General features: G+C 46.7%; 2 protein-coding genes and 1 pseudogene across 2 annotated transcripts; 1 reads left to right on the top strand and 2 right to left on the bottom strand.

Moving 5' to 3' along the window:
- Positions 1–18,936: 18,936 nt before the first annotated feature.
- Positions 18,937–95,728, bottom strand: LOC146195031 (evasin P985-like). Its single transcript, XM_084596185.1, has 6 exons — positions 95,677–95,728; positions 92,696–92,731; positions 75,184–75,213; positions 52,992–53,074; positions 26,696–26,761; positions 18,937–19,113 (listed from the first exon to the last, which is right to left on the bottom strand). Exons 1-6 carry the CDS (start codon positions 95,720–95,722, stop codon positions 18,973–18,975), a joined length of 402 nt encoding a protein of 133 aa, XP_084452311.1. The 5' UTR covers positions 95,723–95,728; the 3' UTR covers positions 18,937–18,972.
- Positions 43,845–45,922, top strand: LOC146195033 (uncharacterized). Its single transcript, XM_084596184.1, has 2 exons — positions 43,845–44,128; positions 45,205–45,922. The coding sequence occupies exons 1-2, from the start codon at positions 43,976–43,978 to the stop codon at positions 45,700–45,702; spliced, it is 651 nt and encodes a 216-aa protein (XP_084452310.1). The 5' UTR covers positions 43,845–43,975; the 3' UTR covers positions 45,703–45,922.
- LOC146195032 (uncharacterized) lies at positions 47,021–51,038 on the bottom strand (annotated as a pseudogene).
- Positions 95,729–139,207: the final 43,479 nt, after the last annotated feature.

Below are 139,207 nucleotides of genomic sequence, written 5' to 3'. Positions count from 1 at the left end.
TGGTGTATAAAACACTCCAAGGCTCTCCTTTAGTTCTGTTAATGTCATGCCAGCTTCTGTTTTAAACACATTACACAATATGCTTTGATTTTGTTTCTGCAATTCTTGAATTAAAATAATGTGTTTAGTTGCACAGTAATTTCTCAGCAGAAAATAAAGCATTTACCCAACAACTAGTGCTTTCATAAAGCAGCACAAATGCCCTGTGGAACAAATATGCAGCAACAACAGGGGCAAACTGTAGGTGATGTAAATATACCTTAATTCCCAGCCTTGGCAACTATCCAGCCTCGATTCCCACATAGGAATTGCTATACATATTGCTGAAATTCTGATGCTTTAGCTTGCACGTATCATAAATGAACTGCACCCAAGTAATTAGTCAGTTGGGAATAAGCTGTTTGCCCATGCGTGCTAACTCTTCAGGTAGTGTCCTTGGGTCTGCCAATTTCCTTTTGACACCTCTGTTCCATATTGTACTTTTTGTCCTCATGAAAAGGGGGGAGGGGGGGTGGACAAAGAGAGTTTGCACTTGTTCACACTTGAGGCTATTCACCTGTAGATCCCTCTCCATATCTTGCTACCTTTCCCGGCTGTATCTGGGACAGTTCGGGCTAGACTACATTGTTTTTGTTGCCCTTTCGTTTACATCTTGAACTTTCACAGCATCCTTCTTCAGCTGTCACTTCAAGAATACCTTTCTGTTGCTTTGTTTTTATTTCCTGCTGGATATACGCATCTATATGCCTAAAAAAATATTTCTTTGATAGACGACTGAGCACAACTTCTGTATGTGATAGGCTCAACATGTCACCACATAAGGTTTTTTCGTCCCCTGCCCTTTCCACGCCGAGGAGAAAACGCGCTTCCGCTGGACAACTCTCCCGCTGTTCTGCGCGACTTTGCATTGGAGCCATCTGGGGTAAGAAGGGGGCTATCTGGAGAAAAATAAAAATTAATCGGCTAGATGGTAAGAGAGAGAGAGAGAGGGGGGGGGGGGGGTACATGACAGTATTTTTAAGACCTTCTTTTTGAAATACATTAGTTAACATTAAGAGAACATTCTAGCTTCTGTTAGACATATTACACGAGATGTTTTATTTAATATTGTTATCTGTGGGAAGTGATAAAAGATATATGCTTCTCGACTGACAGTAAATCGCACCAGCATTTTCATACAGCAGCACAATGAGCCCCGTGGAGCAAATTTGGGCCAGCAGCTAGAATATACTGCAGGAAGCACTCAGTGTGTAGTGAACTGCACATAATTTCCTTATTTGCCAGTAACTATATATACCGCCACATAACAATCGGTATATGTGTGTACATATGCTGTATGAATGCTTATGGTCTAGCTTGCATGCAATATTATATATATATAGATATACCTATATCAGTCCTCGATTTGCTTGACAACTTCCTTCATCACCATATATATATATATATATATATATATATATATATATATATATATATATAGGGGAAATGAGGGTCTCGTTATAATACATGAAGGAAAGAAGCCAACAGTCGGCGAGGCCAAGGAAAGCGTTGGGGATGGTACTTTATGTCTTTTTTTTTTAATGTTTTCTTGGATAATCATCGAAATTAGTAATGTAATCTGTTTAGGGGAAAGATAATTAGACACAAAGTAGAAGAAAAAACAACGTGCCGATGGTGGGATCCGAACCCACGACATCCGAATAACGCGTCCGGTGCTCTTCCAACTGAGCTACATCGGCCGCTGTCCCCCCTGCTACTTTCTTGGGTATTTATGTTGTCTGTATACGAACCTTGAGAGTGTTCACCAGCGCCACCCTCAGCCATAGCGGCGGACGTGGGACGTCCTTTGTTACCGCCAGCGTCACGTAGAACGTGATGAAGAGCGAGGGCGAAAACTGTGCTAGAACCCTCTTACGCTACCTATGGCTTCAAGACTGCCAGAACCGAGACCCCCGTAAGCTACAAGCCGATCAATCAAGGGGAAATGAGGGTGCTCGTTATAATACATAAAGGAAAGAAGCCAACAGTCGGCGAGGCCAAGGAAAGCGTTGGGGATGGTACTTTATGTCTTTTTTTTAAATGTTTTCTTGGATAATCATCGAAATTAGTAATGTAATCTGTTTAGGGGAAAGATAATTAGACACAAAGTAGAAGAAAAAACAACGTGCCGATGGTGGGATCCGAACCCACGACCTCCGAATAACGCGTCCGGTGCTCTTTCAACTGAGCTACATCGGCCGCTGTCCCCCCTGCTACTTTCTTGGGTATTTATGTTGTCTGTATACGAACCTTGAGAGTGTTCACCAGCGCCACCCTCAGCCATAGCGGCGGACGTGGGACGTCCTTTGTTACCGCCAGCGTCACGTAGAACGTGATCAAGAGCGAGGGCGAAAACTGTGCTAGAACCCTCTTACGCTACCTATGGCTTCAAGACTGCCAGAACCGAGACCCCCGTAAGCTACAAGCAGATCAATCAAGGGGAAATGAGGGTGCTCGTTATAATACATGAAGGAAAGAAGCCAACAGTCGGCGAGGCCAAGGAAAGCGTTGGGGATGGTACTTTATGTCTTTTTTTTTAATGTTTTCTTGGATAATCATCGAAATTAGTAATGTAATCTGTTTAGGGGAAAGATAATTAGACACAAAGTAGAAGAAAAAACAACGTGCCGATGGTGGGATCCGAACCCCCACTCTCAAGGTTCGTATACAGGCAACATAAATACCCAAGAAAGTAGCAGGGGGGACAGCGGCCGATGTAGCTCAGTTGGAAGAGCACCGGACGCGTTATTCGGAGGTCGTGGGTTCGGATCCCACCATCGGCATGTTGTTTTTCTTCTACTTTGTGTCTAATTATCTTTCCCCTAAACAGATTACATTACTAATTTCGATGATTATCCAAGAAAACATTAAAAAAAAAAGACATAAAGTACCATCCCCAACGCTTTCCTTGGCCTCGCCGACTGTTGGCTTCTTTCCTTCATGTATTATAACGAGCACCCTCATTTCCCCTTGATTGATCTGCTTGTAGCTTACGGGGGTCTCGGTTCTGGCAGTCTTGAAGCCATAGGTAGCGTAAGAGGGTTCTAGCACAGTTTTCGCCCTCGCTCTTGATCACGTTCTACGTGACGCTGGCGGTAACAAAGGACGTCCCACGTCCGCCGCTATGGCTGAGGGTGGCGCTGGTGAACACTCTCAAGGTTCGTATACAGACAACATAAATACCCAAGAAAGTAGCAGGGGGGACAGCGGCCAATGTAGCTCAGTTGGAAGAGCACCGGACGCGTTATTCGGAGGTCGTGGGTTCGGATCCCACCATCGGCACGTTGTTTTTTCTTCTACTTTGTGTCTAATTATCTTTCCCCTAAACAGATTACATTACTAATTTCGATGATTATCCAAGAAAACATTAAAAAAAAAAGACATAAAGTACCATCCCCAACGCTTTCCTTGGCCTCGCCGACTGTTGGCTTCTTTCCTTCATGTATTATAACGAGCACCCTCATTTCCCCTTCACTGATCTGCTTGTAGCTTACGGGGGTCTCGGTTCTGGCAGTCTTGAAGCCATAGGTAGCGTAAGAGGGTTCTAGCACAGTTTTCGCCCTCGCTCTTGATCACGTTCTACGTGACGCTGGCGGTAACAAAGGACGTCCCACGTCCGCCGCTATGGCTGAGGGTGGCGCTGGTGAACACTCTGAAGGTTCGTATACAGACAACATAAATACCCAAGAAAGTAGCAGGGGGGACAGCGGCCGATGTAGCTCAGTTGGAAGAGCACCGGACGCGTTATTCGGAGGTCGTGGGTTCGGATCCCACCATCGGCACGTTGTTTTTTCTTCTACTTTGTGTCTAATTATCTTTCCCCTAAACAGATTACATTACTAATTTCGATGATTATCCAAGAAAACATTAAAAAAAAGACATAAAGTACCATCCCCAACGCTTTCCTTGGCCTCGCCGACTGTTGGCTTCTTTCCTTCATGTATTATAACGAGCACCCTCATTTCCCCTTGATTGATCTGCTTGTAGCTTACGGGGGTCTCGGTTCTGGCAGTCTTGAAGCCATAGGTAGCGTAAGAGGGTTCTAGCACAGTTTTCGCCCTCGCTCTTGATCACGTTCTACGTGACGCTGGCGGTAACAAAGGACGTCCCACGTCCGCCGCTATGGCTGAGGGTGGCGCTGGTGAACACTCTCAAGGTTCGTATACAGACAACATAAATACCCAAGAAAGTAGCAGGGGGGACAGCGGCCCATGTAGCTCAGTTGGAAGAGCACCGGACGCGTTATTCGGAGGTCGTGGGTTCGGATCCCACCATCGGCACGTTGTTTTTTCTTCTACTTTGTGTCTAATTATCTTTCCCCTAAACAGATTACATTACTAATTTCGATGATTATCCAAGAAAACATTTAAAAAAAAGACAAAGTACCATCCCCAACGCTTTCCTTGGCCTCGCCGACTGTTGGCTTCTTTCCTTCATATATATATATATATATATATATACAGCATTTAAAGGAGCGAACAGTCTCAGAGTGCAAGGCAAACTTTTTTTTTTATTAACATTCATACTGTTCATATTTACGGAAATGTTGTGTGTTGATTACTGGAATAAAGAGCATTAAATGCAAAGCGGAAGGAAAAACAACGCGCCGATGGTGGGAGTCGAACCCACGACCTCCGAATGTCGCGTTCAGTGCTCTTCCAACTAAGCTACATCGACGGCTGTCCTCCCCTCCGCTTGCTTAGGTATATATGTTCACTAACCGGATATATATATATATATATATATATATATATATCCGGTTAGGATATGCACATGACTGCACTGCAGGCTGCAACACCCATGTAAACTTCACAGCTGCCTTTTGGACAAGCCTGAAGTCACCTGAAAAGAAACATAGAACAAAAACAGAAAACCACAAGCACTAACAGGCAAAGGAATGAAAGAAAAATAAATGAAGCTGCTATAAATGGCAAAGGCCACACATTTACACGAGCGCAGCACAGTGAGAGCTCTGAAGCGAAGCCAGTACATAAAACGTCACTGGCTCGTCTGGGCCTGGATCAAACAGACCGCTATGAGAGGGCCCGCTGAACCAGATGCAGACCAGAACCTGGCAGCGGCAGCAGAACAGCAGCACTGTTAGGTATTCAAGAGATTTGCACCCAGCATACAAATGGTCAACACATGTCGCGTCCTAGCGCTGTGATGCCACTGCAAGCCAGAAATTGCTTGAATTCCTAAATGCAGCACACGGACCAGTTGCAGGAAGCCACTCACAATGCAGTGCGAGCTGTGGTGCCATGCCAGTACACGAAAAGTCACCAGCTGGCCTGGGCCTGGATCAAACGGACCGCTATGAGAGGGCCCGCTGAACCAGATGCAGACCAGAACCTGGCAGCGGCAGCAGAACAGCAGCACTGTTAGGCATTCAAGAGATTTTCACCCAGCATACAAATGGTCAACACATGTCGCGTCATAGCGCTGGGCTGTCACTGCAAGCCGGAAATTGCTTGAATTCCTAAATGCAGCACACGGACCAGTTGCAGGAAGCCACTCACAATGCAGTGCGAGCTGTGGTACCATGCCAGTACATGAAAAGTCACCAGCTGGCCTGGATCAAACGGACCGCTATGAGAGGGCCCGCTGAACCAGATGCAGACCAGAACCTGGCAGCAGCAGCAGAACAGCAGCACTGTTAGGCATTCAAGAGATTTTCACCCAGTATACAAATGGTCAACACATGTCGCGTCCTAGCGCTGTGCTGCCACTGCAAACAGGAAATTGCTTGAATTTCTAAATGCAGCACATGAACCAGTTTCAGGAAACCACCCACTGCAGTGCAAGCTGTGGGCCAGGTCTCAATTGTTTTGTCTAGCTTTAACGTGAGCTAACCGAGCAAACCTGAAAATGCCTATTGAATAAAATGTAGGCCGGAATTCGACAATGGCTACACCATGTTCACGTTCAAGGTAAATGTAACTTGCTATTTTGAAGTACAATGCCAGCATCAAGTACTTTGTCCTGCCATGACACACGTCCAGCTTGAGAGAGAAAGTACTGCACCTGCAAATAAGTGTGCGGTCATCAGCTCTCGATTCACCATCAATTACTCGCCCAACCTCTCCCACCCTGTCAACATCTGCTGGGGAACAATACTGAAAAATGGTGTCCTCTTCGTCATCAAGTGTCCTCAGGTAGTTATGCAAAAGCACAGTGGCCCATACTATTGCATCCACCGTTTTTTTAGAGTCCCTGATTTCCTGACGAAGGATCCTTCACCGGTTAGCCAAAATACCAATGGCATTCTCTACGATACGCCTTGGTCGACATAGCCTATAGTTAAAAATCCTCCTTTCTGAGTTCAGGCTTGCTCCTGGGAAGGGTTTCATGAGATTTGAAGACAGTGGGAAGGCCTCATCCCCAACTATGACATAAGGAAGTTCTACAGAGGTGCCTGGGAGCAGCCTTGGTTCTGGTATGGACCAAGAGCCCGCTCTGAATTCCTTCCCCAGTTCACAGCTGTTGAAGAGGCCAGCATCCCCACGAGAACCGCATTCCCCAATGTCTACTTTAATGAATCGATATCTGGCATCACACACAGCAAGTAGAACTGTGCTGAAGCCACCCTTGTAGTTGTGGAACATTGTTCCAGAGTTAGCAGGCGCCTCTATCTTAATGTGCTTCCCATCAATTGCCCCAATACAATTTGGAAAATTACAAAGGTCTTCAAATTCAAAAGCTATTCGTCTCCAGTCAGCTGTGGTTGGCTCTGGGAGATACAAGGGCTGAAGAACTTGCCACGAGGCAATGCATGTTTGCCTCACAATACGGCCTGCTACAGAGTCGGAGATCCTGTACGACTTTGCTATAATCCTCAACGTGGAACCGTGTGCCAGGTACCTGCAAAAATAGGAAACCCAGTGAGTAGGACCAATGCAAAGCACTATTTGTACATGGAACAAACTTTTAGGCACAGATGTCATTCAGTGAAGCAGTTTATAATTTGGTTTACGGGTTTAACGTTGCAAAGTGAACCAAGGTTATGAGGGATGCTGTTAGGCTAGGACGGTCCGAAAATTTTGACTACCTGAGGCTCGTTAAAGTGCGCTAACATTGCAATGTACACAGAAGCTTTGCTTTTTGCCTCAATTGAAAAGTAGGCACCACAGCCTGGATCAAATACAAATCCTTGAGTTCAGGAGTAAGTGTCCATCACCGAGCTGATATGGTGGTGAGATACTAGTTCATATTGTTGAAAAGCATGAAATGCAAACACAATCTCAAACAGGCAATACATAGGAATGGAACCACTCTTTGATTAAGAATGAAGTACTTAGTACAAGCACGAAGAATTTTAGAATTATTATTCTATTAGTCAGCAGATCACTACATCAGCAACCAATCATTAGCTGTAATAAAAGAATTGGCGTAGTCGGCGTCTTACTACACCTGCCCCCTTTGCTTCATATCTCAGAGCTGATCTGATATCATAAAAGCCCTTGAGGGCAAGGAGCAGTAGTCGAAGAACGAGACTATGCAAGGCTTGGCAGTGGTATTTTTCTTTCGTACAGGTTTTGCCTACTTTGAACACAAAGTGCAGTGCCACTGGCATTCACGCCACTAATGTTTCTGTTAATTAAACAAGGGAACATGCAAACAAATCTCGAAACACACTTGCTGCAATGCCTGAAGTCAGAGGCACTTTGGCACTGAGTTTCCTCAGTACCGAGCCAGGCCACTGAGCTCTTGTTCACTTGTACTGTTTGGTTTCGGTTTGTAGGGTTTAAACGTCCCAAAACGACTCAGATTATAGACGTCAAAAGATTATGACATGTATTCTAGCTTTCTGTTCTTCACTGAATGCTTGTTTGATGCAAATACTAACATTATCTCACCCATCCATAAGCTTGAGAATGTGAGCTAGGCCCAGTATATGTGATATGCTCTGCCAATATTAATACACGAGAAATGGAATCATGTGCCTTGTAAAAAGCCAGCAAAATGTATACAGCTTTACACTTGGTAAATATAAAAGTGCAGATTCTCACTATATGGTTGGGCATCTAAATATCTGATCAACGAGGATCCAAAGGAAATTAATGTACGGACATTTGAGTCTGAAACCTTATAAAAGGAAGTAACGTCAATGTGCTGGATGCATGTAAGTCCCCAACAGAGGACTCAAAATCCATAAATATTAGTTTTTCCTCCACCTTAAATTGAAATAACAGTATCAAGACCTGTTGCTCCCTTACGACAACGCAAATTTGTAATGCACTGTCATGAGATATTTTATTATCGGACTGTTTTTTTAGACTTACACAGTCCCTTTACATGCTATGTAAATATATGGCCTTTTGTTTTTCTTGTATTCAGTATCTACATATTCGATGCTGGACGAGCCATGCATAAAAAATTGCAGTATGTTTGCAAAAAAAGTCATCAATAGACCCTGACATTCAAGGCATGCAATCAAGCTATGGAGATGTACTTTACTTAGGATCATCACACCTAAATCAAAATTCAAGCAAGTCTACATGTTTTGCATTAATACCGTTTCTTGGGCTAGTTGGTTCATATTTGTACTGTGAAAAACTGCGCCGAAATAAACACACCACAAGACAGAAGACGGGACAAAGGACAAGGGACATGTTTTCTTTGCAGCTGGGAGCCCTTTGTGTCAATAGGCCATGGTCAACATTCTGCTAGAAGTATGCTTAAATATTAGTTCAGCATGATATGGTGGCCTGAATTTTTATACCTTTTTTTAGCCTAAGATAATAAGATAAATCAGGGGAGCTGACTACTTTTCTGTGTTTTCTGATTACTATAATTGCTGCAGCATTATTCTTCTGTGAAATTTGGTCAGCGTTCAGCATTTCCTCTTCAGCAGCTTTGGAACCGCTTGACTACAAAATACTGACAGCAAGCTAAACAGTGAAGCAAATACAATATTCTAACATATTTTCACATTGCTACTTAGCACTGGTCGATGGATGTCTCGCATTGTTTGTAAAATAAGGTATGTGTGATCAAGAAACAAACTGGGAGATCTCACGAAAAGCACATGGTGTACTAGACATGGCAATACCTGACAATATAGAATTGACCACAAATGTAAAGGAATGTTTACAGCCACAATAAAAAGTTAGTATAATCCAAAATGACATTATTGCCTTGTTGACTGAGCAGATGTTGAAATGCTGAAAGGATGATTACATGCAGGAGCTAACCATAAGCACTTAAAAAGCTTACTAGTACAGCTGTGACTATGCACACAAGTAGAACAAGAAAGCCCATGAGGCGCTGTGCGTTGAACTACAAGTAAACAATACATTTTTTTTTCATACATGCGGTACAATAACTAAAGAGCTTAAAATGTGGATGCACCTTAAACAGATGACAGCATTGCATGCACCTGCACATGGTATATGCTACTTACAAGTCACTGGATTGTAAAAAAAGGACACGCTTACCTTAATGTCAATGCCAGCTTCTCCCCAGCTGACAAAGTGACCACTGAGGCTTTGAGTGGCTCAATCAGAGGTCTAACTAACTCTAGGAGACTGTCAAACCTGCACAATAACCACAGCATAATGAAACACTTGTCTATTGAATAAAATGAGTTAGACAACCCCACGTTTCCTGTACGCAAAAAAGCACGGCAGATGCATGTATGCTGAGTAACAAGGGCGATATATACAGCGGCCACGGGTAAAATTAAAATTAGTTCATGCTTTTTACTGACTGAGAAATTCATGAACGTGATGTTGGCCGTACTCCTTCGTATCAGGTGAGCCTAGGTAATTACCGCGAAGCTGAGGCAAAAAAACCAACAAAAAAACAATAATAATAGAACCAACTAGGCAAGAAATTGATGTCCATACTTTATTTTTTTCATTGACGAGCACTTCCGCACCTTTGGCTCGCTTCATTGAAAGGCTTCGTTGAGGTTAATAATGCACAAATGTAACCGCGTTTGCATTCCCAGTCTCTTTCATAGTTATGAGTAAAACAAACTTAGTAATAAAGTTTTCACACGCTCTATGCTCTGACGGATGAAAACGCACTTCCCATCTCATGCATCCCTGACGCGAGCACACTACCTGCTCCGGTGTACTGCGCTCAAGAAATTCACGAAATACAGGCAAGGATGATGTGAACATGTACTACTTACCTTTCCACAGACATGCGGAAATACTAGAAGATGTGTGTGCCGTCTCCGCTCCTCATGTCCCGCACCAACGTAAAATACTCGCCGAGTCGACGCCGATCTCTCAAAAGAGGTTTTGTAGGCTTACGCCTTTTACGTTGCTGCTGGTAGATTACGTCGGCGGCGATGAACTGAGCAACTAAAGACCAATTGACATCGCTACTGGCGGCCATGTAGGTAGTCAGGCGCTCTGCTGAACTGCTACTCATGCGGTAGCTGACGAGATCCATCGATCACACCAAAAGCCTCGACAAAATCTACGCCATGGCGATTCCGACACAGCCGAGATGCAGCACGCTAGAAGGGAAGACGCGAAAGAGCTCCGCGGTGGTCACGCAGCAGTTGAAGTATGATGGTATTGGACAGAAGGCGACGCCCGAACGCGCCAATCGGGACGCTGCAACCGTCAGGCTGATCGGCAGTCAGCAAAACGATCGTACAACACCCTTTTCGCACCACGTCCGCTTGAGGCAGAATACGTGCGGGCCGCATGCGTGCGGAGCTGGTCTAAAAAGCGACCGTACAGCGGCCTTTAGTAGCGGAGCCATCGTGCATACGATGAGCCGCGCGCCGCACCAACGGCAGTGTGTTGCGTTACGTATTTGTATTTCAATTATCAACAACACGGTATGGGGTCAGAAATCCATAAGAAAGATTTTTTTTTGCTGTCGGCTTATTGTTTAAGCGAAGAACAGATTTTAGCCTGCTCTTGCGTTGGCGGAAGAGATCCATCGGTATCGTTGGCGCGGTGGGCTTGCGGGAGGCACGGCCTGCCCGGCTCGCGTGGCTACTACGGCGGAGAAAGTGAAATGGGCATCATATTCGTAAGTCTGTCATTGGCACTAATTCTATCTAGCTTACCTAAAACGTTCATAAGCGAATTAAATAAGGATAGACTGGAAAGCGGTGAAGCAGAAGCATATCATAGCCGAACTCGGACTGTCAATGAATGTTTCCCGCATACGCTTTCGGCAATCATATTGCGACTTCATTTACTGGTTGTGTAGTCCACGATCACGCATTGCTGTCCCGAATATATTACCACTAAAAGGGGCAATAATAAAGGTATTTAAGGCTCTCAAACGACTATATACTGAGGTGCAAGGCCGCTCTGCTATGCATGAAGCATGCGAATGCAGAGCCCACTCGGCACTGGCCACAATGGGCCGGCGCAAGGAATCTGGTTAGAGAGCATTTTCCTCCTTTCCTGCTTGCTCTCGGTAAAACGGTTTATACATCTAGTGAAAAGATGGTGGTGTCCGCGGCGTGTGGTAGAGGATGGGCGCCGGGGACCTACTATCGGTGGCCTTTTCCGATGGGACCGTCGGTCGAGGATTGTACTCTTCGTGGTGGCAAGAGGTCTGAATTCAGGTGACTGGCCGCGGAGGCGGTGGCTAGGGCGCTGATGGACCGGTGTGAGTTCCGTGGTCTTATCTCGTAGACCTACGTAGGTCGGGAAGCGTATGCCCAGCACCTACATCAGACGTGTAACAGTTGTTACAATGGCTACTGTGGCCGCTGAGCGTGGGCACCGAGACAGTTGAACCAGCGAACGAGGGTACCAGGAACGGAGCCCACACTTCAACGTTGTCTACCTCGTCCGATAACGTTCCTTCTTCGTGTCAATATCGTTCTTCCACCTTGCGTCTTAGATGAAATCACTCAAGACGACTATCGGGCGGTATCGGATACTCCCTGGTATCACACGATTCACGAAGTTAGCTCTCACCTTAGTCCGAGGAAAAGCCTGGAGCCGCCGTTGACGCTTTCAGTCATTGATCTTCCGCCATTTTGTGTTGGGGAAATCCGCCTCCCTGAGCTTATCCAAACCGGTCCGTGCGGTATCACTGGCCGCTTGGGAGCCACCCGACTCACTCGACTACAATGACCCGTTTGGCGAAGGAGCGCCGTCGCAACAATTGCTCGCTCCGCCTGCCGGTGCAGGTGACTTCACTGTTGCCATGCGCAGCTGCGCATGCGCTTCGGCGCTGCCATCTGTCGCCGCAGGGCGAGGAGAGTGTGCGCCAGTATGGCGGAGGGTCGTAGCTGGCACTGTTCCAGCCTTTGTATGAAACGGACGGATGGTCACCGCAAGTTCAAGAGCTTAAAGATTTTCGCCTTAATATCAAGGTCGGACCCACGATTGGTGTGGAAGTAATCACCAGTCGCAATCATGAACCCGAGACACTCCACGATGCAGCGAGCGCTTCGCGCGAGAATAGGTGTGTAGTAGGCAGCATAAGTAAACATCCAGATGCACCACGCGATACGTCGCACCCTCTTGCCTCCAAAGATCAGGATGAAAATAAACCGCTGTCAAGCCTGAAGCACGACCCGTCGGCGGGTGGGAGCGCACAAACTTTGCACATGCCAGCGTCCCGAAGGCATGTGCAAAGATTGTGCGCTTGTGCGCAGAGAGGGATCAGCGAAGTGTGCAAAGGCCAGTTTCCGGACAATACTATCGTGACGTGTGATGCGTGCAGAACTTCAGGAACTAGGACATCGTGGGAAAGGTTTGCGTTCAGTTTGTGACTGGGCACAAGAAATGTGCTTGTGAACTTTGTGTAGAAATATGTGTGACCTGCAAATTCGTAATTTCTTGGCTGGGCAAAAATGCCCACCATTCCTCTAATGATGGGGCGTGTAAGGCCGCAAGGGTTTACTTTCAAATGATCCGGTGCGCACGCCGGAGCAAGCGGCGCGGATGGAAGGACAGCTATCGATAGCGCAATCATGGATACCGCGCTACGCCTTCTCGCGCCCGTAGACACGGAGGAGAAGAAATACTAGCCCACGTATGCAGCCCGCCGCATGGACCCTGTCCTCTGTCCATATGCTTGAAAAGGCCACGCGTGCAGCTCATGGCTTACAGAAATTTCCAGGGTTCTCTAACCAGCCGGAAGACAGGAGCCTAGGTTTGGTAGCGCTGCGCTGTTTGCACTCCTTCTCCGCGTCTCGAACATTCGGCAAGGGTTATTTGAGAACGGGCTGCGGTGCCATCGCCGGTTCTGGTTCTCGACGAAGCTATTGGTAGCGGTACCAGGCAGGCTCCAGCTTAGACGAAATTGTGAAAGGAGAGCTATAAACTGCTGTTTCAGTTAACGCACCTGCTCGCAGAACAGTGTGTAACGGAGTCACTCTCTTTTTGTCAAATGTAGTCGTCTCACTGTCCTTTGCAAATACGTATCTGTACTTTGTGTTCTTCTTATATAAAGGTGCGTTTCGTCTTGTTACTTCAAGCTCGTCGTCTCCCTCGTCTCACTCTACGTGTTAACTACACAACATCCTCCAAATCGACGAGCACCTTAAAAAGTGCGGACGAATTGAATTGGCTCAAGTTAGCTTTGACTCTCTGTATAAGCATTCCTCACAATCAACCATCTACTGTAAAAACATGCGCGCACCGGTTAAGAGCTTTTGCGTGTGTGTCCATCCTTGATATAATAAGCATAATATATATGACTACCGCAGATTACCTATCTGCTTGTTCAGAAAGCATCATAAAGTGTAAATTTAAAAGGAGTGGTTTGTTCTCGCGGGCCCCGAGCGTTCAGATCAACGAAGCTGTACATGTCTAGCTTTCTAAAGTCGCAACTCAAATATAACAAAAAAAAAAAAACAAGAATAATTTTCACACGCTAAGGCGGTTCGGTAGGTACTTCGAAAACAGCTTCTCGTAATTGTTAGCGGGAGATATAGGGTTCACGTTTCAACTGTTGTGTAGTAAATAATGATTCACATTTGCACCTCTTTTCTTAAATGGCGTACGCTTATCACAAAACATTACAAGCGGAGAAACAGTGTCAGTACCAAATGGTGACTGTTTAAGGATAGAATTAACCACTTTATGCGAGTCAGAGGTCTGCTAGCAATGTTTTGTAAGCTTTAGCAGTGATGTACATGATTTGATGGCTTGAACTAGGAGGATGTTAAAGCTTAGCCTTAAAGGGACACTAAAGAGAGAAAGGAAGTGGGTTTGCATCGATAGAATGCCAGTTCCTGATTACAAAAAGACCACTCTTACTGAAAACAGAGCTGTTATAAGGTAGTAAAGAAGAATAACAGAAACACAGGTATCGCCACCACAGCCAAACGGCCGAGGCTCGCAACTACAAATCACGTGACGCGCTAGGGATCGCGGAGGCTGACAAATGCGAATGACGTTGCATGTTTGAATGCGGTAGTACGTTTTTTCTCAAACATGATAACACGCTTTTATCATACGCAAACGACGGCGAAAAGGCAACGTAAACGTTACAAGGCAAATACAAAAATATACTTGGAGGCGCCACAGGCGGCCACTTCAGTTTTGGTTATGTTTCGGCTCAGGCATTTCGTGCGCACTCGGATAGTTTGTTTGAACCTGCAGCGCCTGAATTACGAGCTTGGAGCAGCAGATGCGCCTTGATGGTTCCCATTTGAGCATTCGGAGGCACGAGCGAGCGAAATCCGCTACCGCCGACACAGTCCTTCGTTCACACTTCTGCGCCAACATATCGCCGCCGTTGCCGCTTCGACTGCGACCTGACCGCTTGACTGCAGCTACGTACGCCACGAAAAGCATACATATGCTAAGTGCCGAAGGAAAAACGCATTATCATTCAATTGTTCACTAAATCATGACACATCTGACCAACATATACTGCGTCAACAAGACCTTCAACGTGCTATTTGCAGGCGTCGTAAACAAAAGGGGCATACGTGCCGCTCATACCAAGGAGAGCGTCGATATATTGCGCTCGTCACCCGGCGAAAAAAAGGGCCTCGGGTAAAAAGTAAACACTAAAAATAACGAAGCACCAGATATACATTACAAAAGGTTAAAAAAAACAAAAAGATGCTAGAAGCGGTAAGACTCGACCTCGCTACTGCTTGCTCCCAAAGGTGCGACGCTAACCGCTCGGCTACGCCGCGCCACAAGAACCTTGAAAATATTTTTACTTTTTATGTCATGGCCCCATTTACAATAAAATGTTTCTGCTGCCGGTCTAAAAATTACAACTTCTTGATCATCGGCGCATGCTGCCTGCTCTCACGTCTTGCAACTAATGTTCTGGATGCCTATGCGCACTATATTGTGCACTGGATCCATTTTAACATGTGGAATTTCACAGCGCTGGCAAATGTAGTGGCGCCGGCACTTCGGTCATGTTCTGCTACCGTGGACGTAATTTTCGCTGAACACGGAGCTGTAGCACAAACCTTGAAGGAAAAAAGTGCGACGAAGCTTCAAAACTGACAAGCGCAGCAGCGAGGGCACTATTTTGCTGGTAACTAAATCTTGATTTGTATGTAAACATGTCAGGAAGCGTTGCGATGACCGAGGGCTCGGTTTGTTTATACACAGTGCAAGAAGGAGCGCAAAAGCTTGAGAAACATGTAAAGTATTGTGCATTACAAGCGCTCTATGTTTTTTTTTCTTCCTTTATGAGCCCATCGCTCGGTAAATTACTCTCTTCATCGTTTTATTTATTTCGGCTGAGGCCGTCATTGCGAGTACGCTGTTGCCAAGTTGGCCCTTGAGGGATGCGACGCAGCGGGCCGCGCCGGCTCGCTAGCTATCACGGAGTCTCCGCTTACGTCATAGTGTGCGTCACTCAACTCCAACTACGTAGTTGGAGGCCACAGTTTGAAATCGACCGGCGGGAACAAGAAAAAAACCTCAACTTCTTATCGCATTATCTCAGCAATTATTCGATTTTTTGCTGCCGGATATGCGGCGACAGTGTCACCAAATGTAGTTTATTAGATTTTCATATAATCTTTGGCTGTCTTTAGTGTCCCTTTAAAAGTACGCGCTTCACTCATGGTCCGTCGGGGCGTTCTTGAGGTCATATTTAAGCACACACAGACGACATCCGAAGTTTTGTACCGTATAACAGAGCGCACGCTCTAAATGACGTGGTTAGACATTGGTTAGACATCTTTTTGAAATGTTGATAAGTTGACAACAGTAAGTACAAATACTTTTTGTGAGCGTGTTATTTTGAATCATGGTGGCCAGTTATTCGAAGAGTATCAATCCGATGTTGTTAAGCCCCATTGAAGGCTGGAGGGAGGAAAAAGGGCGAGTTTGTGTCTAAGTTTTGTGCACGAATTTAAGAAGTTTCATATCTTTCGCTGTATCCCCCCTACTTTTGACAATATGATGCAAGCGTGGAAAATGTAAATAAGCCTGTTAATTTGTCTTTAGAATCTTTATCATTAGATATTTCTTCAATTATCGGTAATTTGACACCATATTTTAAGACGACATTCTGTGATCGTCATTGTTTTGAATCCCAGTCGTCAGAGTGCCACCAATAGGACTTCGGTATAAGTTGCTTATAAGCGAAACCTAGGAGGTATTAATACTTTCTAATGTATTTGTGTATAATTTCAAAGTATAGTGGCTAATTGATAGAAGCCTACCGACAGGGACTTCTTAAACTCCGTCTACAAGCCAACTGTACAACGTGTAGACTTTCGTTGAGCAGAATTGTTACGAATCACTATAAAAAATTATCGGAAGACCATCGATATGTTATTGGTTAGCAAATCACAGATCTGACAGGGGCCTTCTGCTAACCCTGCTAAATCGGATCGGACAGCATGAGAAAACACGACACTAAAGAATAAACGACACATTTGTCATTTAAATAGCGGTGACCAATTCACGGGTGTCTGTTGAAAATCCGTTACTACACAAGTATTATAAAGTCGTTGTATTGAGGTTTGATAGCTTAAAATAAGTGTTATCTGAAAACATGCTAACGGAGTTCGCTAAACAAGTTAGTACGTGGGCCATAAAGATATTGCTTGTTATTTTTGATGCTTCACAAAGCTTCTGCTTGAACAACGAAGAATTCTTTACGTATGATTGTCAAACAATCAGCGCAACCTCTTCCTTTAGCCTTGCTCATCACTCAGCGACGATAGTGACTCACTCGTTCGGACAACCAACTGGATTTCTCCAGAAGTTTCGGTCGAAGCAGACCAATGACGACGCTCGTCTCTGCGGGAGGAAGAGAGGAGCTCGCAGAGCGAACATTAACTGCATGTGCGCGCCGGCCTTGGCGCGTTGTTAGACATGCACGGCGTGCCTATTTATCGAGGTCGCGTCGCGCCGCTTGGCACGCTATCCAGCCAGGCAACCAGTGCTAGAGCAGGTGTTGCAGCGAGTGTTACACTGTTCGGTGTCCACACTCTGTTCGGCAAACCCACTGATCTGCGGGGAAGCGGCGCACGTCTATAGGGCGGCCACATCGTGACTCTCGAGAGTCGGTCTGCGACAGTCCCGATGACTGTCTCATGCATTCTTTATTGTTTTAAAGTATCCGTGTTCGTTGAAAGCCTTTTAGGTAGATGCTTTGCATTGACTTTCTGTGAACCTCTTGTCTCTGTATTTTAGGTTTCAGTATGAAGCCCTCTTTATCATCTCTTGCTGTGTATAAACTTTGTTTTGTTCATTATTTTGTGACTTCAAACCTTACTCTGGCTTATCCCACCGAAAATTGGGTACCAAATGGCCACCCCCTTCTGTTAGTACTGGTAGCTAACTTTCGGCTGAGCTCGTCACGCAAGCTGAGGGCATATTCTTTAAGATCCGAACAGCTGCCACCACACTATAAGGGTGTCTGGGAGTGGGCGCACCAGAAGGTCGCGTAGGTAATAAATTATAATTTTTAATGGACGACAATTCTATAGAACTTCAAGGCGAAAGGCTTTCTAGCCTAAAGGTTAAAATCTCGTGACGGCAAGATTTGTCCGCGAGATGTGTCAAAGAGATTCCGCGAGTGACAGATACGGTGCCTTTCCTGTAAAGCAATTATGGAACGACGGTGAACTTTGATGCGTTTAGCGGAATGCTGGTTGTGGTTGACAAGGGGCGCGCGATGTACTGCGTTCAGCAGAAATGCTCAGGCTTTCACATGTTTTCACTGCACATTACCCAGTGCTCTCGGAATGTTTTGCTTCGATTCAAGACACATTCTCCAGAAGAAAGCAAATATGTTCTAGAAAAACATTGCTGTACTTTGGCGTATTATGACCAAAAATCGGTCTGAGAATGGCGTGAATGCTTTAAAGTGGAATCATTTATGCAATAAGGGAATTTCACCATTAGCAGCGTGTCTATGGTAGACTACTTGTTTATTTTGTGTTGCACTCTCCCGCAAAGATTAGTCCCTGAATTCGTGGAAAGAGCAACGCGCTCTCTGACGACGTACACTTCCTGCGCCATGCCTGTACAGCAGACAGATCCATGTAAATATCAGTAAGGAGGGACTTCAACATAAATGTAAGAACAAATAATTACTTGGAAGCACTTATGTTCAACAATATTCCCGCTCTTCTTCCTCGTAAATCAGTGCTCTAGCTGAACACCTCGTGTAAAATAGTCTTCTCTTTCAGAAGAAACCACTGGAGAAGAAAGTACAACATACATCCATCCGTTGCGCAGACAAGAATGCTTTATTCATCACAGTCGAGAACTGCGAAAGGAGCATATTTTGGGCAAAGTTATGTTCAAAAATTAAAATGTGTCTGTGACATTATTTGCAGCTTTTAGCCCAGGCGCTCCAAACAGTAAGCATCTGGTGAAATAAAATAATTTGATTTGTGGTGATGTGATTATACATTCATGACACTTTAAAAATATTCGCTTAATTTAGCACAAATTCAAATCACGTAAAAATCTGTGCTTAAATTTTCAACAGTGAAATTTTATTTCCATAATGTGCTCAATAAAATCAATGATTACAGAATAATTTTTATTTCGCTTAATCTGGGTACCGCTGGAAATAGCAAATTTCGCTTTGGCCATTGCCGTGGCAGTTTCCCGAACTGGTGCAACTGCCGAGCAAGCAGGTGTATGGCCCACCTCGGCTCACCGATCCAGGTTTCATATCTGCAGTAATGACCTTAAGAGAGCACAAATTATAATTATTGATTTAAGCCAAAAATGTCGAAAGCCTAGAAGACATATATGCAAAGTTATTGACCATCGCTTATGAAACAAAATCATAATGCAGATAAACTCCTAAGTAACTAAATTTCTTTGCGGCTATAGTTTTGTTCTCTTTCATTGTGAAAATTATAGGTTTTCACTGAAAGAGACGGAGGCATGACGTGGCCACTCTGTCTTTACATCTAGCCAAACGTTAGACCAACCAACCAACAAACTAACCAATAAACAATATACTGCATATTTTGTGTCGCAGTCATTTTCCCAGAACGACGGTGCGGTATAACTATGTCGTGCCTGAATAATGTTGTACAGTGGACAGGTGGCCTATATTAACTCCGTACGTATTGGGGACGTTTTTGCCCGCGCCAGTGCCACCAAATTACATACCATACTGATTCATATTCTTTGATTGTGACACAATTAAACATTGTGTGCATGGCAATAGTTCTACAGTTTTCTGGCATAAAATAACCGACACAACGCTCTTGGCCTTATCTGCTGTCGTAGGCTGGATGTAGACATGATAGTGCACTGTCGATAAGACTGGCCATGCAGCGAGAGAATACCACGCTCAGCGCTGCATGTTTACAGAATGGCAATTTTGTATATCTTCAATCTGCTTAGCATTTTTAATGCAATATTTGCATATCAGTGGAAATACCGTTTTTAGTGCAATACAAAGTTTAGATTGGGATATTGCAGTCCTTCAATATCCCTACATGGTCGTGAAACGTCTCCGTCACTCTGTAAGAGACCTTGCTTCCTACCCAAAAAGCGCGCCTGCCGGCTGCCCGCCCGTAACAGCTGGTAGAACGCATTCGGAAGCAGGGCACAGCGTGGCGTACGACATGCCTTGGGGAAGCGGCCGAAAGTGCGATGCAAAGTTGAGGACAAAGAAGGGACGATTGATGGGCAGGCATAGTGATCAATGTATGCGCAAGGGCAACGTTTCGTGCGCGAGGTACATCAAGGGCTGGAGTAACGATGTGCTGGTGGCCATCGGGGACTGGTTGGACGGACAAGAACGATAAATAGGTGACAGCTTTGGGGGCCAGGTGCCGAAAATGAACAGTACATAGGCGGCGTATAATTGGATCCAGGGGCTCCTCCGTAAAAGGTAGGTCGAGCAGAACAACACTTGTGCACAATAAGGGCATAATGTTCAGATAGAATATCAAGGCCGGGGACTAGGTCATGAGTGCAGTGTGCAAGGAAAGTGAAGAGAAAACAAGTATGAGGGCCGGCAAAGGACACACGAGCTGCACACATTCCTACGACAGCAGAAGTGCCACCATCTCCGAGACGGACAACAGCTGAGGGGGAAGGCAGGAGTGAGCACTTTGCGTGAGAAGAGGCAATCGTGGTGATGTTTACGGCGGTCGAGGAGGGGCATGACCACGCTGTTGACTCCTCATCGGACGACACTCCGGGAACCGATTATAAATAGGATATTTGTAAATGCAGCTTAATTCCGCCAATCACTGCGTTGCTTAGGCTATTGTACTTAATGGGCAACAGCTGCCGTAACGCAGAACGGTGGTGATATGTGTAAAAGCAGCGAACAACGATTGGCGGTTAACCATGGTTAAGTTTGGTAAGCGTGGTTAAGCCAGCAGAGTAACTAGGGTATAAGAGAAACTTATGGTCAGTTTGAGTAGCGGACCAGTTTCAGAGAGGAGAAAATGGTAAGCTGTGAATAGAAAAGAATTTGCTAGGGAGATATGGTTAGTATGTTTGAAGCAGGGCAGATGGCTGCAGGTAGAGCAGAACAGCGATAATTGAAAATCAGTGGGCAGTACTTTGTCCTACAGTGGAAGTAACCAGCCTTATGATGTCGATAATTGATGAAAACTTGCCTTGCAACCCATATTGCACTAGCTTCTATAGTATATAGTGCAAATAGTGTCACAAATTTTAATTGCATTAAATTTTTTGTCGTCCACATGGTTATAATACCCATCCCCTTATAGTAATTGTGCAAATAGTCGAGTTGTATCGGTCATTGCTGCTGTATGCACTGTCCTTGCTTTCATTTTGTTCCTATATTGCTTTGCAGGTTGTATCTGCACTGTAGTATTACGGATGAGTGTTTGTAGCTTTGTACCAAGTCAGATTGTAATAATGATATTTAACCACACTGCTATTACCTATTACCTAATTTTGCAGATTCCTTGTGCCACTACCTCAAGGTGAAGGCCTGCCCTGCCGATGAGCTGCAGAAGCGCCCCAAAAAGATGGCAAGGTACCTGGCGAGAAGTGCTGTGGCCTGTGGCAGTAAATATATTCGCATGGTCCCTTTTGATTCTTCTGTCCAGTTCAGGCAAAATTAAGTTGTTGGCTGTTATAATTTGTTCAGCATCACATTAGCAGGTAATGATTGTCATCATGGGTGTGGTATTGTTTTTCTTGTCGAGCTCTTCTGATATGTTGCCAGTGAGAGGCGAGTGAAAGGAACACCGCCTTTTGCAATGCAGTCAGCAAATTACAAGCCACTAGGCAGGAAAAAACTCTTAACGCCTCTCATCCATCTCGTGCACCACTGATCGGCTGAGCATTGCATAGCTTAAATCTAGAAGTTGCGAATGCCTGAGGTCTGTATTAATTGGGGGCCAAATAAGTGCCTCCGACGAACAAGCATTGGACACCATTGGAGCTATGCACACTTTTGCTAGGACCGTACAGAGTCCAAGCGGACCGAATTCCCAAGTTAACAAGATCAGGATAGCTTAGAGTTCACTACCTGTTATCAACGAAGCACGCTGTGCTGATAAAAATAGTGTAGTTTTCTTCATAACTGGTCATTCGAACTATGCAGTGCATGCGATATGTGTTGTCGCAGTCAACATATGTCTCCCAAACTCTGCAGTGGTCTGCACAGCTAGGTGAAATTTTGTTGACACGTTCATACTTATGAGTTCTGCAAATTTTATGTTTATTTCTTATGGGTATGCAGTCTCGCAGTCTTTCTCTTTTTCTTCAGCTAGGGCATGCTGAGCTCGCACAAGCAGAATAAAAAGGAACATCATCAGCCGGGAGTATTGTGCTAATAAAGTGTTTTGCCCCAAAGAAAGGTGTTTTTGATGTGCATGGCCATACTTAAGATTGAATGAAATGCAGAGCTGGACTGCTGCTTCGCAGCTGCATGCTCATTTATCAATAGCAACTACTCGACCAGGCCGACTACAGAACAACACTACAAAAGACAGACTACAGACATGCGACACACTACACAAGACAGACTACAGAAATGCTACACACTACACACTGCAGACTACCGAAATACTACACAAGACAGACAACACAATTACGACATGTCGAAAATATGACAAACCACAAAATACAGGTATTTTTTCTGTAGTATTTCTATAGTACATTTAAACTAGGTGACCACAGCCCAGACGAACAATTTCAGGCCAGCGGCGCCCAGCACGAACCACCAACACTTCGTCCTTGCTCACCACATATTCCACACGCGAGCAATACACTTTGTCGTCATCATTGTTCCTTGACAATATGTTTTTGTCGAGCAGGTGGAATCAAGGCTAGCCAGGTTAGGTGATTTAATAAGATCTAAGTATGGTATTGCCCACTACCTTTGGAGCACCTTGCAGGCAACAGATAGTAATCAGTTCTGTAACTGTCCATGACCTTAATTTGTTGTGAACTTTATTTTGCATAATGTTGTTGCATAACTTGCTTTATTTTATTTTTCATTGTTTTTTTCCAATATTTAGCGGTAGTGGATATCTCGAAACCCAGTGTTTTTCGAATTCCTTTGCCTTGATCGCGCACTGGTGGTTGCAGTGCCTTATGACCTAAAAGCGTATGTTCAATCTTACAAGTTTTGCTTGTAGCATGAGCAAATTTCGTCTGTGCTTTCAGATTTTTGCCGGTAGCATTTCGTCCTCAGGCTCCCGGCCCGTCTCGAAAATTAAACCACTCCCTTTGTAACCGTCATATAATTTGCTTTTATATTTTAGTCTCAGGCGCCCTGTAAAGCTCCATCGTCGGTTTGTCAAGCACTCTCTTTTGCCGCTGGAAATTTTCTGAAGGTCTTTTTGTTTCAAGTTGGTTTATCTATCCTTTTCTTACCCATGACATTCGTATTTGCAAGTCATCTTGTTATTCCCATCTATGACTTATGAATTTTGAAGCGGTACAGGTACCCGAAAAATCTTTGCCTCCGGCTCTGTCATTTATTTTCCTCAACCGGCCTTCGTAATGCACCATACTTTTCGCTTCCTGTGCTCACAACGTCAATCATCTCGTATCCCTTTGAATTGCATCACTAATAGTGGCTGCATGTGACCCCCAAAAAAGTATTCCCACCATCCTCTGCTCTATTGCAATTGCCAAATTTGTGGCAGATCCCAAGCACAGCACAGCGCTTGCAAATGGCAATACTGGTACCATGGCTGCATTCAAGATTCCTCGAATAACTTCATATTTATTATATCCCTATGACCCGGGATTGTTTATGACAAAAGCGTTTCTTTTTCTTTTCTTTACAATTTACTCTATCCCACAAGTAGACTGTTCCATCGTTTATGCAAATACGAAGTAACGTTTATGCTTTAACACTTGGTAACTCTCATATTCCTACCTTGATCTTGCTGAGCGAGCGCATTATTAAAATTATTAGTACTGATGTTTCTGCGTCAAATCTTAGTCTCAGAACACCTGCATCTTTTTCACAACTGTCTGTCAAGTGTTGGAATCCTTTCTGGCTATATGCTAGCAGAACAATATCATCTGCATCTATCAATCCCGGTATGCAGCGAGTTCCCAATTCGCCCCTCTTCCGCCATAAGAGTGTAAAACCCAATTCGTTCAGCTCTATCTGTCGTTCATCTCTTTGATGGAAATCATGAATAGAAGTGGTTACATCGCAAACCGCACCTCTCAAGGCCTGCTATTTCACTGGTACGTTATTCTCCTTATAAATTGGTTTCAATATATTTATTGTTTCCTTGCCCCTACACGGTTTTCAGAATTCGCTACATCGGAGTGTGGTTTTGATAGCTAAAACATCATATCTGTCATTCTTCAACTGCCGCGATTTCAATGAATTGTGTGACTGCTGTCAAAATATAATCTAATCTACGACCTAGCCTCAAACTATTCCCTTTTTTTAGTAGCTCCAGATCCTAAGTCCAGTCTTGTAATTTATTTTCGATTGCCTGCATTGTTATGCTATACAATGCCGATGTCAGTATTACCGCCCTATTAGACTTGATGCAAATTCTCTTCGCATTTGCATCGAAGTCTTATTCTACTCTCTGGCTAGCTTGTTGGGATATCATTTTCAATGCGACGCTTCGAGCAGCGTAAATAATAGTTTTTTTTCTTCACCAAGAGCCGCAATTTGGTTTCATTGGAGTTTCTCTCAAATCTTTTGCTATATTCAGAGGCAACTGCTCCGCTCTCTTCCAATCGAATTTGTCAATGCCGGTGTTAAAAACGTCCGTTTTAGCAGCCCGCATAAATGTTATTACCACTGTCGCTGTAACAAGCTGTTATAGCCGCTTCTAGTTGTTCGTAAATGAATTGCATTATCTATTTATTTTGCAGTAAATTATCGCAGTCGTCCATTATATTGCGGCACGCCTTTTCTAAATAATCACCAAGTGCTTTCAATTGTTCCAGAACTCTTTAAGTGCGTGCTTATTTTTTTTTAATATCTGCCTTTCACCTGTTGGTTATCATCATCATCAGCAGCAGCAGCCTGACTATACCCACTGCAGAGCGAAGGCCTCTCCCATATTTCTCCAATTAACCCAGTTAAGCGCTAGCTGCATCCACTTGAACCCTGCAAACTTCTTATCCTCATCCGCCCACCTAACTTTATGCCGCCCCCTGCTGCACTTTCCTTCTCTTGGAATCCAGTTTGTTACCCTAAGCGACCATCGGTTATCCTCTCTTCGCACTGCATGTCCTGTCCATGCCCATTTCACCTTCCTAATTTCCACTAGAATGTCGGTAACTTGAGTTATTTCTCTGACCCACTCTGCACGCTTTCTATCTCTTAATGTTACCCCTACCATGTTTCGTTCCATAGCCCTCTGGGTTGTCCTGAACTTAAGTACAACCGTCTTGGTTCGCCTCCACGTTTCAGCCCTATAGGTGAGTGCAGGTAAGATGTAACAGTTGTATACTTTCACCTTGAGCGATACTGGTAAGCCGTTATCATAATCTGCGAGTACTTGCCAAATGCGCTCCGTCCCAATCTTATTCTTATTTCCTTTTCATGGTCCGGATCTGCGGTTACTGCCCGGCCTAAGCACACATATTCGCCTACTACTTCCAGTGCTTCGCTACCTAATGTAAACTGCAGTTCCTTCCCAAGGCTGTTGAACATAGAGGCTATTGGTTATAGCATTTAGTTTATCTTGTATCAAAAATGCCCATGTTCCTTTTGTTATTCACATTCGTCTGATAATTGCTGAAGTTCAAGCAAGGATCTATTTTATTTCTGCTTTCCGATGGGCCATGGAAGCTGTTTGACGGTTTGCTATTGAGTCTACGCCCGTACATCTACATCCGACCAACGTTTTGGTCTCTTTTTCATTCTTCACTGGTTTTTCTTTAGCACAATATCTATTTTTCTCTCAACTATTTCTACCACTCCATTATACGTGCGGGACCGATGAGCGCCTTTTCATATACTTATATACCTGTTTTCGTACGGGCGTCAAACGTTGAATGTTCTTATATGAAAATCCGCTTTGTACGTCATGGTCCCACGGTCCAGTGTTGTCCTTCTCGCTATACCGAAATTTCACCATTAACAGCTTATGCTCATGCTTAATGTACTAGTTATATGCTGAAAATTAGGCCCCACCTGGTTGCGTCCGTTTACTCTCAGCATGCGGTTCTCTGCCCTACGATGCGGATCTAACAACACCGCCGACAAAGCTAACTTTGGCAGAAAACAAAAAAAAAATTAGGTCACGTGCTGTGCGTTATGTTAGCACAATGGGAATAAATTGAAAATTATCAAGTGAATCGTATGTAATAGTCCTATGCAATAGCCCTAGATATCGGCATAAAGGACTGAATCCTGTTACATATGGTATTATTTTTTTAGCAAGAACAGTTGCTGAACATTCACCTGTTACTGGTCGCTGGCCCACCATAAACCGCCGAGCGTTTTTTTAATCGATTGACACTATATTTCTGAGCGCCACAATAATCGCTGCATTGTACCGCGGCCGGCGACTTCAGTATTGGAAGCGCACATTTTCTTTCGTGGCACTAGTCTCAGCATCGCGACCTACCTCAGGACCTTCCCACAGTTCGGCCTTTTGCTATGTGTAAGAGGGGTCAACTATGTATTTCCCTCCATCTAAAATAAAATGGTTCTGAATGATGTTTGAAACATTTATCTATGTACTCCTTATTGCTCTGATAGTGAATAATGAAGTGACGGCTTGGTGTCCTGCCAAAAGATGGCGCCACGCAAGCGTCGAAACTTATGAGAACTAATATCCGTCAAACACGTTACTGGAAGATTAAGATGCAAAATATGAACATACATAGCAGGGCGTGCCTACAGGCAGTATGCTTGATAGGTGACAGCCATGGCTGCATCCAAGGGGCTTCTGTCGGAAGAAGAGAATTGGAAGGTAACAAAAAATCGACAAAAATCGACTTCTATACACTGCACAAAATTATACGTTGCTATATAAATACTCTTCATTTAATTGAGACCGCATTCACTGTGCTGAGCACTGATTACCTTCTAGACCATCATTAGTTTATCATACTTAACTGAAGGGAAAATTACCCTCCGATATCTGTCGAGTTACCGATTGATGAGCCGCTGAAAGCCACTGTCTTCATAGACCTAGTAACCTTATGCTCCTAACTAATTTTGTGCAATCCCATGTTAAATATTCTGACTTACAGAATCCATTCTGCTACCATAGCGAAGACTGCCTATCATGCATCGATTAGTAGCGCTGCCAGTGCCTATGTGATGTTCTTCACTTAAGACAGGATATCAGTCACGCACACCTTTTTCCTGGCACACAATGCACGCTGTCACACCTGGTTATTTTCGTTTGATAACTTGATAAGTGCTTCTCAGTATTGATTTATTCCAGTTCTTTAGTGTATAGATTAACGAAAAAAGTAGCGGTAGGGCGTTCTTGCTATGCACTTTGGTTAACGGCGAGCAGACAGTCATGATATGAAAGCACTTGCCGAATGGGCTTGACTACAGTTTTCCTGTTGTAGTTATTTCATTGTGATGTAGGTCCACGGCCATTGTAATGTTTATGCGGCAACTTTTAACTACTTTTGGATCCTCACTGCATGCTGTTTGGTAACTGATGTCATCATCAAAGAGAGTTTATAATTGCTTTATTATCATGAGCAGTGATTTATGAGGCCATAGGTCTGCTTTATATAGCCGTGGCAATAATATTGTCTTGCTATCAGTAAGGTTTGGTGTTTAGCAAGTAAATGTCATCAAACAATCGTTCATCATCATGATGAAAAATCGATTATCCTTACTTCCAAATAACGCTTCTCCCCAACTGCTCTCAATCGAGGTCCGTTGATACCTCTCTAAACATTCTGTTTTGAAGGGGTTTTGCCTCTCTGCCTTACATCCAGCATTTTTGATACTTCATGAATTTCTTTATTGAAAATTGCAATATCGCTAAAGATGCTATTGGTGTCCTAGATTATTGTGTGCAGGATAGTGTTTTAAAAGAGTCGTACAATTTTGTATTTTACATTCTTCGATCAATATGCCTATGGGGTGTGTGCAGGTTGGTTTTATATCAACTTAGATATTACCTTAAAGAGATCATTAGATGCTTAAGGCGCGAGAAATAAGTCGCCTACATTTATGTATACGTTTTTTTGTTATATCCAAAAAATGAAAGCTGTCAGCAAAATTGTTTAATGTATATTTAATTTTTCCAAATTGGCAGTGTTAGAATATCGAATGTCAAATATACGTAAATAAACACGAGAAAGGCACTTTTATCTAAAGTAAAGAATAAATAATCGAAAAAGGTTTGCTTATTTTGAAGCAAGAACATCATTGTGGTAGATAGAGCTGTACTTCGCATGTCATAATTTTGCCTTGGAATGGACGTGACCGATACTGCGCGTTCGCTTTCTTATAAACAAATTTAAAATTGAAGCGAAAGCTCCCCCTCCCCAGCCACGTTGCCGCAGTGATTAAGGTGCCCGACCACTGGGCCGGACTACTCGAGCTCGAATCCGCCCCCCGGCGAAATATTTCGATGAAGGCGAAACGGAGATTCATCCGTGTGCTTTGCGATTAAGTGCACAAACGATCACAGTGTGGTCGAAATTACTCCCTAGCCTTTCACTACAGCAGCATTTTCCCTTTACACTTTCCCTGCCACCTTCCTTTCTGTTCTTATGGCGCGGATCAGGTGTCCGTAGTGGAGGGCTACGGAGTAATTTCGACCACCTAGGGATCTTTAACGTGCGCTGACATCGCACAGCACACGGACGCCGCTTCGTTTCGCCTCCATCGAAACGCAGCCGCCGAGGTCGGGTTCGAACCCGGGTACCCTGGCACAGTAGTCGGGCGTCTTACCACTGCACCACCCCGACGGGGCAAAACAAGTGAGACAGTTACTGCGCCTTTCCCTTCCTATAAATAAATAAATAAATAAATAAATAAATAAATAAATAAATAAATAAATAAATAAATAAATAAATCCATGGAACAAGTACGACAGACACTGCGCCTTTCCTTTACAGTTTAACCAAATACTAATATTGATTCATTGAATGTCCTTTATTAAATGGGAAGGCTCATGGCCATGGATGGGGGTAAAGGGGAGTAGACAGAAGCTTCATTGTTTAGGTCGTCACTTAAATCATATTGCTCTAACCAGGCCACTAAGCGAGCCATACTTGGCAAATATCATCTGTGTGTTAGCATGAGGTTCTAGGAGGGAACGGTAGTTCAGGCGGTATGGTTTGATCTCGGAGCGTCCAGTAGAAAAGCAGGACAATCCCAAAGTAGATGAGATATGCCGCCGCGCGTTAGAGTCGTACATTGGGGGCACGTAATCATTTCCTCTGCATACTGACGCCAGCGGGCCATAATACGTGGCGTGTAAGCCGCATGTGCGATGAGCTTATTCAAAAAGACTTCTTGACTTCGGGTGAGGTGGGTTTTTCGCGTAAAAGGTGGGTCTTGTGTGACCACCTGCATGCGATGATTACTGAGGTTACGAAGACTGGTCCGAGTATAGTATATAAGGTAAGATAAGGGGTGTGTGGCCCGCCCAATGTATAGTAAGGAAGAAGCAAGGGGGGTAGGGAAGTAACTGCGGACATCCCACCTGCCAAGGCAGCCGCGGCGTGTGCCGCCGCATTGCCCCCTGATTTGTCCGAGTGACATGGGGTCCGCTGAATAGCGACAGTTCTGGTCGCGAGTTGGTGGCGTTGAAGGAGGCGCTGAACGGCCGTAGCTGTTGCATCTTGCGAGCCTGGAGTATACTAAAAAAAAAAGGTGTGATCTTAGTCTTTTTGGGGGGTAAACTGCTTGTCGCTGAGCTAACACCTTTTTGGGGTAAGGTTACGCTGTGTCTTGGAAGACTAAGTATTTATACCATTGCATGTAGTGTAACATTACGCTTCTGGTAGCATAAACTTGCACCTTCACAAGCAGTGTAACTGTATTCTACCTAGGCATAACGTTGCACCTTTCATAAAGGCCTATGTTTTAGTCTGTCGATGGCATAAGCATACCCTTGCATCAAAGGTGCAAGTTTGCACCAGGCAACGTAAACTTATCCTGTATGTACAGGTGCAAAGTTATCATTTTAGAGTATAAATTTATATTACGATAAAGAGCGCAAAGTTTTGCACCTTTATGGTGCAAGCTTATACCACCAGGAGAAGGATAACGTTGCCCTCCAAGCAGTTTAAAGTAATGCCATATTACATAGGGTATCTAAGCATCATCTTGTGGTATATATATGCTATCCACACAAGAGTACTATTACCAATCTGCATCGTAAACTTGGTCACTGGAAGCAGAAATAAAGCTAACCAATACATTTCAAGATTTTCTGGAAGGAAAGATTATGTTGAAACATTGCAATATCTTTGTGTCGTCTGGAGTGTGACAGTGAGCAATGTTTCAGGTGAGGTAGGCTGTGTCATGCTGTGTTCAAGCCGTAAGCTATGTTGCAGAGTGAACAAAAAGAATTTACAGAACAATCGGTTAAGATAACATACCATGGTGTTTGTTTATTTCACCTCATTATACACCGAAGTTGCATCAAGGGACTGGATAATCTTCTCCGCACAGTCAGGGCAGGGATGTACTACGTATTTGACCTGCATAGAAAAGAGAACTTGTAATCGGTTACTCACGAAGAAAGTCTCACAAAACATGCTTATGGAGTAATTAATTCACATATAAAAATAACACTGCACAAAGGGCAAGTAAAAAGGAAGACAGATGGAAATAGTGCACCAGTACAGGCTTCCAAGTGTTTATATAATGAGAATTGTGAACTCACACAATATATAGATCAATGAAAATTCTCCAAATCTGAGCTTTACCTGTGCCACTAACACACACATAGACAACTAGCACATTGCAATCTCAGAAAAAATTGACAATATGCTCAATAAGACACAATATACAATGAGACATATTCTTGTTAGGAGCAGGGTCAAGCCATAGGCATCACTGATGTTGGACTACCCAGAGGGTCATTTAATGAAATATGAATGAAAACATATTGATAAAATAGAAGCTAGCCTAATAAAGGCAAAAGATGTGATTTAAAAAACCCCTCCCTCTACTCGTTCATATGTGCAGTTCTCCTTTTTTTATCATTAGCTTTTTACATTAAACTTTGTTTCATCAACTTCACTTTCACCTTTGTTGTTTGCTGGTTTCCACTCCAACACCCAAACATTATAGTTTGCTTTCACACCTGACCATACCAGTGGTCTTGTTTCTAGTCACTATGGTCTCACCCTCCTAGAAAACACTGTCTCTGGTCCTTCATGACATTATCTTATGTTGCCTATAGTGTTAATGTTTTCCTGAGACTACACTGTCTTTAGTCATCTGATCATCCATCACAAGTGACAACTGCAAATCTCTTCTTCTTTTCTTTTTTTTTTTGGAGGGGGATGGGGGGAGGTTCTTTTGTTCTTGCATTCGTTGTCATTTCTCATGAATATAACGAATGAAGCTTGTTCCTGCAGAGCTTGCTCCTGCAGGGGTATGTCTAAGGCCATTCTATTGTTTCTGCCTTTAGTGCAGTTTACATTCCTGGAAAAAGGCATGAATATACCACAGAGACTATGCCTTATAAAATGCGGGATACCACTTCTGAAAGATGGAACATTTCATGCTAAAAGAGCAATGATAGCAAGGCACATCCAAAGCACCTTCTGCACATGTTCATTACTGCAGTGATGTCACAGATGCAGAATTATGTAAAGCATGGCAATAAAATGCAACTTTTACATAAGTTCATTGCTAGTTTCACACCACACATCAGCTTATGCCGATGCCAAAAACTTCTCGAGACTGCCGTTTCACTTCAAAACTACATTATCTTGCTCAGGGGGCAAAAAACAATACACTTCAATACCCCTATAATTCCTTGAACAAGCCACAAAGCTTGTGATTCTATGTATTGCTGCTTCATGTAATGCTCGCAGCACATGCAGCAGGAATAAAACTTCTCATAAACTGCAATTTGCCAGAACTGTCAACTGCTTATCTCTTTAGATGCCTAACTAATGAAATTGTAAATGCTGACCAATATTATACAAGAATGATTACTAAAAAGTGTTTACAACAAATTTCTCGAAGATTATGTTTTTTACCTTTACAGATTGCAAATCATAAACTATGAAGAGACACCCGTGCAGTTTCTGCCGGTGGGTTGTGCAGCAATGTGGACTTTGGGTACCTGGTACAGCTTCAGGATTAGACTTAATTATCTCTTCTTTTTGTTTATAAAAGGCAATATGAAAACTGCAAAATTGAAGGCTATTAATGAGTGAGCCTAGGCCTAAAACCCTCCTAATCATCTATGTGGTCTAACATAATGAGCATCAAAAATATTCCTTTAAAAGCTTTGTAAGTTGGTTTTTCCACATTACATAACTAAAAAAGGGTGTTGCTGACATTTCTTATTCAGATAATATAGACATATTTTGTGTTTTTGATGATGCAGAAGAAGCTAACATGATTCTGGCAACAATACCAAGTGCAGCAACATTTTTTACATGCAATGTGGGAAAGCAAGACAATAGTTTTCAAATATGCCTTTCCTTGTTCAATATTCTGAACTACATTGCTCTTTCAGAAAATTTAAGAACTGGGCTCACCTATAATATTGGGGACCCTCATTTCTGGTATATAATACTGTCCCCTAAAATTAAAATGCAAAAGTTAAGTCAATTTTGGTTGATTAGCCATTCAACCATTATCCTCTACCACAGGCATGTCCACTGTGCTGCACAATCCAGTTCTAATTGTACTGCAAATTTCATTTCATTCATTCTCCCTTTATAGGCCCATAGACATGACATAAGGGGTGGGGGCATATATATATATATATATATATATATATATATATATATATATATATATATATATATATATATATATTTGTTAAACGGTAGTGGTGGAACACAAGGAAAATACGCTGAGTACAAATGGCACAAAACAATATAAAGAACACAAAAGAAACAATAAAGCTGAAAGTGCTAAAATACCGTCCATTACATATCACCTGCAGTACTTCATTTTTAGTTTCATTCTATTGTGGACATACCTAGCAACATAAGAGCATGTGAGTTGTTGAAAATTACACCCATCAGAGAACATAACCTTACTGCTGAGAACCAAGTGCAAACAATTTAAATATTAGGTTTTGAAGAAAAAAAGAAAAGAGGCATACATTAACAGCTCACTCAATAAAAAGAAGTCAACATGTTCAGATCGATTACATACTGAAAAAATTCCTCCCTTGCTAACTTGCTCAATAGCACTGAATGGTTCCAAAATCAATGTAATGCCAGGGCTATTGCTCCTCAGCATAGAAAAATATGCTCTTTGATAGACATAAAGCAACAATGAACAGACCACAATGCCACAGCTATGTCGAAAAATACATACCACACAAATCTTGCCGTAAGTAGTCGTCCAGCGCTGAAGAAAGCAGGTTGATCTTTAGAAGCAGGAGTAACAGCACTTCTACACCGTATTCCTCTTACTGGCAGGTACGCTGCAGCAAAGGTATCATTCATAACATTAGCATGATACTCGTAACTAGTACATACATAACTATAGTACAAAAAATAATGGCACCACACATGCCAAAAAAATGACTCAAATATTTTGACAATGAGCTTAAAAGCTACAACTCCTGTTCCTAGATATATCTGTAACAATATCTGCCACCTTTTTACAGTCGAAATAACTGCTTAAATAAACTAGAATAGCAGATTTATGACAAACTGCTAGCACAATGACAATACACATTAACTTCAATGAGGGAATGTCTCAGTACCAGTGAATTGTAGTAATGAGTATAACACAATGTCTGACAACAGAAACTACAGAAGGAAAAGAATGTGTTGTTATTGCTCAGGAATAGCCTCCTTTCTATGGGTCAGGAGGCTGAAAAGTTCAGAATGGAAATAGCTGAGTAGAAACTATAGCAAATCCCCAAATGAAAAATCTTAGTAATATAAAACTTTTTCTTAGGTCGCTAACGAAAATTAGCACATTTAATCAAAATAGCTGTTTGGGCCAGTTGGTTCATACTTACACCCTAAAAGACCAGCGAAAAAAAAGAAAAAAAAAGAAAACAGGTACAAAGGAACACAAAACGTATTTCAGTGCCCGTCCTGTCATTTTTTGTTCCTTTGTCCCCGTATATATTTTTTTTTTTTGCGCTAGTCTTTTTATGTAGCGATTACAAAAAGAAAGTCAGTCTTAAAGCAGAGAAGGGGTGACACATGGTTTGCTTCAATGCTGAAGACATCTGATCACCAGCTAACCCAGATTTTTCACTTGTTAAGTGATTTGATCGAGTCAAATATTTATTATCAGTTCTTAACATAAGTGATCAGCAAGTTAAATAACACTATTTACTCGCACACGCCCTTAAACACAATGAAACTGAATTGATAAGTCACTGTCTGGGCGTGCACCATATTGCACGGCATGAGCGAAAATGGCAACACGCAAGGAGACACACACATGGCACGCGACATAAATATTCTCCGACGAGAATCCCAAGCAGTACACATTGAGGCAGATGTCAGTGATCAGCAATATGTGCCACAAAAGTGCGCGTGTCAATTTAAACGCCCCTTTCTGGACGGAAACAATGCTTTGGACTTACCAGCACGGATAGCAGAGACCAGTTTCAAATTCTTTGAAGAAACGACAGTCTACGTTCTTGCGCAGACGAGACAAAGGACTTGAGCCTGCAGCGAAAAAAAAAAGCGTGAGAAATGTCTTTCCTGCACATTGCGTCACTGCGACAGTATACATGTACACGAGTCGGCTCGGTCCCACCTCTGGTCTCGGCGCCATCAGCTCAAAACTGCGGGGTTAAATCGGCGTTCTAAAAGCGTCACTTTAGGTTATCAAGCGCGCTGCCTTCGAACGTACAGGTTGCTGGCAAAAGAACCGTAAACTTAACCCATCACCCTGCATGCTCTCCCGCATTTATGGCAACGTTCCCGTAAAGCAGCAACAACAGACGATCAAAATCGATTGTAGGCAGCGAGCAAAAATAATGCGGCATGCAAACACGTCAATGCGTATCACCGGGACTGCATTAGCGCTCGTCGACGCATACTTTCGACCGCGGGATATGCTTGTGAGCGTCGTAGACGACTAAAAATGCACCATTAACATCCCGCAAAAAGGTCGTGACCATCTGAAAATTTTGGGGTGCGCCGCTCCTCCAGTCTGAACTGAGGGAGTGGTATGCTCAGGTTGGGATCCAAGACGTCGTGCTCAGAGGCCGTTTCACAGACAAACAAGCAGCGTCGCGGACGTAAGCAATAACAAAACATGTTCAGGCCAAGTTAAATAGCAAAGAAAAACACGTAAAACGAAATGTAAAACGTCACTTACATGCGCGGCTGAAATTTGGCGCCAAGGATCCGTTGGAACACCACCACCGCGACGACCAGCCATCCGCCGTTTCATTCCGAAGTTCACACTTTCACGAAGTCGTTTCATAGTGAGGCATCAATGAGCGCACTCGATGAAATAATCGCTGAGAGCAACCGAACTTTTCTAAAAACACAGATGAGTACCAACGACAAAGAGCACGAACGCTGACTCGTGCGGCAATCGCCGTCGTCGTCTTCTCGGACTCGCAGAGTCGCAGGGAACGCAAGCAGGCTCAAGCAACTACGAACACGTGACGCTGCGTTGAGAATAAAAGCAACAAAACTCAAAAGCAAGTGTTTCGCTTCTCGCCTCACCACCACTCCCCCCTCACCTCCCCTTTCTCCCTGTTTTGCAGCGTACACACTTGTCTGTCCGCCCTTGTTCTGAGTTCGGCCTTGCTCCCTCCACGGTCAAGCTCGCGTAGGAGTCAAAAGACCAAGGGGTGTCGGGGGGGGGGGGAGGTGAAGGGGGGAGGCACCCCTTTTTTAAGAAGATAAGATGCTCCCAACGTTCGACGATTCCCCACCTCCTCCGGGGAAAAACGGGGGGTCCTTTTGTGGTAGCTCTTGAAAGGACATCGGACGGGAAGTAGAAACACAGCCGCACCCAGCTTGAAACCGGTTACCATCATAAAAAAAAAAAGAAGAAACAAGCGGCAAACTTTTTTTTGCTTGAGCTGCAGGGACGAAATGGTGCAAAATCATGCGAGAGAGACTAACGTCTTCCGTGCGGGTGATTGCGCAGGGTATATTTAAGCCATGCGGTTTCAGGTAACATAAATCCCGAAGTTACCCTCCTTTTACACTCTTTTTTTTAGAGTGTAGGCATTTCCTTGTAAGCTTCATAGGCATCAGTAAGAATACGTATTGAACCAGTTCATGTTCAAGGCACTCCTGACAAGGCTCCCCAAATCGCGAGGAGTTCAGCATGAAGATCGGTACTTTGAGGTAGGTGGCAGGCATAAGCATCTGAAGGAGAAGGGTTGTTATCACGTACCCAACCCATAGATACAAATTCGCTTTTAATCGATGCGTCGGTGTATATGTCAGTTGTATCAGGGATTCACTGTTGTCGGTGATGGTTGGGTTTGGTTGGGTTGGTTCATAGGAAGGGAAAGGCGCAGTATCTGTCACACTTGCTCTGTGGACACCTGAACCGCGCCGTAAGGGAAGGGATGAAGGTGGGAGTGAAAGTGGATAGAGAGAAAGAGGAGCCGTAGTGGAAGGCTACGGACTAATTTCGACCACCTGGGGACCTTTAACGTGCGCTGACATCGCACAGCACACGGACGCCTCTTCGTTTCGCCTCCATCGAAACGCAGCCGCCGTGGTCGGGTTCGAACCCGGGAACTCCGGCACAGTAGTCGGGCGTCTTACCACTGCACCACCCCGGCGGGGCATTCGAGGAGCTTCCGGGGAATGACAAAATCGCAGTTTATAGGTCGGCGATGGAGGCGTGTGACTACTGGCATTTCCCAAGGGGGAAGAGATGCATATTCAGTTCAGTTTAGTCGTTCAGTCGTGTCCGATTATTCGTGACCATGTGGACCATGTCACGCCACGCTTTCCGGTCTCTCACTATCTTCCTAACAAATAACTTCATCTGCAGTGCCTCGAGGATGCCATCTAACTATCGTGTTCGCTGCCTACCCCTTCTCCGGCGACCCTCAACCTTCAAATCTTTCTCCAGCGACTCCTCTCTTCTCATCAGATGACCAAAGTAGCTGAGCTTTAACTTTAGAATTTGACCCTCCAATGAGCAGTCAGGGTTTATGGTCGCCAATATCGACTGATGTGATCTTCTGGCAATCAAAGGAACTCTCAAGAGTCTCTGCCAGCACCACAATTCAAACGCGTCAATTCCTCGGCGGTCAGCCTTCTTCACAGTCCAACTCTCGCATCCATACATCACAACTGGAAAGACCATAGCACGAGTTATACGGATCTTGGTTGGCAGACTAATGTCTCTGCTCTTAACTAGGCGGTCAAGGCTAACCATTGCTCTCTTTCCCAGAAGCAGGCGTCTCCTAATTTCATGGCTGCAGTCTCCTTCCGAGGTAATCTTAGAGCCCAAGAAGAGAAAATATGTCACAGCTTCCACTTCTTGTCCATTGATGCTCCAGGACTTGACAGGGCAAGACGCCATAGTCTTTGTCTTTTTAATGTTCAGTTTAAGCCCAAAGAGATGCATATAGGGCTGGTGTTTTGTCATTACGCTGTTAATCCCAGGTCAGCAGCAGGCGATGCCCTTGAGCATTGTTCTCTAGATGTATTCGATGACGCGTCTATGACTCCGAAACAATGGTAGCGAGTGGTGGGAGAGCGGCCAAACAATCAAGTTCGGCTATAGGAGTGTGCTTAGGTAGACCTGTAATAGTGCGTAGTGTTGCGGGATGAAGGCGTTCGACCTTAGCGAAGTCAGTCTTCGGCAGTTGGAGGACGGGTGTGCCAGAGAGAATTTTTCCGACCGCCGCCACTCGGGCAATCGCACGGCAGGCATGTTGCCGTGCACCGCCGTGCCGGTTGGACAGGCGACGAATAGTGTGTAGCAGTGCTGGCCAAAGGCGTTGCAGCTGATGAACCCATTTCTGAGGACTGTTGCAGCTTGAGATGGGCAGACCAAGAATGCGGATTTGCCCATTTGAGGAGGTGATGGTGCTGCCTACGATGTGAAGATGGATCTGCATACTGGGGTTGGTTTTATGTTTTCCGCCGATACTAATCAATTCTGTTTTATGTGGTGCGAGTTCGAGGCCAATTTTGGTTAGTGTATCTTCAAGACAAGGAAGGGCAGCCTGAAGTTCAGTCTGCATAGAATATTTGTCTACGTAATCCGCTGCCTCAGTCCAGACGATAATATCATCGGCATATATAGCGAATCTTGTTCTTGTGCCGAGTTCCAGGTTCTCGGCGACGCGTGTCATGGCCAAGTTGAACAATATGGGTCCGAGAATGGAGCCCTGAGGTACACCCCTATCCACGTAATAGGTTTTGGGCACCCATCCCAGAGCTTTTCCATGTAGCTGAATTGGTCTAGATGTCAAAACATTGCTGATCCAGATTTGGGCACGAGTACTAGGAAAGCGTTTGGTGAGTTTCTCTAGGATAAACTCATCGCGAACATTGCTAAAGGCTTTGTGTATATCGACAGCCAGGAGATAGTCAGGTAGCGCTTTACGATGAACTCTATTCAGAACTCTTTGCTAAAGCCAAAGGCAGTCATGAGTTCCGAGGTTAGGGCGGAAGCCGGCTTGAGCTGGATGAAATCCAGGACTGATGTATTCAATGTAGTGACTAATTCGGGTATGCAGCAGGCGCTCGATGAGTTTACAGAGATGGGAAGTCAGGCCGATTGGACTCAAATTACTAGGAAGGCGAGGGTTTTTGCTGCCAGGTTTAAAGATACGAAGATTAAGAGAAAGCTTCTGATCACCCGGAACCGTTCCGGTCTCCCATTAAGAATTAATGATGTCGAGAAGGGCATCCTGGGCTGCCGAGTCGAGATTGCGAAGCTCCTGCCAACTGACTCGGTCATACCCGGATTTGGCGCGAGCTCGGCCTCTTCCGAGGGCTGCTTGCAGTTCTCTCTTAGAGAATGGGCGATATAGGTCTGGATCAGGGTTTCTGACTGGGAAAATGAAAAATGCTTATGGATGCGTTAGGCTGGCGTGTGGAATAAAGTACGTATAACTTCATCTTCAACATCAGCCTGGTTGCCATTGAGAAGGAGCACGGCGAGAGGTGGGGCCCCACGTGCCTTGCCATTTAGGCCACGAAAGATGCGCCAAATTTGTGATAGGCCCGGTACTTGTCCAAGACGGTCGCAGGTAGAGTGCCAAGCCTCACTTTGCAGGTGAAGCTGGTATTCCCGGATAAGCTTGAATTGTCGTCGAAGAAGTACGAGGTCTTTGTGACATCTTCCGCGTGTCCGAAAACGTTGCGTGAGGTAATCTGCGCGACGCCAATCGTTACAGGGGATATATCCGAGAGCTTGCGTGCGGGCATCTCGGAGTACAGACAGAAAGGAGTCAATATCCGAGAAGGGGGTCGTAGTATTAGCACGAAACTTTCCCAGTTGAAAAAAAAAAACGAATGTGTTGTCTGAACGCGAAGACATTACGATTGAGAGTGAGCAAGATGGACAAGTGATCGCTGCCCCAAGAATTAGAAAGGACTTCCCAGCGCCGAAGAAGATGCGGTGATGAGAATGTAAGGAACGGTGTAGTGTCCGCTTGAGAGGGCTGGAGACCGATACAGGTCGGCGTGTCAGGTTCGTTACACAGAGTAAGAAGAGTTTGATCAATGTTAACACTATTAATATCTTTACAGTGCAGTTAGGTGTCCACAGAAAAAAGTGTTCGACAGATATTGCGCTGTCCCTTTCCTGTCAATCATATTTTTAATCTTTAGGATGCAATGATACCGCACAACACAGAAATGCCACTCCGTTTCACTTTCATCGAAATGCAGCTGCCGGTAGTTGGCTTCGAACTCGAGTACTCTTGAATAGTTTAGCATCCTCAACACTTAGCCACCGCTCAGGTGTCTTCAGAGGTTTTACTCTTGAAAGAAAGGCGAATTATCCGTCTCAATTACCTGTGGACACCTACCCTGCAAATGAACTGCATACTATTGGAGGCGAAACCAAGTCATTCGTGGATTGTGCGATGTCGATGCACGTTATTTTATGATCCTGAGGTTGTGGAAGTTACTACGACGTCCTCCACTTTGCACCTGAGTGCGACATAATAAGCACAGATGGACGTTACCTTTTTTATGGAACCTCTTCTTATCTTACTATACTTTTACCAGCGCCGAAGGTATACTCGGCTATACGAAAAAATTATAGAGGCAGAAGAATTCGATATCCCCAACCACACAGCTCTCTACACAGAGAGGAAACTGTCATTTGCAGACAATTACAGACAGATTCATACCCAAACTTGCACATATGAACAAAATGCACCCTACTATATACGCGGACAGATGTCCGTGATGCGACGAAAAACCCACACTTTACCACATCACATGGGCCTGTCAAAACATAGACGTGGTCCTCACAATTCTAAACACGAGTGCGAAGGAATGAGAGACTCTGCTGTCAAGCGACCGTTGAGAATACCAACAAGGTCTGGTACAGCAAGCTCAACTGGCGGCAGTGGCCAGCGGATCCCTGTGCTGAGGGCAACCGACCATTGGGTGAAAGGGGACAAGATGATTGAGACGACTCAAGAGAATGCAACAAGGAAATGCCTCTGAAGACGCCCCAAAATCCGCCAAAATAATATAGGGTCAAATAAAGTTTTTCCTTACTTCCCGGGTTTGATCCCGACCCCGGCGGCTGCGATTCGATGGAGGCAAAACGAACAGGCGCCCGTGTACTGCTGTTGTTGTGGCTGTAGGAAGAAAGAAAAGAATGCACATGCCTGCTACTGGCTCTGTAGCTGAGCCACCTCCGCTGCCTCGTGCGGACAAAACAGAAAATAGAGAAGCAAGAGAAAGAAGAGGGCAGCTAAGCGGTGGCGGGTGCAATGACGGCCTACAACAGATAAACATTTCATGGCTGGCTAGCCCCCGCCGCAAAGAGAATTCCGCCACAACTTCTGCGGTTGACGACTTCCGTTGTTGCGGCGCACGTCCTTTTCTCCCTCTTCTTTTTTCTTTACTGTCTATTTTCTCTTCTGTTGTTGTTGTGGCAGTAGGAAGAAAGAAAAGAAAATGCACGGGCCTGCTAGTGGCTCTGTAGCTGAGCCACATCCGCTGCCTCGTGCGGACAGAAGAGAAAACAGACAAGAAAGAAAAGAAGAGGGAGAGAAAGACGCGCGCCGCAACAACAGCCATCGTCCACCACCACCAAAGCGGTGGCGGGTGCAATGACGGCCTACAACGGACAAAAATCAGTAGCTGGCTAGCCCCCCCGCCGCAAGCGGCGCTGCCCTACCTTCCCAGCCCAGCAGGGCCAGGAATTGCCGCCCTTCACCACCTTTCTCGCCGCCTTCTCTTCTGTCCGCACGAGGCAGCGGAGGTGGCTCAGCTACAGAGCCAGAAGCAGGCCCGTGCATTTTTTTCTTCCTTCCTACAGCCACAACAACCCCGCCACAAGCGGCGTTGACCTACCGTTCCAGCCCCGTAGGACCAGAAACTGCCACCCTTCAACACCCCTTTTTCATGTCAGCGCAGGTTAAAGTGCACATTAAAGATCCCCAGGTGGTCTACGCTACTCCGTACCCCTCCACTAGTGCTCCCCTTTCTCTCTTTCAATACCGCCAACCACGGCGTCCCGCCGGGGTGGTGCAGTGGTAAGACGCCTGGCTACTGTGCCGGAGTACCCGGGTTCGAACCCGGCCTCGGCGGCTGCGTTTTGTTGGAGCCGAAACGAAGAGGCGTCCGTGGGCTGTGCGATGTTAGCGCACGTCCCCTGGTGGTCGAAATTGCTCCGTAGCCCTCCACTTTGGCTCCTGTTTCTCTCTTTCCACTTTCCAATCTTCCTCCCTTCCCTTACGGCGTGGTTGAGATGTCCAAAAAAAAAAGAAAACAAATGAGGCCGTTACCGCGCCATTCTCTTCCTATCAATCAAATGTGGTCCCTAAGGGCGCGGTTCAGGTATCCACAGAAACAAGCATGACAGATGCTGCGCCTTTCCCTTCCCGTGAACCAATGATTACGATTCCTTCCATTACAGCGCCGTTATGTGTCTACAGAAAAATAATAAGGTCTTTTGGATGTCTCTAAAAAAGGACAATGGCGGAAGCCTATCATTCCTCTCCTACCATTTGCTTGTAATTGTTTACCTATTATCTGCAGTTGTTGCAGTGCTATCAGTTCAGTTCAGTCGTTCAGTCGTGTCCGACTCTTCGTGACCCTATGGACCATGTCACGCCACGCTTTCCGGTCTCTCACTATCTTCCTAACATCACATAACTTCATCTGCAGTGCTATATGTAATGATAATTGGTTCACAGGCAAAGAAAGGCGCAGTATCTGAAACACATTCGCCGGCTTATAATTAATTAGTTCACAGGAAGGGAAAGGCGCAATATCTGTCACACTTGTTTCTGTGGACACCTGAAATGCGCCGTAAAAAAACTATTTATTTATAGGAAGGGAAAGGCGCGGTAACTGTCTCACTTGTTTTTCTGTGGACACCGCAACCGCGCCATAAGGGAAGGGAGGAAGATTGGAGTGAAAGTGTAAAGAGAGAAAGATGAGCCGTAGTGGAGGGCTGGGCTACTGAGTAATTTCGACCCCCTGGTGATCTTTAACGTGCGCTGACATCGCACAGCATAAGACGGCTCTTCGTTTCGCCTCCATCGAAACGCAGCCGCCGAGGTCGGGTTCGAACCGGGTACTCCGGCACAGTAGTCGGGCGTCTTACCACTGCACCACCCCGGCGGGGCAGCGCCGTAAGGGAAGGTAGGAAGGTAGGAGTGAAAGTGGAAAGGGAGAAAGAGGAGCCATAGAGGAGGGCGACGCAGTAGTTTCGACCATATGGGGACCTTTAACGTGCTCTGACATCGCACAGCACACGGACGCCTTTTCGTTTCGCCTCCATCGAAACGCAGCCGACGAGGTCGGGTTCGAACCCGGGTACTCCGGTACAGTAGTCGGATTTCTTACCACTGCACCACCCCGGCGGGGCACCTCCGCTGCCTCGTGCAGACAGAAGAGAAAATAGACAAGAAAAGGTTGGTTGGTTGGTTTTTGGGGTTTAACGTCCCAAAGCAACTCAGGCTATGAGAGACGCCGTAGTGGAGGACTCCGGAAATTTCGACCACCTGGGGTTCTTTAACGTGCGCTGACATCGCACAGCACACGGACGCCTTGCTTTTCGCCTCCACCGAAAAGCTGCCGCCGAGGCCGGGATTCGATCCCGCGTCCTTGGGAACAGTAGTCGAGCGTCGTAACCACTGCGCCACCCCGGCGGGGTACAAGAAAAGGAAGAGGCAGAGAGACAACTTCCCTGATGGGATGGGACAGGTCGGTCACCGCCGCTTGCGGCGGGAGCTAGCCTGACCCCGATTTTTTATGTGTTGTAGGCCATCATTGCACCCGCCAACGCTTCGGTGGTGGACGACGGCTGTAGTTGCGGCGCGTGTCTTTCTCTCCCTCTTCCTCCGCTGCCTCGTGCAGACAGAAGAGAAAATAGAGAAGGAAAGGAAGAGGGAGAGAAATGAGAGAGAGGGAGATGCGGATGCAATGATGGCCTACAACAGATAAAAATTCGACGTCAGGCTAGCCCCCGCCTCAAGCGGCGGTGACCGACCTGTCCCACCCGCATCAGGGGAGTTGTCCCTACTGCTCACCCTCCTACATCGCCACCCAAGTGAGCCATCTCCGCTCATCATACGGACAGAACAAAATACAGAAAAAAGCAAAAGTAAAAAAGGAAGAGAGTAGACGCGCGTTTGACGGTGCACCAAATCAACGCCTCCTATAACTTCCAGGCCTGCGCCCAAAAATATGACGTCACATCCTGCCGGCGGTCACTTCGCCATGCCCCTCTCCGCTGCCGCGCCGTGCAGTCGGTGCCTGGAGTGCTTCGCCGCCGGTAGCAATGTGAACGCTGCTGTTGCGCTCGACCAAATCGCTCGCCATCGGCGTTTGTGCGCGTTTTCCATGTGCGTTTATCGACGGCTGCAATGCCTAACAAGTGTTGCGTGCCGGGTTGTTCCGGCAACTATAATGTTGAGAAGAAAGTTCAAGTGTTTTCTTTTCCGAAGGAGAAAGACACCTTCGAGAAGTGGTTGCGCGCTATTCCGAGGAAGAATTTCGTGCCAACTTCATATACCAAGGTAAGAATGCTTTCAATGATTCTTTAGTTTTCATTTTTCTCAAACGATTTCGTTTCACCAAGAATGTCATGCGTGTGAATGGTCCGATGAAGCGTTGGCATGTGTGCTGAGAGAAAGTATTAATTTTGTTAGCCGTAATGTCCGCTGTATGAAGTACGGCTACAACCTTCTCTGTTGCCGCTGCCTCGGTTGACTCATTTGTAAAGTTTATGTAAATATATTCCCTTCGCGTTACATTATTTATTGCGTGGTCAATATGTAAGCTCTCAGAGGTGCAGGAGTTTTTTATGCAAAATTCCTCAGTGCAGAAGGTAACCTGAAGGGGAAAAAAAATTCAGAGGGCTTAAGGCTGCTTACGTGCTAATAACGCGAAAGCATCGGTGTGTCATCGTGAGCGTTCGACCGGAACGCTGCTTGCGCTCTGAAGACGCTTCTCCGAACGCCGATTCCACAAACGCGTTTTGTGTCCAACGAACTATGTGACAGATACTGCGCCATTTCCTTTCCCATATCCACAATTATTATCAAGAAAGGTAAGGGCGCAGTACCTCTCACATCTCGACATATCGGTGAACATTTCAACCGACATTTTTAGGGAAGGATGGGTGCAGTAACTCTCTCGCATCACAGCATCTCGGTGGACGCCTCAATCGCGCCTTTCATGCAGCGTCCGATTATTTCCGACGTGAACGTGCGAACTACAACGCCGGCGGCTTTTCGGGCGAACGAGTTGTATACACTTTCGCGTAAAACTTTAAATATGCGGCACGTCGAAAAAAGCACGCCGTTGGAAAGTTTTAGATTTTACTACCGATGTATTGCCGTTGTTTGAGCAAATGTTGCCAGGTTTACTTTCAATAAGGAACCAGTAAATTGCTTATTTTTTACACAAAGGTCACATTTGTGGTAGTAAACTTGCCAATTTTTTATATGAGTGAAAAAGGGAACCTAAGAATGTAATGGTAGAAATTCATAAATTGCTGGTTTAATTTATTTGCTTGGGCATTTGCCATTTACGAGAGCAATTTATTGCACTGATACTATGTCCCTCACACGCATATTTTGCATTCCTGTAGGTCTGTGCTGTTCACTTCGACCCTTCCTGCTTGGAACGAACAACGTCGTATACTGACTGGAAGACAGGAAAAGTGATAGAGGTGTCATTGCCTGTGCCACGCCTGCGACCTGGGTCTGTGCCTAGCGTGTTCCCTGGGTGCCCTACATATCTCACGAAGAAAAAACAAAGCTCAAGAGTACCGCCAGATATCAAGAGATGCCGACAGGAGTCCTCAGGACTTGCTCGGGCTCTTCAAGAATCTGTTGCGTCATATGAAGCGGAAGAAGAAAGGCACCATTTTTCAACACGTCAGCAGATGAAAGCGTGCCTTCAAGCTGCATCAGTTTCAGATGTGTGGGCTATAATACACAACGACAGGTGCACAATGTTTCTGAACATTGTAAATGAAAGTGAACCATATTTGAATTCATCCCTAACGGTGTTTGACAGTCTTAAATTAAGTGCCTGCTATAAGGGAGCCCCTATCAAAAAGTTGAGAGATATTAACTGTAAATAAACATTGCTTGGGTCACCCTGTTATCCACGTTTGGTTGTTTCATAGCAAAAGGATATCGTAATCTGCAGCATCAATTTAACCCTTCGAGAGCTATGATGAACATTTTTTTTCCACCTGCAACCATCTCGTCGACCCCCGTGCCTATCTTTCCTGCCTGAAAAAGCATATGTCAATCTCTCAAAAGCTACAACAATATTTTTTATTAATGGTACGTGGTCAATATAATGAACCAAAATAAAGTGGTAATGGTGCTTGATATGATTCAAAATCATTTAAGATTTACAGTTCACAAATAGCGTTACATTAGCAGTGCTTAACAGACGGCACTAAATCACGTACCAGTTCCACGAAACAAAAACGTGACCATGAAAAAAAAAAATAACCAGCATCCCCCATTCATGACCGATCGCATTAATGGGCTGCATTTGTCAACAAAATAAAACTACTCAAGAATGCGCACAGGCGCATACATGATGCATTCATATGACGCAGTAATAGGCCACATGCAAAATTACTCCACCCGCTTGCTTCGCGATGTTCGTTGCGGTAAATAGAAACCAGCTGACATTCATAAATGCATGGGACATTCTTTCGTCGTTTACGAAACTCGCACCTTCAGACATCGCGCCTGCCACAAAAACGATGGGAGCTACAAGCGCAGCGCGACGCAGCCCGCACTGCGCCGGCGACGCCACGGCCACAAACGGTAGGAGTGCCATCAGCCTCCGCGTCGTGACGTAGCCTACGTCACGTCACGTGACGCGCAGGCCTGGAAGTTATAGGAGGCGTTGACCAAATCCTTTCTGCCGCGTGGCGTTCCTTGGCGTGCCTTCAATTGCAGAAAGCCGGAACGCTTGACAAGAACACATCTCGCGATATCTCACGAATTATGACATTCTCGCGCGCAGGGTTTAGTTTATTGCATGGAGAAAGGAAACAACTGAGGAAAGGCCGTGACGTCACTTTTCGCGACACCGGCAACAACCACCTAGAATTATTCAAGGCCTGTGCGCTCTGTCCGTGACGTCACGTACCTTGCCCGACCCCGCCGGAGTGCGCCTGCTTGCTTCCGCCCGTCGGCCTTTGAGCCGAAGTGAAATAGACGCTCCCAAGAATTTTAATGTGCGCCCAGTATTCATCGTCAATTTCTTTCTCATGGCAACATGACGCCCTACCTTAAAGTCTGCGGTTAAAACCATTATTTAACTGTGTCATGCTGTCATGCAAGCAACAAGAGAGTGGGCGACAGTAGCATGAAGGAAAATGTTTATTTCCCAACACTAGCATCCATTAAAAAAAAACACTGAACAATACACTGACAAATTTACTTGAAATGCACATTGAAGAATGAAGAGTTGTCACACACATTGCAATACACTCACTACCAACCATACAAACAAAACCCTTCAACCAACTTCTCTGCATTATGAAAGTGTGTTGAGCTTTCTTTGCTTTTTCTTCTTTGACAGTTCATTGTTTAAGAGGTCAGTTGGACATAATTTTTAAGTAATGTGTGTGATGTTATATATGGGCCCAGGTCCGTTCAGGAGCTCTGGGCAGGTAGCAGAGCAGGTTCACAGACACACGGACGCTTTTCTTTTCTTGACCAATTAACGTAACTGGCAACAGACATGCATACAGCCTAGCTTATCCCAATAGGATATGTCCCAACACAAAACCGTCCTACTTCTGGTTTGGGACTTCCAGTCGCCCGAGGACTCGGTAGCGCGGCAGGCCACGCTCCGGCGTCTGTATCCGGCGTCTGCTTCACAGTCCGGGGTACTGCGGTGTACCGCGGGGTACCGCGTCACGCCCGGGTACTGCAAAGTGCGGCATCAGTGCGGCAGCACAAGTGCGGCGGCCAGGCACGCTGGAGCGGTTGAGCTGTCTCCGTAAGCTGTTCGCCGGATGGCGAAGCGCTGGGCAGTACCAGACCTCGGACCAGGTGCCCGACAGGTGCTGGCGAGCCGGCCTTGAACGCCAGGCCCAGGACGATGAACTCCGCCGCCAGCGACGCCCAGGAACGTCCGACCCGTTCGCTTGTCGGAACAAACTCACGCGCACTGGCCCGCCCCGCACGCGGCCACACTTCACTTCCTTTCGAGCCACCCGCACACTGGCCACAATCACCATCATCACAATGTGTTCGCTGCTGCCCACAGTATATTGCGATAGACAACATCAGGACGATGACCTTGAGAACAGATATCGAGTCCTTCATCGTCTATCACTTCTTGTGTCAAACTAATCAGCAGTTTCCTCTAATGTCTGGTAGCATGAAATTGCACATTTTCTGCTGTAGTCAATTTCTCCAGAACAAGTTGCATACGCAGGACGGCATCTATGACCACAGGCCTCGGGAACTTCAAACCACCCCTAGTGAGGTTCTCAATTATTATGTGGTGATCCAGTTCCATATCTCTTTCTTGGGCAGTAAGATTTTCTGCGCAAGGTGTACAAGGAACCTTTTTTAGAGCTGAATGTGCACAAAATCCAGCTATGTATGTAATATCTGGCAAGCTCGACTCCTTGCTTTTCATGTCTTCTTCTGTTATTTTTATCTTATAGTCTACTATGAGGCGGCTGGCGTCTAATGTCTTGCTGGTAGATCTCCACATGTCTTTCATTTCAGGGAGGATAAGCGAGTCTTGCAGCCTTAGCTTCGCTTTCGCCTCATATATTTGCTGGATAGAGGCATGGAGTTTGTTCCACAAAGGTGACGGTATCTTCCAAACCTTTCTTCGAGGCTGTCAGTTTGAAATTTGCCGAGCAAGACATACTCCAGGTGAAGCTCGTCAAAGCAATAGCGGCAGATCTCAATAAGTGAATAAGTTGTAAGCCTGAGTGCAGCACGCGTATCAGTTGTGAGCGCGCCGGTATCCATTCTTACCTCTTTCCATACATCTGAACAGCTGACAAAGAAACTTAGGAACTTCACTTGCACACCAGACAAGCTCGTCACTGGTTGTTGATAAGGATCTCTTAGCCGACGGCCTTTCTTAGGCGTTTTTACGTTTACAATGTGCCACCACTTGAGTATCACATTGATAAAGTCTGCCGTTCCTTCAGCATAGGACAATGCGAGTTTTGCTCCAAGGGACCTCAGGGCTTCAATAACGAATGGACTGAAAACTTTCAGTGCAAGTTTTACGTTCTGTCTTTCTATGTTGGATGGGTGGAGAGCTTTGTATGTGAGCCCATAGCCAAACTTTGACAGACGTTTTTTTTTTCAAATTCATGTATGTCGCGCAGCGCCCTAAAAGAAGCGCCATTAATTTAAACTAATGATGATGCACTTGAAAACTCCGGATAGAAAATACATGTTCGAGGATTTTTCTCATTAAGCCAATTGTTCCTCACACATTTTAGTAGATGAACAGGATCCACCACATAAAATAGGGGCCTAGATTTGTCAGCTAGGTGGGGGTATACAATACCCAACCTGTTATTCGGTGAAAACATGGACATCACTTTTTTGTTTATCGCATTGTTGTCTGTTATGACAGCAATAACTGTGAGTCCTGCCTTCTCAAGCTCTAAGATCACTTTTTTTTAGGACATCGTGCAACTGCCTTGCTTCAATGCTAAAGACAGGCAAGATACGCGCAACATTTTTGTGCCCTGATAGCAAACTCAGAATCATAAATATATGAGCAGTTTTTGCTGCATCAGAACAGTTTGCTGCTATGCCGGTCAATGAGCCACCTTTGTAATCAAAGTACTGCGTGAGATGAATTTCGTCCATCATGAGAATGACAACTTTTTCATGTTTCTTTAGATGATTTGTCCTTCTTTTGATATAGCTTAAGAAATGTTCATCTGTCTGTTTATGGGCAGGAGTGGCACGATACTCGCCACAAATCCTCATAACTGTAGAAGGGTGTGGCAAAGTTACTTTGCTAGTACTACGGACGAACTTATAGGCATGTGGGGAAATAGTATAAAGGATGCTTGAAAATATCATAAGCTCTGCTAGATACCTCAATGCACTTTTATCTTTAAGAAGCAAGTGCAACTATTCATGTAAAAATTTTGCTGTTTCCAACTTTTCTTGAGGCAAAAGATCTTCACTCGTAATGTCATCAAGAAGTGAGCACACTAGCTGAAAAGACGCCTTCACTTTTTCATCTGTCTGACATACAGATGGTGCTTTGAACATTTTTACGCTTTCCAAAGAGAGACTCAAGAGAGCGCATATCATCCAGCTTACTAGGCATAATTACATCATTAGAAGAAAGTTTTACCTTCCTCCAGAAGGCCGTAACCTCCATAAGATCACTCACTACAAAGCGTTCCACCTCTGGTTCTCCTGAATCACCCGCAATGTGCACGAAAAACAAAGCGTTTTGAACAACCTTCACCATCCAAAAATCGCACACCTGAATATCTGGAAGCCGTGAAAGTAGGTCACCATATGACGCGAGCTTGTTTTTACGCTCTTCTTCAGCATGTGCTGCCAGTGACAACTGAACGGCTTCGTCCATATGGGACGCGTCAAGTCGCCTTCGTTCTTCTTCCGGTGCATCACGCACTGGAGAAAAGTGTGATAGGTAGGCAGGGCTATTGGGGAAAATGGTTGGCACAGCTTCTTGTGTCAGACGTGTAAGCCCCATCGCTGCTTCCACCGTCCTCCCGTCAGATGCTGTATAGCTAGAAGTGGACCGGAGATACTCTGGCTTGAAGTGCAGCTCGCAAACCTTGACAGCAAAAGCAAAGATCAATTATTAAGATTTGGGTTCGTTCACCATCTCAACTGGTATTTTTTTTCATATATAACGCGCCGTATAGATCCTTCAGCAAATAGTAATCAAGCAGGGCCGTGTCAAGTGTAAGATAAAAGGTTCAGCATAAAGAAACGCAATCGACACAGTACTCCAGACGAGTACAAAAGGCACAAGTGGCTCGCCAAAACTTCAAAATTCTAAATCCCAATATTTCTACCGGAAACGCAAAGAGAAGCCAACTCTATATCATTAATATGCGACTAGCTCTGCTCGATTTTTACACGAAGCTATAGCAGGCAGCACCGGAACCAAAGAAAATCATTTTCACCATTTTTGCACAGTAAACAAAAAGTCCCCGTAAAAAAAGAAAAAAAAAACATACATTGGTTCAAGAAACCACATTGTTTTAAAACTTGGCGCCTACGGAAGAGAATATGCGGAAGTATGTATATATACCTTGGGATCGCGTAAGGTGCAGATGTTGACATCGTCCCGACGGATGGCTCTCACCCATTGCTTTCTTCGGGAAGCGTCACCCGGCAATGAAAACAGTGTGACTATAGGACGGTTATCGTGATTTCCGCGGCAGTTGGGTACGCAGCAACGACCCATCGCAGCTCTCGATGCAAGCAGAAACCTCGCAGATCGTCGTCCCACACCGCAGGCACAGGCCTAATGCACTGATTTCGCCTAGTCGTCGGCTTTACGACCAGTTTCAACCTTGTTCGAAAACTTTTCCGACACCACCACTTCACTTCAGAGACTATTCGTGCAGTCTGCACGCTGCGTGCTGGGTTATAATCACGAAACAGTTCAGGAAATACTACATCCATGCGCAAGCATGCGCGCATCCGCCGGTCAACAAAGGTAGAAAAAAATCGCATTTGACCGTCAACGCCACCTATCGGAATGCCGAGAAACCTAGGTCCCCTTCGGCTAGGGCAAGGTGTTGTGACGTCAGACCGACGAGACTGGAGTGCAGAGGCCTTGAAAAATTTCAGATGGCGCTGCACCAGCCCGCGACCGAGAAATGCTGTGGCGCCACCTACACATAGGCCAGCTTTTCCCCTCGCACTCTTCTGAGTGCCCTTGCCCGCCTGAGCGCCTCTCCGCGGATGGCGCGGAGAACACATGAGACGACCCGCTACAGCCCGTTTTTCCTTCTATATGCCCTTCCTCCTCGGTATTGTCTCGACACCATTCTACCTTACTCCGTCCGTGCATCGCGGAAAATCTTTCTCGAGCCGAAGAAGCTCGCCCGTTTGCGAAATCTCGCTTCGCAAGAGAGTTCAACAGCTCGGTACGACAGCCGGCATAACCATGTGTCTTGCGCAGCTGGAGACTTAGTGTGGCTTTGGCGACATCTTCGAAAGCGTGGTTTAGCCCCGAAAATGTTGGCGCATTACGATGGCCCTTACGTTGTGCTTGAGCGCGTCAGTGAAGTGAGCTACCGAATAGCACGTATGACAGCCAGTGGTCGTCGCTCAGTCAGTACCAAAGTTGCCCACATCGCCCGGATGAAGCCGTGTCACTCTCGTGGAATCGAATAACTACCTCGCCCGGGGGACTTCGTCTGCCCAGGGGGAAAATGTAACAGTACAGAAGAAGATGAAGCTTACAACACAAGTGAAGGAGAAAGACGTTGGGAAAGACTGTCGTACCGGACGTGCTGCCGTTGACCAGCTGAGCTCCCTGCCCTATCGTCTTATTCTACAGCGCTCCGACGTCTTACCCCCGTCGTAACAATATATATATACACTTTTGAAAGATTTCTTTACATGCATCAGCAGTGGTACCTGTCGCTTTCAGTCTAGTGAGCCCATGACAAAGTTGCTGGTCGTTTGGGAAGATTTCAGTGTCCACTGCACTTTGGTTTAGGCATTAAGACTAATTATTTTTTGCAATTTTTTCCACAAAGTCGTTTTCTAGCGCTTCGGCATTGAAGTAGGAAGGTCGATGCACCCTCAAGGTCTTTGCAATATTTGACCTGAGCTTTCAAGAATGTTATATACACTAAGAGCGGATGTGCATCTCTCCTAATAAGATATTGTTGCTGTATATTATTCGTTTTACTGTATACTGCAACACAGGAGAAAAAAGAGTAAGCATGCACCGTATATGTATATATCTGAGAAAGATCCGGAGTGCAACTAAATATATTCCTTTGGACTCCTGTCGGATGCCCCTCGGACGTCCACCTACTGTTCGCGACGGTTCAACGAACATCCAGAACATACGAAACAGACCTCTGTTGGCAGTATTGCTTGGGTATTGATAATCATGGCTGATAGCGCAACTCTTTATGAGGTGCAAAGGCGCGGAAAGTTTCTGTAGTCGCTGTCTTTAACCCAATTACATCAACTACCTGTATGTTGGAGCGGGTCTGCATTCATTCTTCTTTGGTAGCAATACCCAGCGAATGAAGCTAGAAGCAGAGATATTTTTTTCCCATGATGCCCATTCTTGAAAGGTGTTCTTCTAATAATTCAGTAAAAAAGCATTTTTGTTCATAAGAATTTTTATGGATGTTCTTTTTCGAATTATAACTGATAAATCAGCACTTACTGCATTGCCTTCTTTACTCATCAGATGCAAAATATCTGGACACCGCGTTGTAGTTAGAGACGCTTCAGTAGTAGCGGTGGGTCCTGGAAATAAACAAAAACACAAGTATATCTCTGGCTGCTCTGTAGGTGATATATCCACGACGAAATTGTCTATACTGAGCACCGCAGACCAGTGTGGTCGCCCTGAAACGGAAGCCGAAATTGCTGCCTCGATATGGCGGTGGCAATTAGAATTATCTCACTTGCTACAGGAAGCATGCGCTTTCAGAAAGGGTGATACGTTTGAAGAAAATAAATATAACCTCTTTATTTTTGTGTTAGCTTCTTGTACATTGTCATCAGTCTCACTCTAGTTTTCATTTCAGTCAGGCTGGATTGATTGATTTAGTGATTTTCACTTTCTGTAAAGATGACAGTAATTGAAGCTTTATTTTCCTGATTATTTTCAAAAAAACAAACGTCGCCGACAACACAGTAGAGTTGTTCAAGCACGATCAAGTGCTGGCAAACTAGTTGTGAAAAAAAAAAAAAGGATATGATTACAACAGTGCGTAATTCGAATATAGAACGTAGCTCTTCGGTATCCTCTATTTGGTGGCAAAACGGAGAGGCGTCCGTGTGCTGTATGATGTCAGTTCAAGGTAAAGATACCCAGGGGGACGCAATTACTCCGTAGTGCTCCACTATGGCTCCCATTTCTCTTCGCTTTCAGTACCGCCTTCCTGCCCTTCCTTGCGGTGCGGTTCAAGTAACCACAGAAGGAAGAAATGAAAGAAAAAACTTTATTTTGGCCTATATTATTTTGGTGGTTTTTGGGGCGCCTTCGAGGTGTCTCCGTGTTGCATCCCCAGGATTATTTTCCGTCAACCTCGTCCACGTTTATCCAATGGTCGGTCGCCTTCAGCCCAGGGCTCCGCTGGTCACCGCCGCTCGTGGAGCTCGCTCTACCAGACCTTACTGGTCTTCGCAGCGGTCGCTTGAGAGCAGAGTTTGCCATTGCTTCGCACTGGGATTTCGAATTGTAGAGACCACGTCTATGTTTCGATAGGCCCATGTGATCTTGCTCTAGAACCGGGCGGTCGCAAACGATAGTCACGGACACTCAAATAGCCTGTCGAAATTACATGAATGATAGGATAGGTCGTTACGCACTACGTATACTGCTCGCAGCGAGCGACAAAATTAAAAACCAAGAAGAAAGCACGAATTATACAAAACATAATGTTGGTACCGGGCCACATGGGGGTGGCAGGGAACCAAGGGGCGGACAGAATTTCTCGAGCATACACTCCTTTCCGAGCATCCGATGAGTCCGCAGAACATTTGCCAGCACCCAAGGTATACTCGGCCATACTAAAAGCCAGAAAAAAGCTGTGACAGATACTGCAAATTTATTTTACTGTAATCCGAAGCAATGCGATGAGGCAAATAATGTGCATTATTCAAGCACATGTGCACATTCAGGCGCAGGTGGTTTAAATACTAGTTTTAATTTTGTGCATATAAAAATGCGCAACTCTGAGCGTTGCTGATGCACACAATATATCGCGAGCCCATTGTAGAGATGTCACACTGTGGAAATTATGAGAGCAGCTGCACCATTGGTAATATTGTGCAGCAAGCTGCGCAGTAATCCTACAGTGGCATAACGTTGCACTACGCTAGACTCCAGTAGGGTCTCGAGTAGGGCGGGAGCGGGCGGTGTTTGTGCTGGCCGATCATATTTTAGCAGGGCACAATACTACGAGATGGCACAAACGTAGAGGCACACCCGTCTCTTGTCCTCGCTAAAATTTTCACACTTGCAACATTTAGCATTTGCCTATCCCTCTTCTTCCACTGGCGTCCTCCATATGCAACCCCATCCCGCTCTTCCACTTGTCGTCAATTCTTGCCCCCGTATTGCCCATATCCTCTATGAAATAAATGGGCTAGCTGCTTCCTTGAAGCGTTTGGACAAGAGACGTCTGTCGGATGAACTTCTGCTGGGCGCTTGGCAGGACAAGTGGAGGGTGTCCAGGCAGTGCTGGCTCTCTGCCGTTTTTGTGAGCTACCTACCTTTCTAACAAACATATAACCTCGTCATTTGTATCTTCAGGACACAACCATGGCCTTAAGATCCACTGTCGTGTGGTTAAAATATCGTAGTTGTTGGGCTTAGCGTTAAGGGCTGTCTCCATATCTTAACTGTGCCATTCACCAAACTGTGTTGAGAGGCATGTATTTCTAATGAACAGGACGCGATGCGGGATGCCGGTTGAATATTGCGCACTAATTTGTCTCCTACAAACTCTGATAGTTTGCCCGTATAGCCGCCCGACCTTTACACCGGCGATGACGGCGACACGGCTCAAGCCCCAAACAAGCCCCCACAAACATCCCTCAAAACTTATTTGGATATAACACCAAAGAAGAAACTCAATACTCCAGTACGTTTACGCCAGCACTACGCTTCTTCTCTTTGTCTCGTCTTTTTGCGCACGTATATTACTGTCCATCATAGCCAGAAAGACAGCCAATGAGGGCCCAGTACTAGACGAAGTTTCTTCATCTTCTACAAAAGAGCTCGCCACTTCGACTAAACCATTCTCCACCCGTAATATTATTGCCTCGAAACCTTCAAAACTGTATTTGTTGTCTTTCAACTGCTGCCGGCATACAGGCTTATCACCGATTCTGGATCGCGTATCAGTTCCGTAATCTTTGTTTGTTAATGCTCGATGTCGCGAGTCACACCTTTATCAGTATCGTTGTAGCGCAAGATGCACCGAGATCTATCTTGAAGATTCCGGCCACTCGTGTGTCTTTCCACAATGTTCCAGCTCGTGCTGGTAGCTGTTTGCGACGTTATCTAGATTGTTCTGTGCAGCCTCTAAATTGAGCGTTGACGAGTGTGACGGGCATTCTTTGTTCGACGATCGACCAACACGTTTGCTGCTACCGCCGCCGCCGAGTTGCTTAGTTCTTTTGCGGACAAAAGTCAGCCCAATAAAGAGTTAATTTCCGTACCATCAAGCCTGTGTCTTCTTTTGTGTCATCGAACCTGGTCCCTACCACGTGACATCTGGTGGAGATGCTGCCTTTGATCCTTCAAGCGAAGACCCAAGCCGTGTTCCTGTCTCCCTGGAAGACCAGCCAACGGGTCACCGAGCCAGCCGCCGACTTCAAGGCCTACAACCCGAACACAGTCTGCTGCCTGACCCCATTCGATCTCGGAAGGCATCGACGCTGACAATGGCCCAGCCTACAGCACCGGTTGTTTTCGTCCAACCCCGAGAGCCCCCTGCTTCCATGGACGACCGAGTGAAGATGCTGGAGACTGGATGGACCTTTTCGACCGTGTGGCAGAATTCAACGGCTGGAACGACGCTGATGAACTCAGGCAGGTCTACTTTGTTCTTCAAGGACATGCCCGAGTTTTATTCGAAAATTATGAGGCAGCTATGAAGGTTTGGGACATTTTCAAGGAAGCGTTTTTGACGGCCTTTTCAAGCGTCGTCCGAAAGGAAAGAGCCCAGGCCCTCCTTCAGTCAAGACTGCAACTTCCTAACGAGCCTGTCCTGGCTTACATTGAGGAGATGAAGCGCCTCTTTTGCCGCGCCGACCCGAACATGGCCGAAAGTGAGAGGGTCAAATTTTTATTGCGAGGCGTTAAAGAATCGCTTTTTGCAAGTCTTGTCCGAAATCCACGAAAAACCGTGGCGGAATTTAAACGGAAGCGTCTGTCATCGAGAAGACGTTGGACACCCGGATGCGCCACAACGAGCGACCACTTCAGCCGGACTACTCAAGCCACTACCCCAGCGCATCTGGAAGCAGAGAGAACCTTCGGGACCTCATTCGGGAGATCGTGCGAGAGGAGCTCCGCCGATTGATGCCATCATCGCAACAACCCCAGGTGGCGACGCTCGCGGACGTCGTCCGTGAAGAAGTCCAGCAGGCGCTGGGTGTTCCTCTAGTGACGGCTGCGACTGTTCCACCACAAGATGCAACAGCGATGAACTGCGCTGGTGCATTACGTCGCCCAGCGCCCCGACGTGATGACTTTCCGAGCCCTCGCCGCTACCGACCCCGCCGGGGTGGCGCAGTGGTTACGGCGCTCGCCTACTGTTCCAGTAGGACGCGGGTTCGAATCCCGGCCTCGGCGGCAGCTTTTCGATGGAGGCGAAAAGCAAGGCGCCCGTGTGCTGTGCGATGTCAGTGCACGTTAAAGAACCCCAGGTGGTCGAAATTTCCGGAGTCCTCCACTACGGCGTCTCTCATAGCCTGAGTCGCTTTGGGACGTTAAACCCCACAAACCAACCAACCTCGCTGCTACCGTCCTGTTCCTAAAAAACGCCCCTTGATCCCCGCCTGCCAAGTCTACCAACGACCCCCAAACCCCAGGAAGTGCGACGCCTGGAGGACTGCAAACAACCGGCCATTGTGTTTCCACTGCGGTGAGGCCGGCCACATTCTGCGCCACTGCCCGTACCGACGAATCGGCCTCCGCGGATTTAAAGTCGACGCTCCACGACCACGCCCAGGTGAACGACCACAAGAAATTGACAACTATCTGCGTAGCGGTGAGATTGCGTCACCAAGCCGTCGGTTCAGATCTCCATCGTCGTATAGGTCCCGATTTGCGTCGCCAGGCCGTACCTATGATGAAAGTATGTGTGGAAGGGCCCCAAGCCCGCGCAGGGGAAACTAAACAGAGCAACCTTTGTAGGTGAGGTTACTACACGGCGAAAAGACGAACATCCTCCGCCGCCGACGACCACTAACGACGACGCAGCCATTTCACCGCCGCTCCACACAACGTCATCGACGACAACACGACCAGATTGCAAGGAGACACCGCCGCCCAGCGAAGTAACAACGGTATGCCCCGGCCATGACTTGAAGAAACGACGGAGCCTAGACCGGACACTAAGGCCCACGTGCAATGCGAGTACGCGAACAAGTGATCTTGAAGTTGATATCGACCGTCGCAGAGTCACTGCCCTAGTAGACACTGGAGCTGACTATTCAGCCATTAGTGGGCCGTTAGCCTCTCAGCTCAGAAAAGTTACCACCGCTTGGGATGATCCACTGATTCGCACCGCAGATGCCAACCTGATTACTCCATCGGGACGATGCACTGCACGAATAACCGTAAATGGGCGTGCTTACTCCACCATCTTCGTGGTCTTGCAGCAGTGCTCCCGCGACGGGATTTTAGACATGGACTTCCTAAATGAACATAGGGCTATCATCGACCTACGATCCAAGCTCATCAAGCTCTCTGCACACAAAGCCATTCCTGCTACGACGACGTCGACGCAACACGTCGCTCTAAACGTCCTCGATGAAGAATTGACCATGCCGCCCCGATCAAGCGTAGCAGTCTGCGTAGGTAGCGCAAATATCAAAACCGCTGAAGGTATCGGCGAAGGAAATATCCAATTGCTCTAAAACGAGGTGTCGGCATCGCAAGAGGTATCGCGAAATTTCGGTAAGGTCAACCTTGGGTGCTGGTAACAAGCTTCACCGAAGAATACCGGCATCTTAACAAGGGCACGATGATCACTTTTCTCGACGAATTAGCGGACCTCCAAGATGTATTCACCCTCCACGACCAAACGCTGGAAGACGCACCGGACCAATTCAGTCCGTCCACATTTGACATCAACCCGACATTGACCAACAGCAGGAAAGACCAGATTCTCAGTCTTCTTCGAATCTACGGGGAGTGCTTCTCGTCATCATCGAAGGTACGACGAACAGCACTGGCCAAGCACCGAATTATAACAAGCGAACACGCCCGACTTCTGCGCCAAAGCCCCTATCGTGTATCGCCGCGAGACCGCCAGGTCATACGCCATCAAGTTGAGGAAATGCTGCGTGATGACGTAATTCAGCCATCGAAGAGCGCCAGGGCGGCACCAGTCGTTTTGGCGAAGAAGAAAGACGGCACACTTCGCTTCTGCGTTCATTACTGCCGCTTGAATAGCATTACTAAGAAGGATGTCTACCCGCTTCCCCGCATCGACGACACTCTCGACCGGCTCTGCAATGCAAGGTACTTCTCATCGTTGGACCTGAAGAGCGGATATTGGCAAATTGAGGTCGACGAAAGAGATCGCGAGAAGACCGCATTCATCACACCGGACGGCCTTTATAAGTTCAAGGTGATGCCATTTGGCCTCTGCTCCGCACCAGCCACATTTCAACGAGTAATGGACACAGTGCTTTCAGGCTTGAAGTGGCAAATTTGTTTGGTATATTTGGACGATGTTGTTGTCTTCTCGTCCAACTTTGAAGACCACCTAAAACGACTACGGACAGTGCTGGAAGCCATCAAGTCATCGGGACTAACGCTAAAAGCAGAGAAGGGTCACTTAGCCTACGTAGAACTCCGGTTCCTAGGTCACATCGTTATCAAGGACGGAATTCCCCCAGAACCGGAGAAAACAGCTGCAATCGTACAATTCCCCCCGCCTGACGACAAGAAAGCTGTGCGCCGATTCCTTGGGCTGTGCGCTTATTATCGACGATTTGTCAGAAACTTTTCGCGGATCGCCGAACCATTGACGCAGCTTACAAAGGCTGACGTACCTTTTAAATGGGAAGCGCCGCAAGGAGAAGCCTTCGACGAACTTAAGCGCCGCCTGCAATGCCCTCCTGTACTTGGCCACTTTGATGAAAACGCCGAGACCGAAATTCACACCGACGCGAGCAGTGTGGGCCTAGGAGCCGTTCTCGTCCAGAAGAGTGCCGGACAGGAGAAAGTAATCGCCTACGCGAGCAGGCCCCTCACAAAAGCCGAAGTCAATTACTCGACGACGAAGAAGGAGTGCCTCCCGATTATCTGGGCCACTTCTAAGTTTCGTCCATACCTATACGGCCGACCATTCAAGGTGGTAAGCGACCATCATGCGCTCTGCTGGCTGGTTAATTTGAAAGATCCCTCCGGCCGCCTTGCCAGATGGAGCCTACGACTTCAAGAATTTGACTTCACTGTAGTCTATAAGTCGGTCCGGAAGCATTCCGACGGAGACTGCTTATCACGGGCTCCCGCCGACGCTCCCCCGAAGGGCGATCACGACGATGCCTTTTTAGGACCGGTAAGCGCCAGCAGTTTCGCAGAACAACCAAGGCGGATGTAAAATGGTGGCGAAGACTGGGCCCAGAAACGGTCTAGCGCGACAGCAGCACAGCCACTTTGGGGGGGGGGGGGGGGGCGAAACACTTAGATAATGTCATTCAAAAGCACACATAAAAACGCTATAAAACAACGTAAAGAAATAAATATTTTAATGCCACGTTTTATAAAATAGGTAAACTATTTCAGCAAAACATTACGCCAAATTTTTAATTTTTTGCAATGTTCTTGTTGATTAGTGTGCGGTGCATTTGCAGCTTGACTTTGCAGGCCTTGTTTCGGCACCCGGCCACAGTGGCCGCGGGAGGTCACGAAGCTGTTTCTTATCGCCAGCTGTCTGCAATAGCGCGCCTGGTAAAGCTTATAAATTTTGCTCGCCGGTCCCGAAATACCCCTTTTGCGAAGTTTTCGTCGTCCTTGCGCGTCGCTTCTCTTTCACCGTTTTGTAAAATTTGCACCCCGTCGCACCGCTGCGGCAGTTTTCTTGGTTTTGTCGTTTCCTTCGACGTGCGGCCAGTGCGAAGTCTTTTTTCCGTCTTTGCACGCTTCGCGCTGTTCTTTAGAAGCGCTTTATTTCAAGATGAGCTTGCGGCGTGTGAAGAAACGATGCGCCGTGGCACACTGCGACAGTATGGACAGTACCGTCGGTGTCAAGCTACACCGCTTCCCGCTGGACTTTCACAGATGAGCTCTTGTCAGTGTCGTCTGCTACAAGGCGTCTGCTCTAGGTATGCTCCGAATGCTTTCGTTGGGCTGTTCGCTTCTGTTTCTGTAATCAGTTCGTGCGCACGTGGCTTCATTTTTTCGGGGATATTTATGTACTACACTACCGGGCACATACTTCAATTCCTGAGCTGTGCGAAAGAGGGCCACCATTTGTCTGATTTATGGTGAGTTTCATGCAGCCGGCTATCCCCAGAGTTAACTTGATACCGGGCTCTCAGGAGCAACCACGCGCATACCACTGACCGGAAGGCCAATTTAAAAGCAATTGTGCTGCCTGACAAGTCTGAGCACAACACTGTTTAGTTTTCCAACACCGCGAAGCTAATTTGACCCTCGCAACTGGTAGTATCGAAATTCAGCCACGTGTATATGCGCGGCCTTGAGGGTGCTTTAACTGAAATCACTCAGCAGGAGTTACTGCCTGTCTTGTTATTGCTATTCTGCATATGCATGACAGTTAGGGTAATTTAAACGCACTTCTTTCTCGTCAATCTTAACCATAGAAAAGTATAGCTACCCGCATGGCATGAGGACGAGTGTACATAACCGCACTCTTGGGCGCCGAGAGCTGGGGGCGAGCATTTACTACCATCATCATGATCATCAGCCTGATTATACCCACTGCAGGGCGAAGGCATCTCCCATATTTCTCCACTTAACCCGGTTCTCTGCAGCTAGCGCAGAACCGGGTTAAGTGGAGAAATGTGGGAGAGGCCTTCGCCCTGCAGTTCAGATATAATGGAAGTATATTGTACTGCAGTTAGCATTGATAGGAATAATGAAGCATTAGCGTTTGGAGTATGCAGCATTCCTTACGGCGCAATTGTGAATAACGTGCACGTTGCATCACGTCCAGGTGCCGAGCGTGGGTGCAGTTCTGAAACAACGTCATCCTGGAGAAGACACCATGGCAGCTGCGAGACTTGCGGGTTTGTTCCAAGCACTTCGAACCGTCTGCGTATCTCTCGTCAAAAAGGCTGCGACCTGTGTTGATGCGCCTACTTATGTCATGTATGCCTCAATTAAAGCTGTCTTACCACTGTCTTCTATGCTTTTCAATTTCCTACCTGACAACATTCGTGGAACTGCAGGGCTTTTTTCTATCCGCACTGTGACTATTGAGATGGATAGCCAGCTTAAAGAAACTACTGCTTGAGCTGCCTGTGACGCGTATTTTTTGTTGGTGTGCTTTATTACTGTATTTGTTTGGTTGCTGTAATAAACCATGAATATGAAAACCATACTTGTCGTACACTGTATTGCAAACTGTGCACTTGAGCCCGTGCTTTGTGCATCATACCTTGTGCTCAAAAGTACTAGCACCAGTATTTCCACCAAGGTTTCCACTACGAATCATGCATGATTGCATGCTTCGCCAGCCAAGGTAAGCCAGCGTCTGAAAGTGTTGCTGCCTTTCTATGCTGCCTTCTTTGCCAGTCACTTTCATTGGGTTCCAAATTGCACATTAACAAGGCCATAACTAGCAGGAACTCGAGCACATTTGACCTGAAAGGCGCACTGAAAGGCAACCTTCATGAGATACCGGCTTGAAAATGCGGGTTCTATAAAAAGACCACTTTAAAATTCGCGCTAAAAACACGTATGCGTGACGTCATTAAACGTCACTCATAAGTAGTTGCCCCCCAATATGGTGGTGCCCATGAGCCGCCATTTTTTGGACCAATGGGCGTCTATGGAGCCTTCGCTACCACGGTATATCTACCTTGGAACAACAGCGATCAGACCCTGAGCTGAAAGCGCTAGCCCATTACTTGGAAGGAAAGACCACTTCCCCTCCTGGTGTGTTCAGACGACATTAATCATCGTTCGCGTTAAGCAATGGCCGCCTTGTGAAGAAGAACTTCGCAACCAACAAGACCGCGCAGCATTTTGTAGTGCCTAAAAACTTCCGGCAGGAAATTCTGCAGGCGTTGCACGATGAGCCCAAAGCAGGCCATTTCGGATTTGCGCGCACGTGGCGTCGAATCCAGGAGAAGTATTACTGGCCGCGACTGCCTGCCGAAGTTGCCCACTACGTGAAGACATGTCATGAGTGCCAAAGACGCAAGACGCTGCCTATCAGACCAGCAGGACTACTAAACCCGATTCCGCCCCCAGACCTGCCCTTTCAACGAATTGGAATAGATCTCCTCCGCCCCTTTCCAGCTTCGTCTATGGGTAACAAGTGGATCATCGTGGCCACTGACTACCTTACCCGTTACGCTGAAGCAAAAGCACTAGCAAATGGTACCGCGACAGAAGTCGCCAAATTTTTTGTCGAACAAATTGTCCCGCGACTTCGCGCCCCAGAAGTGCTCATCACGGACAGAGGAACGGCGTTTACGGCAGAGTTGACGCAAGCCATCCTGGAATACAGTCATACAAGCCATCGACGAACAACTGCGTACCATCCCCAGGCCAATGGCCTTACGGAGCACCTGAATAACACGATTGCGGACATGATCGCCATGTACGTCGACGCTGAAAAGAAGACCTGGACGCCATCTTGCCGTACGTGATCTACGCGTATAACACGGCAGTCCAGGAGACGACCAGAGCGACCCCGTTTAAGCGTGTGTACAGCGGGGAGCCCACGACAACGCTCGACGCAATGCTGCCGCACGTAACCAACGAGGACAACCTTGACGTCGCAGCCTACCTGCAGCGTGCAGAGGAAGCGCGACGACTCGCACGGCTACGTATTAAAGACCAACAGCGCACCGACAGCCGACGATGCAACTTACGACGACGTCACGCAGAGTACAATCCAGGAGACCAAGTGTGGGTTTGAACACCAATTCGCCGTCGCAGATTAAGTGAAAAGTTGTTGCATCGATACTTTGGGCCGTACAAAATCATTCGCTGCTTCGGACCACTAGACTATGAAGTCATTCCCGACGGAACGTCAGCATCACAACGGCGACGCGCACGCCCAGAAATTGTACATGTTGTACGACTGAAGCCATATTAGGTGCGTTAAAGAATCTGTGGAGTTTAAACTTTGCAGTGTTTATGTTTAAGTTGCTTTGTATTGGAACATCGAGGCGATGTTTTTTTAAGGGGGGAGTAATGCCGTGAAACCTTCAAAACTGTATTTGTTGTTTTTCAACTGCCGCCGGCATACAGGCTTATCACTCTGATTCTGGATCGCCTATCAGTTCTGTAATCTTTGTTTGTTAATGCTGAATGTCGCGAGTCACACCTTTATCAGTTTTGTTGTAGTGCAAGATGCAGCGAGATCTATCTCGAAGATTCCGGCCACTCGTGTGTCTTTCCACAATGTTCCAGCCCGTGCTGGTAGCTGTTTGCGACGTTATCTAGATAGTTCTGTGCAGCCTTTAAATTCCTTGTTCGACGGGCAGACGGGCATTCCTTGTTCGACGATCGACCAACACGTTTGCTGCTATCGCCGCCGCCGAGTTGCTTAGTTCTTTTGCGGGCGCAAGTCAGCCCAATAAAGAGTTAATTTCCGCACCATAAAGCCTGTGTCATCATTTGTGTCGTCGACCCTGGTCACCACCACGTGACATTATTGTATCTGGCCATTTTTGCCACGATGTTGCAAAACATCTCTGGCAGACACATAGATATTTATTTGAAATCAGTTTTGTAGCTTTAGTGTTCCTGGTGAGCTGCGGCATCGGGCAGCACACGTACGGTGTGCTGCCTTCACCAAGGGATTTACCGAGACCCAGTTTAGTCCTTCCGGATGCCGTCAAATCAAGGTGCGAGCTTCCGGTTGCCAATAGTTTTATTTTTGTTATTTCCTTTTGCCATTATATATCTCGCCTGTCACTGGAGTGTCACTTTCGTGCTTTCCACCCATGGAGGAAGGAAACAACATAGGAGAGGTCCTTGCCATTTACAATGCATCGGAGAAAGTGTGGCGGAAGTGACGTTAAAATTTAGGGTTAGCCAAGTCGGGCCATTAGCAACGGCGACACTGTTGCTATAAAAACTCGGGCCACTAGCAACATCGTTGCTAAGGGCCCTATAGGTATGTGAGCGTCGCGGAGCAAAAAATGCGGAGGGTAAAGGAGGAGTAGAGACGTTGCAGCGTCCGGCCGCAGCGCGGCCGCGCTGGCTTCAAAAAAATGACGTCAGGGCCTCTCCTAAGTTCTTCATCATCATCATCAGCCTGATTATACCCACTGCAGGGCAAATGCTTCTCCTATATTTCTCCACTTAACCCGGTTATGTGCTAGCTGCATCCACTTGATCCTTGCGAACTTCTTAATCTCATCCGCCCACCTAACTTTCTGCCACCCCTAAGTTCTTACCTTCCTCCATGTTTCCACCGATCGCATCTGGCGCCACAGTTTTTTATGCGGCGGCCGTGGGCGCCCACGGTAGTGAAGCCGACGCTCAAAGCTCCCCGATAGCGCTCTCTTCTTGCTTCCTTCACCTCCGTGTTATCGGCGTCTTGTTGCGGTGCGAACAAAGCTTGGATAGATTAGTAAATCTTCAGTGCATACGCTTTGAACAGCTACCCGACATGAACTACTATTTTGAGCTTTGTGGGTCCGAAGACGCGAAGACGAGCTCTTACTGCGCGCCTCTTGAAAGGAACGTCTGGGGTCAGCATACACCGGCACTCATTACCGCTCCGGTGACCATATCATCTCATAATGAACGTCCTAAGTTCCATTAATGTCTTTTCTGTACTGTTGGGCATTTTTTAAGAACCTTAAATCCAATCCTGCTTGCATCTTCTACGCCTAGCGGGCAAGAAGTCGGATCTACAACAATTGCAAACTCTTGTATAAGGATCTTTTGGTTTGGTTTTGTGGGGTTTAACGTCCCAAAGCGACTCAGGCTATGAGAGGCGCCGTGGTGGAGGACTCCCGATATTTCGACCACCTGGGGTTCTTTAACATGGACTGACATCGCAGAGCAGACAGGCGCCTTGCTTTTCGCCTCCAGCAAAAAGCGGCCGCCGAGGCCGGGATTCGATCCCGCATCCTTGGGAACAGTAGTCAAGCGCCGTAACCACTGCACCACCCGGGCGGGGCTTGTGCAAGGATCTTATTGCCCTGGCCGTAACTGCTAATGCATTAACAATATGGTTTACAATTAGAACCTACAACAATAGGTTTACAACAATTAACAATATAACAATATGGTTTTGGTACGTGAAGGAGAATACCTAGACAAAGTTTAAAAAGTATCAGAAATGAGATTTGTGTTCAAATCGTCCTCAAACAATTTTATTGTTATGGTGAAGGTGATTGCGAAAAACGTCTTTATGCTGCCTGATGTGTTGAGTCATTGCTCTCACAGCACGCTTGTGTGACGTCATGGGTCAGATTATAGCGGCTATAAAAGCAGCTGCACTTTATCTTGGTTGTTCGTCTTCGTGCGCCAGACAGCGTCTGAATAAACATTGACATATGGGGCGATATTTTGTCATGTGTGCTACTTGGTGAAAACACAACTGTGGCAACGAGGATGGGATTCACCCTGCAATTGAAGTAGCACAGTTTAGTAGTTCAAGCACCTGGGCGCCGGATAGCAGCATGGCTACGCTCAGCCAGTTCGGCCAGTTTGCCGAAGACGAGGACAAAGATTTCGAGTCCAACGTCAGACTTTCAACATTACCTGCAAGCTAACAAGGTGAGAAACGACTTGAAGGTAACTATTTGGTGACAGCCATGAGGAAGAAGACTTATCGGACGCTGGAAAATTTGGTAGCTCCAGAGAAGCCAGAAGAGAGAGGCTACGATCGCTTGGTGAAGGTGCTCAATGAGCACTACTCTCCAAAACGAATGATAATAGCAGATCGGTTTCGTTTTAACTGCCGAACGCAGCGTTTAAACGATACAGTTGCAGCGTTTTTTGTGGAATTGAAAAGGCAAGCGGAAACCTGCGATTTTGAGCAATTTTTGGATGAAGCATTGCGGGACTGTTTTGTAGTTGGTCTGAGGAACCAGGTAACCCAAGCAGAGCTTCTAAAGAAAAGTACGCTGTCGTTTGCAGCTGCCTGCGACCTCGCTAATGCATTGAACTAGCCCGTGCCAAGACAATGAATTTTCAACCTGCCTCTAGCGAAGATGAGGAAGGGAACACACTAAGACAAGGCATCTGGAAGCCCAGACCTAGAGCACGAGACACAAAGGCAGTAATAGCGAAACCTGCGGAGTACAGACGCGATGCTCGTAGTTTTGTCCCTGTGGCGGGAACGCCCACGCTGAAGCTACCTGGCTGTTACAGAAATACCGCTGTCGTATCCGCAAGCAGACAGGACACCTGGCCGCGTATTGCCAAACCATATCCCGTAGGCTCAGGGAGCAGACGACGCTCTCAGCGAGTTAAATGGCGATTGTTGCGGAAAGGTCTCTCGGAACGCAACCGAAATGCAGCATAACTCACTGTAAACGGCGACTGTTGCTGAAAGATGTCTCTGAACGCAACCTAAAGGTAGCATACACTCATTCACGCAGGAAATGATAATGGGGAATGTAATTGCTTCTGTTGTCATGCGGATTGCTGCTGAAAGTCTCTATGAATGCAACCTAAAGGTAGCATACACTCACTGAAGGCAGGATATAATTGTGGTGAAGGCAATTGCAAAAAGATATTCAGGAAAAATTACACCACAGGAGTCGAACAGATGTTGAAGAGGCATCAAGTGCATAGTTGGGTGATTGTGATCCATTGTGCCACCAAAACGTTTTTATTTTCTTTATTGCCTAATTTATGCTCACAGTTTACGCATATGCAGCATAACTCACTGTAAACGGCGACTGTTGCTGAAAGATGTCTCTCTCTCTCTCACACACACACACACACACACACACACACACACACACACACACACACACACACACACACACACACACACACACACACACACACACACACACACACACACACACACACACACACACACACACACACACACACACACACACACACACACACACACACACACACACACACACACACACACACACACACACACACACACACACACACACACACACACACACACACACACACACACACACACACACACACACACACACACACACACACACACACACACACACACACACACACACACACACACACACACACACACACACACACACACACACACACACACACACACACACACACACACACACACACACACACACACACACACACACACACACACACACACACACACACACACACACACACACACACACACACACACACACACACACACACACACACACACACACACACACACACACACACACACACACACACACACACACACACACACACACACACACACACACACACACACACACACACACACACACACACACACACACACACACACACACACACAGAGAGCGAATAGTACGCGACAAATAGACTACATGGTTTAAAACCACGCGATTAGGGCTGCGTGATCAATTACAAATCAGTCATTTGCAGCAACACTTCCACTCAGGCACTTCGTCTTGGGTCTTGAAAACTTCAATAACACGCGCAACGGCTCCGAGAAAATACTGCCGTATTTTCCTCGCATCAACGTCTGCATGCCTGAAAGCCATTCTGTATCGCCAGATACTGTGCAGCCCCAATAACATGATCATGTCCAGCAGTAGCCCATCATCATCTTCAATAGGTAAAAATCGAATTTCGAATGCAAACGACGGGAACTCGGTGGCCTTTAAATGCGTTCTCATTCTTTTTAAACAATATATACACTATTTGTCGCCAGGTGGCGCTGCTCAGAGGAATCACGTGCCAAAGCGTCGTCTACTCGAGTGCTCCTACGGGATATGGTTTGCTATACGCCACCTTGCCAGAGTCCGTCTAGCACAGGTGCGTTCCATGCAAACCGGTGAGGAAAGTGCAGACGAAGAAGCAGTAATGAACGGTGAGGACTCTCTCATACTGCATAATGTATTTTCTTGTGGCAATAGTCGCTGTAGCTACTGCAGATTTTCTTGTGGGCGGTTGAAATGTTACAATGCAAATTGATACAGGTGTGTCTGTTTTTATTGTTTCAGAAAGTGTTTATCAGAAGTACTTGCCAGCTATAGACCTAAGAAGCTGCACACTAAAACTTAAAACTTAAAGGGACGTGACTTTAAAGATTGTAGGGAGGTTGGATGTCCCGGTCGAGCACAATGGTCAAATGGCTACTCTGCCTCTTATCGTTGGGCGCACTTAACAAAGGTGTGAAACTTTACCGTTGGGTCGCGACTGGCTAGAAGCTTTGAAATTAGACTGGGCGAGCGTTTACGGAATCAGTTTGGACAAGGTAGCAGGCCTTGTGGAAAAATACTTGGAAGTATTTGAGCCCGCACTAGGATTAATCGACGGCGCTCCCGTGAAGCCCCTGTTGAAAGACGCTAGTACTCCTGTGTTCTGTAAGCGCCGCCTTGTGCCTTCTGCGCTTCGCAAATCAGTAAGAAATGAGTTGCAGTCCTTGGTACAATCAGGAATGCTAGTTGTAGTCCATCGCACTGAGTGGGCGACTTCCATAGTAGTCGTTCCCAAAGCAGGTGGTAAAGTAAGAATATGTGGAGATTTCAAAGTGATTGTAAATCTGTGCCTGAGCGCAGACTAATATCCGTTGACAGTAATTGACGACATATTTGCAACGTACGTTACAAAGCGTCATGCATTCAACGGTGCTTGATTAAACAGCTTACCAACAAGTAAGATTGCATCCGGGTTCCAAGACTTTTGTTACGGTAAACACGAATGTCGGCTTGTTTAATTACACACGTCTTTCGTACGAAATAACAAGTGCATCGTATATTTTTCAGGCAGTAATGGATGATGTTCTCAGCGAGTTAGGAGTGTCCTGCTATCTTTATGTTTTGATAGCCACGAAAAGTTGGAAGACTGCTGCCAGAAGGTCAAAAGTGTGCTGACAATGTTAAAAAAAAGATGAATCAAACTGAAGAAAGTTCCTTCGCACCTCAGTAACATACATTGGTCATGTGATCGACGGTATAGAATATGTTCTTCCAACGAAAACGTACAGGCTATCAAGAAAGCACCAAGCCCCAAGGATAAATTATGAACTCTGAGCATACGTTAGGTTATTTCTATGGGAAGTTTCCTCCAAACCTTTCAGCAGAACTGAAACCGCTGTATGAGCTATTTAGTATTACCGCGAGGTGGAAATGGACAGCTGATGCAGAAATAACTTTTCAGAAAACAAGAGGGTGGCTTAGGTAGAACTTCGTACTAACGTACTACGACAATACCAGTTGTTGGGCGAGTTGGTGTGCACGATGATCCATAACAACAGCGCGACAGACAGGACACGGAAGAATGGACGACAACGCAGAGCGCTGCGAGTTGGTGTGCATGGTGATCTATAGCGCTCTGTGTTGTCCATTCTTCTATGTCCTGTCTGTCGAGCTGTTGTTATTGATCAACGTACTACGACCCTAAAAAAGTTAGGGCTAGTCTGCGACGCATCTTCGTACGACGTAGGAGCCGTTCTGTTTCACAAGATAGGTTCGGTAGAGAGGCCAGTCACTTTCGCGTCGAAAACACTCGGCACAACAGTACAAGACTATGCCCACACCGGAAGAGAGGCGCTCGTCGTTGTGTTCGAAATAAAGAAATTTCACAAATATTTGTTCGGACTGAAGTTTTGCATTTAGAGTCATTATCAGCCCTTAGTAGGTCTTTTGGGGCATGACAAGCCGATTGTCGCTATGCCAGTGGCCGGTGATCAGAGGTGGGTGTTGTTGCTGGCAGCCTACAACTACCGGCGGGTTTATCAGAAGTCTACAGAGATTGTAAACGCTGACACACTGTCGCGGCTGCCATTGACAATCCAAGCTGACGAACCTGACAGCGTTAATTTTTTTTCTGTTTTTGATGTGTACCTTTCTCTGCTAAGGGAACAGAAATGGAAACACGCAAAGACATGGTTTGTCAACGGCGCTCTATTATACACAAACTGGTTGGCCATTGAGCATCACATATGGTCTGCTCGCACCGTATTTTGTTCGGCGCCACGAATGTTTTATCGAAAAAGATTGTGTAACTTGAGTAAACCGCGTAGTAGTGCCACTGTGATTGCGTGCACAAGTGGCGGCAATGCTACACAAAGGCAACAAGGGAATGACCCGAATAAAAATGCTGTCGCGAAGCCACGTGTGGTGGCCGAGATTAACGCAGGACATAGAAAAAACGGTGAAAGAGCTTGCCAAATTTCCGTTATCGCAAAACGCGGCACAGAGTGCTCCATTATCATCCTGGGACTGGCCCGCGCGTAGGTGGGAAATAGGGCACCTGGTCTTTGTGTATCGCGATGGACAGTAGTTTCTAGTGCCTGTTGACAAGCACTCTAGTAGGGCGGAAGTGTTTGTAATGAGCTCGACGACCAGTGAAAAGACTGGAAAAACAGCGTGGTGTGTTTGCCGCATATAGGCTACCTCAAGAGCAAATGACAGACAACGGCCCGCAGGTTTCTTCATATTTTGAGAACAGTAAATCTACTCCTTATCCTCCTGCTTCAAATAACAGTGTGGAGCACTGTGCGCAGACAATGAAAACAGACCTCTGCAAGCATATCCTGGATGAGCACCGGAAATGGGAGAGAATGTCTATGCAGTACAGTATTGATCAGTTCTTGTTCGGATACAGGACCACCCAAACGGGGACGACAGAGGAAATACCAGCGCAGGGATTCCTGTCGTGGCCACCTCCTACCCGACTGAACCTGCTGCACGCTGACATAGAGTAAAGAATAAGAAGCAAATTCGGTCATATAACGCAATCTGTAAACCGAAGCCGCGGATCCTGGAGAGAGTTCGAAAAGGATGACCGCGTCTTGTTAAATGGTCTCCGAAGTTTCGATGAAAAATGGGTAGCAGGGATAATCCGCATGCGGGTGAGTGCCTGCACGTACTTCATTCTTACGGGGAACGAAGAACGATACTTTCCTGCTGATGACCCTGCGACCATGTACATTTCATGAAGTGGTGACGTCTAACCACTCTACCATCCCAGCCAGAGGTGATCCCAGCATCCAGCTGCGTATGACTCTGCCTGAGGGTACGGGACTGCGCACCTCGAACGGCAAGGCAACTCCGAAGTCAACATTTCAGCACCAGAATTTCTTCAACCGGGCTCTGTGCCTACACCATAGCCTGATCCTCAACTGCCCCCTGATCCTCAGCCTGATCCTCAATCGCCACTTGATCCCCAGCCTGATGCTAAAGCGCTGCCTACTCCGCAACCGCCGCTCCGTCGTAGCACTGGTAAGACAAGGACCCCAGACCACTGCCGGCCATAATAACGACGAACGCCGTATAGGGGAAGGAATGCTGTGTCATTGCTCTCAAAGCATGCTTGTGTAACGTCACGGGTCAGGTGATAGCGGCTATAAAAGCAGCCGCACTTTATCTTAGTTGTTCGTCGTGTGCCAGACAGCGTCTGAATAAACCACGGCATATGTCGTGCTATCTTATAACGTGTGCTACTTGGTGAAGACACAATAGTTGCTACTACGCATCAATAACTGTACTCGTACATAACTGACTCCGAATCATTCATTGCTGTGTCTGTCAGAGCTAATTTGCAACGTCGATATAAAAATTATTAGATGCTATATTGCTACGGGTCGAGAATAATTAGGACGAAGTGGAGCGTTCGTTTATGGAAGGTGAAGAGAAGTGCGTCAAGCGCTGAGGCCCGATTGCCTGGCTCCTTGGCCGTTTCTAAATGTATATATATTTATTCTTTTTTTGTAAATATATTTCTTTGTTACAATATTGTGCCAAAGTTTAAAACTCGTGGGCGATTCGCAAATGCCGTGGTATCTTCAGATCTGCGTGGTGCCTATGCCTTGCAAAAGGGCCTTATTGAAGTTGCTGTAACTACTTTTGCAACAAAATTATGCAACATGCTTTATTAATTTTTAAAGCTGAGGCAGAGTGGTATAGATGGACAAAATTAAAAAATACCAAACAGTTTTTTCATTAAAATCTAAAATTTTCATCGCTGTTTTTTTGTAATTAGCGCAATCGTATCTCTCTATTTAAACATGATATAAATATGAGGTTTAGAGGTTTGTAGATAACTATGCTCAGATCATAAGAGCAAATTATTAGCCTTTTTTGAAATAAAGTTCCGCAAATTAGGTAGACTTTTGTTTCCCGAGCCGATTTTGAGAAATTGTATATATACATCTACGCTGCCCAGAGAAGCGAGTATTAACTTAATACAAATGAAAACATGCACATATTTTGTGAGACAGTTTTCAGCTACCTATACACATATTTTGTGTAATTCAGAACCAAAGTTGGCGAATACAGCAGAGAAAATAAGCGCGGCACTCCACCTTTGGTCTTTATCAATTCCTTGTACCTCGAGACAATAATTCATACCAAATATATAAAATTTTGAAATAAACATAAGTGTTTGACCGAGCATCGTTTGTTCAATATTACGCGGAAACACCCAGCACTGAAGTCACTTAATTCACGGCAGGGTCTGTTCTCATGTTCTCATTAGTTGTCATGGTGCAGCTTGTCGAAGTGAGCGTGAGCTGCTCACTTTCAACATAGGGAAATTGGAAGAAGCTTTTACACTGAAGTGGGCATAGTCCGGCTTATTATGATGATGAAATGCCGTGCTGCACGCAAAATAAAAAGGTTTCCTTCCCGATATCCCAACGTCAAATCCTCTTAACTGACATTTTCCTATATTTTTCTACTCTATATAGATCTGACGTTGCCGTCCTGGGAGTTTACCAAATACTCCCACTTTTCTTATGTTCATCTGGAAAAGTGATTACTGGAGTCTTGAATAATCTGACACGGCATTTCCTCTCTCCATGATAGTAAAGAAATGATGATGGTGATGACATTTACGACCCTAACCCCGGGGGCTAATGGAAGAATATTCTTATTGTTTTTGGTTTTATTCACTTTTTTTCAAGACGAAGAAATGTTGTGGGCATACTGTCCTCTCTAATTTCCTTGCATGTAAAATATATGCTGGTTACGTGCAACGTACTGATTGAAGAAACATCCGTAGTTTAGCTCGGCCTCCTAAAGGCTCCCATTCGCTCAAGAGAGCTGAGGAGTGATAGTACTTCTGAGAAATATCAGAAACCTTTACGAGTGGTACTAACAAAGCATGTCAAATATAAGGGCTAAGGTAAAAGTATACTGACGCCAACATTGCAAGAACTGTTTCATTTCCGAATACACAAGAATAAAATGTATGTATATATTACAATCTGCCTTGATTAAGCGTTCTTTTACTATGTTTTTCTCATTGAAGGAAGCAGCCTTTTGTGTAAACAATTGAGCACTTTCTTTGAACGTCACTTGTTATAAATGTTTGATGGCAAATATACTTTTCTTATGTTTTATGTAAGTCAAACAAGCAAGCTAAAAGAATGCTTTAAATTTATAACCTGGGACCAAAGTATAGCGTCCCAGGCGCAGGTTGTCGTCCTTTCGCGAGTCCACACAAAATTGGGTGTGCTTTATTTATTACGATTCGACTGTACGACGTTAAGAGAGGCCTCCATTAAAATGTGCTGGTATTAGAGGGTTTACACTCTGCTTTCAAATCGGAACGTGTCAGTGCCGAGCATCACTGCTCACACAGAGCAGATTCAAGGTTGACGCCACATAATATCGCTGACTGTAGGTGAATCTATGAACACACGGGCTCCTGCCAAGCAGAAAACCCTGCGGAAGGGGTCACCTGATCGACTTATGATAACAGCACAGAGCATACCGATAGGCACAATCCTTTTTGATACATTTGATGCAATCTCACTTTATTGTACCTCTGATCTGAGCAGTGGGTGCCTCGAATTAAACACTAAATTTAAAGCACGACATGTCTATCGTTTCTGCCCCTATTATCCGCATTATTGTTAAGCGCGGATAGCTAATGAAGCTTCATTCTCGATATAAACAAAATATTAAACCCGGATAATCCGCCGGCAATATAATGCAGGTTTTTTGTTAGCGTGCCGGATGGTTATGGGCGGAACTGACACAGTACTTTCTGTTGTTGCGATCCTGGCGCTCGGGATTTCGATCGCCTTATCTTATTTCTTGCCGGATCTTTGAGCACCTTTTTTGCGAAACGTTTTTCTCGTTAGATAAAATATTTCACTAAAGAAATGTATTCCCAGTACGTAACCGTGTTCCTTGTCCTTTCTTCTTCGACCCCTAAATTTCACAGTCATTTTCAACCATAGCTGCTGTGGATTTGTAAATGAAGCGTAAAGTGCACGTTTGTTCCTAAATAATTTGTCTCCTTTTAAACATATACTATATCTAGAAAAAGTGATAAACAGCTTGCATTTTCTGCAAACATAATAAAATACACTCACCATCAGTCTGTTCGTCGTAGTTGTCATATTCTGTTTGCGAGAAAAGTAATAAGTTTAATTATAAAATCTAAAGTAAAAACGCAGCCACGAAAGGCATCACTGCTAGTGCACAACCTGCTGAAAGCTTGCCAATCTAGTCGCCTACAAGTAACCGTTTTCTTGTAGACGACACTACATTGAGAAACTTGGCAGTGTATCAATGAGAGAACTCGTTAAGACATCAATTCACTCAACGGAGCCTTATATCATCTTGACCTCAAACATGGTTTGAAGGAATCAGATTGATAGGAAAGAGTAAATAAAAACTGTTTCGCAAGAATAAGAGGCATTGACAATTGAACATGTTGGACAGAACAGTAATAGCATGCCATCTGTCATATTGACTGCTATAGAACTAGAAAAATTTGCACAGAGCCTAGTGAAAGAGAATACGGAGTTCTGTTTTGTCATATGTAGGCATAACACAGAACTGTTTTCGAACTATATTTGTTGTCTCAGAGCATCAGGCGTATGTGACGGACGACGAAGAAGTGACTAAATTATAATTACAGGTTTCCTTATTTTAAAGCTAAAGTTACACTGCGTCGTATAGAGACGCGCTTTAGTGTCTGATAATTTGACCTAAACTTAACTTTACAATCACTACACCTTTGTCTCTCTCATAAACGAAGACATAACAGACCGATCCTACCGAATGATCTACTCATGCGCCGGTTTATCAGAAGTAATATATCATAAGTTGCACCGCCTCCATGTTAGTTGTAGTCGGCTGCTCAGCACGAGCATATTAATACAAACTGTAGTCGACGACGAAGCGGAGACAATCAGTGGCTAGGTGGCGTAGACGATGAAGTGGTTGCTAGTTGGCGTAGACGACGAAGTTGGTTGCCTGGAACCGCGCTCAGACCGCTGCTCGGACCGCTCTCGGACTTCGGCAGTCTTCTAGGCTCAGGGCGCTGCCTGAATGTTTGGCTCAATACCCGTTACAGTCTGGTGGAGTTGCGGGGTACGCTTCCCACGTTTACACGCTTCACGACGGATCTGACTCCGGTCCACCAGCGACTCAGTCGCCGCCTCCGCGGAGAGTCGCCTGAGGTTGGGCCCCTTTTCACCCCTACGACGATCACGCAGCCGCAACTCTCGAGCCACCTCGACATGGCCACTGATCCCAGGCTCTCAGATCCGATCCTTTGCCACCCGCCGCGAACACCACCATCTTTTCACGGCGACGTCTTCGAAGACGCTGAGGATTGGCTGGCGACCTTCGAGCGAGTGGCTCGGTACAACGGCTGGAGTGACGAGCGAAAGCTCAATAATGTTTACTTTGCCCTAGATGAGTCTGCGCGTACGTGGTTCGAAAACCACGAGGGCGCCCTTACCACCTGGCAAGCATTTTGCCGTGAACTTCTGACCACCTTCCCAAACGCCGACCGCCGCGAGAAAGCTGAAGCTGCACTTCAGTCCAGAAACCAGCGGCCAAATGAAAGTGTACGCATGTTCTGTGAAGACATGACACGTCTTTTCCAGCGCGCAGACCCCAATATGAAAGAGGAGACGAAGCTTCGCCACCTCATGCGTGGAGTTAAGCAGAAGCTGTTTGCGGGCCTCGTTCGCAGTCCACCCCGTACCGTTACTGAATTCCTCGCGGAAGCAACGACCATGGAAACGACGCTCCAACAACGGGCCCGACAGTACAACTGAGATGTCAGCAGCCTGGCCCCAGATGTTTTTTTGTCGTGCCATGGAGGCGGTGTGGACGCCTTACGTGACCTCATTCGGTCGGTTGTTCGAGAGGAACTCCAACGTTTCCGTCTGCCTCAGAGTGCGCCAGTGACATCACTGACCGAAGTCGTCAGAGATGAAGTACGCCAGGCTGCTCGTGTATTCCCGGTCACCAACGTACTGCAGCGCGTCGATGAAATGCCCACGCACACATCCGTTGTTCGTCAGGCAGCTGCCTACGATCCTGTCGCTACCATGCCTCCACGGGTCGACGACACGTCAAGCAGCTGCCTGTGGGCCTATTGACCCGACACCGGTGGTTAGCCACATCAGACCGTATGACGCATCGGCTCAAGCTTTGGTGCCTGTCACACGCCCTCGCAAGTCGGACGTGTGGCGTACGCGGGACCGCAGGCCAATCTGCTACCAGTGCGGGGAGGCCGGCCACCTTTACCGCGCATGCCCATATCGCCGAGTGGGACTTCGCGGCTTCGCACCCGATACGCCCTGTCCACGGAACGGCCACTCGAAATAGAAGGTCATCTGTCGGCCAGTCAGAGGCCTGGGAGATACAGGCGCTATGACTCAGGATCGTCATCTCCGCTGCGGTACCGTTCCCCAAGCTCTCGCAGAGACGCCAGCAATACTGAGCGGCGTTCTCCAAGTCCACACCGAGAAAACTAATTCCAGCGGTCTCCGGAGGCAGGGCCGCTGCTGTCGGAAACATTGAAGATCCTCCGCCGCCGATACACCGATACACTGATTTCTCACAGGGGCAGGCTAGCGACAGCATCCGACGCGCTACTTCTGATTTGTGCGTGACACGATCGCTCTACTTGACACCGGTGCAGACTATTCAGTGATGAGCCACGCCCTCGCCCAGGAATTGAGCAAAGTTGTGACGCCATGGTTGGGCCCCAGCATTCGCACGGCTGGAGGTCACCTCATTAGCCCGGCCGGAAGGTGCACAGCCCGAATTAGCATCCGCGGTTTTGTCTACGTCTGGGAATTCGTTGTCTTGCGCGAATGTTCCAGAGATTTGATTCTGGGGCTCGGCGTTTTGCAGGCAAACGGTGCTGTGATCGACCTACACGAGGCACGAGTCACATTCCCGACTAAACGGGCAGTGGCACGCCTCGACACCCGCGATCCCTGTAGCCATGCTCTGCGTATTGTGGAGGATGATGTCACGGTGCCACCACGGTGCAGTGTCGTAATGCGCGTGCAGAATGACCTATTTCATGACTTTTAGGGCATGGCGGAGGGTCATCTTCCGCTGCTGCTGGAGGAGGGTCTCATTGTTGCCCGAGGTCTCGTTCACCTACGGGATGGCTGCACTACCGTTCTGCTCACCAACTTTTCGAACGAATTTCAGCACCTCGTCAAAGGCACGGTGATCTCCTTCCTCCAAGACGTCGCGGAGTGTCCACATTTGTGCACCGTGGAAGAAGCCCTTCAAGATGACACTGGACCTCGCCATGTTCTGCCACCCGTCAAAATAAACACCGAGTTATCACCGGCTCAGAAGGATCTGCTTTCGGCTGTATTGGCAGATTTTGCAGACTGCTTCGCAACGTCTTCCAAAGTGGGCCGAACTCCGGTCGCCAAGCACCGTATAATAACAGACGAGACCACGTGCCCCGTATGCCAGCGCCCATACCGCGTTTCTCCAACGGAACGAGCAGCGATTCAGAGACAGGTCTCCGAAATGCTTTCCGACGATGTCATTCAGCCGTCTACAAGCCCGTGGGCTTCGCCGGTTGTTCTCGTCAAAAAGAAGTACAATACTCTGCGGTTCTGTGTCGATTACAGGAAACTTAATCTCGTCACTAAAAAAGACGTTTACCCACTTCCCCGCATAGACGACGCACTCGATCGACTGCGAGATGCACGATACTTCTCGTCGCTAGACCTAAAAAGTGGGTACTGGCAAATAGAAGTGGATGAGAGAGACCGGCAGAAGATGGCTGTCGTGACACCTGATGGCTTGTATGAGTTTAAGGTGCTATCGTTCGGCCTATGTTCGGCACCGGCCACGTTCCAACGCATGATGGACACCGTTCTGTCCGGTTTAAAGTGGCAGTCGTGTTTGGTTTACCTGGACGATGTCGTCATATTTTCGACCACCTTCGACCAACATCTAGAAAGGTTACGCCTTGTGTTAAAAGCTCTCCGAGACACCAATCTGACAATCAAACCGGAGAAATGTCACTTCGTCCTTGAGGAACTTCGTTTCCTTGGTCACGTGGTCAGCGTAAAAGCTGTTCGCCCGGACCCTGAAAAGACAGCTGCCGTTTCTGGTTTTCCGCACCCTACTGACAAGAAAGCGGTTCGACGGTTTTTAGGCTTGTGCTCCTATTACAGACGCTTTGTACGAGATTTTTCGCACATCGCAGAACCACTAACCGCACTGACTTGAGATGACACGCCGTTCCTGTGGGGAAGTGAATACGAGGCCGCTTTCCTTGAGCTTCGCAGCCGACTACAGAATGCTCCGATACTAGGCCATTTTGACGAAAACGCCGCAACTGATGTTCACACTGATGCCAGCAAAGTTGGGGTTGGTGCAGTACTAATTCAGTGGCAAGACGGTGCAGAACGGGTCATCGCTTACGCGAGCCGAACACTTACCCGCTCCGAAACCAACTATTCAACAACTGAGAAAGAATGTCTGGTGGTAATATGGGCCCTCACCAAGTTCCGACCATACCTCTACGGCCGACCTTTTAGCTTTGTAAGCGACCACCATTCATTATGCTGGCTCGCGAGCCTCAGAGACCCCTCAGGACGATTGGCTAGATGGAGCCTTAGATTACAAGAGTATGACGTAACACTAGTATACAGATCAGGACGGAAGCATCAGGATGCTGACTGTCTGTCGCTCTCGCCCATCGCCATATGTCCAGAAGAAACGGCCGATGATTTTCCCTTTCTGGGGGCTATTAGTACAACCCAAATGGCGCAGCTGCAGAGAATGGACCCAGAGTTAGCGTCACTCGTCGACTATCTGCAGGGCGTCGACGCCCGTATTCCCCGTGTTTTTCATCGTGGGCTTCAAACGTTCACTCCACGTGGTAACGTGCTCTACAAGCGAAATTTCGCTAACAGTGAACAGATGTTTCTCCTTGTTGTGCCCTCCGAGTTGCGCCGAGATATATTGAGTGCCTGTCATGATGAACCCACCGCCGGCCACCTGGGGGTGAGCCGTACACTTGCACGAATTCGTCAAAAGTATTATTGGCCCAGGTTACTCCCATTGGTGCGGGCTTATGTACGCTCATGTCGTGACTGCCAACGTCGCAAGTCTCCGCCATTCAAACCCTCTGGATTTCTTCAGCCTATTGCTCCGCCGAAGACCCCTTTCCATCAAGTGGGCATGGATCTTCTCGTTCGTTTTCCGAAGTCCTCGTCTGGCAACCGTTGGGTAGTCGTCGCGACAGACTACCTAACACGGTAATCAGAGACCGCGTCCCTTGTTAAAAGTGCTGCAGCCGAAGTTGCTCAATTTTTCGTTCATAACATTGTCCTACGTCATGGCGCCCCCGCCGTGGTAATCACTGACCGTGGAACAGCTTTTACGGCTCGCCTAATCCGGTTGGTCATGACTCTGACTCACACTAGCCATCGACGTGCGACGGCGTATCACCCTCAGACCAACGGGCTGGTGGAGCGCCTCAATCGCACCCTCACCGACATGATTTCTATGTATGTGGACGCAGAACATCGCACCTGGGATGCGATTTTGCCCTATATAACTTTCGCGTACAATACCGCCGCTCAAGAGACGACGCGACTGACCCCGTTCCAACTTGTCTTCGGTCGCCAAGTGAGCACGCCGTTGGATGCCATGATGCCAGTTAGTCCTTCTTGCGGCTCTGACGCCGAACTTGACGCCGATATCTCTGTTCAGCGTGCTGAGGAAGCGCGGCAACTAGCACGCCTCAGAATCCACCGACAACAGGCGAATGACGCTGCTAGGTATAACCTCAGCCGAAGAATCGTCACTCACGAACCGGGTGACCTCGTCTGGGTTTGGACACCTGTTCGTTATCGCGGCCTATCTGAAAAATTACTGCGCCGATACTTGGGCCCTTACGAGATTGTTCGCCGTATCAGTGAAGTCACCTACGCCGTTGTTCCCGTAGCTTCAGCTCCATCCCGAAGGCCACAGCGTCCTGAAGTCGTGCACGTGGTTCGGCCGAAGCCCTATCATGATCGTACATAACTGAACTTTTCGTCAACGCCGCTGGGTCCTTGTGACACTTTAGTGCAACCTTTCGCTGACTTCTTTCTAGTAGCACCTCGTCGCATCGAGTCGATGCTACAGAGGAGGGGGGCAGTGATACAAACTATAGTCGACGACGAAGCGGAGACAATCAGTGGCTAGTTGACGTATACGATGAAGTGGTTGGTAGTTGGCGTAGACAACGATGTTGGTTGCCTGGAACCGCGCTCAGACTGCTGCTCGGACCGCTCTCGGACTTCGGCAGTCTTCTAGGCTCAGGGCGCTGCCTGAACGTTTGGCTCAATACCCGTTACAATATGCAACTCTACTACTGCAACCTCCACTCCACACAATCTCACCGCATTTTCTCACACTTCACACCAGAGAAAAGTGCATTTAGATATTTTACAAAATTACGCTGACAGTTACATGCAAGACAAATGTCGTAAGGATATTTCTGTATTTTTAAGCGAGAGCTTATACAGCCCGTTTGGCCGTCAGTGTAGTCCATACCACGTAGTCCATACCACGTGTCGGAGTGAAAAACTTGTATCATGGTAGGTTCAGGGTTTAATGACTGATTATTGTTTGTTGCAATGTGGATTATGGCGAGGTAATGAAATCATTATAAATAATTATTTCGCTGCTGAATTCAACAAATGAAAAAATCGAAAAATGTGGATTTAAAGGCACTAAAATTCTCCCAATGAAAAGCCAAAGCTTGGTTATGTATTTAGAAATGTTTAGAGTGTGCAATTCATCACTTGTCTATTGAACTAATTAAAAGAAATGAAAAACTGTCCAAGGAGGCATGAATGTGTCAATGCACAAAGCGCAAAGCTAATGGTAGATGACGCTAAATTCGAAATTTTAGAGTGCGTGAAAACAATGATTATTAACCCTAAATAAATGATATAGTGAATCATATTAAATAGGAAGTTCAATGCTGTCAAAATGCTCAGAATAAAAGACCAATTTTTTATTATACCATTAAGGGAATTGAGAGTACAACTGATCAAACAAGTCATCGAAATAATTAAAAAGAATTAAAAAAGGGTACAAAACTGTCAGAATGCTCAGAACGAACAGTAGGTGCTTGATAATGCTAACTGGAGCGTAAAAGCTAGAATTGTGTCACGTAGGGGCCATAATGCCGTTAGAAAGAAATGAGGAAGCTTGGATTCACTGGAATAAACTCTTATTGGGGCTGACTTGCACCCGAAAAGGAATTAAGTAATCGAATAAAAACAAGGGTGCTTGGAGGTGATCGATAAACAAACAAAGGTTCTAATGGTTTGCGACATTACTCCTCCCTTTAAAACATCGCTCGACGTTTAAAAGTACGCAGACATGAGTTAACTTAGAACATTGGGAGTTTAACATGAAGAGAATTTAGGGAGCGTAACATGTCTTCAAATTGGCACAATTTTATGGGTGCATGCGGCGCCGCTAAGTGCTGTAGCGGCGTCGGGAATGACCTCGTAGTCCAGTTGCCCGACTCTATGGGCCAAAGTATCGACGTAAAGCTTTTCATTGAGTCCGCGGCAGTGAATCAGCGTCAAATCCAAGACTTCATTTCCCGGCTTGTATTCGGCATCGCGTCGTCGTAAGTTGTAACTTCTAGCGTCGTTTTGTTGCTGATCTTTAATGCATATTGGGGCGAGTCTTTCGGCTTCCTGTGTACGTTGTAGGTAGGCGGCGACATCGAGGCTTTCTTCGTCTGTCAAGTACAATAACATTGCCTCGAGCGTTGTCGTCGGCTCCATGCCGTAGGCAAGCTTGAATGTGGTCGCTCGGGTTGTCTCCTGGACGGCCGGGCTACGCAAAGACCACGTTAGGCAGAATGTTGTTCCAGGAATGTTGTTTCGGCATCGACATAGATGGCGATCATGTCTACGATGGTTTTGTTAAGACGTTCTCTAATTCTGTTCCTCTGCGGATGGTAGTAAGTTGTCCCCTTGTGGCTCATCTGACTGTAGTTCAAGGTGGCTTGCGTGATCTCCGCCGTAAATGCGGTTCCTCTGTTAGTGATAAACACTTAAGGAGCGCCATAAGTCCAAGGAGAATTCGTTCGATGAAAAGTTAACTTCTGCGGCGGTACTGTTAGGTACGGTTTCGTTTTGGCTTAGCGGGTCATGTAACCGGTTGTCACGATGATCCACTTGTTCCAAGTTGGAAAGGGGCCGAGGATGTTCATTCTGGTTTGTTTGAAAGAGCTTATTCGGGGGCGGTACTGAATTCAGTGTATACGCTGGTCTGATTGGGGGCGTCTTGGATCGCTTACACTCACGTCATGTTTTATCATAATGAGCAACATCGGCAGGTAACCATTGCCAGTAATATTTCTCTTGTATCCGGTGCAAAGTGCGCAAACCGAAGATTCTCTCGTGTCGACCCATCCTGCAGAGCTTACAGAATGCCTCGTCTGAGGTTTTTGGGAACAAGAAGCTGCGCGGTTCAGTTGGCTGCGAAGTTCTTAACGACGACGTCAAAGTTCGAGGCGAATGACGATAAATAAAACCTGTACACAGCAAGAGAAGTACCGATATTTTTTCGAGGTAATCGGAAAGGTATTTCAACTCACTGTATACGAGTACTGCTGTGAAAACTACTGGCGCTTGCCGGTTACAAGGAGGCCTCTTCGTCGTCTTCTTTCGGCGGCGCGTCAGTGTGGGCTCGTGACAGGCAGGCTGCATCGGAATGCTGGCGGGCAGACTTGTACACGACTGTGATGTCGAAATCTTGAACAGGCAAGCTTCATCGCACATGGCGCATGAATTGATCTCAGAAGTTGGTGAGTCAGCGCAGAGCACGGCGATCGCTCACAGCCCTGAATGGACGTGCATGCAAATAAGGGCGAAATTCTGATATTGCCCAAATGAAGGAAATACATTTCCTGCCGCCGAATAGTTGGCTTCAGCTTTAGACCAAAAAGGGCTAGTATACGCTTTGTCCTTTCCGACACTATTCTGAACGTTTATACTGCCTTGGTCTAAACTGCTTGCGTCTTGGGCCTCGGCGTTTTCATCAAAGTGGCCTCTGCTTACTGCGCTTCGCAGTTAAAAGGTACGTCGGTCTTTGTAAGCAGCGTTACTCGTTTGCTGATGTGAGAAAATGTCCTCACAAATCGTCGATAATACACCCATAGCACAAGGAATTTGCACACAGCCTTTTTGTCGGCAAGCAGTGGAAACTGTGTGATAGGAGATTTTTTCTCTGGGTCTGGGCGAACATCATCCTTGCTAACGATGTCAGCTAGGAACCCCGTTCCTCACAGGTTAAGTGGCATTTCTCTGCTTTGAAAGTTAGCCCTGACGGCTTGATTGCTTCTAGAACTGTGCGAAGCGTGTTCAAGTGGTTTTCAAAGCTTGGTGAGACGACAACGAAATATTCGAATACTGGACGCCGGAATGAACTCTTTATTGGGGAAGACTTGCTCTTCGAGTGAAGCAGTTAAATCGACAAATAATCAATATATCTGTGTACCATCGCGATCAGAAATTGTGAACTGTGCGCACTGTACGCTCTGTTTGCATTTCCTTTAAACGTGCTCGAACTAGAGACGGCCAAGACGGCTTACTTGAACGGCTCACTGGTTCACTTACATCGGTAGAGGTGAGTGCGTCACTCACAAGGTGCAGGATCTTATATATATATATATATATATATATATATATATATATATATATATATATATATATATATATATATATATATATATATATATATATATATTATTGTAATAAAAAGTAAAATCAATTTTCGCCCTCACTCACAGCAAATGGTGGCCTTTAGCATCCGTTTCTGCATGCGGTTGTGATTGCAGTTGCGGATTCTGCCTGTTGAGACGACTGGGGAAGGTGCTACGAAATAACGCGGAACATTCAGACCCCACGTGGGCCCCACTATCTTTTGACGAGTATTATTATTGGTCCAAAATTAATGAATAATATTCTGTTATATTCGTCCGGACAAAAATCGCTAGAGGACAAACGCTGGATCGCATTTTCCCTCCCTCTTTATTTTTTTTCAGTGTCCTTCGGCATGCTGTTGTCTCGGCGCCTTGCCATGTTCGCGCGCCGTCAGTAAGGATGCAATGGATGGCAGAACAGCAACTGTCGTGTTTCTGCCTTTGCGATGCTCCATTGTGTTTTGCGCGAACGGTAGTTGTGCGACGAGCGCGACGGGCGTATGGGATTATTATTACCCTCTTCTTACCTCCCACTGACGTTTTTCACTTCTCTTACGATCAGATGTATAATAGTTGTAGTCAGTGCTCTCTGTGTCCCCTTCTATCTTCATCCTCATCCTACAAGCTATTTCATCAAAAGAATAAACTGCATGTTCGATTGTCTTTTGAGACACGAAAGACTTCGTCTTCAAATGGTGTTGTTGCACCAGCGAAAAATGCACGACCGATGAGTGTCGTGAGACATCGTTCGAACAGCAGCTTGGCAATGAACGGCGCCATCACGCATACAGAGCCAAAGGGACTGCCGCGGACCACTTTACACAGCGGACGAGTACGAGTACCGGTCCCCACTCGTCGGCATGGAACCAAACCACAAAACTACAAGACAAAATAAAGTGCGGGAACCAGCAGCAGTGCGGCCGCAGTACCCACGCGAAGATCCGAAGGCAATTGGTTGGTTGTGACACTGACAAGGAAGGGTGGTATAGCGTTAAACCAAAGGAAATACAGCGCTAAGTTTTAGACGAACCACACAGAAAGACGGACGGGACAGGCGCTATCCCGTCGTGTGAATACTTAGCGCTGTATTTCCTTTGGTTTAACGCAATGTCACACCAACTAGCCCAGCAAGAGATACTGTTGAAGGGTGGTATAGTTGCTTTTTCACTTTGCGTTTTGAAAAATCTCGCCCGGCTCCGGTGGACAAGGCTCACTGAACGAGAGAGAACCGGCTTTTCAAAAGAACCGCTGTTCCAGCCATCTAGCAAATCTCCATCCATAGAACAAAATCAAAAGAACCACCTCACTCGCTCTCCAAAAGACCGGTGTACTCCGCTCAAAAGACAGTCGAGGGCGAGGACATCATTGCAATCTTGCGAGAAAGGGCGGGAGGTTGCTTTCTCGCATCGCTAACAGAGGGCGTGGAAGTCGCACCCGTCTGTGATCGGAAGGTTCACTGAACGAGAGAACCAGCAACCAGCTCGCTGGAAGATCCGTCAGCTCCGACCGTTCCGATGGCTCCGACCACTCCGAATCCGACTGCTCCGGCGGATCCGCCTCCGACTTTGCGGAGCCAATGGCTCACCTGTTCCTTGAAAGGAGCGGCTCCGAATATCCGGCTCGCTCCGGAGCGACCAATCCCTAGCTTGAACCAAGCCCAGCTTTGTGAATGCACTGCAATAATACTGGCGCCATTTGCTAACATCCGTCTGCCAATAATGTAGTGTATCAGATGATGTTGTGCATTTTTGAATCAACTAATAAAATTACCGTCGTGTGGAGGGGTAGCTCAGCCAGCTCATTTATCGCAACACGTTCCTCACGACAAGCTGCCGCTGTTTTTGAAGCGTGAAGTCGCTCGTGTCGTTTGTTTGAAGACCTTAGATTCGCACCACGCTGTGTGTAAGGGTGAGTGTGAATTTCCAAACTCCTAAAGAGTAGGAGAAGACGATAAATGTTGCAGACCGGAATTTTACTTACCCATATGACACAGATGAATGTTACTGCCCTATGTCATGTGGGTAAATTACGCCAGAAATTTAGCTGTAGAGACATTTAGCGCCTTTGAAAAGGATGGCAACCGTTTAAAAATCTCGCAGGATCAGCTTCCACAGAAAAGCATCCAGTTATACAGAACTAAGCACGAGAAAAGTGACTGCTTCAAACTTTTAGTGATTTTCAGCAAACATTACGTGATAAGGCTTATGTCTGCTGAAAAGCGGTAATGCCGAAAGCTAGTTTATAAGTGACTAAATCACGTTTCACTAAATGTACAGTGATTATTAGGCCTACTATGATATAATAATGATGATAACCATTATCATCATCCTCATCACTAACTGTATTTTGATTGCCATCGCTGCTTTGATCTTCTCTCTGCACAAGGATAGTTGCGATTGGCTTCTAACGGGCATGTCGCGCTGTACTGCTTTGCGCATTCGACTGGGGATCGGAGGAGTACGGTTAGACGCCTGTTGGAGACAAATTATTACTTTACCGTCACTTAGTGCGTGCATTTCCTGCGAATATTGCCGCGTGCCTCGCGGAACCGAGAAAGAAGAGAACGAAACAGTGCAGTGGGTAAAACAGATCGGTTCAGTGTTCGCTGCCTCGTACTCGATACATTTTTTGGTGGAGGCGCCGGGTACGATTTCTCTTTTTCCTGAGTTCAACCCCTCAAAGGCAACGGAGAGCCACTACGGATCTGACACCGGTCCATCGCAGTTGCAGCCGCCGCCTTCGAGGTCAGTCGCCAGAGTTTGGGCCTCTTTCCTGCAGGCCTGTGGCCAACATGCATAGATCCAACATGAACATTGCGGCTAACGGAGAGTCTTCACGCCAGTTCATCGTCCTCTAGTCTCGAACGCCACCGTCCTTCCAAGGCGAGCTTTATGAGGACGCTGAAGACTGGCTGGACCAATTTGAACGGGTCGCCAATTACAACGGCTGGGATGAGCAAAGGAAGCTCTATAATGTGTACTTTGCTCTCGAAGGTTCAGCGCGGACGTAGTTCGTGAACCACGAAGCGACACTATCAAAATGGGACCTCTTTCGTCGCCAGCTGTTGGCGACCTACACCGCCAACGACCGAAGAGAGCGTGCGGAGTCGGCGCTGCAATCTCGCATCCAAGTCCCTAACGAGAGTATTGAAATGTACTACGAGGACATGATCCGCCTTTTTAGACGTGCTGACGCAAATATGTCAGAGGAGAAGAAAGTGCGCCACCTAATGCGTGGGGTGAAACAAGAACTATTTTCTGGACTTGTGCGCAATCCACCTGGCACGGCATCAGACTTTCTAACGGCGGCCACCACGATAAAACAAACAACTCGACACAGGGCTCAGCACTAGTGCCGTAACTTGTCCACCATGTCACCGGTCGCCTATGGTTTCGCCTTTAATGGTTATGATGATGCCTTAAGGGAGCTTATTTGATCTGTGGTCAGAAAAGAGCTGAGACACATTCAGCTACAGGGTCTAAAGTCGTCGTCGAGGCTGCCATCACTCGCGGAGGTCGTTCGCGAAGAAGTTAGACAAACCGTCCCGGAACCGTCTGTGTCTGGTGTGCAGCCACCGCCACCAAGTGTGCCAACGTATGCGTCCGTGCTTCAGCATAACCTCTGTGATCCTCCAAAAAGGAACCCCACTGTGCCTCATCCAAACCAGCACCATAGTGGGTACGACTCTCCCAGAGCCAGAGTGAACACCCCTACTCTTGATCCAAGCCCACGTTATCCTCCTCCTCTTCTAGCCGAGGCACGGTTTCGGAGGACTGACGTCTGGCGTGCCCCTGACAATCGGCTCCTTTGTTACCACTGTGGTGAGGCCGGTCACATGTTAAGGTTCTGTCCGCACCGTCGCGCCGGACTTCGTGGCTTCCATCTGCGTGCACGGTGTCCTCTGAGTGGTGAATGACCACCCGAAATCGTGAAGTACCTGTCGACGCATACGAATCCTCCAGACATCCCACAATACGGGTCCCGCGTCATTAATTCTTCCCGTTATCGTTCTCAAGTCCACGGCCCTCTAAATACCGCACTGGCCACTCGCCGAGCCCCCGCTGCCAGAGCAGTCAGGAAAACTAGGAACAGGGACCTGCGGAGGTGAGGCCGCTAACGAGCGAAGTGCTGAACATCCTCCATCAAGTCTAGTATAAGATTACGGCTATCAGACGGCGTCATGTAACGACGAACCTGAGTGCGCAGTTTCGGACATGACGGTTTCTATCGACGATTTTCTCATTACAGCTTTAGTTGATACGGGGGCGGGCTATTCAGTTATGATCAGTGGGTTAGCCAGGAAATTGAAGAAAGATTTAACCGAATGGACTGGGCCTCATATCCGTACTGCATGGGGACACATTATTACCCCGGCTGGAAGATGCGTTGCGAGAGTTGCAGTTGACGGATTTATTTGTTTGCGACTTCGTTGTTCTTACCCACTGTTCGCGAGACGTCATACTCGGCTTGGACTTCCTAAAGGCTAATGGTGCGATAATTAATTTGCAAGAATCACGAGTGACGTTTTGCCCGAGCCACGCCATTGCGAGATCTAGCGTCGACGGTTCATCAACGCCCGCCTTACGTATTACAGCTGCTGACGTTACAGTCCCGCCACGGTGCAGCATTACGGTCTTGTAAGAAAGCGACTCACCATGCGATCGGGACGTACTGGCAGAGACGAACGTGGGCCCGCTTCTTGAGAAAGAGATCTGCGCTGCAAGAGGACTTGTTCGCTTACGGGACGGTTGTACGAAACTCTGGATTACGAATTTCGGGACCGAGTTTCATCACATTGCGAAAGGAGCGGCCATCGCGTATGTTGACGACTTTTTTGAGCCAGCGCACATCTGTGCTCTGGCGCCGCCGTCGCCAGCCAGATGTAATGCACCCGACATTCTATCAACTGTGGACATTAATCCCAATCTGTCAGTGGTTGAGCGGCGGCAACTCCTAGACCTCCTTCAGGAATTTGCTGGATGTTTTGCAACGTCTTCGAACGTTGGGCGTACCCAGTAGCCAAACACCGCATGATGGTTGACTCGGAGATCAAGCCGATTTCCCAACACCCATACCGAGTGTCGTCAACGGAACGAGAGGCTATTAGAAGCCAGGTGCAGGAAATGATCACCGACGACGTGGTGCAGCCGTCTACAAGTTCCTGGGCTTCGCCTGTCGTGCTGGTGAAGAAAAAGATAACACCTTGCGTTTCTGCGTCGATTATAGTACGTTAAATAAGGTAACGAAAGGGGACGTGTACCCCCTCCAAATTATTGATGTCGCATTGGACCGGTTACGCAATGCCAAATATTTCTCGTCACTTGACCTCAAGAATGGCTACTAGCAGATAGAAGTGGACGAAAGGGAAAGAAAGAAAACAGTGTTCGTCACCACTGATGGCTTTTATGAATTTAAAGTGCTTCCATTCGGTCTGTTTTCTGCGCCAGCAACCTTCCAGCGAATGATGGACCCCTTTCTCTCTGGACTGAAGTGGCAACGTGCCTAGTGTATCTAGACGATGATGTCATTTTCGCGGCTAGTTTTGAGGAGCACCTTGACCGGCTGCAAATGATGCTACAGGTGCTGCGTTCAGCCCAACTGACGATAAAACACCAGAAATGCCATTTCGGATTCCAGGAGCTCCGCTTTCTTGGCCATGTTATCAGTTCTGAGGGCGTGAAACCAGAACCAGACAAGACTGCTGCTGTGAAAACTTTTCCGCGCCCAACTGACAAAAAGTCCGTTAGAAGGTTTTGGGAGCTTTGTGCCTATTACAGGCGTTTCCTAGAGAATTCTTCAGTGATTGCCGGGCCTCTTACGCGTCTTACTCGAGACAATGTTCCTTTTGCGTGGCAAGATGATCAAGAGGATGCTTTCCGGCGACTGCAGTCCGCCCCGATGCTTGCCCATTTTGACGAAAACGCTGCTACGGATATTCATACCGATGCCAGTAATTTTGGACTCGGTGCCGTTCTGATTCAGTGGAAAAATGCCACTGAGAAAGTTATCGCTTACGCAAGTCGCTCACTTTCAAAAGCAGAGGCAAACTACTCAACCACGGAAAAGGAATGATTCGCGGCAGTTTCGGCCATAGCTAAGATCCGACCCTATATTTACGGCCGACTTTTTAGGGCTGTGAGCCACCACCATTCGTTATGCTGGCTAGCTAACCTCAAAGACCCCTCTGCATGACTTGCAAGGTGGAGCCTACGTCTTCAAGAGTACAACATTACGGTTGTATACAAGTGCGGCCGTAAGCACAGTGACGCCGATTGCTTGTCGCGTGCACCAGTTGATACTGCCTCTCCCGACAGCGAATACGACGACTTCCCGTTTCTTGCTGTAGTCACGACCACCGACATGGCCTAGCGACAACGGGCTGACCCCGGTTTACGCCCGCTTATTGAGCACCTCGAAGGCCTTGATGTAGCTGTCCCACGTGCTTTCGCACGAGGTTTATCCTCCTACAGCATTCGCAATCGCGTCCTATGTAAGAGAAACTTTCAGCACAACAAGGAAACCTTTCTTCTCGTTGTGCCGTCCGACCTCTGGCCAGAAATCTTGCACGCATGCCACTATGAGCCTTCGGCTGGTTATTTAGGAGTATTCGACGAACGTACTATTTGCCTAAGTTGCTGCCTTCTGTCCAGCACTACGTGAGAGCATGCCGAGATTGCCAGCGGCGAAGGACACCTCCGCTGACGCCTGCAGGGCTCCTTCAGCCGATACCTCACCCAACAGCCCCTTTCCAGCAAGTGGGTATGGATCGTCTGGGCCCTTTCCCAACGTCCGCATCAGGGAACAGATGGATAGTAGTGGCGACGGACTACTTAACGCGATGTGCCGAGACACAGGCACTTTCCCGTGAAACTGCTGCAAAAGTAGCCAAGTGTTTCTTAAGACCATCGTACTGTACCACGGTGCCCCATCGGTTATCATTACTAACCGCGGTACAGCCTTTACGGCTGAACTAATGCAGGCTCTCTTCAGTCTTACCCGCACAAGTCATCGTAGGACTACTGCTTACCATCCACAAACAGACGGACTGACTGAACGCCTCAATAGAACACTTGCAGACATTTCTATGTACGTCGACGTTGAGCGTCGCACGTGGGATGAAGTCCTTCCTCATGCAACCTTTGCATACAATACGGCTGAACAGGAGACAACCCGTCTTGCGCCATTCCAGCTAGTCTACGGTCGTCCCGTCACAACAATGTTGCACGCTATGCTACCCATAAGTCACGGCGACGATGCCACCAGCGCCTATGCCGACGTCGACATATTTCTGCAGCGGGCCGAAGAAGCGCGCCAGCTCGCACGGTGCCGTATTCAACATCAACGACACCGCGATGCCAGTCGGTACTACCTCCGACACCGAGATGTTCACTACTAGCCTGGCGATCTTGTATGGGTGTGGACTCCAGTGCGCCGTCGAGGACTCTCCGAAAAGCTACTTCGCCGTTACTTTGGACCATATGAGGTCCTTCGACGTCTTAGTAACGTGACCTACGAAGTTGTTCCTCGGGGTCAACAACGCTCAATACGGCGGCGCTCAAGTGCTGAAACTGTTCATTTAGTGCGAATGAAACCGTATTATGAGAGGCAGTGATCTTCTGCGCGTTTGCAGTGTTCCCTGCTTATTCTGTGTGCATATAGCTTGAAGACACTCCCAGCGTCGAGTCGCCGCTTTCGAAGAGCGGGGGGGGGGGGGGGGGGGAGGGGTAATTTCGCGTGCCTCGCGGAACCGAGAAAGAAGAGAACGAAACAGTGTAGTGGGTAGAACTGATCGGTTCAGTGTTCGATGCCTTGTACTCGTTACAATATTCCGCAAAACTAGCAGCCAAAAAAAAGGCTTTCGCCTTTAAACTCACCACCATCCTTGTCTGACCCTTGTCCCAAGACAAAATCTGAAATGTAGCAAACGCAGTCTTTTTCAAATTCAAACGTAACACCGCCATATTATAGATAGCACCAGCAAAGGAAACACACGCATGAAAATTACTGCAAGTTTGACAATAGTAAATATCTTACGCACATACCACGCGATTGCGCTTGTTACGTGTTTTAGCTTAAAATGTACGTCATTGCTATATATAGCGGAGAAAGAGAAATAATATATACTTGCCAGAAGGTGGTGACTACTTGACATTCATTAGAAACTGTGGGCGATTCCTCGGCCCGAGGGATGGGCAAGAAAATTACACAGCGGGCCGTGTAACAAACATCTTTAATCTCACGTCCAGAAGGGGGTCGTTCAAGGCGGTGCGAGGTCGTCGTCCAGGAGGGCAGGCAGCGAACCGCGGGTCGTCTCCGTAGTGAAGAGCCAGGAGCGAAGAGAGCGAGATGGCGGCGCGTGCCTTCCTTTATATCCCCCTCGCGCGGGACCGGTTATCCCCGAGCGAGCGGGAGAGGGAAAGAGGCAGCGCGCATGGAGTATTGGGAAGTGGCGCGGCCTTTGAATGCGCGGTGCGCCACGGGCCCTAAAGATAAGGGCGCAGGGCCCCACAAAACAAAATATTTACAATTTATTGCTCGAATCGGAGAGGAGAATATTGCGAAAAGAATTCAAGCCAGAAAACAATTGATATTTTTTTAATTTTTGTAGTTAGCAATTTGGTTTAAAAATATCGAGTGCGCTCCCAGATAACCTTCAAAGAAACGCTCAAGAAATGTATATTGATAGAATGAAATTGCTGTGCGCGGTGCAGTCATGAAAAGTTGAATTAAGCGCTCCAGTATCAATAAATACATGATATACGTACATATACAGTGCACCAAATTATTCAGGTACGCATAAGCTTGGATTTATGGCTATGGCGCGACGTTATTGTCTCCTGTCTGCCAACTCTCATGGCAGATTTTTGGTTGCATAGAAGAAATTCGCTGCTCGCTTAATCAATAATTCCTTAATTTGTTACCCTCATATCTTACAGACTGAGATTAACATACACTCTTATGTGCAAATACACACGACTGAAAAAAAAAATATTTGATTTTATATTGCGGAGTCCTGCTTATCCTTTATAACGAGCAGTCACACTAAGGTTGTGATGTGCGATTAATTTGTATATTTTAAAAGAAAGGTGATATGTTCCATTTAGGCACACTAAGGTCATATTGGGTTCCTACAGGGCCCTGAAATTATTAGAATGTTTCTCAGTTCTGTAGCACAAAGTTAAAATAAATCCGCGATAGGAGCAGGACTGAATAGTAAAATATCGACAGAAAAAAAAAACTCGGTTGATTATTAAGGTGTGCCTTTGTGGACGTGAACAAAACTATTTAGTCACAAGCGTCTAGTGTTCACTTCATGGGCTCTTTTTTTCGTACATGCTCCTCACTAATTTCTATTCATTAATCCCTTAATTTGTGCTAGTAGAACTTTACACAAGTACTGATCAGCATTGTGTAGTCAGCTAGACGTTATATGAACATCAACAGAGCTCTACACACAGCTTTATTTACGTCACGGCGTATTAGCCTGCCTTTTTAGATTCCTGAGGTAGCGTTTCTAATACATCATCCACGGTACCACCGGCATCGATTTTAATTTAGCCTTCCGATCTGAATGAGAAGTCTAAGTTGGCAGCGGCGGTTAACTCGCACATCTGAGTACTAAGCCTCTGATCAGTCGTTCGCAGGGACTGCGGGTGTTCTAGAGAACGGAGCCTTAGGTTGTTTGCCGTTAAATTTGAAATTTGTTTTAGGGGGAATCAAAACACTACTAAGTGTCTTATATATTATTGGAGACCTGAGCCATTACTTGAGAGGACAAAAATAATGAGGGAAAGCAATATGAGAAAAGACGTTTCCCGAGCAATACGATACTCGTAATGCAAAATCTGGCCCCACCTCGTCATGTAGCCTTGTTTTCTAATATGCTGTGGTAGAGAAACTGAGGGGCATGAAACTGAGGAGCACAGGTGCAGGTGGAGCTTAGGCAATATCGCTCTTATTAACCGTCCTTCTACTGCCCCGCAACACAATCTGATTTATTTTTCATTTTAAAGAAGCGCTTTCATGACGCCTGACGGCCCGTTTCGACGGTACTAACTATAACTTTGGCTCCAGCATAACAAAAGTTAAAACTGCGCTTGGGTGGGCAGCCTTGTACCAAAGGAGAAAATTCTTGAGATTGAAATGTTTCCATAGTGTATATTTAGTGCGGACACTGGACTAGAAAAAGCATTTAACTGAAGACCACATGCTATGTTTTCATTAGAAATGATCATCAAAACAAGTTAGAGAGATTGCCTCCACACGCAGCTTTCCAGTGTTTATTACGAATATTATTATAATTTTGGTACATTATTTTTTATTATTCTTCTTGTCGGGTTTTGTGTTTTCTTTTTTGTCGCTGCCTTTTTTTTATGAAGTACAAAGTTTGCAATCCCCTATATTAATGCATCGCGAGCGATGTAGGTATATGCATAAATAAAAGTATTCTGGTATATTGTTTTCCCTTACAATTGCTAATTACAATAATTCAATTGCGTAAGCTCGGTAATGAGAAGTAATCGATTCCGTAAACTCTGTCTACGTAGCCGTAAGAAAATTTTCTCCCTCGACGCTAAATAACACACTAGCTGAAGGGCAGCGTATTAGTTTATAGCCTCGCTGCCAGGCCGTCAACGTCAGTGGCCAAGTTAGATCTCCCCTAACAAGTTCCCTAAAGTCAAAGGTCGCTTTGTGCCAAATTTTTCATGTTGCCGTATAAGATTTTTAGGCCGATATTATGTCTTTAACCACATCGGCACTTGAAACTTACGTCCTCATAGCAAAACCTATGTTTGAGCACGTGATCACTACGCAGCAGTTGGAACCAAAAACAGCTGGAAAAGGATGTACTCACTAATTGGTGGTAAAAGCGTACTGCAGCAAATCAAAGCGAAGATCATAACGCTGCTTTCCTGAAAAATGAAAAAAACTAAATGTTGTGCCCTTGATTACTCGAATAAAGGCTGCTCCTAATGCTTGTTTCACTTGTGATTGTTAGAAACGTAAACGTCAATAGTAGATCGCAATCATTAGTAATTGCCATTATTGCCATTGGTAACACACTTTAGAACAGCTAAGCGATTCTCCTTCTTTCCTCGCGGAATTTTTGCTACGAATTTCCTACGTAGTAATCTAACACAACAACGTTATTTTTCTATCGAGCCCCCGACTAGGTGCTATTCCGGCGTTTAACAAAATGAGGGTTTTGGCATACCATCTTTATAGCTGCACTGTTCGCTATGGCTGATCAAAGCTGCTTATTTTATTTTCTGTGCTCACAAGTGCCTCGGTTCGTTCTTTTGGCAGCATTGTTCTCACCACTTAGCTTTACGCGAATGATTGGTTGCCACAAAAAAAAAAAAAAAAAAAAAAACGGTACGTCTCTCCCACCTGGAAAATTGTTTTTTTTTTTTTAATTTTTCATCACTCTCTTTTGGTAATATGCTTTACTTGGTAATGAGCTCATTCAACTTCGCTTAGGGCAATATTGGACAGTCAACCATTAAGTGAGCGTTATGTTCAACTAGTCGCATCCCGTTTATTTTGCAGCCACATTTGTCATCACTTATTAATATCATTAATACTTGATCATGGCATATTTATAATACCAGTACGTACGTCACATTCATGTCGCCCATTCAGAAACGCCGCAGTAGTATAATGGTTTCATAACTTCATTCTCTGCGTAAAGAATTCCAGCGAGGAAAAAAAACAATTTCATAGACACTTGGCCGTATTCCAAGATTTAGACATTCGCTATGACTCCTATCTCTCGGTATTACTGGTAAAACCTTTGTGGGAGATATTTAACTCAAGCATGTTCCTCCTAAGCACTTTACCTGGGCTCCATAAAGCATTTCTTGAAAATGTAAGGTCCAGAAAAGAAAAGTTACCTTTCTTCACGTTCACCAGCAAGAAAACTGAGGATGCCATATAAATCATTTCGAACTCATTAGAAGGTATCCTATTAGAATCAGTTTATTTTAGAAAGGGTGCACAGCGAGGGGGCCGAACGTTGATTGAAACTTTATTGTTGCGCTTTATGCGCTTTTAGCGCGTTTTTGCATTTAGGGGATATTCGCTTGCGAAGGAGCCGCTATGCTCTCAGTGTTTGTGTTCTCTCGTGACAGCACCACTGGGCTAAAAACAACACGCTAGACTGAAATCTGCTTTCAAGCTTACCAGAATTTCAGCTCATCACGCATTTTACAGCGTTATCGATACCAGTAGGTACCAAAGTCCGCGCCGCCGACTCGTTTCCAAGCGCGGGATGCGCCTGTCGGAGAACTGTTAGAAGTGCCTCTTTGGTAAAGAATGTTGCACCATTCGATACATCGAATTTCCGCTGAACGCAAGTTCGATCAAAGTGAACACTGCGCTAACAGTAAAGGGAACACTGTATGTTTTTACAACATTATCATCTAAGGTCAAGATATAGACAATAATGTGTTATTTCATGGTTTTATGTATCCGGCATCACCTCTATGCAGAATATGCGGGAAACCTTCAGCACGTAAGCTTTCAGATTGCGAATGGGGTACTCGGGGATCAGAAAAGTTTTGAGAAACAAGTTCGCATTTATCACAATAATTTCTTCTTCAACACCTCAGTAATGGCCAGTAAACCTACAATGTATTTGTTATTAACAGTCCTCTATACAATGCTTTTTATGTTTGCAAATTGACAATATTACATTTCTTTCAGGCCGCCTTTGCTGTCAGCACTGACGAACCAACAGGGAGAGCACAATCTTTAGGTGAGCAGCAACTAAATAAGCACTGAGATCATCTTAAATATTGCATAATGTAAAATGTAACTAAATTCCGCAAATAAAAAAATCCAACATTATACTCCTTCTCCTTAAAGAGAAGCTTAAGAACTTCAAAGAAAAAAATACGTTCTGCTCTATATTTTTTACTTTTATTTTACATAATGCAATACTTTTTAGTGGCTGATATTTATAAGGTATTTAGGATTGTATTTAGTTGATTTGGATAACTATCCAAATCGGGGTAGTTCGAATTCTTTATATTTGGCCGATTTAAACATAATGTAGAGAAAAAGCGGTCAACTCTAGAGCTTCAAATTTTTCCGGAAGTAAAGAACAAGGCTTGGATAATATACACGAAAAGTTGTGGCAGCACCTAATATTACCGCGCAAGAATATGGTTTTGAAAATTTGAACGTTTTAGGACAAGCGCTAGTCTTTATGTTTATTTTTATAAATTCAAGCAGTATAATGCACTTTGTAGTCTGTAATACCTCGGAAGTACTGATAATAAAAATCACAGATTTCTTTTCAACTGGAATCAAAATTGCCCCTTCTTTCTTTGCTGTTTTCGAAAATCCTGCAATTAGGTGCCGTGTGGAGAAGGCACCCAGTAATCTGCAGCTACAGCTTTTGTGTGAAATTAAGAAAGTAATTCGTATAATAAAAAGAAGGAGCTTTAGTGCCAACAACCAAACGCATCATGCCAGCCTAATGTTAAAATAGGAAATTTTGGCAGCGCATTGTACCTGAAGCAAAGTTAAAGACTCTTTTACTAAATCAGCTGCAAATACAAAGCTGATTTCTAGTAGCTTTTATAACAGTAAATGTCGAACCCATTTTTTGAATATACATATGGATTACGAAAGTTCAGATGCGCAAGTATCAAAGCTTACAACTTTCTCAAATGGCTAAAACGACGCTTCGCACCTGTAGGGATACAGGATTTTTTAAAAGAAAACTAAGGCATACCTTGTGAAACTAAGGTGTATTGCTTTGTGCCAAAACATTTGGCCAGCAGCATAAAAATTTATTTGCCTATAAAAAATGCTCATTGTACCTCTATTAGCGTTATCTAAACGCACCCATGCACAGGATGTCCAAGCTAGCTTTAGCCAATGGTTAAAGTACAAAACATTTGAGATAGGCCAAAAAACCCACATGTACACAGCCGCCAGCAATCTTGCTCACCACAGAGCTGTTTGTTTTTGTTTTGCATATAACGTATTGCTAATTAATACCATTTTTTCTAATTTTCTACGTATAGCCATTGGGCATTAAATGAATTTGTAGAGCCTAAAACCTCCCTTCCATTTATATTCGATAAAGAAAGCCTCAAGTGCCTCGTTTTTCCAAACTCTAAAAAAAGCCCGCGAACTAAAAATATATCATGTGACTGGGACATTCGTGCGCCACGATTGGGCTAATAATGCCGTTTTGTGCTGCCTTCTCCCTCTATTTTTGCTGGTCATCTGTCTTGAATCCGTAGTTTCTTTTTTCTCTTTGCTTTCTTTCCCGTATCTTATTTCATTCCGTTGCCTATTTTCCTTTCATTTTCTTTCCTTACCGAGGCCGCTTGTCCTCGGGACAGTACGCAGCCCACCGCGTACTGTTGCCGAATTCCTCACTGAAACGACCACTATGGAGGCGACGCTCCTGCAAAGAGCCCGGCAACACAATCGAGATGTAAGCACGCTTGGGGCCGCTGTTCCTTCGATGCCACTGAGGTGTGATGTAGCCGGTTTACATGACCTAATCACGTCGATCGTCAGGGAGGAATTACAAGCCTTCCAGCGCGCCGTCTGTTGCATCGCTGTCTGAAGTCGTCCGGGACGAAGTGCGCCTGGCATCGCAGCAGCAACTCTCTGCGTTTACTAGACACAGTGAGGTCAGACCTACCTATGCATCTGTCCTCTGTCGGGCACCAGTACCAGACTTCAACGTGAATACCGCGACTCAAGCAGTGCAGCAGTCTGGTCTTTCCCGTGTGCCTGCTTGACCAGTCTATTAGCGGCCAAGGAAATGTGATGTGTGGCCTGCACCGAACCGGCGGCCACTCTGCTACCACCTGGGTGAGGCGGGTCATCTTTACAGGGCCTGCCCTTACCGCCGAGTTGGTCTACGTGATTTCTCGCCCGACAACTATTGCCCACGGAACGGCGAACGACCACTCGAAATAGAAGCTCATCTGTCGGCCCGTCAGAGGCCTGTGACACGACCTAGATACGGCCGCTATTACTCTAGATCGTCATTTCCGCTGCGGTGCCGTTCCGCAAGACCTCGCCGAGACGCCAGCTATCCTTAGCGGCGTTCTCCTAGTCCACGCCGAGAAAACTAATTCCAGCGGTCTGCGGAGACAAGGCCGCTGCTGTCGGTAAAACTGAAGATCCTCCACTGCCGGCACGTCGATACGCTGATTTCTTACAGGGGCAGGGTAGCGACAGTATCCGACGCGCTACTTCTGACTTGTGTGTGACAAGTGACGAAACTGACACGGCCGCTTTACGTGATACTGGTGCAGACTATTCTGTGATGAGCCACGCCCTCGTCCAGGAATTGAGCAGTTTTGACGCCATGGTTGGGCCCTAGAATTCGCAAGGCTGGGGGCCACCTCATTAGCCCGGCCGGAAGGTGCACAGCCCGAATCGGTATCCGTGGTTTCGTCTACGTTGTTGAATTCGTCGTCTTGCGCGAGTGTTCGAAAGATTTGATCCTGGACGTCGACGTTCTGCAGGCGAACGGTGCTCTGATCGACCTACATAATGCGCGAGTCACATTTTCGACCAAGCAAGTCGTGGCGCACAGTGACACAGAAGACCCAGGCGTCAACGCTCAGCGTATTGTTGAAGACGACGTAATGCTGCCACGACGGTCCAGTGTGCTGGTGTTAGTGAGGAACGACTCGTTTCACGACAATGAAGGTATTGCGGACAGCCAGTTTTCGCTATTAACCGAGAAGGGAGTGGCTATTGCGCACGGTCTGGTCGAATTGAATGACGGCTGTGCGACAGTTCTGATGACGAATTTCAGCAATGAAATACAGCACCTCGACAAGGGAACGGCCGTGGCCTTCCTCCACGACATAGATGGGTTGCCAAATCTATGTCTCATGGAGATGATTCTTCTCGACGATGCCGCACCACGTAACGCCCTTCAGAAGGTTAAAATCAACCCGGGCATGTCAACTCATCAGAAGAACCTTCTGCCGTCGCAGCTACTTGAATTTCGCGGCGAGCTCCATGGTCGGACGTAAGCTGGTAGCCAAGCATCGCATCGTCATAGAGTCGGCCACGCCACCAGCCTGTCAGCGTCAATACCGTGTTTCGCCAAAAGGGCGGGAGGCTATTAGAACACAAGTCGGCGAAATGCTTGCAGATGATGTTATAGCCATCAACAAGTTCATGGGCGTCACTGGTGGTCATGGTGAAAAAGAGACAACACGTTGCGATTCTGCGTTGATTACATGAAACCTAATAAAGTTACCAAAAAGGACGTATACCAACTCCCCAGGATCGATGATGCGCTTGAACATTCTCCGAGACGCCATGTTCTTCTCCTCCTTAGATCTGAAAAGCGGATATTGGCAGACTGAGGTGGATGAGCGAGACCGCGAGAAAACGGCTTTCGTGACACCAGACAGTCTGTACGAATTTATGTGCTCTCGTTTGGACTTTCCTTCGCTCCGGCCACATTTCAGCACATGATGGAGACTGACACTGTTTTAGCTGGTCCGGAGTGGCAGTCGTGCCTTGTGTACCTGGACGACGTGGTCATCTTTTCGTCTACCTTCAAACAACACTTGCAGCGATTGCGCATTGTCCTTCAAGCTCTCCAGTCTGCACAACTATCAAGCAAGAGAAATGTCATTTCGCCTTTGAGGAGCTCCGTTTCGTAGGACAAGTTGTATGAGCACAAGCTGTTCTCCCAGACCCGACAAGACTTCCGTCATCGCCAGTACCCCACGTTGAACCAACAAGAAGTCCCTCCGACGTTTTTTGGGCCTCTGCTGGTATTGTCGTCGCTTTGTTAAAGATTTTTCTAACGTAACTGAGCCATTGATAGCTTTAACTGGAGATGACACACCCTTCGTATGGTAAAGTGTCCAAGACGAATCCTTTGAGGAACTCCGCCGCCGCCTTCAAAGTCCACCAATACTAGCTCATTTTGGCGAGAATGCAGAGACTGATGTCCACAATGTCGCTAGCAATGTTGGCCTCGGAGCGATCCTCATGCGGGGGCAGGTCGGCGCAGAACGAGTAATCGCCTACGCGAGCCGCCCACTTTCTCGAACAGAACGGAACTATTCGACGACAGAAAAAGAGTGTCTCGTCGTAATCTGGGCTCTGAGTAAGCTCCGACCATACATCTGCGGACGATCATTTCGTGCGGTCAGGGATCATCACTCGCTATGCTCGCTAGCCAGCATTAAAGACCCTTCTGGCCGGTTGGGCAGATGGAGCCTCAGGCTGCAGGAGTATGATTTGGCGGTCGTCTATAAGTCGGGTCTGCAGTACCAAGATGCGGACTGTTTATCACGAGCGCCCGTGGAACCAGCTAGCCAAGACATAACCGAAGGTTGTTTTATTCTTTGCGCCCTTAGCGTCTCCCGTATGGCGCAGCTTCAACGAACTCACTCTGAGTTGGCGACACTCATTAAGTATCTGGACGATTCTAATGCTAGTGCACCTCATATGTTTCGCCGTGGACAACATTCCTTCATTCTGCGCCATGGAGTCTGGTACAAGCGCAACTTTGACAGCTACAAGGAGACGTTTCTGCTTGTTGTGCGTTACGCTCCGAAATCTTGAAACCTTGTCACGATAAAACCATTCGCCTGCCACTTGGGGGCCAGCCGCACACTGGCAAAAATTCGGCTTAAGTATTTCTGGCCCAGTTTACTAGCATCATTCATGTATATTACTGCGCAGCAAGAAACAACGCGGTTCACTCCGTTCTATTTAGTCTTCGGTCGATAGGCTACCGCCCCCTGGATGCAGTGCTACCGATGGACCCTCCTGACACTGAGAGTGAACTTGATGTCGATGTCGCCACTTATGTTCAGCGCGCGGAAGAAGCGCGGCAGCTGGCCAGACACCGCATTCACCATCATTAGCAGATCGATGCTCACCGCTACAACCTTGGATGTCACTACGTTGCTTACAACACGGGTGACTATGTGTGGGTCTGGACGCCTGTTGGTCACCGTGGGCTGTCCGAAATGTTACTGCGCCGCTACTTCGGCCCTTACCGTTTGTCCGCCGCCTCAGCAACGTAACGTATGAGGTTTCACCAGCCACACCAGCTCGTTCATTACACAACTGCAAGCGCAGCGACGTTGCGCATGTGTTGACAATGAAGTATACTACGAGCGAACACCCTACTAATTTTCAGGCTCCATGTAGTCTATTCGATGATGTCAGACTGTGGTGTAGCTCGAACCCTTTTCCTCCCCCGCTCTTCTGCACCGCATTGAGGCGATGTTCCAGAGGAGGGGGCATTGACACGTGCATTAGAGGTGAAGAAGAAGGAGCGCAATCGACAGAAGTAGAGGACGTTGAAGTGGCGGCCCGTTCCTGTCGCCCGCGCTCCTGGTTCAGCTCTCTCGGTGCCTTCGTTCAGCGGTTTCAGTAATTCTTTAGTGTAACAACTGTTACAATATATATATATATATATATATATATATATATATATATATAATAGCAATCCTGGAGAAGAGGAAACAGGAAACACATAGAAGAAGAAATGGAAAAGGACGTTGTGAAAGACGAGGAGACTCTCGTGCCCGCGCCGGACTCGCAGCAGTGCACCACCTGAGTTCATTACCTCCTCGACCTGTGCAGCGTTCCGACGTCAAACCCCCGTCGTTACAACTTGGTGGCAGGAGCTGGGTATGAATAGCCAGCTCTCCTTGGAACCAACGAGTACGAACATTCCAGTGCGGGCCACGTGGCTAGGGGCAGCACTGGCATGGAAGGAAAGTAGGTCAGGCGGATCCGAACCGTCAGAGTTATTTAGAAGCAGCTACTAAGAAGCTGGAAAAAAAGGAAGAAGTAAGGAAGAATGAAAATCCCAGAGATAAGGACACAGATAACCGAAAGCAGGAGCAAACAGTTGGGAGAGGGTTGGAACTTGTAGGTTGGAAATAAAGTCGATTTGGATTTGGAGAAGGCCCAGGTGCTTATCGCCGGAGATTCTAACATGAACAGGTGCTAGAGATATCTTGGAAGGCGTAAAAGGTGATAAGAGAGTGTTAGTTGGAGCCTTCCCAGGGAGCACAATGGGCGCAGTGCTGAAAGAGAGTAAAAATAGGCTGTTGAAGAATTCCGCAGAGCGCAGTATGGTAATAGTAGCCGCGGGGCTAAACGATGTCCTAAATGGTGACGCTACAGGAGTGGTGGAAAGCTTAGCTAAGGGAGTTGACGAGATCAGGCAGATAGCACAGCAAACGCAGATAGTAGTATCCTCAGTACCAGAGGTGCTAGGATTAAACGGAAAGCTGGAAAAAGACGTGGTGACAGTTAATCAGGACATAATAAAGTTAAGCCTGGAGAAGCTTTTCGAAGTGGTTGAGGAAAACAGGGAGGTGCATAAGGCAGGTTTTGGTAGGGCTTTTCAGCAAGATGGCATTCATTTTAACAGAAGGGTGAGAGCAGAGATCAGCTGGCGCCTGGCAGGCAGGGCTGTAGCTTTTTTAGGGGGTCCGCGAAGATTCCGTGCACAGAGGTAGTTAGAAGTGAAGAGAAGAAAGTGTAATAACGGAGGCTGAGCCCCCAAAAATGGCGAAGAGTAGGTCGAGAAAGAAACGTACAAAAAAAGAAATTTAACAGTAGGATCAGCTCCATAAACATGCAAGGAGGTAGAAAAAGAGCGAAATGGCTAGAGATAGAACAGCAGTTCAAGGATGATAAAATAGGTGTGTACGCTCTTTGCGAGACTCATCTGAGGGATCTAGAAGATCCACCGTTTATACAAGGCTACGTCTGGGAAGGGTGTAACAGAACGAGAACGGCAAAAAGTGTGGAGGGTAGGTATGTTGATACACCAGGGAACAAATTGGCAAAGAAATAATCTTGTAAAGAACATATCTGGGTTTCAGGAACAATTGCCGGCATAAGGACATGGCTAGGGGTAGTTTGTTTAGGAACAGGACATCAATGCAGGCAAGAAAACAAGGATCTTGTTGAATGTCTCACTGACGATATAAGCCAGTTTGGAAACGGGGCCAATATTATTCTACTGGAGGACATGAACGGCCACATCGACAATCTGGATGGATACACGGATTGTAACACGAAGCTAATGCTAGATTTCGGTGAGCGACACGATCTAGTTATAGTAAATAAAGAAACAAAATGGTGAAGGCCATATCACGTGGCAATTCTGCAACAGGCATACGACCATTGACTGTTTTCTAATGTCGCAGGAAATTTATAGCAAGGTCAAGACATAGAAATAGACGAGGAAGGGGAGTGTATTCTGGGAAGTGATCATAAACGTATTAGTCTGCAGATGGGGCCCTTGATGAAAAGAGAAGTGAAACTTAGACAAAACGTAAACGCAAAATTAAACGACGATCAAATAGCGCAGATAGCAGCAGACATAGAGAAAGCAATAGAGAAAAGCCCCATGGAAGACTGGGATTATGAACAGGTAGAACTACTCATAAGGAGGAAAATTAAGGAGGTTAAAGTAGCAAACCGTTGGAATGGAAAGAGGAAGCCACGGAGCTGGTGGAATAAGGAAATCAGGGAAGCTATTGAACAACGACGGTCTGCTTCAAGGGAACACCGAATGGCAAAGAAAGCACAGGTATCTCAGGAGCAAATCGAGCAAAAATGGGAATGATATCGACAAATAAAAATTGAGGTTCAGGCCCTCGTCCAAAGTAAAATAAGGCAGTCCACCGATCGCTGGATGGCTGACATACGCGATGCCTCTAGAAGCGAAGCAAGAAAATTCTGGAACCATATAAGCTGGCTGGCTAGGGAAGAAGAATCAAAGAAAGCAGGATCGGATCCAAGATAACGAGGGAAATTGTTTAAAGGGAGACAACGCAGTGACCTACATTACATCAGTTATAGCCGAGTCATTTAAGAGCGACGATAGGGTAATCTCCACAAATCAGGAAGCAGCACAAGGTAGCAGAATACAGAGCAGCTTAGAAATGACCAATCTAAACTGGAAAAAGGCAGAAAAAATATTCCTAAAAACACATCTACAGGAATAGATGGAATTCCGATCAAGCTCCCATTAATGAACTCGGTCCAAAAAGTAAAGAACCGTTGTTAAAAGCACTGGAAACAGTCATAACGAATAAGCAGATTCCGGACAGCTGGCGGCAGAGTAAAATGAATTTGATTTATAAAGGGAAAGGAGAAAGGAGGCACATAAAATCCTACAGTCTGATTACCATAATGCCGCGAAACCTTCAAAACAGTATTCGTTGTTTTTTAACAGCCGCCGGCATACAGGCTTATCACTCTGATTCTGGACCGCGTATCAGTTCCGTAATCTTTGTTTGTTAATGCTCGATGTCGCGAGTCACCCCTTTATTAGTTTTGTTGTAGCGCAAGATGCACCGAGATCCGTCTTGAAGGTTCCGGCCACTCGGGTGTCTTTCCACAATGTTCCAGCCCGTGCTGGTAGCTGTTTGCTACGTTATCTAGATTGTTCTGTGCAGCCTTTAAATTCAGCGTTGACGAGTGTGACGGGCATTTTTTGTTCGACGATCGACTAGCACGTTTGTTTCTATCGCCGCCGCCGAGTTGCTTAGTTCTTTTGCGGGCGCAAGTCAGCCCAAATAAAGAGTTTTTTTAGTGCAATCATCGACCCTCTTCATTTGTGTCGTCGACCTTGTCACCACTACGTGACAATAACATCTGTTATGTACAGGTTAGCCATGCAGGCGGTGAAATTAAAGGTGCAAGCATGGGTAGAAAGTAACAAGATACTCGGAGACCTTCAGGACGGCTTAGAAATGGTAGGCGCTTAGATTACAGCCTGTTCATGCTTACCCATTGCATCGAAATATCTAGAGTGGAAAATAGACCTTTGTATTTGGCCTTCCTGGACATAAACGGGGCGTACGACAACGTAAGCAGGGAACTCCTGTGGAACATACTAAAAGAAGAAGGTATCGGTTATGAGATAATAAAGTTCCTACAGGAAATATACCGGGATAACAAAGTAGAAATTACGTGGGAAGGGATAAGAAGTACGCAAGATGTCAAAGTATGCAAAGGATTAAGACAAGGCTGTCCTCTATCACCGGTGCTGTTCATGCTTTATATGATAAACCTGGAACGGAGGATACAAGACAGTAACCTAGGTTTTAACCTGCCATATAGATTAGGTGGAAAGGCGGTAGAGCAGCGCCTCCCCGGTTTGTTGTATGCAGGCGATATTGTGCTGCTAGCTGAGAGTCTGGAAGAATTGCAAACTCTAGTTAAGTATTGCGGAGACGAAGGGGACGCTCTAGGCTTCAGTTCCAGCGCAGTTAAGTCGGGTCTGATGATTTCCAACGACTCAACTGATCAGGGTCTTAAAATACAAGGCATTGAAATACCTAGAGTAGCAGAATTAAATATCTGGGGGTATGGGTAAACGAAGGATTGGCATACATTGGAAAGCATGAGCAATCACTTAAGGCCAAAGGGCGGAGGAATGCCGGGATAATGAAGCATAAGGCATTGTGGGGATACAATAGGTATGAGGTTTTGAGGGGTATTTAGAAAGTAATTATGGTGCCCGGACTTACTTTCGGAAATGCGGTTTTGTGCCTAAAATCAGAGGCACAGTCGACATTAGAAACAAATCAGAGATCCGTTGGACGATTAGCACTAGGTGCCCACGGCAAAACTACAAATGAGGCGGTACAGGGAGATATGGGCTGGGCATCTTTCGAAGTACGGGAAGCTCAGAGTAAAATGTTATATGAGGAACGCCTGAGGAAATTGGACGGTAACAGATGGGCAGCTAAAGTATTTAAATACCTGTACATAAAAAGCGTTGACTCACATTGGAGGAAAAGCACTAGGAAACTAACTAGTAGGTATGCTAGTCACAATGACGGAGAAATAAACAGCATTAAGCAACAGGTGCAAATCACAGAAGGTAAAAATTGGATAAATTCGATGGAAAAGAACCAGAGTGTGGAATTATACCGAAAGTGCAAAATTCAGATCAGGAAGGAAGATTTCTTCGATAACTCAAGAGGCAGTGCCCTACGTTTTGAAGCAAGATCAGGGTGCCTTAGAACACGCAGCTACAAATAAAAATTTAACAATGCAGATTACGCATGTGCTGTATGTGGAAACTCCAGTGAACCAATTGACCATATTATACTCGAATGTAATGGTATCCATCGGGAAGCTGATGCAGGCGCAATCACTGTTCCTGAAGCTCTGGAGTTTAGAGATACCAGTGGCCGGGTGAATAAACCCGCGTTGGAAACTAGCAAAAAACGACTGGAAGATTGGTGGCCTAAAAGCAGAGAAGTGACATATGTTAGTAATGTAGGAACAAAAATTTAATAAATGGAATGATGATTTAGTTAACCATTCTAAATCAATAATTAAGATATAGGGAAAAAAATGAGCATGGTAGCTACTGTTACCACCCCGTTTCAAAGGGTACGCTCCTATATTCCATACATCCGTCCATCTACCCTCACGACGCATCCTCAACCGCTGGAGCCTCGCCGGAGCCGTCGCCTCGCTGGTATTTCTTCCATTCCTCTGAGAATGTAGCAGACTACTGATTAGTCTCGAACATCAATGCGAAGCATTCTGTCTCCTTCTGGGGATGTACCATCCACTGCCTCAAACGTGGCGTTACCGCTTCGAGAGCCTCGTTCTTTTGCCGGTCAAGCAGGGGAAGATGTTGATGGGTAGCTCACTCATTTTTAACGTCTGAGCCGCTTGAACCGCTGAGATTCGGTGTCAAAACTAGCGAATGTGCTATTCTTGACGCAGACCGCCTTGATGTGGTACGAGAATCACTAAGACTCTCTGACCACTTGGGAGGGCTTTGTGGAAGCTATCAAAGAATGTTTCGGCGATCTGACTGCAAAGAGGAGGCAGGCTGAGCAGACACTTGCTCAGAGAGCTCAGACAGCAGGTGTAACTTGCACCACATACATCCAGGCAGTACTGAAATCATGCAACACCATCGACAGTCGGATGACTGAGGAAGACAAGGTAGACAATCTGCTCAAGGCCGTTGCGGAAAACGTCTACCGCTCCCTCATTGCCAAATACAACTTGAGTTCGGTCATCGACGTTATTCGATACTGCCGGACATTCGAGGCCCTTAAGACAGGCTGCATTACACAGGAGTTTGGGCGACTGGCAAATGTCCCTACCGTGGCCAGGGTCGAAGAATCATCCCCACGTCTCCTGTGCGCCATTCGTAAAATTGTTAGGGATGGAATTTCACGACGTGAGCTGCTTGCCCGGCAGCCTTCTAGCTTCGCGGATGAAGCATACACTTTTCCAGCCCATGCACGTGCCTGCCCACCAACGTCCAGCTATACACCAGCCAATGAGACCGACTTCGCTTTCCGTGAAGACCTAGACACCCCGCGACCAAGGCCCAACCAGATTTACCGACAATTGTCTTATCACCGCAGAGACCCTCTGTCCTACTCCAACCATACACCGCGCCTACTAAGGGAAAGCTACGTTGATCCAAAACATACATTTCAATATTCATCCCGTCCTACCTCGCAAGGGTCCGCTGAAGTGCAGCTGTTTGATCGGCCTATACCCGTATGCTACCGGTGTGGTGTCGCGGGTCACATTTCCCGCTACTGCAATTGGCGCGCAGAGTTCAGGAATCCTCCCACGGCATCGAACCGACGAGCCGTCCAGCCCTACATCTACAGCTATCGGCCAGAACACCCATCCTGAAGGGACGTTTTGCAAAACAAAGAGCTCCCAAGCCATTCTCCAGCGTCTGACCGTAGTGTGACACTACCTCCTCCATTTTGTGTGCGCCGTGCCCCGTCACCAGGGCGCCGATCTCATCCACCAACGCAGCAAAACTAGCCAGAGCGGCCAATGGAGGTGAGGTGGCTGGACAATTATTTCTCCGTCTGTGTGCACGTTACAAGAACAAGGTTAATGGGCTTGTGATGGTTTACCTACGATGGCATTGGTAGACACTGATGCTACAGTTTCAGTAATGACCTTAGATTTTACGAACCATTTGAAGAACAAAGTGTTCTTTGCTTGGGACAAAACGGCTAATTTTTATGGAGTAAGTGGAGAGTTATTGTATTCGGCTGGCTGGGGTTTGCAGCGTTAACGTTTCTTTGGGGGGCACAATATTTCCGGCGGAGTTTGTAGTACTGCCCCCACCTACACATGAAGTAATCTTGCGAATCGACTTCCTGCGTATGTGCGGCGCTACAGTTGATTATCGAACGGGAAAGCTAAGTGTTAGTGGTTCTCTTCCTCGTGAACTTTTGGAAGAGACGTCAAATTATGAAGGTGTTTTGTGTGTGTGATGGAGTCGATGTACCGCCACAATCTGAAGTGTGCGTTAAGGTGTCCTGCTCCCGTCCTATTAATGACGATTTTGACGTTTCCGCGGCGCCTCTTATTTGCAGTGCATAAAAAAATGTATTAGTGCCGCATTCTTTGGTTTGCGTGAAAGAGGGCCGTACCGGACTGCGGACTATAAATTGCTCACCGGAACCGGTTGTTTTTTCAGTGGGCTTTAAACTAGCTTCATGTAGCCCAGCTTTTCCGAATTATGTGACTCTCCTTACTTCTTCCCTTGATAACCACGGTCCTCACTCATCTGCTGACAATAAGCTTCTTCCGATGATCAGCGCATCGTTGAACACCTCACAATGACAGATGTTGAAGAACCTCTTGTCCCAGCCCATGTCCGTCTTTGATTCCGCGCAATCTTACGGCTCTCAACGTTTTCCGCTGTCCCGCGCACGCCACAGGATTAACACGTAATCTGCCCATCCGATCCGCCAAAAGCCGTACCGCTTGTCGCCGTCAGAGCACGAAGTGATCACCGAGCACGTTAAAGACATCTTGAACAGGGGCGTAATTCAGAAGTCCACCGATCCTTGCGCTGCTCCGGTGATATTGGTAAAACAGGATAACGGAACATGGAGGCTCAGCATCGAATACCGTCGCCTCCACTCTTTCACTAAAAAGGATGTGTACCCTCTCCCGCGCACCGACGATGCCTTAGATTGCCTTTTCTTTGTATCTTATTTCTTTTCGGTTGATTTGCGATCGGGGTATTGGCAGATTCTGATGGACCCCGCTGACAAAGAAAAAACTGCATTTGTTACCCCGGACGGCCTATTTAAATTCAATGTGATGCCCTTCGGCCTATGCAATGTGCCGGCCACTTTCGAGAGATTTATGGACACAGTACCACGTGTTCTCAAGTGGGAAATCTGCATGCGCTATTTAGACGACGTTACATTTTTGGCCGAACTTTTACTGATCATAACACGCGACTCGCCATTGTTTTAGATTACCTGCAGAAGGCTGGTCTTGTCCTGAATTCTAAGAAGTGTCGTTTTGACGAGCGTCAAGTGCTGGTACTCGGACATCTCGTCGATCGCGATGGAGTTCGATCAGATCCACAGAAGACTGCAGCAGTTGCATCTTTTGAAAGCCCCTAGAATCAAAAGGAGCTCCGCAGTTTTCTGGGGCGGTGCTCCTACTTTCGACGATTCCTCCTAAGTTTTGCCGACCTCGCCTACCCTCTGATTTCCCTTCTACAAAAGGACGTTCCTTTCTACTGTACCTCAGATTGTGATGCGTCTTTCCACCAGATAAACGTTATCTGCTTACATCACATCCAATACTACGGCACTTCAACCCCTACGCTCCAATAGACGTTCAAACTGATGCAAGTGAGATTGGTGTTGGTGAAGAAGCTCGCCGTCTCGCCCGTTAGCGTATTCTGGCTTTGCAAGAGCGTTGAAAAGCTCGGTACGACAGACAGCATCGCCATGTGTTATACGCACCTGGAGACTTAGTGTGGCTTTGGCGACTTGTCCGGAAACGTGGTTTAGCCCAGAAAATGCTGGAGAATTACGCTCGCCCTTGTCCTTGAAAGCGCCAGTGACCTGAATTACGAAACCGCACGCACGACCTGAACTGGTAGTCGCTCAGCTACAACGGAACTCGGTCATGTCACCCGGCTGAAGCCGTGGCAACCCCGTTGAAAGGACTAACTCCCTCGCCCAGGGGGGCTTCGGCTGTCCTGGGGGGGGAAATGTAGCAATCCTCAAGAAGGCGAAACACATAGAATAAGAAAGGGAACCGGACGCTGAGAAAGACGAGGTGACTCTCGTGCCCTTGCCGGACTCGCAGCTGTTCACCAGCTGAGTTCTCGGCCTCCTCGACCTGTGCAGCGCTCATCCGTCAAACCCCCGTCGTAACAATATATATATATATATATATATATATATATATATATATATATATATATATATATATTGCAGGAGGGTGTGTTTATTCAGTCCACGCAGAGGGATTCAGCTGCTCAGGATGAATTCGCAGCGGAGCGTCCGGCGTAGTGTGGTGTGGTAGTGTGTAATCTTCATCGTTATTGCCACTGACATGCATCGCGTGCTGGCGCTTTCGAGGACGAAGAAGTTGGTCGTTGTCTTCGTGATTCGATACGCCGGACGCTCCGCTGCGAATTCACCCTGAGCAGCTGAATCCCTCTGCGTGGCAGGAAGAGTATTTACAAGCGCGGGATCAAGTTCTTCAATACGACCGAGACACTCGCCGCGTAGCAGGACGGACGGGAACGAAAATGGATTTGAGAAGTACATTGCACTAAGGCCATCTTCGAACTTGAGGACAGCAAATGGAAGCAGGAGGCAGGGATGGCGTGAAGCGGCGTCGGAAGGTGTGAAGAAGACTGTCGAACTAATAACGCTTTCACAGGAGAGTCGAACTAGGGCAGCAGAAAATGGAGGAATGTGTGTGTCATTGGCGACAAGGAGTTTTGCAGGCCGGGTAGAGACGTCACACAAGACGGTATCACAAAGAGGTAAAAAGGAAACTTCCGCGCGGGCGCAGTCAATAACGGCACGGTGAGTGGAAAGGAAATCGTAGCCCAGGATGATGTCGTGTGAGCAGCGAGACAGTACAATAAACTCGATGGTGTATAAGACGTCTTCGATGAGAACACGGGTCGTGCACGCCGCTGAGGGATGAATGCGCTGTGATGAGGCGGTGCGAAGCGAAAAGTCGGAAAGCGCGGTGGTCACTTTACGAAGACGACGGCAAAGAGCTTCACTCATGACGGATACGGCCACGCCCGTGTCGACAAGAGCGAGTGTTGCGACGCCGTCGACAAACACTTGTATTACATTAGTGGGAGAACATCGAGGACTTGAAGAGTTCGAACCAAGCGCAGTTCTTGCCCCGGGAACTTCGACTGTTAGTTTCCCTCAACAGTGCCAGTAGAACGTCGAAGTGGGGACGGGGAACGGCGACGAGGGGAAGGTGATCGGCGAGTGGTATAGATTTGATTGCCGCGAGATGCAAAGTCGGAACCGAGTGGAGTTCTCGACGAGGGCTGGTCCGTATCGTAGGAGTAGTTCCAGAGGTCAGCTCGAGAAGGTGGAAGGCGTTGGCGGCAAAGGCGTGCGACATGGCCCGGCAGCCCGCAAGAGTAGCAAATTGGCAGGTTGTCGGCGGTTCGCGAAGGGTTCGTAGGGCATTGGCGTACCCTTGGAATAGGGACATGGAATGCAGATCCAGGCAAAGGCGAAGGAAGGTTGGAAGGAGCGGCCTGGTAGGAAAGAGATGTTGATGGCATTAGCGGCCTGGCCGGAACTTGGGCGTAAGTCAGTGGTGCGTTACTTGCGCCGGCACGGGGCTGGGCGGCAGCACGGGGCTGGGCGGGAGCATGGAGCTAGGCGGAAGAACATCAGCGATGTGATCTTGCACGGCACGCCGTATGGTAGGGGCCAAAGACTGAGCCATGTCCGGAACAAGGCGGCCAGTATCCTGTAACTGAGGGATCAGTGATAGCTGGCGGGCGACCTCTTCTCGAACGAACGCCTTGATTTGTTGAAGCAAAGGGCTGTCCTCTGATGGAGTAGAACCGCCCAGAGCTAGTGCAGAGATGGCGTCGTCTCTACCACTGGACCGCAGGGTCGAAGCGCGCTTTTTACGAAGCTCGTCATAGCTCTGGCAAAGCTTGATCACGTCACTGACCGTTGCAGGACTTTTTACCCACAGCATCTGGCACGCGTCCTGAGAGATGCCCTTTAGGATGTTTTCGATCTTATCTGCTTCGGACATTAGGGGGTCGACAAGTTTGCAGAGGTCAACGATGTCTTCTATATAACTCGTGAACGACTCTTCGGCCTGCTGAGTGCGCTCGCGCAAGCGTTGTTCTGCTCGGAGCTTGCGAACTGCAGGGCGGCCGAACAATTCCGAAAAATTCTTAAATGCAGACCAAGATGGCACGTCTGCCTCATCGTTGCGAAACCAGAGGTTCGCCACGTCAGTCAGATAAAAGATTACATTACTTAGTTTGGTAGTATCGTCCCATCTGTTGTAGCTAATGACACGCTCGTACGTCGTCAACCAATCGTCGACGTCTTGATCGGCCGTGCCACTGAAGAGGCATGGGTCACGCTGCCGTAGAGCTCCAGAACAGAGGACCGTGGTTGGGAGGGGTGGCGATGTCGAGGCAGTATCATCCGGCACGGTGGACGCAGATGGCGATTTGCGGCTTCTTAGTTCCAGGGTTTGACGGGAACGTACCCAGAAGCACCTGCACCAATTGTAGGGGGGGGGGGGGGTGTTTATTCAGTCCACGCAGAGGGATTCAGCTGCTCAGGATGAATTCGCAGCGGAGCGTCCGGAGTATCGAATCACGAAGACAACGACCAACTTCTTCGTCCTCGAGAGCGCCAGCACGCGATGCATGTCAGTGGCAATAACGATGAAGATTACCACACTACAGTTCGGTCTTCCTCACACTGCTCTGGGTCGCACGTCTGTCGTTGCGCACACAATCGACACTGGTACAAACGCACCTTTACGACAGCGTCCGTATCGCGTGTCAGCCTCTGAGCGCCAGGTCATTGCTGATAACGTGGACGACATGCTTCTCTGGGGCGTCATACAGCCATCTAACACTCCATGGGCTTCTCCGGTTGTTTTGGTCACCAAGAAAGATGGTTCCATCCGGTTTTGCGTCGATTACCGTAGACTAAACAAGATCACGCGCAAAGATGTCTATTCTCTGCCGCGAATCGACGACGCCTTGGACTGTTTACAGGGAGCCGTGTATTTCTCCTCATTGGATTTGCGCTCTGGCTACTGGCAGGTACCGATGGCTGATGATGACCGCTCGAAAACTGCCTTTATAACACCGGACAGCTTATACGAGTTCAACGTTATGCCCTTTGGCCTTTGCAATGGCCCAGCTACTTTCGAGCGCCTGATGGACACTGTTCTTCGTGGACTCAAGTGGCAGACCTGTCTTTGTTATCTGGATGACATCGTAGTTTTTTCCACCGACTTTTCTTCTCACCTTCTCCGCCTAAAACATGTCTTTACGTGTCTCGCCGACGCTGGGCTTCAGTTGAATTTCAAGAAGTGCCACTTTGCCGCTCGAAAACTCACAATTCTAGGCCACGTAGTCTCTAAGGACGGCATTCTTCCTGATCCCACCAAACTTCGCGCAGTTGCAGAGTTTCCGAAGCCAACCTCCCTGAAGCAGCTCCGGAGCTTTATCGGCCTCTGCTCCTACTTTCGACGCTTCATCTTGAACTTCGCCTCTATCATCGCTCCTCTGACCCGGCTCCTTGCCGGTAGCTCCGACCTTTCCTCCAGGACTCCAGCCTGCGATAAAGCCTTCCACACTTTACGCCTCCCATTCTACGCCACTTTGATCCGACTGCGCCTACAGAGATCCACACTGATGTCAGTGGTATTGGGCTTGGTGCTGTCCTTACCCAACGTAAGCCTGGTTTCAGCGAGTACGTTGTGGCATACGCCAACCGAACATTGACGAAAGCAGAGTATAATTATTCAGTCACAGAAAGGGAATGTTTGGCCATTATTTGGGCCATCGGGAAATTTCGTCCCTGTCTGTATGTCTGACCGTTTTATGTTGTGACCGATCACCACGCTTTGTGCTGGCTCGCCTCTCTGAAAGACCCATGTGGTCGCCTTGCTCGCTGGGCTCTCCGTCTCCAGGAGTATGACATTCATGTCATTTATCGGTCACGTCTGAAGCATACGGACACGGATGCTCTTTCCCGCTCGCCATTGTCAAGTGATACCTCGTCTCACCACGTCTGTGCTTACGATTTGTCTACTCTTGCCCCTATCGACATGTCTACCGAACAGCGGAATGACCCCTGGATCAGGGCCCTTTTGGATTTTCTCTCGTCCTACTCCCGGCCATTCATCCAAAGCGCTCGTCCGGCAAGCCCACCACTTCTTCATTCGTGACGGTCTTCTCTATCGCCGCAATTATTTGCTTGATGGACGGAAGTGGCTTCTAGTCATCCCGCGTCATCTCCGCGCCAAAATTTGTGCTGCGTACCATGAAGACCCACAATGTGCTCACGGTGGCGTATTGAAAACCTACACGCGCCTACGTCTGCGATTTTACTGGCGTGGAGTGCACCGCTTTTTACGACATTTCGTGCGCGCTTGCGAATTATGTCAACGCCGAAAAACTCCTCAGAAGTCTCCTGTTTCATTGCAGCCATTAGCCTGTCCTGCTCGTCCGTTTGACCGCGTTGGCATAGATCTCTATGGCCCTCTTCTTACTACTGCCGCTGGAAACCGGTGGATTATCGTGGCAGTAGACCATCTTACTCGCTACACTGAAACATCACCGTTACCCTCTGCCTCAGCAAGAGACGTTGCTTTGTTCTTTCTCAACAACTTGATTCTTCGCCACGGGACTCCAAAGTAACTGCTCAGTGACCGCGGACGCGTTTTCTTGTCCGGCGCTCTCGAGGCGCTACTGAAAGAATGTCGCATCATTCATCGCACCGCAGACGAATGGCCTGACAGAACGCTTCAACCGTACTCTGAGTGACATGCTGGCCATGTGCATACGTCAGCGACGCTCATTGCAACTGGGACCACGTTCTTCCCTTCCTAACCTACGCGTACAACACTGCGATGTAGACCACTACTGCATTCTCTCCCTTCTTCTTTACGGGCGCGAGCCAACCTGCACAATGGCCGCGCTTTTGCCCTACCACCCTGATGTTTCTGAATCAACGCCACTCTCGGACGCCGCCCGCTATGCAGAAGAATGCCGCCAGTTAGCTCACTCGCTTACAAAGGAAAACCAGTGGCAACAAAGCCACCATCGTGACACTGGCGAGGCTCCTTCTTGTGCACCCAACTCCTTGGTGTGGCTCTGGGTTCCAGCCACAACCGCCTGCCTTTCAAAGAAGCTTCTGGCTCGGTATCACGGTCCATACCGAGTCCTTCAAAAACATCTCCCGTCAACTACGTAGTTGAGCCCGTTACGACCTCTGCGGACTTGCGTCGCCGTGGACTCGAAATAGTTTATGTGGACCGAATCAAGCCATACTATGATACGTCTGTCCTTTCGGCTCCATGAGTCGCCAGGATGGCTCCTTCTCTGCCCGGAGGGAAACTGTAGTGTGGTAATCTTCATCGTTATTGCCACTGACATGCATCGCGTGCTGGCGCTCTCGAGGACGAAGAAGTTGGTCGTTGTCTTCGTGATTCGATACGCCGGACGCTTCGCTGCGAATTCATCCTGAGCAGCTGAATCCCTCTGCGTGGACTGAATAAACACACCCTCCTACAATATATATATATATATATATATATATATATATATATATATATATATATATATATATATATATATATATATTATATATATATATATATATATATATATATATATATATTATATATATATATATATATATATATATATATATATATATATATATATATATATATATATATATATATATATATATATATATATACAGGTAGCAACCGGAGAAGAGCTCAGCCGGTTTTTACCATCAACTCAACAGGCCCATGTTGGAGCGCTCGCAGATATATTCAAGTAGCAGCAGAAAAAAAGTTTCGCCGGCTGTTACCATCATCTCAACAGGGCTAGTTTGTGGCTCTAGCAGGTATATTCATTTCGCAGCCAAAGATTAACTTTGCCGGCTGTTACCATCGTCTGAACAGGCGCAGTTTGCGGCGCGCACAGAAATCGACTGTAAATTTGTGCAGCAAGCTCGTGGTGCCCTGGCGATGTAGTCAGTAAAATGCTAAGTGACGACGTCATCCAGCCATCAGAGAGCACCCTAGCCGCACCCTTCATCATGGTGAAGAAGAAAGATGTTCCTTCATACATAATCGCCGCTTGAAAAACGTAATGAATAAGGATGTGTACCCGCTCACCCGCATCAACGACACAAGTGGTTGGCTCTGAAATCGAGTACTGGCAAATTCAGGTCGACAAGGGGGTTACTGCGAGTATACAGCGTTCTTCACACAACAAGGCTTCATCGAGCTCATGGTAATGCCCTTCGGCCGCTTCTCTGCACCAGACAGGTTCCTGGGAGTAAAGCTGTAGCGGCTGCCCTGCCCTACAGTGACAGATTTGTCTCTTATACTTAGACGACCGTCGTTGTCCTCTCTACGAACTGTGTAGAGCACCTGGACACTCAACGGCAGTGCTTGACGCAATCAAATCTCCAGGGCTCACATTGCAAGCAGAACAGTGTAACTTCGCTTGTAAGGAGCCGTGTTTCAGGATCATATCTTAAACAAAGATGATGTGCAACCAGAACCGCAGAAAACATCTAAGAGATTGCACAGCTTCAACAGCCAGGTGAAACAAAAGCTGTAAATCGATGCTCTAGACTATGCCCGTATTACCGGCGCTTTGTCAACACCGTTTCGCGCATCGTTGAACCATTGATGCAGCTTACAAACGCAGTCGTCACATCTGAAGCGAACGCACCTCAAGTGTAGGCATTCGAAGAACTTAAGCGCCCCCTAAAGCGTCCTCCTGGCCTCGGCTGTTTTGATGAGAACGCCAAGACTAAAGTTCCAACCGAAGCAAGCCGCGTGGGCCTAGGCGTCGTACTTGTTCATACGAGTGCCGGAGAGGAAACAGTATTTTTTTTTCAGGTGCCTCTCAAACACCGGAGTCATCTGCTCGACTAACGTGAAGGAGTGATTCACGATCATCCGGGCCATGTCGAAGTTCTACCCGTACCTTTACAGTCGACCGTTCAAGGCAGTTCAAGACAGATGACGGGCAATGTCAGCTGAAATGTAGACATAATAGCAAAGAAGCTGAGCAAATATATACTGACCTATGCAGTACTTGCCACTACAATAATAAGATCGGCAGTATAGACTAGCAGCTAGACCTTCCGCCAGTGTTGAAGGACGACGTTAAGAAAACTTTAGAAACTATTAAAAGGAAGGAAGCTGTTGAGGATCAGGTAACTACAAATTTGTTGAAGGGCAAAGGAGATATTATGCTAGGAAAATTGGCTACACTATATATGGAATGCTTGTGTACCCGATAGTACCAGAACCATGGATGAACGCTTATATTGTCACGTGGTGGTGACCAGGGTCGATGACACAAATGAAGAGTCGGTGATTGCACTGAAGAAACTCTTTATTGGGCTGACTTGCGCACGCAAAAGAACTAAGCAACTCGGCGGCGGCGATAGCAACAAACGTGCTCGTCGATAATCGAACAAAGAATGCCCGTCGCACTCGTCAACGCTCAATTTAAAGGCCGCTCAGAACGATCTAGATAATGTCGCCAACGGCTAGTAGCACAATCTGGAACATCGTAGAAACATACGCGAGTGATCGGAATCTCCGAGAGAGATCTCGGCGCATTGTTCGCGGCAAAGAAAATGATAACGCGTCGTATCGCAACAACGAGCATGAACAAGCAAAGGATACAGAATGGATAAGTCCCCAAGATTAACAATGATAAGGCCGCATGCCAGCGGCTGTCGAACAGGAACAAATAAAGATTTAAACAGTTGGGAGCAATATTATCGCAATCATAAGAAATGAGAGGCTTAGGACTTGAAAAATTAATGACCTAGCAGCTTATGATCAGTTACATACAAGGAATTTGCTAAGGCAATCGCTACATGATCAGGACAAATTTAGATTTCACTCATGTAAAGAATCAATAATGTTTTCGAAAATGGTGCTTTACTATAGATCATACTCCTACCATAAAAGAGGTGATAGAAAAGTGCTCTTAATATAACCATCCCTTACGCATAGCATTCATTGGGTATAAAAAAGTGTTTCAGTCAGCAGAAACCTCAGCAGTCATGCAGGCACTGCGACTTCTGGGTGTCGACTAGCTATATATGAAACTACAGCATGATATCTCAAGCGGCTGCCAGCAAGTATTGTTCTGCATAGAGCAAGTAAAGAATTCCAGTAAAAAAAATCGTTACGCCAAGAGGCACGACCTACCCAGCACTATTCACAGATTTCTTTCAGGAAGTATTCACACATTACAAATGGGAGCCTTTAGGGCTACGTCTGGACGGAGAATATCTCAGTAACCTGCAATTCTCTGATGAGATGGCATTTCTAAGTAGATGAATAGAAAACATGATTGATAAATTAGACAGAAAAAGCAGATAGGTAGGCCTGACAATAATATTCAGAAGACTAAGCTAATGTTCAACAGCATCTGAAGTAACAGCAGTTTCCAATAGGTAGCGAAGCACTAGAAGTGGTAGGTGAATATTTTGATTTCGGTCAGGTAGGAACTGCAGATCCGGACCATGAATGGGGAATAACTCGGGGAATAAGACTGGGATGGAATGATTTTGACAAGTAGTTGTAGATTAAGACTAGAAGCTTACTGTAATCGGTGATGAGGGAAGTATATAACAGTTACATCATGCATGTACTCAGCTAAGAAGCTAAAACGTGGAGTCACGAAAGGAGTTCTACTTGAGTGCACGAAGGGGGCTACGGAATGAAAAGTGGTAGGTGCAACGTTAAGAGATAGCGCGCAGAGTGGATCAGAGAAATAACTCGAGTTGGCAATATAGTGGAAATCAAGGATAACAAATGGGCAAGGACAGGCCATGCTCTGCAAAGAGAGGATAACAGATGGTGGCTTAGTGTAACAATGTACATTCCATGGGGAGCAAAGCATAAGAAGGGAGGCGACTGAAAATTAGGCGTTCGCAGGTGTCAAGTAGATTCAGCTAGCACAGGCCCGGGATACTTGCAGGAATATGGAAGAAGCCTTCACCTTGTACTTGGTGCAGTGCGGCGAGATATGACGATGATAATTCAAGGCTGTAAATGATCTCTACGCGCTCTGCTGGCTGACCAACTTGAAATACCCTCCAGCTGCCTTGCTCAGTGGAGCTTACGTATTCAAGTATTCTACATGACAGCTGTCTCCAACTCTAGCCTCAAGCAATTCGAAGTAGACTGTCTGTCATGAGTCGCCGCTGACGCACAGCCAAAAGTAGATGACAACGCCTTGTTCTTGAGCCAGTAAGCGCCAGTAGCTTTTCGACAAGAGCGTGCAGACAGCAAGTTGAAACGCCCAGCCTATTACCATGAATGGAAGACATCTTCCCGCGTCGCTGTATTTAGACGTCACTTTTGTCGTTCGCCTTAAGCACTCATTTCCTCGTGTAGGATACTTAGCATCCGAAAGGATAGCGCAGTTTCATGTTGTACAGAACAACCTCAGCCAGGAAATACTGCTGCCGTAACACGATGTGCAGGGCATCTTGTGCTTGCGCGCACTTTGCGCCGGAACAAGGAGAAATATATGCCGTCACCAGCAGACGCTTCTCAATACCTGAAAACGTGCCGCGAGTGTCAGCGACGCAAGACTTCATGGATCGCACCTGCTCGGCTACGTAATTTGATACCAAAGACAACTACGACATTTCAAAAATAGAGATGGACCTCCTCGCCCTTTCCTACATTCATCAAGGGACATAATGTGGATCATCATAGCCACCAATTACATGAGCTGCTATACCAAACGAAAGCCGCTGCGAGATGGCTTTCGGGGTGTGCTTACAACGGAAAATAAAACGGCATTTACGCCACGCTGACACAAATAATATTAACCTATAGTCATACCTACGAACGACGTACAATGGCGTACCATCCGAAGGGAAACGAACCTAAAAGAACGCCTGATCAAGACTATCGCATACATGATTGCCATGGACGTTGATGCTGAATACATTACCTTGGACACCATCCGACCCTATCTTTGCTAACAACACTGCCGTCCCCGATACCACTAAGTAGACCCCTTACCAACTTGTTCATGGCAATCAGCCCATGCCCACACCCGACACAATACTTCGTCACGCCCTAGGCGAGGACATCGACGTCGCCGCTTACCTCCAGCTCACAGAGGAATCCCGGACTCTCTTCCGCCTGCGCAATAAAGACCAGCACCGGCACCCGAACGAACCGGCACCCGACGCTAGGACTTAGGAGGACGCAACTCGGAGTACAATCTAAGCGACCAAGGCTGGTTTTGGAGGCCAATTCGGCATTGCTTGGGAACGAAAAGCTGTTACAACGGTATTTCCGCTCGTCCGATGTACTTCGCCTAATAGGACAACCGGAGTACGTAGGAATTCCCGAAGGCGCGACCACATCGCAGTGGCACCACGCAGGCCCCGAATTCGTACATGTTGTGCATATGGGGCCATATTACGTACACTAAAGCACTTGATGCTGTAATTTATTATGTTTATGTTTTCCTTGCTTTCTTTTACTGTAGAAAGCATCGAAGCGATGAATGTAATGTAAGGGGGAACGATGCCGCCAAGGTTACAAATTTGTTTTTGTTGTTTTTAGCAGCTGCTGGCATGCGGCCTTACTAGTGCGATTTCAGTGCGCTGAACGATTTTGTGCTCTTTTTTGTTTATGCTCAGTGTCGCAAAACGGGCCTTTGTCGTACTCACAAATGTGGCGCAACAAACAAAACCACTTGAGAAGAAACACAACACAGGCGCACACTACCAACTATAATATGAATCTGAACACACACTTCCTCTTCACCACTCATCCTCTTCTACGCCCAAGCACATCCTCTTCACACACCTCTTCTTTGCCAAGGAGATCGTAGCACTTTCGTCCCCGCAGAACTCAAACATCATTCAAGCATGACAGTCACAAATTCTACATCCAAGTACATCTACACCCGCCTTTTCTTTGCCCAGCAGCTATTACCACAAGCGTCCCAGTATAACGAAAGCATCATCCAGACAAGACAGTCAAAAAGTCCACCGCATGGACACACATTACCAAACAACCACGACACATGTGCAGTAACACATGTCCATCCAAACCACTTCACTTGTGAAGTCCCTATGTCAACAAAAGGAACTGTAACTTGCCCGACATGTCTAAGAAGCAGTGCGAGCATTGCGCACATTTACTTGAGCGTAAGTAGGATGAAAATACAAACATGGCCACAACGCACGAAAGGCGTCTAAGAATACCATCTTTAGGGCCGATAATAAACTCAATTCTTTCCATTACTTCGCATTTGAATTTTGATGCTATTTTCTCTCAACTATATGTGCTCAATGCTCGCATTGCTTCTTAGAATTGTTGGGCAAGTTACAGTTCCTTTTGTTTACATGGCGACTTCACAAGTGAACTGTTTTGGAAGAACATCTCTTACTGCTGTCGTGACGCTGGAGCTAAGTTGACCCGGCCTTCACTTGGTAGCGTGCAGAGACTCCGGGTTGATGAAGGATTGAATCTTCGGAGTTGGTAAAATATATACAAGCAGGTTTAATGACACTATGAGAAAACTTATTTACATGAAAGAGAACGGTATATCAGCAAAATGGCAAGCGTTAAGAGTTCATAGCGAGAAGCATCTGGATGAGCCGTTTACCCAGGGCTCAGAGCGTCATTTCGTGCTCTGCAACGTCCTTAAAACCCCCATGTTCAGCCCCTCTCTGAAGATGCTGACCAATCAGTTCCAGGGCACACCCCTCAGATATCGGCAGCCAATCGATCTCATCACTGCACTGATGGTCTGATGCACTGACTGGTCCAGTATTTTTTCGTAGGGCGTGGTCACTTGTTGGCGGGCAGAGCTTGGGAACGGCGAGGAGGTAAATTTCGATTCTTCTGCAAAGATTCGCTATGTTGGTTCCGGTAAGTGGATTTCCTTCTCAGAAACCCAAGTGTACATGCGCGCCACGAATACTGCTCCCAGCATTGTCCTTTTCCGGCAATTGCAACTTTTTCCTGCATTCCCGGGAAATCCTCTAATGGCCGTAATCATCATGCTCCTTTCTTCTCCTGTACGTCAGCGGACGTATCACTCCGATCGTCTCCTTTGGACAATAGGCATTCCTCACTTGACAATAGAGCCTCTCGACGGGAAGGGTGAACAGTTGAACAAAAGCACTTCCGGCTATTTCTCACAGGGCGATGTTTCTTTGTATTTTTCTTGACATTCCCTTGACAGGGCCAACTTGGCCGTTGCAGGGTCACGACAAAGGAAAGCATGCTCACACAAAAAGATTCATGGGAACAGGCTCTCTTAGAGCCCTTGCACCAACAGCACATATCAATACCATGCCCACAGACGCACAATAGCGCGCGGAAGCGCGGATCATGCACGGTCACAACACTGCACATGTGTGGCGGTTGTTTGCCAGTGTGTGTCCATGTGGTGGAATGCGTGACTGTCTTGTTTGGATTATGGTTGCTTTATACTGGGACGATTGTGGTAATAGCTGCTTGGCAAAGAAACGATGTGTAAAGATGTACCTGGATGTAGAATTTGTGACCATCATGCTTGAACGATATTTGCGTTCTGCGGCGACTAAAGTGCTACTATCTATTTGGCAAAGAAGAGGTGTCAAGATGTACTCGGGCGTAGAAGAGGATGAGTGGTGAAGAGGAAGTGTGTTCAGATCCATATTATAATTGTTGGTGTGCGACTGTGTTGTGGTTCTTCTCAAGTGATTGTGTTTGTTGCGCCACATTTCTGGGTACTATGCAGCACTAACTTGCCCCTTAAGCTGTTATTTTGAGAGGCCGTTGCTGGTCTGGAATAGATGTAAGCAAGCACGACAGTTTCTATGTTGATGAAGACTTTTCCGGTATATTTTTGCTTGTCTTGATGCTTCTTTGGCGACTTAGAATTGAGCCCTACCGCAAGCAGCGGGGATTCGTAGATTGAGGAAGACCGCCGAGCAGGTGTTTTGCAATTGTCGTCGCCGATTCGCTTAGTTCTGCGAGCGCAAGTAACCTCAATAAAGAATTTATCTCAGTGCAGTACAAGTCTCTCCGTTTGCTGTCTTTAGCATAGTCACCACCAGGTGACAATATAAGAAAGAGTTGGAGGGCATTATTCCACAAAACAGATGCCTCTGCTGACTAATTAATATTATTTACATTAAACCATCAATTAATTTTTTTTGCAAATCAGTGTTTGGCTTAAAATGCAAGTGATCTATTTGTAATGTATTTTATAGTGAAACACTTGCAGAAAAATCAGAAAGGCTGAAGTAACCATGACAGAATGAAAGATGGTATGAAAGCTTTCAATCGAAAAGACCAGATTGAATTGGCCGAAATATCAAAGCTAGTCAATAGACGCAAGGTGGCCGATATAAGGAAGTATAATATGGAGAAAATTGAGCATGCTGTAAAGAACGGGAGAAGCCTTAAAGCGGTAAAGAAGAAAATGGGCACAGGCAAAAACCAGATGTATGCGATAAAGGACAAGGAGGGCAACGTGATCACGAATACGGACAAGATAGTCAAAGTAGCCGAGGAGTTCTATACAGATCTCTACAGTAGCGAAGGTAGTCAGGACCGTAAGGAGATTGGCGGTAGGGAAAAACAGTCAGACGTTCCACCAGTTACGAAGGACGAGGTCAAGAAAGCGTTAGAAACTATGAAAAGGGGGAAATCAGCTGGAGAGGATCAGATAACTACAGATTTGGTGAAGGACGGCGGAGGGATATCGTGTTAGAAAAGCTAGCCACCCTGTATACGCAGTGCATGATGTCATCGACGGTACCGGAACCTTCCTTGGTACCGTCCGGTACCATGAAAGAATGCAAACATTATCCTCATTCATAAGAAAGGGGACACTAAGGACGTTAAAAATTAGACCAATCAGCTTACTGTCTGTTACGTATAATGTATTTACTAAGGTAATCGCAAATAGAATCAGGACAACCTTAGACTTCAATCAAGCAGAGGATCAAGCAGGTTTTCGCAAACAGTACTCTGCTATCGATCATATCCATACCATCAATTAGGGGATAGAAAAATGCTCGGAATATAACCAGCCCTTATACATAGCATTCATTGATTACGAAAAAGCATTTGACTCAGTTGAACCCTCGGCGGTGATGCAGGCATTGCGAAATCAGGGGGTAGACGAGCCGTACGTGAAAGTGCTGGAAGATATATATAGTGGCTGCAAAGCAACCATAGTTCTGCATAAAGAAAGTAACAAAATTTCCATAAAGAAAGGTGTTAGGCAAGGAGACACAATCTCCCCAGTACAATTCACAGCTTGCTTAGAAGAAGTATTCAGAGACTTGGAATGGGAGCAGTTAGGGATAAGGGTAGATGGAGAATACCTCACTAATCTGCGATTTGCTGATGACCTTGCCTCGTTAAGCAACTCGGGGGATAAACTGCAAATAATGATTGGTGACCTAGACAGGAAAAGTAGAAATGTAGGCTTGAAAATCAATATGCGGAAGACTAGGGTAATGTTCAACAGCCTCGGAAAGGAACAGCAGTTTACATTAGGTAGCAAAGTACTGAAAGTAGTACGCGAATATGTCTACTTATGACAGGTAGTAACCGCAGAATCGGACCATGAAAAGGAAATAACAAAAAGAATAAGATTGGGATGGAGCGCATTTGGAAAGCACTCACAGATTATGACTAGCAGATTACCGGTATCGCTAAAGAGGAAAGTATATAACAGTTGCATCTTACCTGTACTCAACTATGGGGCTGAAACGTGGAGGCTAACCAAGAGAGTTCTACTTAAGTTGAGGACAACTCAGAGGGCTATGGAATGAAAAATGGTAGGGGTAACATTAAGATATAGGAAGCGTGCAGAGTGGGTCAGAGAAATAACTCAGGTTACCGACATTCTAGTGGAATTTAGGAAGAAGAAATGGGCATGGCAGGACATCTAGTGCGAAGAGAGGATAACCGATGGTCTCTTAGGTTAACAAACTGGATTCCAAGGGAAGGAAAGCGTAGCAGGGGGCGGCAGAAACTTAGGTGCGCGGATGAGGTTAAGAAGATCGCAGGGGTCAAGTGGATGCAGCTAGCACAGAACTGGGTTAAGTGGAGAAATATGGGAGAGGCCTTTGCCCTGCAGTGGGTATAGTCAGGCTGATGATGATGATGATGATGATGATGAATTTGATGAAGGGGTTAGAGATCACTTTAGACGCACTGAAGTTCTAGCAGGAATATAGTTGCTAAATTTTTCAGGTTTAAGAAATGACACCGAGAATTCACACTGGTGGTGTGTTGGAGAAATAGGCGGATGTTAACGACAACAGGTACCGGCTACATTCAAGTTAAAAGCCGCCTTTATATCAATGCGAAAAAAAGCGCATCGTGCGGACTTTCTGGCAGGCTGCACTTATGTAAGCCGGCATAATGCGCTTGGAAAGCGCATCGCGTTAATTCGCCAGGCGATTGTAGATTCAAAGGGGGATGCCAACTTGCGTGGCGCATTTAAACAGATCGGCCTAACGTATGGCGTATGGATAGGAGGCGCTCCAATGCTCACTTCCGGTGAGATCCAGTTCGCGCTGACGGCATACAGACGAATAGATGGCACGCAGGATGTTGGCGGGCGTGCGCTGGGCGTGTCGTCTTCTTTCGCGAGGAACCAACAGCATTTGTCGCCATCATAGCGAGATTAACATAGACCAGCTACTAGATTCAAGACAGCAGAGCAGTCAAGTGCCTTTTCAAGTCATCCACCACAAAATGGAAGACTTGGACTGCTGGCGCAACTGCATCACGTACTCCACAGCGCTACTGACCACATATGTGGCTTCCAAGTTTGACTACGCGTACTGTGATATTATTTTTAATCTCATGCTAATAGCTGGTACGCCAGTTTACCTATCTACTGGGGTATGTAGTTCGCCTTCTTCAATGAACGGGCGGAAACTTGGCGCCAGCAGCCTTGCTTAGAGCGCCGAAGCAGTGAATTGCCGGTCTCAGATATATATATATATATATATATATATATATATATATATACACACACACTTTGAGACAGCACTTGCACAAACGTCTGTTCTTTTTCAGAACCAGCTGGCACACAGCGCGCGACGCTCCGAGCAGCAGTCAGCGATGATGATGATGATGGATCTATACAGATGAAAGAGGTGAAAGTTCACACGCTGCACTCACACAAATCCCCCTGACAAGAGAGCGGCCACCCTGGTCGCTGATTACAGTAATGAGGGACGATGGGCATAAGGCTTCATGCGCGAGACGTGGATGATCTCTTCGGAGCGACGACGTCAATCTGCGACGGTGTGCGAGGGAGTAACGCGGTAGTTCACCGGAGACGTTTGTTGGAGTACTGTATAAGGGCCAATTTAACGATGGAGGAACTTCTCACACAGGCCAGGAATTCGGATTGGTGTCCACAGGAGAACTTCATCACCGGAGTACAAGGAGGGAGTTCGATTGCGTTGATCATACAGGGCTTTGCGTTCTTGTTGAGCATCTTCAGTGTTCAAACGGGCAAGTTGGCGACACTGGGCCATACGAGGGGCAAATTCTTCGCCCAGAGATTCAGACGTAGAGGGAGCAGAGAAGAAAGTAGTGTCGAATACTGTCGATGGTTGACGGCCATAAACTAAAAAGAAAGGGCTATGATCAGTAGTGCGCTGAACAGCGGAATTGTAGGCGTAGGTGACGACAGGTAAAACATTGTCCTAGATCCGGTGATCAGGAGCAATATGCATGGATATCTTGTCGCACAAAGTGCGATGAAACCGCTCGATGAGTCCGTTGGTCTGAGGGTGGTAGCTAGAAGAAGTCTTAAGGACGGTGTTGGCTGCGCGCAGTACTTTCTCAAGTACTTGAGAAAGAAATGTCTTTCCACGGTCGCTAATGAGAATACGAGGAGCACCATGACGCAAAACTATCGCACGCAGGAAAAAATCGGCGACCTCAGAGGCGGCACCGGAGCGAAGTGGTGCGGTTTCAGCGTACCGCGTTAGATGGTCGATGGCAGTGACAACAAAACGGTTGCCGTCTGACGTCAAAGGGAGAGGACCAAACAAGTCAATGGCGACCGTGTCAAAAGGCACAGATGGGCAAGGTAGAGGTTGCAGTAGGCCAGCAGAAGGGGAAGTTGAACGCTTGCGATGCTGGCAAGACGGACATGATGAAATATATTTGGCGACGCTGGCAGAAAGCCCAGGCCAGAATCCACGCAGAAGCGGACTGAGCCATCTTTTTTCCGAACGAGAACCACAGGTGAGGACCAACAGCTCGTGGATGGCCGGATTACATTTCGAGCAAGCATGTCAGCAACTTGCTGCTCAATGACTTTGCGTTCTGCTGCTGAAACGCGATACGGCCGTCGTCGAACAATAGCAGAGCCGTCCGTCTCTATGCGATGAGAGGTGACAGAGGTCTTCCCTAACGCTGAGGCGCACACATCAAAAGGCTCTCGGTGCCGCAAGAGGACGTCTAGCAGAGCTGTGGACTGCTCGGATGTAAGGTCAGGGCTGATGGCGGCTGCGAGCGCAGAGGATGTCGGAAATGGAGGCCTGGCAGCAGGCGGTGGTGCGCTGGAAAGTGTGTTGAGGGGAACGGGATCGCAGTAAAAAAAAAAAATCCAACTGTGGCTTCTCTGGGCAGCAAGAACAGCTGGAGAGTTGTATTGAGGGCCGCAACCACCGCGAAACCACGGGTGAAGGAGGTGAGCACGAGGCAAGAGCTAGGCCGTCGGAGGTCCACCGAGGAGCGGGCATAACGAAGGCCTCGCCATCGAGAGGGTAGTCCAATGCCACGATGATCAGCTGCTCGCGTCCTGGGGGCAAAACGAAATCAACTGCTGCGAACACGTGTGGTGGTGAACAATCAGAAGTCGGTAATATATCGGGGTGCGCAAGATGAATAAGGCGCTCACGGCAATAGATGAGGGCGGACGCCGACGATTAGAAATCCCACCCCAAGATCATGAGATGAACGCACGTGGGGAGCACAATAAATTCAATATGATGCCGCTGGTTATCGATGAGGACACGTGCTGTGCATTGGCCAGTGGGTTTCATAAGAGTTCCATTAGCTCCGCGAAGTGCAGGACGGATGTATGGCGTTAGAACTTTGCTCAGATGAGAACACAGAGAGAAATGCATGACGGAATAAGCGGCGCCGGTGTCGATGAGGGCCTCAACGTGCAATTCTTCAACAATCACTACTAACATATTCGACGGTCGCTCAGGAGGAACTGTACATTTCGAACTCGAAGCAGCTTTCCCTCCAAAAACTGCTTCGGTTAGTTTTTCGTTATAGGTTGGAAGGGTTGCGAGGCAGGACGAAGCGGTGACGTGCGGCGAAAAGGCGAAGGCGATCGGCGTCGGGAAGAACGCGAGGGCCGTGAAACATTGGTGGAATTCGGAGGAGAGGAAGAACGCCGGTAAAAGTCTGAGTCGGGCAGTGTAGAATCAACAGACTGGCGCACGCGGGGAGGTTCAAAGGGAGCATAACCCCGTTGCTCGTCTTGCTGGCGGCGGCGCCAGACACGGGAAATGTGGCCACGTATCCCACAATAGTAGCACACAGGGCGGGAAGGGCGCCAGGCGGTAACAGGACGGTGCACTGGAGGATATGGTGCCATGGCAGCGACGTGACCGAACACGGGTGCCGAACAAGTCGGGGAAGGCGGGATGGGTTGACGTGAAGTAATCTCGGCATAGGTTGGCAAGGGATGTTGGGAGGCGATGGGAGGCGGCGAGGGAGGTTGGGAGGTAATGGGAAATAGGGCAAGTGCCACAGTGCAGTTGAAATTCGTCAATTCATTCTTGATGATGCTGCGCAAATTCACCGTTGCTGACGGAAGATTTGGAGAAACAGCAGAGGGGTTGGTCAGGCCGTAGATCTCCTCTCGGATCATGGTGCGTATTAGGGACCGCAAATTTCCATCAGTGAGGGAGCCGCATCACTGGGGTCTTGTATGAGGCGGCACGACTGTAGCTGGTCCAGACGCTGACATGTGGATGTGATGTCAGACACGGACGACGGATTTTTGACCAGGAATGCATTAAAAGCAGCAGTATTGATGCCCTTATTAAGTGGCGAACACGCTCAGATTCAGGCATAGCAGCGTCGACACGTCGACAAAGGGCCAGAACGTCCTCGATATACGACGTATAGGACTCGCCGGGCTGCCGGAGACGAGCTTCAAGTTTTTTCTTTTCCTGCTCAGAGCGACCAGCCGGAGTGCCGAAAATTTTCTTTAGGTGGTCCGTGAATGTAGGCCAGTCAGCGATGTCATCCTCATGATTGAGGAACCAGGTTTTGGCGACGTCAGCCAAGTAGAAGACGACGTTGAGAAGTTTATAAACGTCATCCCAGCGGTTAAACGTACTGACCCTGTTGTAGTTGTCGAGCCAGTCATCGACATCTTCACCGCGAAGGCCAGCAAAGATTTGGGGATTGCGCTGGCGGCTGGTGACTGTCCAGGCAGGGGCAGCCGCAGTAGAAGCAGGAGACGCCGGGGATGAGCGAGCACCGTTGCCCTCATCCATAGCACAGGACCGCGGACGCAAGCGAAGGCCTGAACGTAGCTCCAGGAAGAACGGTAAGTGGGTCTAAAACGAGAGGTGGGGAATACGAATCGCACCTCCACCACTTGTGAAACAGCACTTGCACAAACGTCTGTTCTTTTTCAGAACCAGCTGGCACACAGTGCGCGACGATCCGAGCACCAGTCAGCGATGATGATGATGATGGATCTATACAGAAGAAAGAGGTGAAAGTTCGCGCGCTGCACTCACAATATGTATATATATATATATTATTGTAGCACTTTCTTAAGAGAGATTTTTTTTGCATCGCCATCGCCGGACACTATTCGAATGCTCTGGATATGCTTGTTCAAGCTTGCATTGTATTCTTGGCTTATCTTAATACCCGTTCGTTATGGTAACTCGGGCAGCATACAAGGGTGTGTCGCTGCAAGCTGCTTTTACCGACGGCTTCGATATATATTTATGCAGGCAATAGTGTATAACAGGACGTGAGGATTAGTCTAGACCGTTAAAATGCCAAAGGATAAACGAAAGCTGCGGTGAGATTCAGGACACAAGTATCGTAAGACCTACAAGACACACCGTCCGCTTCAGCGGGAGGCGCCGTGGTACCGTGGGAATACAACCGGAAGAGTGCGACTGATTTGACATTCACTTAAAAATGCGACGCTGAGCGGCACCACCGACTTTATATGACACATGAGCTAGGAAATACGATGCGCTACCGTCGTATTCATATAAACGCGGCTACAGGGATAAGGTTCAAATCTTTCTGTGAGAGGAGGGCATGGCTGGCTCTGGGCAGTTAAGATTAGAAGCAATGGGGAGACCGGGACCACACCGTACTAACACTGCTGCTATTAACGAAGTAATCGGCACTGCTGATAACCCAGAACAGGTTATAGTTCAGACGCTTATAATAATAAGACGGTTATAATTTTCAGACGCTTAACCTTGTGTGAAAATAGAAAACGTTCCTACCCAATAACGAATTTGTGAAGTTGATCAGCCAATGGAAATCGCCAACCCACCGGTGATCGGTGCATGAGCCTTTGTTTTTGTAATACCATATGAAATACATTTCTCCGCCCTTTCAGAGAATCTAATTTTGTAGGACCGTTCGCTGACCTGGCTACATGACTGTGACGGCTTAAAAATTCGTTTTATTTACAGCTTCTTTTAAAGTTCACTGTGCAGATGCTGTCACACAAACAAAATTCGTTCGCCCTAGGAGTCAACAACTGCGAAATGAGTCAGGACACGCGTTCTGCTCTAAGCAGCTAGCAGACGTTTCTTAGGGCTTTTGAAAAAGCTAGATGTTTCTCTATTTGTGGTCGCAAAAACAAGCATTAGATAACTGCGTAATCCAGCAGATACACGTTGGTACATGCTATAATGCCGCGAAACCTTCAAAACTGTATTTGTTGTTTTTAACAGCCGCCGGCATGCGGCCTTATCACTCTGATTCTGGATCGCGTATCAATTCTGTATTTTTTGTTTATTAATGCTCCATGTCGCGAGACGCACCTTTATCAGTTTCGTTGTAGCACAAGATGCACCGAGATCTGTCTCGAAGATTCCGATCGCTCGCGCATGTTTCTACAATTTTGCGGGTTTTGCTACTAGCTGTTTGCGAGTTATCTAGACTGTTCTGAGCAGCCTTTAAATTGAGCGTTTAAAAGTGCGACGGGCATTTTTTTCGACGATCGATGAGCACGTTAGTTACTATCGTCGCCGCCGAGTTGCTTAGTTCTTTTGCGGGCGCAAGTCAGCCTATAAAGATTTTCTTCAGTGCAATCACCGACTCTTCATTTGTGTCATCTACCTTGTCACCACCACGTGAGAATATCAATACCCGTGAAATAAAATTAAATTAATTTTGTAAGTTATATGTGATATAGAGCATACCTCTTAATCTGTGGTCCCTAGCTAGAACAATAAAAAGAGTGCTAAGGCCCCAGGTGCGCAAGACCGATATCCAGAACTTTACTATGTGCTGAGGTTTGAAATTTGTCAGGAAGATGGTTTTGATCACTAGTTGCGACATCAGTTTGTTTATCATGTTTTAGAATGTATACACATTTTTCAACCAGGGCTTATAAATAAAAGGCATTATTAAGGAAAAAATGTCCTCAGGATGTGAATGGCCGTTCTCGCACTATTAGAGTTATGTACGGGATATTGCTTTCCAGTGGAAATAAGCTAAATGACTTACTGAAAGAGAGTTTCACTAGTCGCTTACGATGGCACTAACAGTCACCTCTAGCACATCCTGCTGTTAGTCAGGGCATTTGTCCGGCTAGCATGCCACTGCGTGGCCATTAATAAATTTCTCGAACTCCTTTGCGCAAAAGGCTTTCTTTAATTTGCAACCAAAATTTTGAGCAGCGATTTCTACTTATATTCAGAATTCGCTTGTAAACTGTATATTGCAAAAATAATGAATAACAAATTCTGTCCTTCAGCCTTGCAATGCAGGAAAACCAGAAACCAATAAAAACTCCTCCCTATGCCCCTCCTTCGAGAAATTCAGGTGGAATAGGTTTCTTAGAACAGTGCGTCTGTTAGCTTTAGAAAATCGTTGGATATATCCTCTCTAACCTCTTATGATTGCAACAGTGCAGCTAGAGCACGTTGAGGTCTGTTTTTTAAGACTCACCTCTTTTACAAATGGAAAATATTTTGAATTGCTTTCCTCGCTATATTACAATGCGATTGCCCTGTAACTAACAGTTCCCACTTTTTTTCCGTCCGGGACTGTGATTGAAGTGGGGAAATACTGAAGATAGCGCAGGGTTTTACACTCCAGAAAGTATGACACCTGCGGTCATTTTATTAAAATTGATTGGGGGGGCAATAGCTTCAGGACGAAGAGAACTACGTTTTGGCTTCTAGGAATGGTAATAAGAGGGGCATTGCTCCTTAACCAACGAAGGGATGTACTAGGGAGGATCTAACATGTTAGCAATATAGGCAGGAGGACATATGGTCTAAAGCGGGAACAGGAAACGGATAAATCGATTTTTTCTGGGAACAAATTAACATCAGAGAACACAGCAGAACACTCATACAAAACCTGGTCAGTAAGCTTAAGGTTCAATGTATCGGTTTTGCTTCCAGCGCGCCCGCCCATATGGGAATAACACTTGGAAGGAAGCTTACCATCTTTGAGACGTGTTAGTATCGTAGGGCAGATCAGGCGGTTATATAGTCCTTATTTTGAAAAAAAAAGCTCAAATACCAAAAATAAAAAAATATGAAATTTATTTCCACATGTAAAGTAAAACTTTTATTTGAAGCCATTCGTCATTAAAATGCACTGAAGTAGCCTTTCTGGGCCTTCTAGAGTTCCAGAAAGTTGAGAGAAGAAAAAAAGGCGAAAGCCTAGTTAATTTCCGTCTTTGTATCACGCTCTTTTACATCTATTTAACTGCGTAAAAGCCGTACCGAGGCAGTGGATTTTCTACTTCTTTGTTTTCGACTGCTAAATCATTTATGAAGGAAACGCTCTCAATAAATTCAGCTGATAACAGGTATGACAAATTTAAGTCGCCGTTTTTATTATTTTGCAATAGAATTTGGCACTTTAGCAACGCTCTCTGCAAAATGCAGATGTGAAGCTTCATGATAATGGTTCGTTTGGTTAGAAATATTGAGCAGCGTGTTTGAAGATTTTATGCTTAGTGGCTGATGAGATTTACGGTAGCTATAAAAGTTGATTTCCCCTGCTGTTATTGGTTTTGTTTTCCCCAAAGTTCCCTACAGCGAAAATGTTCCTAGTCTGGTTTAGACATGTTTCTTAGAAGGATTGCGTTGGATGAACAAAATAAAATTCTTGCTCCCGAGTTACATCACCAAGATACACCGTTTGCAACTCATTCCACTGGCTCACTAATGCTTAAACACGGGCCTTGAATTCTAAAATGAGATATATCTCTAACACAAACCTAATGTTTTCTATTGAAATGTTCACGGTCGTTACCGGTAACGTGTTTTTCTCGGCGTCAATACTATGCATGGCCTTCTCACCAGCTTTATGCATGGGGGGCAACATTCTCAGTGATATCTGAAATGCCAGTCTTAAAGTTTATTTGCAGAATTGATGAAACCTTTAGAATGTCTTAAGGATGCAATGGCATTTACTAAGCGTTTATTTGCTTATCCATTTGTTTATTTATTTATTCACATTTTTAGATATTTATCCTAGCAGCACGACCCGGAAAGAAGGTAGAACAGAGGAAGCTAGGGAGCGAAAATGTTAGAAACAAAAAGCGGTGTAAACAGTACATTAAAATGTTATAAGTAGAACTTTTATTTCAAATAGTATACTACCTTTTGCTATGCCGCAGTATGTCGAGTCAAGCTTGACTTATATGAAGCAGCTTCCGGTTGCCCAAATAACGCATAGCATTGCAGCGCCAGAGTCGCTTAACTTTCTTCAGCATGAAGCACCATGCAAGCACTTGTGCTTCCGCGACTACCATGCCAGTATTGTAGACGGATAACACACACAAAACTAAAGCTAATGCACTATGTTTGGTAAATTAATTCATAAAAAAATTTAATTTTCTATTACAATTAGTACATTTGAATTTTTAGACTGAGTACATTCTTTGTGGAAAGAGAATTCGGCATTTCCTCAAACGCATTCATATCAGTATGTCACGAGGTTATCGAATATAATTAATTTTTGCCCATTTTGGTTTGGATAACTACGGGTGCTCCCCTATTCACTTAGATGTTGATGATAGCGAGTGAGCTTCTGTAAACTGCTTCGGAGCCTTCAGAACCTGTGTAACACACAGCACAACAGCGAATCTTGCAAATTGTACTCGCCGACGTGACCTGCAAAGGCCTACTGATTGCATGAGTTAGTTTTAAAATAACGATAACGAAAAAATGCGAGCTGGGGTTCTCCAATGAACGGCGACTTTTGAAGGCAGTTTTTTTCTCACATTATTTACAACACCGCTAATGAACTAAGACCTACTACGGAGCACGAAACAAAAACGAAAGACGCTGAACTTACAACTGGGTATTGCCGCCTTGTGGTTCTATGTAGTGCCTGAAAGAGGAAGAAGTTACTATTGCGCGCTTCTTCTAGCTGGGACTCTTGACTCCGTGACTGCGCCCTTTTACTGTTTCATGTAAATTCCTGCCTTCATGACAGTTTTGGTGGAGGTGCTGGACGATTGACCTCTCAATGTCCTACACCCTCTTCGAACCAACGACACTGAGCTCTTGCCTCTGAACACGCCAGTGCAACGCGTCAGGTAGAGAAATCTAGGCCTTCCTCCCGAACATGGGCCCTTAGAATCCACTTCGACAAAAACTTCCTGCCAGACGGGATAGGCGCGAAAGAGCCGAACGGGCTCTAAAATCATGAGTTTAGATGCGAAGCGAGTCCCTCAAGATGCGTGTTGAAAACATGACGAAACTCTTTCAACCTTCCGATGAAAACATTTATGAAGACAGAAAGCTGTGGAACCTGATGGTGGGGCTTAGAAAAAGCTTTTTTCTGGTCTTGTGATAGCCTACCAATTACTGTTGCCTAACTTTTAATAGAGGAAGTCATAACGGAAAAGATGCAGCACTAGCTCTCGGCTGTCTACAACAAACCAACCCCTATCACGACTGCTGCCGAGCCTCTTACAGCTGCTGTAGGTAAAACTGATCACCTCCACGACCTTATTCGTGCAATTGTAGGTGAGGAAGAAGGTTTGTGGCACGTCCAGACCCAGAGGCGATTCTCTCTCCCCTGTCATCCGCGAAGAGATTCAGCAAGTCACGCGGCCATCACTGCATGTTCCTTAACTCAAAGTTGGCCTGTTTCTGTCTATCCTCGTCAGACTAACGGCGACGTCCTTTGGACCCTAGCTCCAGTTTAAGCTCCGTTATCTGCCTTACTCCAGGCGCCACGAAGATAGTGCATGCCCGTCCAGCAGCCGACGCAATCCATTCCTGTAGAGCAGCAACGAGTACCAGCGGCCACGGCGGTCACACGTACACAGAACAAACTTCCAGCGGGCCTCCTCTCACAACCGGCGAATTTGCTATCCCTGTGGGATACCTGGTCACATTGTTCGGTGGGGCCTGTATCGAGAACTCGGAGTGGAAGGTGTCTCCGCCGACGCGCCGGAGGCACGTTAAACCAACAACATTATGGAATTGAAGATAACCTCGCAGAAGACTGCCTACCTATGACACGCCGACAATCCTGGTCCCCATTCCAACGCCGGCGATCACCTTCAACAACAGGTTACTTTCGGCTATTACTGCTTTGTAGCTCGTCAAGGCCCGGGTCGGTAAAACTGTGTAGAGCGACATCCGGGAGCCGGGCCGCTGAATGTCAGTACCAAGAAGTCCCTAATCAGAGCAGAGATGTATTTTGGAGCAGCACCGACAGAGTTCGTTTCACGAGATCGTCTCTCGCTGAACGTCTTTGTGTGTATTGATGGTCAATATGTCAGCGCTGTAGTGGATGCAGAACCAGGCTTCGATTTTGAGTGGGAAACTGGCAATACATCTTAAAGAGTTTATAACCCCATGGTGTAGCACGCAGGTACTCACGGTTGGAGGGCATCTAATTACTCCCATTGGACAGTGTACGGCTAGAATCCAGATTAGTGTCCCAGGCAGCACAAAGCATTGGGCCAATGTTGTAAGTACGACGGCAAACAGTGGCCCTACATTGGGCCAGCCTAACCAGCATGCTCCCAACATAGGACATGCCAGTCAACACAATGTCCAACAATGGCCCAGTCTAGCCAGTGCTCTCCCAGTGTTGGCGCTGCCAGTAGCCAACACTGGCTAGCTTGGGCCAAGATGTACAGCGAGTTCCCGATATTGGCACTGCCGTACGTACAGAATGTCTATGTTGGACCGAGATTGCCGTTGTTCCCCCAATAATGGTCGCACCGGGTTTTAAAACTGGCTATAATGGGCCAAGCTGTTCTGCGTTTCTCCGTCATTGGGTTTTGCGTTTTTTAAAACTGGCTACAATGGACCAAGTTGTCCTGTGTTCTTCCGGCATTGGATGTTCCGGTTTTTAAACATGGCTACAATGGACAATGTTATCCTCTGTTCTTCCAGTATTGGATGTTCAGTTTTTTAAAGATGGCTACAATGGACCAAGTTGTCCTGTGTTCCGCCGTCGTTGGCCGTTCCTTTTTTAAAACTGGCTACAATGGACCATGTTGTCCAGTGTTCTTCCGGCGTTGCCCGTTCAGTTTTTAAAACTGGCTACAATGGACCAAGGTGTCCTGTGTTCTTCCGACGTTGACCGTTCCGTTGTTTTAAACTGGCTGTAATGGACCATTGCAATTTGTCTTGTGTTTTACCAGTATTAGCTATCCCTGTATGAAAATGCTCACGATGGACAACTTTGTCCCCTGATCTCGCAATTGTCATTGCCATCCTAAAAACGCAGCTTTAATGGGCTGCCGAAGTGAATATTTTCCGTTGACCATTCAATCAAAACAAATTCTCCATTTTTATGGTTGAATACACGTGCGCTGGACGCCAAACCGTGGCATTTAATTCCGACAACATTTCAGCCGATTGTTCGGACCTCACCAAGTACCACGTACGGGACGACAACTACTATAACGCATTCAAGCACGTACCGCTGCAACTGTCTGGATTCGTCTTTTCGGTGCGCTCATATGCGGCGCACCTTTGGGGGTCAGCTATATGTGTTTATGGTTTTAGCCTATTGGCATGCATGCAGATTTCGTCGCAGGCGCATACGTTTGTCGCACAATTATATCTAATGATAGC

The sequence above is a fragment of the Amblyomma maculatum genome, chromosome 3 (genome assembly GCF_055883805.1).
Source record: "Amblyomma maculatum isolate TAMU_Amacu chromosome 3, ASM5588380v1, whole genome shotgun sequence".
NCBI classification, from domain to species: Eukaryota; Metazoa; Arthropoda; class Arachnida; order Ixodida; family Ixodidae; genus Amblyomma; species Amblyomma maculatum.
This window is presented reverse-complemented; position numbering and strand designations above follow the sequence as displayed.

Coding starts and splice junctions, on each gene's coding strand:
- LOC146195031 (XM_084596185.1), bottom strand. CDS start 95,722: ATGATCTTCGCTTTGATTTGCTGCAGTACGCTTTTACCACCAATTA. Junction 26,762..52,991: donor TGAGTAAAGAAGGCAATGCA/GTAAGTGCTGAT, acceptor TTCTTCCGACAG/AAGCCCCTTGGATGCAGCCA. Junction 19,114..26,695: donor CTGTAGGCACGCCCTGCTAT/GTATGTTCATAT, acceptor TGCTCTCTTAAG/GTCATTACTGCAGATATGAA.
- LOC146195033 (XM_084596184.1), top strand. CDS start 43,976: ATGCCTAACAAGTGTTGCGTGCCGGGTTGTTCCGGCAACTATAATGTT. Junction 44,129..45,204: donor TGCCAACTTCATATACCAAG/GTAAGAATGCTT, acceptor GCATTCCTGTAG/GTCTGTGCTGTTCACTTCGA.